Source organism: Rhinoderma darwinii, chromosome 3, assembly GCF_050947455.1.
Source record: "Rhinoderma darwinii isolate aRhiDar2 chromosome 3, aRhiDar2.hap1, whole genome shotgun sequence".
NCBI classification, from domain to species: Eukaryota; Metazoa; Chordata; class Amphibia; order Anura; family Rhinodermatidae; genus Rhinoderma; species Rhinoderma darwinii.
Genome location: NC_134689.1, coordinates 193,148,141 through 193,268,781, shown reverse-complemented (window position 1 = coordinate 193,268,781; position 120,641 = coordinate 193,148,141). Strand labels below are relative to the sequence as shown.

At 42.9% G+C, this 120,641-nt stretch overlaps 1 protein-coding gene across 3 annotated transcripts; it reads right to left on the bottom strand.

Moving 5' to 3' along the window:
* Window positions 1-5,320: 5,320 nt before the first annotated feature.
* HDAC10 (histone deacetylase 10) lies at window positions 5,321-64,929 on the bottom strand. Of its 3 annotated transcripts, XM_075857192.1 has the most exons (21): window positions 64,707-64,929; window positions 63,479-63,545; window positions 63,153-63,287; window positions 56,816-56,912; window positions 49,238-49,335; window positions 48,706-48,810; window positions 46,119-46,187; window positions 43,922-44,048; window positions 41,828-41,893; window positions 41,677-41,736; window positions 41,479-41,568; window positions 36,296-36,402; window positions 32,167-32,234; window positions 28,355-28,586; window positions 16,836-16,923; window positions 15,444-15,529; window positions 11,677-11,733; window positions 9,771-9,855; window positions 8,832-9,020; window positions 8,527-8,686; window positions 5,321-5,590 (listed from the first exon to the last, which is right to left on the bottom strand). In XM_075857192.1, the coding sequence occupies exons 2-21, from the start codon at window positions 63,541-63,543 to the stop codon at window positions 5,583-5,585; spliced, it is 1,992 nt and encodes a 663-aa protein (XP_075713307.1). In that variant the 5' UTR covers window positions 63,544-63,545; window positions 64,707-64,929; the 3' UTR covers window positions 5,321-5,582. The 3 variants fall into 3 exon arrangements, with proteins under 3 accessions (XP_075713307.1, XP_075713309.1, XP_075713308.1); XM_075857194.1 differs by lacking the exons at window positions 28,355-28,586; window positions 32,167-32,234 and having other exon boundaries at window positions 63,479-64,929; XM_075857193.1 differs by lacking the exons at window positions 56,816-56,912; window positions 63,479-63,545; window positions 64,707-64,929 and having other exon boundaries at window positions 63,153-63,282.
* Window positions 64,930-120,641: the final 55,712 nt, after the last annotated feature.

Here is a 120,641-nt window from a genome sequence, read left to right as displayed (position 1 = left end):
GTGGTCACAACATCGCAAGCGACTTATGCGCAACTTATTTGCGACATGTCAGAAATGTTTTTTGTTCAGTAAGTGTCTTTTGGATGTCAAATCCTAAATCACATTTGACTTGTAGACATATCGCACACATTTTTTGCCGCGTGACTTGATGTCGCAGTTTAGTGTATATTGCTATAATTTAGATGTCTTCTGGTATACCATAGATGTGGTGCCTGACACGTTTTGTTCGCCCACGCATAAGCTCCACCCTGAAATAAAGCCCACGACCCAATAATTGTAGCTAAAGTGTCCTTGTAGGTCCCATCATGACATCATTATACTGCCTAAACCCTCATAACTACTGCCAAAGTGCCCATCTTATATCTATTTTAGAAAGTTTGTTTGAAGCCCGAATTTTTCATTGGTTTAAAATGGATCATACTAACAGGATGTGCCAAGGGGGAAGTGGTCTTTATTCCTACATAATATTGATGGTTATGGATTCTTTCTATCTCCAACCTCTAACACATACTTCTTATGTACCATTTATTATTATTATAAGCAGGGCACACATTGCGGTTATCGCATACACCACCACACACATTCACTTTCCCTGGAGCTGCATCGTTCCTCTGTCATTGGACTTGAGGCGTCCGGCGCAAGTCGTACTGCGCATGCGCAGGGAGCCGCACTGTGTTTCTCCTGGTGTCGGCCCCGGCGGCGCATGCCCACTGGGTACGGGAGGTGTGGTACTTGATCCTGCCCCCAGCCGTCGCATTGGGCATGCGCGGAGGGCCGCGATGTGGGGTGGCCCTGGCACGTGCGCGTTGTGCACGGGAGGGGGGGGGGGTGTTCTCGTGCTGCACTGGGCGTGCGCGAAGTCCCGCGTCATGCAACATGGCGCCGGTGTCTGACACATGTGCATGGCACTCTGACGGACGCCATCTATACCATAAGTCAACCTCCCGAGCAACGCCGGGTATAAAAGCTAGTGTGAATTATGCCAGCTGGAGTGCCACCATTAACAGTTTTTAGCCACTGCTAGGGTTAAATAGTAAACAAAAAAATGTGGCTCTACTCTCCACTAGAAATGGCCAAGAAGTGGCTGCATGTAATTTCCTCTCCCAGACCATATCTCTATTAGCAAAGGTCAGGCCAAGATACTGTTATTTTTTCAGCTAGAGCTGACATACACTCCTATGAGGGTATGTTCACACCTACAATAAAAAATGGATGAAAATTACAGAGCTGTTTTCAAGGTAAAACAGCCTCTGATTTTCAGGTATTTTTGTAGCTGAAAATGATTGAAGCGTTTCTTCAAGGTATTTTTTTTTTATAGACTTTTTGGAGGCATTTTTCATAGTGTCAATGGAAAGACCGCTCCAAAAACACCTGAAGAAGTGACATGCACCTTTTTACACGCCATTTTTTTTTTTTAAAAAGCTGCGCAAAAATACACCTGATCTAAACTAAGTATTTCCCACTGCACTGATTTCAATGGTAAGTTGTTTGAAGGCAGTTCGCTAGTGTTTTTCGAGGGGTTCCCGCTCTGAAATACGCCTGGAAACACCGCGTGTGAACACATCCTTAGACATACACTCCTATTAGACGGAGCGATTATCGTACAAATTTTTGTATAAACACCATTTTAATAGCGTGCAACAATTGAAAGACAAACGATAAATTGTGGGGGTTCCTGTGGACCTGCAACATCTACCGGAGTGAAATGTTAAAATTTATCGCTGCCAAATCGCACGGTCTTATCAGAATTTTTCAAGTTCTTAGGGTATATTCACACGGCTTAGCAAAATACGTCTGAAAATACGGAGCTGTTTTCAGACGAAAACAGCTCCTCATTTTCAGACGTTTTTGTAACAACTCACGTTTTTCGCGGCGTCCATTTCGGATGTTATTGGAGCTGTTTTTCAATGGAGTCAATGAAAAACGGCTCCAAAAACGCCCCAAGAAGTGACATGCACTACTTTTTCGCGGGCGTCTTTTTACACTCCATCTTTTGGCAGCGACGCGTACAATAACACCTCGTGGGAACAGAACATCGTAAAACCCATTGAAAGCAATGGGCAGATGTTTGTAGGTCGTGTGAATAGCGCCATTGAAATAAATGTGTCCGTGTGACGGCTGTTGTTTTAATGGCCGTCTGAATTCAGCCGTAGTCTGTATATTTAGCGGATTGTTGTGGCTATTTAGGGGCTAAATAGCATGACAAGTGGATTTTTTGCACACGGAACCTTAGTGAAACCTACACTTTTTAACACCAACATGTCGTTGCGCTGATTAATTTAATATATATTTATAGTGATTAAAGCTCTGGTTTTTCCATGCTCAAATCCCCTGCATGGACATAATCATCTCCCTGTAACTGCAAGTTGTAATTAAAACTTAACTTTTATTTCAAAGCCGTATGGTCACGGAGCTCTCGCTCCCCACAGAGCTAATAGATGTTTTTTGCAGGGTTGTATAAATGCGGTTATTTAAAAACATTAACAGACACTGTTGGCTAATCCAACATGTTTCGCTGATACTACGGAGACTTTAGGGGTCCCTGCACAATACAGCGTCTCTGGCAGCCAACAAGAGAGAGGCTACAGAACACGGGACAAAATGTAAGTAGGCTGTATGCAGACGTTACAATAAAATCTCTTAAAGGGAATGTATCATCAAAAAATGACAGAATTTAAGTCAGGTTTTTTTAATTACGTTTTATTGGCGTTACATTTTTTTCATGAGACTATCCACATGGCCACTAGAGCAAGTCACACTAGGCTGACACCTCATATTTTCTGAAGCTCACGTGTCAGCTTTGATGTATAGATTGAGCCGAGTCATCTCATTATCATTAGGGGCCAGATATTTAGGGTCCTCTTACATGGCCTGACATGGGCCATGTAAACGAGGGCCGATCCAGACAGCTCCTTAAACGGCGCTCGTTTGCTTCTTTCACAAGGAGCCATATATGGGGACGAGCACTTGTTACTCCGATCGCTCATCCCCATACAGTTTTTTCATGTCAGCAGCACGTCTCCCTGTTTACACAGGGAGATGTGCCGCTGACAACAATACTTTCTGCTGCATAATCGATGCAATCACTGGATGAAAGAGCGTTTGCTTGATCCTTGATCGGGAACAAGCGTTCACATGAACGCTCGATTGCCCGATAATTGGCCCGTGTAAAACTGCAGCGGAGTTAAATTGCAGGCGCCTCAGAGATTATGCAGCTTTTTATTTTTTTCTGCTAGCTCCCACTGTTCCTGAGAGATAAGGGCCATTAGATCTGGCGTCTGACATGTAAATGAGACCTTTGAATGTAAAGTGGGCGGTAACCCCATATCATGTGACAGGCAGTTTTTTTGGTCATGTGACAGGTTCTCTTTAAAGGGAATGTGTCACCAAATAATTTTTTTTTTTTTTTTACGTTAATGACTTACTTTTAATATATTTTGTACGTTTTTTTACGGTGAATCGCCATGTAGTTACACGGTGGTTCACAGAAGGAGCAAGGCACGACGGAGCAGCCGTGCTCGCCGCCAATCAGCTGTTTTGAAGGAACAGTGGCGAGCACCGCTGCTCCATCGAGCGCCCTCCCACACTAACTCCCCCCAAACATGCAACCGCGCCACACACAAAACCACGCACGCACACACCTTACCTGCATGTTTGGGAGGTTTATGTGTAGGGTGGTTGCTCGATGGAGCAGCGGTGCTCGCCGCTGATCCTTCAAAACAGCTGATTAGCGGCTGTGAAAGATCAGCGGTGCTCGTGTGCTGCTGATCCTTCACAGCCGCCAATCAGCTCTTTTGAAGGAACAGCGGCGAGCACTGCTGCTCGATCGAGCGCCCCCCCACACAAACCCCCCTAAGCATGCAACCGCACCCAGACCACTACATGCAAACCCTCCCCAAACACAAACCCCCCCCCCCCCAACACACACACCTTACCTGCATGTGTGTGGGGAGGGGGCGCTCGACGGAGCCACTGATAGTTCACAGCCGCCAATCAGCTGTTTTGAAGGAACAGCGGAGAGCACTGCTGCTCCGTCGAGCCCCCCCACACACACACCCCCCCAAATATTCAACCACGCATGCAAGCACACACGCACACACAGTGGTGCCGGCTTTCACCCTACAAACCAGCTTCTATGCGCAGTACAGAGTATGATGGCAGAAGCACAGGATGTAATGAACGGGTCCCGTTCATTATGTCATATGCCCTGTAGCTGCCATATTCCATCTGTGTATGTGTCGTTAAGAGACACATAGACATATGAAATAAAACATGGCAGCCACCAGTAAAGTAAAAAAGTGTTAAAAAAAAACAAAAAACACTTTGGTGAAAAAACAAATAGAGTACATATAAAATTGTATTAAATAAAAACACAAATTAGTAAAAAAAAATAAAAATTCATGACACCTTTCCTTGAAAAAGCTTTATTGTACTGCTGGATGCCTTTATAAGGCAAGATAGCAACACTATACACACAGATAAGGCTTTGTTCACATCTGCGTTGGGGCCCTGTTATGACGTTCCGCCGGAGCTTTCCGTCAGAACGAGACCCTGAACAGACACAAACTGACACAGAAGGAAACCAGAGGTTTCCGTTTCCATCACCATTGATTTCAATGGTGACGGATCCGTTCCCCATGGTTTCCGCTTGTCTCTGTTGTGCACCGGACCTGTCGTTTTGCCAGAAGCCATAGCGTAGTCGACTGAACAGGAAATATGTTCAGACAGCCCTGAGGTCCTCAAATGGACCCTGGGCTGTCTGACCATACAAGTTATGGGCTTTGATCGCATCACAGGGATTTTCTGTGACGCGATCAAAAGGCAGTCCCCCCTCCTCTTATTTACTTTGAACACCGCGATCAGCTTTGATCGCAGCATTTAAGGGGTTAACGGCAGAGAGATGTTTCTCTTCTCTCCTCCGTTATAGCGGGGCTGTGGCTGTGTATTACAGCCGTTGCCCCGCTCCCGATCGCGTGCGGACACTGGCTGTAAAAGACGAGAATCCACGTCCTAATGCGCGAAGTACCCGCCGCTCAGGACGAAGATTCTCGTCCTGTGTCGGCAACTAGTTAAGCACCCCATCGAGTTCAATGGGGAAAACCCACAACAGAAGAAGACGCACCACAGGTCAAATTATGTGCGTTTTCTTTCTGGTGGTCTTTTTCTATGCGTGGGGACGAAATTTGCTGGAATCTCACCCACACTGCTGCTACTGTAATACGCTGCGGATTATCCATAATGAATCCGTTACGAAAAATCTGCAGTGTTAACGCCGTGTGTTCCTACCCGAAATGACAGAAATGCAAGATTATTACACATATGCTGTAGAAGTTCATTTATTAAATTTCAATGTTCTATTTAAAGTTTGTTTATTTTTTATTAAAAAAGTTATGTCAAAACATTGAAGAAGTAGTACGGTTGCCTTCTTGGTTTACTAGATTGCATGATACAAATGGTTTTCTTTTCCTCTCAATTTCCACAAAGAGATGATCAAATGTGTCTTCAGTCCCATGTGTGAATATTTGTCATCTGACCAAATCTGTCTTCGGTGTGTCAGCCTCGCAGGTCAATTGTTGCCTCTTCTAGTTTGCTAATAATAAATAAGAAAACACGATTATTGACTAATCCTTTAGGGTAAGTTCACATGTAGTGTAAATACTGCGGTTTTTTTCCGCAACGCATTTCATTGGGGAAAATCTGCAGCGTGTTACAGCAGCAGCAGAGTGGATGAGATTTGAGCAAATCTCATCGAAACACTGCGGAAAAAAAATCAGCTGAACAACCATTCATAAATTGACCTGCGGTGCGTTTTTTTAAATCTGCAACATGTCAATTTATGCTTCGGAATCGCTGCTCTTCTGTTACAGGTTTTCACCGTTGAATTCAATGGGGAGGTTAAACCTGCAACAAAAAGCAAGTGTTGCGATTTTTGTGGCGGAAGAGCAGCGATTCTGCCCCAAAAATCGTAAATCAGAAAAAAAAGTTTTAGGGTTAAAGTTAATAAAAAGGTTAATATGGACCCCGGGCGTTGTCATAGAGACACATTCCTCGGTTCTCCGTCCAGCCCGGCCTCCTGGGATGACGTTCCATCTCATGTGACTGCTGCAGTCAATCACAGGCTGCAGCGATTACATGGGCTGCAGCGTCATCCCATGATGCCGAGCTGCACCGAGACCAGAGGGACGCGTCAGCATGACAATGAAGAACGGGTTAAATATTAGCTTTTTTTTCAACTACTGCTTTCCGCAGCAGAGATGCCACCTGAAAAACACCACAATTTGGTGCGTTTTTTTTGGGTGCAATTTCCTGCGAGTTCAAGGACGGATATGCTGTGTATTTTTACGTACCGTATCTGCCTTGTGTGAACATAGCCTTACACATTTGTCCCACAAAATATATACTTTATAGGATATTTGTCTCATGGAAAGAAGAGAGTCTACAAGAATAAGTACTGTCCTGTGTAAAAGTCCATAGTTTCCAGTAAAAGCTTAATTTCCAATAAACTCCTTTCATTTTTTAATTTTAGTTTTTTCCTCCCTGCCTTCCAAATGCCATAAGTTTTAATTTTTTATGTCAACATAGCTGTACGACGGCTTGCTTTTTGCGGGAAAGTTATAGTTGTTAATGGCACCATTTAATGTACCATAAAATGTACTTGGAAAATGATAAAAAATTATTAGTGTGGTGAAATGGACAAAAAACAGCGATTGCGCCATTTTTGGGGGGTTTCGTTTACAGAGTTCATCATGCAGTAAAAACGACATGTTCACTCTATTCTACGGGTTGATACAATTACAACAATACCAAATTCATATTTTTTTTATGTTTTACCACTTTTACATAGAAAAAACTATTTGTTTAAAAAAAAAAAACCTGTTTTCTTGTAGCCGCATTCTGAGAGCCATAATGTTTCCTGTCGATTTAGAGGTGTGATGGCTTATTTTTTGTGGGGTGAGCTGTATTTTTGGGTTACATGTGACTCTATGATCACTTTTTATAAAGAAAAAAATTTGGGAAGCTAAAAACAGCAATTTGGGCATTTTTAATGTGTTTTTCTTTACGCCATTCACCGAGCGGGTTAAATGACGTTATATTGTAATAATTCTTTTTTTTTACGGACGCGAGAATACTTGTTTTAACATTACTTTAGGGAAAAAATGGTTACAGGTTTTTATTTAACTATTTACATTTTTTTTTTACAAGTCATCCTAGGGAACTTGAACCAGCGATCATTGGATCACTTGCATGATATTTATGGAAAAGAAAACCGCCAGTCTGAACAATGACTTTCCAAACGACCGTTAAAATTAATGCTTAGAATGTTATGTTAGTGTTAAATTTTCAGTAATAGGATTCTCTGACCTGTGCCAAATTTGTCTGCGCTCTCTAAATAGTCATTTCTTTCTGGGAATTAGTGGTGGCCCAAGAACAGACATTATTGACCTAATCTTATTACATGGATCTGACATGCAGTATCAGAGGACTGGAAATCCACTTATAGTTGTCATGTAGCACATGTCAGCAAAGGTGAACACTTTAAAAAGTTGCTCCTTATCATCTAATGGCAAACTGGCATTCTATCATTACCTCGGCATGTGTTGTTAAAGAGGATATGTCTCCAGATTTTACAATACAAACTGCATCTATTATTACATACATCTTTTCTAGTCCCAGCTTTGAATACAATATTCTGTTCCTTCAAATTTTGAAACCGAGCTAAATATCTGAGAGCACACTTATTAAAGAGTATCTATCGCCAGATTTTACAATACAACATGCATACATTATGAAAGAAAAAAAATAAAATAAAATTAAATCTATTTTAGACCTGATAAAGCTGGTGTACTTACTTTGGAAAATCCATGCCAGAATGGCTGTATAATTCCCTCTAAGATTTCATGTCTGATATTAAAATTTGCATTTTTTGAGACAAAGTATATGCATGATGTAATCTCAATCTCCTCCCACCTAGAGCTGTCAAGCTTCTATCAGTGTCCCTCCTCCCCTGCACCATGGTGAAATCTCGCTCAGTACAAGCTGCAGTCTCCCTGGCTCTACAGTAAAGGAAAGCAGCTGATGACGTTATAGGCTGTAACTCTACACTAAAACTGCTGCTGGAAGGCAGGCTCTATCACTGCAGAGACGGGGAGACTGCAGCTTGTACTGAGCATGTGCAAGATTTTAGCATGGTGCAGGGGAGGAGAGACAATGATAGGAGCTTTTCAGCCCCAGGTGGGAGGAGAAAGGATTATACAGCCATTCTGACATGGATTTCCAAAGTAAGGTCTAAGAGATCTATTTAATCATGTATGCAGTTTATATAGAAAAAAAATCTTGTGATAGATACCCTTTAATAAGTGTGTTTTCAGATGTTTAGCTCGGTTTCAGAATCAGAAAGACCTCAACAGGATATTTTACAAAAATACATATTTTATTCAAAGCTCAGGCCATTTCCTGACATTCAAAAAATGATGTCCTGTGATCAATGACACATCCTATCTTAAGTCTGTAAAGATATAGACATACCAAGACATTGCAGCATACTCCAATATGTCTGCATGACAGTAAGCTCTTGCGTTAGGCTTTGTATACATTCTTTAGCAGGAGGTTTGTAAGGTCCAAAGAACATTGAAGCACAGCTTACTAGGACATTAGACAAAGCTTCTATGACATCTTTGTCTGCTTCCTGTTGAAGTGGAAAACCACAAAAAAGAAAACATACAAATATAAATTAGAACTTATTTTCAATAATAATCACGGAATACGTTTACCACGTTGGTATTATCACATGGCACTCCTGCCATACCAGTTGATATGATGTCTCAGCTTACCGTAACAATAGCAAGTATTGCACCATCAGCAAGACCCTGCAGTAGACTGGTGAGCAGAGCAATATCCTTTGTACCAATACTCCTGCTGCTTTCAATAGCCAATGTAATAAGATCAGGCTGGTAGGAATAAGCCAGTGGAAGTAGAAATCGAAATAGTGCATAGAAGAAGCTGTTACCTTCATGTGGACCCTTTAAAAAAAGCAAAGTAACAGAAAAATATAACAAGCTATATTCAATTCTTTAGGTTATACAGATGTGTCCTCTTAACTTATCTCTGAACCCGACGTATCCCAAGATGTATGGTGCGAGATGTTGAACAAACATGTAAAAAACATATACCGCTGACAAATACCATCCGTCAGCCATCCATCACCCATAGACTCCATGTTTAAAAGAACAAACATATACATCTAACGTATACGTTGTTGTTTTTTTTTACTGTATAGATGTGGCGAATGCTTTTGACGAATGCCATCTGTCGCTTAAAGACTCCCATGTTAAAATAACGTAATTTTTTTTTTAATGGATGGCGCAAGATTATACTGAATTGGTAATAGAGAAAATTTCAATTGTATAAGGCCTCATGCACGCGGCCGGGCCCGTAATCACGGCCCGCAGACAGCCACCCGCATTTGCGGATCGTGCTCCCATACAAAGTAGGAGCAAAAAGGAAAAAGAACGGATATGTCCTGTTTTTAACGGAGCTTTTCCAGGGCCCGGACACTTTCCCGTAAATATATGAAGTCAATTGAAGTAAATGGGACCTAACTGTACATGTTTAAGATCTGATATTTTTCATATTAGGTTTGTATTGTATTTGAGAAATTTTATACAATATATACCAAAATGTTTTGTTAGCAATTAAATCTAAAGTACCAGGAAAAGACTGAAGTGTAAATATGTGTTAACAGATATCCAGGCTTATTTCACTTTACTTACTTCCTTCCACTTGATAAAAGTTTGAAACTGTGAAATAGTCTTCTCAAGCATTTTGTCTCCAGAAATTGTAAGGCACATAGTTTTCCTGCAAGGTATTTTACCAAATTTTAGTAGTCAGCTACAGCTAATTTTGTAAATATTACTTAAAAGTCAACAAATGTATAGACTGATACACTGTAAGGCTATGTTCACACAGAGTTTTTTGCAGGCAGAAAATTCTGCTTCAAAATTCCATTTGGAATTTTGATCTGCCTGCACGCCGTTTGCCGTGTTTTTCACCCGCAGCCATTGAGCACCGCTGGCAAAAAAGCCGCGAAATACGCTTTCTCTGCCTCCCATTGATGTCAAAGGGAGGTCAGAGACGTAAACGCCCGAAGATAGGACATGTCGCTTCTTTTTCCCGCAAAACGGTTTTTCCGCTCGTGGAAAAAAAAATGCCTCCGCCTCCCATTGAAATCAGTGGGAGGCATTTTCGGAAGCGGTTTCCGCGTCAAAAATGCTATCTGAACTAGCCCTAACAAGCTGTAATGACCTCTGTGTCCTGACCAGCGCCTCCCTCCTAGGAGACGCCAGCACTCGCGGCCACTCTGCTCTGCACTGTCCTTTAGGTTGCACGTGCACGCTCGGTCCCAGCCTTAAAGGGCCAGCACTTGCATATGAAAATTAATTAATTATCCCAGATCATCCTGGATTATAAAAAAAGGCCCGCCGTTTCACCCCTTGCCTGAGCGTTGTTGTGTATTCCCATGTTAGTCTTAGCAAATGGTCCCTTAGTCGTATCCTGTTCCCAGTGTTCCCGTGCTCTACTACCTGTATCCCGTGCTGTGTTTGTTCCTGTGCCCTTTCTAGTGTTGTAGTCGTGTTGTGCCATCTGCCATGCCTGGTATAATCCGCCACGTTTTGCGTTATCTACCGTCAAGTTCCAACTGTGCCTAAGCCTCTGCTACTGTCTGGACTATTACAGGTACTCTTGTGTTAGGACTTTGCATAGACTTTGTATACTGTTGTTTGGCCAGCTGTTACTCCGCTATGGCGGTGCAGCCTAGTGGGTCCACATACCCACGGATTGAGACGCAAGCTATGACCCTTTGTCAGGAGGACATTATCAAGATAGGTTGTCAGCCTCCTAATGTACATAATTAATGCTTACATCCAATGTCAGCGAGCAGAGATCATAAACCCAATAAGCATTTTAAACACAAAAGTACATTAGAAAGTTGCATAACATTTCATAACAGAATAATAAAGATTTATCACATAAAACTGGAAACCCCTTTTACAGTATAAGGCTATATTCACAAGACCAGGTGTCAAATCGGCCGTGAAAAACTGCAGCGCGGTACCCGTTTTCACGAATCCCTCATAGACTTTAGTCTATTGAGGGATTAGGGAAAACGGGGAAAAATAGGACATGTCCTATTTTTTCCTGGGCTCTTCACATGGTCCGTTAAAAAAAACGTCCGTCACACGGCCAACTTTCCTTGTCGTCTGAATAAGCCCTACAGCTTAAAAGAGGGACTTTTTAACATCTGCAGCAGGGCAGGGCATAGGATAACATAATAAAGTAGTATATACTCAAACCCCGATCCAGCGTTGAGTTCACGTTCTCCACTGTTTGGTACCGGAAGCTCCTGCAGTGGTCATGTGCCATATATCGATCACGTGCTGCTGAAGCCATGTGAACAGCACATTACTGCTGAGGCCAGCGATTGGCTGCATGTGAACGATGCAGGAGCTTCAGGTACAGGAGCGTCAGAGAACGGGACCTCAGCACTGGAGCAGGGTGGGGGCACTTCAGGGGGTGAGTATCTGCTAGTTACGTTATGCCACCCCCTGCTGCCGATTTTAAAAAGGCCCAGATAACCCCTTTTAGAGTACCCAAATGCCTTAATTTAAAACTACTTACCCATCATTTGTAATTTCAGGTTTCATATCTACATCCCCAATGAGGATACAGAGTACCCTGTAAATAATACAAATAAATGGAATATATTATTAATCTTGTCTCATCCTTCAATGCAAAGCCTGAAATGCGTAATTGTATCCAATGTTTTATGGTCTATAGTTAGAATGGATGAGTGGGGTGTGAAAGGATGTAAGTTCCATTCATTCAATGTATTAGTCAAGCATGCTAGCCAGTGTGTAAATATCTAGCCTCTTATCTAGTATTGTAGTTCATTCATAAGATAATCAGGTATAACCATGTCTCGTTCTTGTTATGGAATGGTCAGTGGTCTAACACTGCAAATACTGTATCCACCCAGATTGTCATATATGAATCTCTTACATGCTATTGTTGCGTAACCAATGTATATACTATGCTTTTGCTTACCTTCAGCTCTGTGTATCTGACATGACCCTCATTGTCACTAAGTGGGAATCTTACATAATTATATTTTTGTTATTTTAACCAATATTCTGGGGGTTTTTTTGTATACATTTTACAACTCATTAATAAAGTTGAAGTGTTTATTAAAGCAAGTACAATAAAATATTTCATACTTTAGAAGGTAAAAAACAGTTCAGGCATGAAGTCTTACCACCATTTTCTTTTATAGAGTAACTCAAATAATATATTAAAACCAATATGTGGAGCGGAGCTAGTATTCTCCTAGGTTCCTATATTTAGTACAGGACTTCTGGCAGAAATCTATTTATTATAATAGAGGCCACACAGGAAGGTCCTGTGCTGAATGAAGAATCCTGGGAGACCAAACTCTGTCAGACTTTCTTAAATTGAATATTGGCAACCACAATGGATACTGGGCAGTTTGCTCTGCTTTATCTATGAAAGATTAGAATATTACACCTCATGCCATAGATTTGTAATATATAACTGATGGTACACTTTAGAATAAGAAATAGGTTATGTCCACATTAATACCTTTACAAACCTACAATCACACCCTGAGTACTTTTTGTTTACATATATATATATATATATATATATATATATATATATATATATATATACACACTTGTAAATAATATTGTATTCCAGTAGATAATAGAAACATTCCAGAGCGTTTATCAGTACAATATAATAGTAGTAACGCACCAGCACTATAAATCATTTAAGAATAAGATAAAAAATATTTTATAGTTTGACTTACAAGATTTAGGACTACGTGCAACAAATCAGTTGTGAAAAAGTTACATTTAAAGAGGCTCTGTCACCAGATTTTGCAACCCCTACCTGCTATTGCAGCAGATCGGCGCTGCAATGTAGATTACAGTAACGTTTTTATTTTTAAAAAACGAGCATTTTTGGCCAAGTTATGACCATTTTTGTATTTATGCAAATGAGGCTTGCAAAAGTACAACTGGGCGTATTTAAAGTAAAAGTACAACTGGGCGTGTATTATGTGCGTACATCGGGGCGTGTTTACTTCTTTTACTAGCTGGGCGTTCTGATGAGAAGTATCATCCACTTCTCTACACAACGCCCAGCTTCTGGCAGTGCAGACACAGCCGTGTTCTCGAGAGATCACGCTGTGTCGTCACTCACAGGTCCTGCATCGTGTCAGACGAGCGAGGACACCGGCACCAGAGGCTACAGTTGATTCTGCAGCAGCATCGGCGTTAGCAGGTAAGTCGATGTAGCTACTTACCTGCAAACGCTGATGCTGCTGCAGAATCAACTGTAGCCTCTGGTGCCGATGTGGCCGACACGATGCAGGACCTGGGGCAGGAAGTGACGTCACAGCGTGATCTCTCGAGAACACGCTGTGTCTGCACTGCCAGAAGCTGGGCGTTCTGAAGAGAAGTGCATGATATTTCTCGTCAGAACGTCCAGCTAGTAAAAGTAGTAAACACGCCCCGATGTACGCACATAATACACGCCCAGTTGGACTTTTACTGTAAACACGCCCACTTGGACTTTTGCAAGCCTCATTTGCATAAATACAAAAATGGTCATAACTTGGCCAAAAATGCTCGTTTTAAAAAAATAAAAACGTTACTGTAATCTACATTGCAGCGCCGATCTGCTGCAATAGCAGAAAGGGGTTGCAAAATCTGGTGACAGAGCCTCTTTAAACAAAATATACAGTATATAACAGACTTGTATAACATACATCCCACCAAAACAACTTCACAATGCTTCTAAATTTGCATGTGTAGTAACTGTGTACCATGTATCACTTACTGCAAAGGTGCAAATTTGTATACAAATTATACACCTTAACCCCTTAATGACCAGCCTATTTTAAACCTTAATGACCAAGCCATTTTTTACGTTTTTCCATCGTCGCATTCCAAGAGCTATAACTTTTATATTTTTGCGTCGACATGGCTGTATAAGGTCTTGTTTTTTTGCGGGACAAGTTGTAAATTTTAATAGCGCCATCTTGGGGTACAAATTATTTATTTATTAACTTTTATTAACTTTTTTTTGGGGGGGGGGGGGGAATAGAAAAAAACCTGAAATTTCGCCACTCTTTTTCACGTTTTAAATCTACGCCGTTTACCGTGTGATATAAATAACACAATAACTTTATTCAGCGGGTTGTTATGATTGCAACGATACCAAATTTGTATAGTTTTACACAGTAAAAACACTTTTTTTCCCAAATTATTGGTTTTTGTGTCTCCATATTTGAAGAGCCATAACTTTTTTATTGTTCCGCCGATGCAGTTGTATGAGGGCTTTTTTTTTGTGGGAAGACTTGTTTTTATTGGTACCATTTTGGAGTAGATGCGACTTTTTGATCACTTTTTATCACATTTTTTTTAAGTAAGGATTCACAGAAAACAGCAATTTTTCCATAGTTTTTTATTACATTTTTTACGGCGTTCACCGTGCGAATTAAATAATGTAATAGATTTATAGTCGGGGTCGTTACGGACGCGGCGATACCAAATATGCGTCACTTTTTTACTTTATTTTGGTTTTTTAATAGTAAAGCAGTTTGTAAGGGGAAAAAGTGGCTTTTTTATTTTTTTTTTCACATTTTTTTTAAAATTAACTTTATTAAACTTTTTTACTAGTCCCACTAGGGGACTTTAATATGCGATTCTTTTGTATTGCAGTGTATTACTGCCTGTCCGTTTAAAACGGACAGGCATCTGCTAGGTCATGCCTCCGGCATAATCTAGCAGGCATTCGCTACAGGCAGACCTGGGGGCCTTTATTAGGCCCCCGGCTGCCATTGGAGACAGACACTCGGCGATCTTATCGCCGGGTGTCGGTGGGAGAGAGAGGGAGCTCCCTCCCTCTCTCCAAAACCACTCAGATGCGGTGCACGCTATTGTGCACCGCATCTGAGGGGTTAAACGGGTGAGATCGATACTAATATCGATCTCACATGGCAGAGCAGGAACGCCCCCAGCTGCCTCTGGCAGCTGAGAGCAGGGAGATTTGACGGCTCCCTGCTCTGTTTACTTATCCTGATGCAGTGCCGTAAAAAGGCATATGCATCATAATAAAGCCTGTTCGTGGTCGCCGTTAAAAGGCGTATTGGCAGTCACTAACGGGTTAATCATTGTAATGTAATTTGCTCAGGAACCGTAAATATAGAGCCAAGTCAGATCCCATCCTGGGAGATCTAGAAAGCTTTTCACAAAGAAGACTTTTACTAATCTCATATGAAGAGATCAGATGCCATTATTGGAACTAAATATATGGTTCCCATAGGGAGCCAAAATGCAGCCATCTGAAGTCCGTACACTCACCTTTCTGAGCCCAAACGTAAAACTTGCTGAACTGCAACTGCAGCAGAAAGAGAAGCATTCGGAGACAAGGTAATACAATTTCTTGTCTGAGAAAAAAAAAACAACTCATTATTAAATCTGATTTGTTTCAAGTTACCTTACTAAAGAGTTAAAGAGGCTCTGTCACCAGATTTTGCAACCCCTATCTGCTATTGCAGCAGATCGGCGCTGCAATGTAGATTACAGTAACGTTTTTATTTTTAAAAAACGAGCATTTTTGGCCAAGTTATGACCATTTTTGTAGTTGTGCAAATGAGGCTTGCAAAAGTCCAAGTGGGCGTGTATTATGTGCGTACATCGGGGCGTTTTTAATACTTTTACTAGCTGGGCGCTCTGAAGAGAAGTAACATCCTCTTCTCTTCAGAACGCCCAGCTTCTGACAGTGCAGATCTGTGACGTCACTCACAGGTCCTGCATCGTGACGGCCACATCGGCACCAGAGGCTACAGTTGATTCTGCAGCAGCCTCGGCGTTAGCAGGTAAGTCGATCTTACCTGCAAACGCTGATGCTGCTGCAGAATCAACTGTAGCCTCTGGTGCCGATGTGGCCGTCACGATGCAGGACCTGTGAGTGACGTCACAGATCTGCACTGTCAGAAGCTGGGCGTTCTGAAGAGAAGAGGATGTTACTTCTCTTCAGAGCGCCCAGCTAGTAAAAGTATTAAAAACGCCCCGATGTACGCACATAATACACGCCCACTTGGACTTTTACTTTTAAACACACCCACTTGGACTTTTGCAAGCCTCATTTGCATAACTACAAAAATGGTCATAACTTGGCCAAAAATGCTCGTTTTTTAAAAATAAAAACGTTACTGTAATCTACATTGCAGCGCCGATCTGCTGCAATAGCAGATAGGGGTTGCAAAATCTGGTGACAGAGCCTCTTTAAGTGAAACCTTATATTGAATAATTTGCTTTCTAGGCAACTTAGGTCTCTGTGCAGACCATACAAAGAGACATCTAAGCTTGAATTTTTTATCTATTCGGCCAATAACAAAGAAAAACAAAAAACTTCAAGGTAATATCGGGAGAGATAAAATTGATGGCCTATCCTCAGAATAGGCCATCAATATCTGATCGGTGGATCTGACTCCCACTGATCAGCCATTTGAAGGGGCCGTGTCACTCGTGTGAGCGCTGCTACCCCTTCCTTCCTTTCACTGTGACATATTGTCAAACGTTACTTAAATGGGAGAAGGCTGTAATAATGTGAACCACCACTACAAGTGTCTCAGCGTTTGACATATAGAGCACCTTGTATTTCTACTACTAATGGTTAGCATGTTATAACACATTACTACTACAACATTTCTTTACTGCTAAACCTTATTATATGTACTAGAAACTCACCTTTCTGTTCACAAGTTTTTCAAGAGCGGGTAACATTTTACCCACAGAGTTTAATAGATTTTCATTCAATAGATCTTGATTGAAAACACTAAAAATTAAAATGAAAACAGGCAAAGAAAAACATTGCTAGTATTAAAATCTAAATAAAATAAAAAACATTCATGTGATTTAATCAAGAGCCTGACAGCATGATTTCTAAGACTGTGTTAACATCTGCGTTGGAGCCTCCTTGTTAGGAGCCTTCCTTTACAGATACGGTGAAAAATGCCATGGCGTAAACCCGATGTAACCCAATAAAGTCAGCCTGGTGCTTCCATTTTTTCATTGTTCTTTAGCTATGACGGAGCTCAGCCTAAAGAGGCTCTGTCACCAGATTATAAGTGCCCTGTCTTCTACATAATATGATCAGCACTGTAATGTAGATAACAGCAGTGGTTTTTATTTTGAAAAACGATCATTTTTGAGCAAGTTATGAGCAATTTTAGATTTATGCTAATTTGTTTCTTAATGACCAACTGGGCGTGTTTTTACTTTTGACCAAGTGGGCGTTGTAAAGAGAAGTGTAGGACGCTGACCAATCAGCGTCATAGACTTCTCATTGTTCCAGCCCAGCATGATCCACAGCACATATCTTCAATATTTACAAGGCATAAAGGAGAAAAACCACCCCAACATTTGAAAAGCAATTTCTCCCGGTTACGGCAATACCCCATATGTGGTGATAAACTACTGTTTGGACCTACGGCAGGGCTCAGAATGGAAGAAACACCATTTGGAGCTCAAGTTTTGCTGGAATGGTTTTCGGGTGCCGTGTCACATTTGCAAAGCCCCTGCAGGACCAAATCAGTGGAGACCACCCAAAAGTGACCCCATTTGGGACACTACACCCCTGAAGAAATTTTTCTAGGGGTATAGTGAGCATTTTGACCCCACAGGTTTTTTTTGCTGAATTTAGTGGAATTAGGTCGTGAAAATGAAAATCTAAGTTTTTTTTCTAATACAATGTAGTTTTAGCTCAGATTTTTCCATTTTCACAATAGATAAAAAAGAAAAAAGCACCCCAAAATTTGTAACGTCAACTCTTCTGAGCCCGGCAATACCCCACATGTGGAAATAAATTGCAGGGCAGGGCTTAGATGAGAAGGAGCACCATTTAGCTTTTGGAGCTCAAATTTTGTTGGAATGGTTTGCGGTGCCATGTCACATTTGCAAAGCCCCTGCGAGACCAAATCAGTGGAAACCACCCAAAAGTGACCCCATTTTGGAAAATACACCCCTGAAGGAATTTATCGAGGGGTATAGTTAGCATTTTGACCCCACAGGTTTTTTGTTGAATTTAGTGGAATTATGCTGTAAAATTGAAAATTAATTTTTTTCTGACAAAACGCGGAAATCTTTAATTTTTTCATGGAAAAAGGGAGAAAAAGCACCCCAACATTTGAAAAGCAATTTCTCCCGATTACGGCAATACCCCATATGTGGTGATAAACTGTTGTTTGGGCACACAGAAGGGCTGAGAAGGGAAGAAGCACCATTTGGCTTTTGGAGCTCAAATTTTGCTGGAATGATTTTCGGGTGCCATGTCGTGTTTGCATAGCCCCTGAGGGACCAAAACAGTGGAAACCCCCCATTTGGGAAACTACACCCCTAAGGGAATTTATCAAGGGGTATAGTGAGCATTTTGACCCCACAGGTTTTTTTTCTGAATTTAGTCGAATTATGCTGCAAAATTGAAAATTACATTTTTTCTGACAAACACAGACATTTTTAAAAGGAATAAAAGGAGAAAAAAGCGCCCCAACATTTGAAAAGCATTTTCTTCTGATTATGGCAACACCATACGACAATATGGGGTCATAAACTGCGGTTTGGACATACGGCAGGGCTCAGAAAGGCAGGAGCGCTATTTGGCATGCAGATTTTGCTGGCTTGGTTTTTGGGCGCCATGTTGCAATTGCAAAACCCTAAATGGTACCAGAGTATAGTGGAAGTCCCCAAGAAGTGACCCCATTTTGGAAACTTCACCCCTCAAGCCATTTATCATTTGCCTGGACATATGACAGGGCTCAGAAGTGGAGACCACCATGTGCATTTGAGGTCTATTTTGGTGGTTTTCACAGCATTGGTCCACAATTGCAGAGGCTCGGAGGTCAAATAGTAAAACAAACCCACAAGTAGTGACCCCCTATTTTGGAAACTACACCCCTTAAGGCATCTTAAGGGGTGTAGTGAGCATTTTGACCTCACTGGTGTTTTTTCATTAGAAATTGATGTGCAGCCGATGGTGCAAAGTGAAAATTGCAATTTTCCACTGATATGCCATTTTAGTGCACAATATGTTGTGGCCAGTTTGTGCCACCGAAGCCAAATACCTCATAAAATGTTAAAGCGGGTTCTCCCGGATATGGCGATGCCATATATGTGGACGTAAACTGCTGTTTGGGCACGCTGTAGGGTTCAGAAGTAACAAGTGCCATTTGTAGCGCAGATTTTGCTTGGTAGTAGTTCTGTTTGTGGTCTTGCGGATATTTCAGCTTATAATGTGGGGACATATGTAAGCTGGGCAGAGTACATCAGGGCATAATAAGAGGCTATAATAATGGGGTAAATAAATAATAATCCACAGATGTGAGGCCAGTGTCGCACTGATAAATGGTGCCCAATCTTATCCGCTTTAGGAACAATCTGCACATTTTGTGTTGTCATATTCTGAGAGACAGAGCTTTTTTATTTTTTATTCAACGGAGCTGTGTGAGGGCTTTTTTGTTGCGGGACAATCTGTAGTTTTCATAGGTACCATTATGGGGTACACACAATTTTTTGATAACTTTTTATTCCATTTTTTGGTGACCAAAAACCAGCAATTCTGACAATGTTTTTTTATTCTTTTTTTTTACAGACAATTTTACTTTATTCAGCGGGTTGATACGATTACGGCGATACCAAATGTATATAGTTTTTTAAAGTTTTGCAGTGTTTGCACAATAAAATCACTTTTTTTTAAATTTATTTTTTGTCACCATATTCCGAGAGCCATAACTTTTTTATTTTTCAGTCAAAAAAGCTGTGTAAGGCCTCATGCACACAAACGTATTTTTTTCCTCCCGTAAATACTGGCATAAATACAGGTACTTTGTCACACGTATTCGACCCGTATTCCACCAGTATTTACGGACCCGTGCCCGTAAATACGGGCCCGTTGTCACCAGTATTCCACCCGTATTTACGGACCTGTTTTCTCTGCAAAATTGCATTGCACTAATCGGCAGCCCATTCTCTCTATCAGTGGTGGATAGAGAGAAGGGGCAGCCATTTCTGGCAGAGTTTCCGCAGCGGAACTCAGCGATTGTAAGTAAAAGAAGTCCATACGTACCCCGGCCGTTGTCTTGGTGACGCGTCCCTCTTTTGACATCCAGTCCGACCTCCCTGGATGACGCAGCAGTCCATGTGTCCGCTCAAGCCTGTGATTAGCTGCAGTGGTCACATGGGATGAAACGTCATCCCGGGAGGCCGGACTGGAGGAAGAAGCAGGTAAGTTAACTTTTAATACTATTAACTCCAGCGGTAGTCACTGTCCCGGGTGCTGAAAGAGTTACTGCCGAACAGTTAACTCTGGACAATGACTATCCCCTGACATCGCCTAGCAACGCTCCCGCAATTACGGGTGCACACACGTAGCCACCCGTAATTACGGGAGCCCCATAGACTTCTAAGCAAACGGGAAGGTACCCGTGGCCAATAGAAGTCTATGGGCCTGTAATTACGGCCGTTTTTTACGTTCGTGTGCATGGGGTCTAAGGGCTTGTTTTTTGCGGGACCAGTTGTAGTTTTTATTGGTACTGTTTTGGGGTACATGTGACTTTTTGATCACTTTGTAATTCATGTTTTGGGAGGGGTGGTGATAAAAAAAATGACGATTCTGGCATTGATTTTTTGCGGCGTTCACTGTGCGGGAAAAATAACATTATAGTTTTTTAGTTTGGGTCGTTACAGACGCGGCGATACCAAATATGTGTAATGTTTTACTCTAATGCATTGCACTACACAAGTATTGCAATGCATTAGAGCTGTCAGTCATTCACTGTCAGCAAGCCTATTAGGTCCCGCCTGTTAGACCTCCTGTTGCCATAGTAACAATTGGCATCCCCACGATCACATTGTGTCGATGCCAATCACTACAAACCACTAAGGTGCCGCGATCGCTTTTGAGTGTGGCACCTAAGGGGCTAATGGCAGGGATCGGAGCTAGCTCCATTCCCTGCCGTCACAGCACGGTGTCAGATGTAACATACAGTAGACACCGACTGCTGATGTCGCAGGCGCAACTCCTGAGCCTACGCCATCTTTCTTTTGTGGCAGGAAGCCTTTTGGGCCCCACCTCCGGGTGGGACCTAGCAGGCTTCCGTAATTGGCAGACAGGAGGCCGTCGTTAGGCCTCAGATCTTCCAAAACAGCCATCGAAACAACCGCGATTTGCATTGCGGGGTTCCGATCTGCTTAAAAACACCATAGATGCAGCGCTCGCTTTTGAGCGCTGTATCTAAGGGGTGAATCGGCTGGATCAGAGACTAGCTCTGGTCCTGGCCTTGCTCAGGATGTCAGCTGTAATATAAGCCTGACACCCGCTGGCGATGGTGCGGGCTAAGCTTCTGAGCCCGCATCAGCAACACAACGTATCAGTACGTTGTGTTGCGTTAAGCCCTTAACGACAACAATGTACTTGTACGTAGGATGACGTTAAGGGGTTAACTGCTCACTGTTGCATGTGGAGAGCAGACTTCAGCTGAAGTAGTCTCTCTTTTTTGAAGGGCCAGAGTTTTTATCACTAATTTTGGGATTTTTCAATTTTCCTAATGCTATATATTATTAGTCTTCTTTAACTTCTTCAGGACACAATTATTTTTTTCCATCGTCGCATTCCGATAGTCATACGTTTTTCGACGTTGCCATATAAGGACTTCTTTTCTACGGGATGAATTATATTTTTTAATATTAACATTTTAGGGTACCTATAACTCAATGATTACCTTTTATAAAAAGGGGGGGGGGGATTTTTTGAGTACTTCCCAGAAAATCTTTTATTTAGGGAGACACAGAAGACTGTGGGTATAGGCTACTGGCACTAGGAGGCGACACTAAGCCAAAATTGTTAGCTTTTCTTTCCCCAGCTATACCCTTCCTTTAGGCACTAAGCTAATCAGTTTGTACACTAGCAGTATGAGCAGTAAAGAGAAGAAAACACACTTTATCAATAAAAACAATTGGCGGAAAGTAAATGCCTAGGAAGAAAGCGAGAAAAAAGTTTTGACGGCTGGGTGCGGTGTCCCTCAATGAACTAGATGAGAAAAGGCTTTTACGGCGAGTACTCAAAAACTTCCCCTTTCTCGCTCGGGTCATTGGGAGACACAGAAGAATGTGGGATGTACTAAAGCAGGAAGAAACGGGCAAAAGAGAGAACGACGGTATTCTCCTTCAGATGGAAGAGGAAGCAACAAAACAGAGCTGCCAGTTCAGATACTCTTCGAAAAACCGCCTTTCAGGAGAGAAGGTAAAGAAAGAAAGCACATGAAGGTTGCAAGAGGAGGAGTGCCAAGAATGAAGGACTAAACTAAGGTCCCAAGGAACAGTAGGAGAGTACACCATACCCCACATCAGCTAAAAAAAAGTGGTGTGTCCAGGTCCCATACAAATCTAGACAGTAGGGTATCTGGCCTTGGGAATGGTCTTGAACCAGACTCTGAGAAAACACAAAACTTCAGGACTCTAATGTCCACTGCTGTGCCGAGAGACAAGGCATCCTTAGAAGCAGGTGGAAGATTTGTTTCTGAAAGTGCAGATGGTGTCTGAGCGACTGAGACCAGGGAACGGCAAACAGCTGATAGACCACGGTGGCATACCATGCCTGTCAAGGCCACCAGTATTGCTGGGATGTCTTCAGCCATGATTTTCCTGAGGATCCAGGTAAGCAAGGGCAGTAGAGAGCAGACCAACAGGAAACTAAATTGGTTCCATGGAGTGACAAGGATGTCCACCAGGTGAGCTAGAGGATCCAACGTAGGTCCACGTCTGGAGTCCCTCATCTGTACAGAGAAGGTTGGGCCCAACTTGCTGCAGAGACCGCATTCCTAGGCTTATGTACTCTGGATTGAGGAAGTCGGTTACCAGTTGTCCACTCAGGGGATGTGGACTACTGAGACGACCAAGACATGATTCTCCGCCCATGACAGGAACCTGGTTACTGACATTGCCACAGGGCTGCATGTCCCGTCTTCATGGTTTAGGAGTCTACTACAGAAGGGAAAAATATATATAAACCCCAGCCCCAAGACAAAGTTTCTTCAAGTGACCTAATCTCTTGCAACGGCAGATGTTGGAAGACTCCCCCCCCCCCCCTTCAACGCCAAAGAATGACATCCGTTGGAAGGATTAAACAGCAGGACAGAAGGAGCAACCCTAGAGTATGGTCGGAGAAGAGATGCATCACTGAAGTTTGCAAGACACCTACCTAAGATTTAGAATACAAATGTCTGGAAAGGACAGGAATAGGATCAGCCTTTGGAGTGGGTGAGAGTGAAACAGGATAGTCTGGATTGAAAAAAACATAGAACCCAGCACCCGCCTGTAGGAGCGAAGAGTTGTCCAAGTTGTCTGTCTGGGAAGGAACATTGACCAAGATGACATCCAGGTAGGGAACTAACACCACTAGACCAGGGAATAGTCATGACCATGCCTAGTAGTTTGATAAGGCCACGAGGAATGGCCACCAGACTGGATGGCAAACCTGAGGTAGTGTTCGTGGGTCAGGCATATTAGAATGTGTAAATGTGCATCCTCTGTGTCCATGAAGGAGAGGAATTTGCCATCGTCTTTAAAGAATACACACCGTGAAGATGCTTGAGATCCAGGGTAGGCTGAACATTTCCGACTTCCCCAGGATCCAAGGATGGGAGACAGAGGAATGGGCTGTGGAAACCCCCACGGAAAGCAAGCGTCGGGGACGTGCTGGAGTCAGAACTTCTGACTCAGGAGGAGCCTGCCTTCACCCGGACAGGCCAGATAGGGGCTAGCCTACAAGGGAAGGGGACCTGTTAGAGCCCTGATTAGAGGGTTGAGTCGGAAACTTTAGGAGGGTTAGGCTAGAAGGACGGATTCCTCTTTGTGTCCTGGCTAATTTGCTTTCTCGAAAAACAGAGGATGATGAATGAACAAAAAAAAAACAAAGCGAAGGACCAGACTTCTTGGGCGGTCCAGCACATTGACACCCACTTTGAGGCAACTGAGAACTTTGTTACCACTAGGTGGTGAAAAGGACTCGTCTAGACAAGGACCAAAACAGGCAGAAGCCAGCAAAAGTGAACCTCACGTGGGGAACTTAGAAGCTAGATCAACCGACCTAGTCTACAACTACAGAGATGATGGACACAGAAGGAGACGTAAAGCGTGCCAGCACTTTACCTGCATAGGTGCTTCTCAAATATACGTTTCAGCATAAGAAAAATACAGAGAGCAAGGTCTGCGAGAGCTCCCGCTGAGGGCCTCCTGCCATAATTTCTTGTCGAAAAGAGGTTTTAGCAAAGGTTTTCAGTTGAAGATCCAAGAGATCACAACAGTAGGAAGAATTCGTCCTGGGAAGGTTGATAGCCTCAGCAGACAAGACACAGTATGATCTACATCGATGAGGTAGCCCATTAGCCAAAAGATCCTCAAGAATTGTGTCAGAATGTTTTCAAAAAAGACTTTTGAGTGCTTAGTCTGGCGAAAGGAAAACCATACTCAGTTGGAAGACAGTTAAGGTTAATTTGCTGTGTTTCCCAGACTACAGGAACAAGACTGTCTACCTACTGAAGCCATGGTGGAGCTCTGATCCGCTTCGGACCATCCTCCCCCAGTTTGATTCAAAATCAGAGAATTTTCATTTAGACAAACCTTCAACAGCAGAAGTGAGGCAGGACAGGCCATAATGGGAGAAAGAGACTGACAGGAAGGGTCAATCTTCATCCCTATACGATGTCAGCCTCACGAGAGGACTTCAGGATTTAAAAGATACGTGGGGAACATTGCAGGAGGGAGCTGATCATTTAGATAGCACCCAGGATGCCCAGTATAAACTAGGAAACATAAAGTAAGGTCGTTTGCAGCTGTGGACAAGAATGAGCTAATTCTGGTCAGTTATATCTGAGCAGGTGGTCCCCGCTTGCATGGGATGGTGAGGCCATGGGTGTTAGTTTTTGAGTCAGGCATCCCAGGCAGGGGAATCCGGCTCACTGAAATTCAGTGCTGCACCTAGTACAGTCACTAACGACTTTGAGTGGAAATGTTTACTTCAGAGGCTAGACATAATGAATTTACAAAAATTACCCTATTACACAGCTTGGATAAGAAGAGTAATCTATATGGAACTACTCCCCTGGATGAGAGGTTAATGTATTACAGGGGGAGCCCTGAGGTTACTGATTACTTTGCCTTTGTTAGGAGGGTAATATGTATGGGACAACTTTTCACCTGGATGAGGTGGTAATGTGTTACTTGGAGAGCTCTGTGATAGTGATACTGATCACTTCGCTTGATAAAGTTAATCTGTATGGGAGACAAATACTCCATCTGGATGAGGGTGTAGTGTGTTACAGGGAAAGCCCCATACTTCCCAGTTACTCTACCTGGAAAAGGAGGGTAGTATGTATAGGACATAACTTCCCGACCTGGATGACCTCCGACATGCAGGACAAGATGGAGCTGGCTGACCACATTGGAAATTAGTGTTGCAGTATGTGCATGCAAAATAGGAAGCCCTGGTAGGCCACCACCGTCAATGATGACCCAGGGAGGGAAAGGGGCACAAGACTGAGGGGAGGCTGGGAAAAGGCTGGACGCGTGGCGAGCACTGCAGCCGCAGCAGGGAAAAAGCGTCACGGCACAACATAACAGGGCCTCCAATGGAAGAAAAATGGGTAGTGGCGCAAAGAAAGAAAGTGGGATGAGCTCTACCCTACTGTAAAGGGGGGGGGGGGGGCGTGCGCGCTTGTGTGGGGAAGGGGTGGTTCAGGAGGCATAGATGGCCATTGCTGGATGATAGAAATGGGGCTGGATGTACTCACCTAGAGGAGCTTTATCATCAACTTTTCATGGATCCCCTTCTCTTCAACACTTAGGTGAAACCAGCAAAGTCTGCCCTTCAGTGTACCTCGCTATGGTGAGAGAACATTGGTGGGAAGCAGACTGAAACCAGGGTGACCCTTAAGCTGGTGGGCAATAGAGAAGCTCTGGTGCCCTTGTCCCACTTGCCTTCTGTGAGCAGGGTCTTAACACTGCGGTCGAGTTGACACTATTCACCCTGCTCAGGAGGGGGATAACAGGGAGACAGTGTTGTCCCCGTTTCCCACCTAGAAGGAAATGGAGAATAAAAATTAAGTAAAAAGCAGTGAGGTCTGCTTCCTACGGATAATAAGCTAAAACTAATTAGCCCAGTGCCTGCAGGAGGAGTATAGCCTGTGAAGAGCTGAGTTTTCGCTTACTGTCACCTCCTAGTAGCAGCAGGCTATACCCACAATCTTGTTACCCCATGACGAAAATGTGAAAACAGCAGTTCCACCAATGCGCAATTTTTTTTCACGCCATTTATGGTACAGTATAAATAACCTTTTCATTTCATTCTATGGGTTGTTATGTTTATGCGGATACCAGATATGTACAGTTTTTATTCATATTTTACCACTTTGCACAATGAAAGCATTTTTCATTAAAAAAAATTAATTGTTTTTGCAGCACCAAAATCTGACACCCATAACTTTCATTTTTCCGTTGATATAGCTTTATGAGGACTTGTTTTTTGCGGGTCGAGTGATATTATTTAATGGCACCATTTTGCGGTACATATAACTCATTGATTAACTTTTGTAATTTTTTTTATGGGAGGTAAATTAAAAAACAGCATTGTTTGTTTGTGTGGATTTTTTTTTACATCGTTCACCGTGTGGTATAAATAACATGTTAAACTTTATTATGCAAGTTGTTACGAATGCATAGATACCAAATATGTAATTTTAATTAAAAAAAATATTTTTATTTGGTGTTACTTTAACTGGTTGCCGACACAGGACGAGTATGCTCGTCCTGAGCGGCGAGCACGTCACGCATTAGGACGAGCATACTCGTCCTGTGTGACAGCAGTCTCTGCCGTCTCTGTGTGTGCGAACGAGAGCAGGGCAACGGCTGTAATACACAGCCACGGCCCCGCTCTGACAGCGGAGAGGAGAGAAACATCTTCTCTCCGCTGTTAACCCTTTGAACGCCGCGATGAAAGCTAATCGCGGCGTTCAAAGAGGGGGGACTGCACATTGATCGCGTCACAGAAAATAACTGTGACGCGATCAAAGCCCATAACTCATATGGCCAGACAGCCCAGGGTCCAGTGAAGGACCCCAGGGCTGTCTGAACATATTTCCTGTTGTTAGGGCATACTGAGGGAATGCCCTAACAACTGCCTGTGTACAATCAGTAACAGGCTAATGTACTGGCATATAGACCTATGCCAGTACATTGCAGTTACAAAATAAAAATGATAAATCCCTTTATGGGATTAAAAAAAAAAGTTAAATGAATGTAAAAAAAAAATAATGGTAAATAAATAAATAAAAAGTAAATAAAATACACAGAAACACACATTTTTTATAATAAATACACTTTTTAAAATATAAGTCCCAAAACATGAAATAATCTAGACATATTTGGTATTGCCACGACCGTAACAACCTGTACAACAAATGTATAACATTATTTATGATGATCGGTGTATGGTGTAAAAAAAATAAAATATTAAAACTGCTGCGCAACTGCTTTTTTTCTGCATTTTAATCTAATTAAAAATTTATAGAAATTAAACGATAATGTATTTGTACCAAAAAATGGTACGTACATAAAGTACAACTCATCCCGCAAAAAACAAAGTCTCATACAACTACGTCGTACAAAAAATAAAAGAGTTATGAGCGTCGGGATGCAAAGAGGGAAATGTAAAAAAAATTGCTCTGTCCTCAAGGCTAAAATTGGCCGTGTCCTTAAGGGGTTAAACATTTTTTATATGCTTATAAACTTTATTTAACCCCTTCCTGCCGTAGCCATCTTTTCGGTTATTTTTTCCTTTGAAATAAAAGGGCTATATAAAGGGCTTTTTTTTTCTTTTCCGTAGGTTTAATTGCCACCATTTAACGTACCATATTAAGTATTGAAAAATGTTTACAAATTATTTTGTGGGGTGGAATGGGAAGAAAAAAAAAGTAATTCCTTCATTGTTTTTGGGGTTTTGTGTTTACAGCGTTCAGTAAAAATGACATGATACAATTGTTTATTTTTTTCATAGTTTACATAACTTTAGGGGGAAAATGGGAAAAAGGGTTTTAATTTGAACTTTTAATATTTTTGGGGACAATTGTAAAAATTGTATTACATTTTTTTTTAGACCCACCAGGGGACTTGAACATGCGATTGTTAGATCGCTGGTACAATACATTCAAATAATCTACCTCATTGCATGAATTGCTTGCTCTGTAGTAGCGGTGCTTTCTTCTAAGTGTGCACCTGCAAGCAGGTTAAGTGTGTGCTCTCCAGGAGCTACCAGGAGGGTTGTCATCGGAGGTGTGGGGTGCAGGATCTTCATGTGATTTTCCAGAAATTCATCCACAGCAGACGCATCTGCATGCAAAGGCGCAGGTGCCGACAAGCCCTTTGTGCTTATATTCTGTACTAACCTTGTTTCTTTCAACAAGAAATAAAAGTACACAACTGTTACTTATAACAAATAATAATAAATAATAACATCAATATTAAAGAGGACATATTTTCTTGTTTCAGGCAGCACTCAGTGCATATGTATCTTTGGGGCTGTATTTCAGAAAATGGAGTTGGGAATTTTGTCAGGATTAATGGCGTCCTCAATGCTGAGAAATACAAGCAGATACCTAACCATCGTGCAATACCATCAGGGAGGCATCCGATTGGCTGCAAATTTATTCTGCAGCAGTACAACGACCCCAAACATATAGCCAATGTCATTAAGAACTATCTTCAGTGTAAGGGTATGTTCACACGCAGTGACCAAAAACGTCTGAAATTACAGAGCTTATTTCAGGCTAAATTCAGATGTTTTTGTAACAACTCGCGTTTTTCACGGCGTATATTACGGACGTTATTGGAGCTGTTTTTCAATGGAGTCAATGAAATACGCCTCCAAAAACGTCCCAAGAAGTGTCCTGCACTTCTTTTGACGAGCTGTCATTTTACGCGCCGTATTTTGACAGGGACGCATAAAATAAAGGCTCGTGGGAACAGAACATCGTAATTCCCATTGAAAGCAATGGGCAGATGTTTGCAGGCGTATTAGAGGCGTTTTTTCAGACGTAATTCGAGGCGTAAAACGCCCGATTTACGTTTGAAAACACTGCGTGTGAACATACCCTAAAGAAGAACAAGGAGCCCCCACAGAGCCCTGATCTCAACATCATTGAGCCTGTCAGGGATTACATGAAGAGACAGAAGGATTTGAGGAAGCCTACATCCACAGAAGATCTGTGGTTAGTTCTCCAAGATGTTTGGGTAAACCTCCCTGCCGACTTCCTTCAAAAACTGTGTGCAAGTATAGCTAGAAGAATTGATGCTGTTTTGAAGGTAAAGGGTGGTCACACCAAATATTGATTTGATTTAGATTTCTCTTCTGTTCATTCACTTTGCATTTTGTTAATTGATAAAAATATTAACACTTCTGTTTTTTATAGCATTCTTACTTTGCAGCATATTTCCACAACTGCCTAAAACTGTTGCACAGTACTGTATATGCTAATGATTAATTTATGTTGGACTGAAATGCCCAAAAAAAAAAAAAAAATTGTACTTTTTATTACAATTGTTTTACTCCATTCATTAATTACCTTAAATAATGTAATAGATTTATTGAATAGTTGCAGTTATGGTGATACCCAATATGTGTATTTGTTGTCTTGTAACAGTTTTATAATAAAAATGTATTACATGTAAAAATATTGTGTCTGCATGTTTTTATTTTTTAATGTTTAATTTTCTTTCACGGATAATTTTAGCCAATCTTTATTTACATTTTTAAAATCCCATAATGGGAGTTTTATAATTAAGTTATGACTAAACATAATAATGTATTGGACTATATACATATCTGTTGTATGCCCTTACAACAGGAATCAATGGACCTTGGGCTGTCTGATTATGGGTATAGATCGCGTCACAGGATATACCTCGTTTGCTTTTCTCTTGTATGCCGCAATCTGCTTTGATCGTGGGGGTTAAACAACGGATATCTTCATCAAACAGGACCAAGGTTGTGCACTACACCTGCAGTCCTGCCTCCAATCATGTGGGCACAATGCCGTGGGGGGTAATATTACGGCACAGGAGCAAAATTTCGGCTGCTCAGAGCATTTCTCAACCCTCACTAGAAAAATGATATTCTTTAATTATTGAGTTTGGCTCCCGTGTGCTCTCGCTGACTTACATTGGACTATTTAAAGAGGGCCTGTCAACTACCCTGACTCATTGTGCCGCTCCACTGTTATTCCTCTTAGAAATGTATGAAGAAATTGACAACAGGATGCTACAAGTTAAAGGTGTGTCCCACACAGTCTGGCACTGTCAGAACTGATCGGACAGTGTCAGACTATGTAGGTACACACCCCTTTTGACAACTAATGACAGTAAAAGTCCCCATCTTTTTTTTTTTTTAATTGTAACGGTTTACAAACAAATAAGATTAACGAATGTGTATTGAAAAATGCATATGTAACAAAATATGATACTAGGGCATCAAGTTCTTAGACAGAGTAAATAACACACGTTTTTGTTAAAGATTTTTCTCACCATAATGTTTTATGACCCATTCATCAGTGGGAGCCCCACCAATTCCAAGACAATCTGGTTTTATAACCAAGAAGACAGATAGTTGCACATTTGTGGCCTCTCCTCATTAATGAAGAGTGATCAGCAATCAATAGTTTCCATAACTTTCAAAAACGTAATTTAAACAGGGAGACCACACATGTTCGAGCCTGCTTTCCCACAGCTTACAGGGCCTAAAACTGGTGGGAAAAACCCTTAAATATCAAGTAGAATAAACTTGGTGGCACGTTGATTCAACCCTTGTTGCAGGATTGATGATGTCTTAAAAATCATTGCAAACTCAAAATCAAAAAGTTGCCATGGAAAAATAAAAGCTCCTGAGCGGTGTGTGAAGTATTAAAGGGTTATTCCACAGGATATGCCAAAAGTGTCTGATAGATGCGAGTCCCACTTTTTGGGACCATAACTAATCTCCAGAACAGGGGGCCCCCGACCCACTTGGTAAGGCAGCTGCTGGCTGTCACATTAAGGTGGACACAAATGGAAAGGTGGCTGGGATTCCGGAAATAACCGAGCTCGCTGTGCTACACCGTTTTCGTAACTCCCATAAAAGTAAATGGGAGTTACGGAAACAGTACCATTCTGGAGATAGGAGAGTTGAAACCCGAATCTATCATTTATGGCAAATTCTTTGGATAAATTATTTGACCCGATATAAAATAGAGGACACCGGAGTTAAAGCTTTTTTGGATGAAACGCTTCTGATCTCCCACAATGGCAATAAAACTCAAACAGAAATAAACACGTTGCAACTTTGATTCTCTTTCCAAAAATTTTTTCATTTCTCTGTCAAAAGATTTGTTTCACATCAGATGTATGTAAAATAATTTACATTTGATATCACCAATAGTGCCAAAGTTTATAAGTTATCCAGATGGATTTTATCCGATAAATTATGGTTCTTGGCAAGACGCCAATCTGTCCTCCTTGTAGAGTCTCCGAATAAGAACCATAATATAAATCGGATAAAATCCATCTGGATACCTTATCAACTTTGGCCCTTTGGGTGATATCAAATTCGAATTATTTTGCATATATCTTTTGTGAAACTAATGTTTTGATAAAGAAACAAATTTTTTTGCAAAGAGAATCAAAGTTGTAACGTGCTTATTTCTATTTAAGATGAGAAAACTCCTTTAATAATCTATCCAACTTTCTAAAGGTTAAAACCACAAATAGCAGAACTTATGGCGTCTACATGGGTATTTACCATGTTTTCTATAGACCTTGAATACATCTACATTGGATGTACCTGTCCCTAACAATAGAGGTCTATGATATGCAGAGTCTCTGGAAAGCTGGATATCAATCCCATTGGACACAATAATTTTCTAAAAAAATCTTTGTGAGTACAGAGAGAAGTTAAAAATTATATAGGTCGGCCAAGTAGTTTAACAGAAAATAACATAATTACCATCATGGAATAAACATTTCCAGTATGGAGAATGTGCATGCCTTGCATTCTGTATGGATTCTAAAGCACTATAAAAACAAAACAAATTACTGTACTCCTAAATATGTCTCAAATAAATAGCAAGTTATTCCAAACACTTATATAAACACAGTTTTATATTCTCCAGGTTAGGCCTCATGCACACCACCGTAGTTCTCATCTGTGATTACGAATCAGGTCATTACGGATGAGATTACAGACCCATTTATTTCTATAGGCCACGGACACATTTCTTTATATTTACGGATGTGTGTCCGGGCCGTAGAAATGATCTGCAAAATATAGAACATGTCCTATTCTTGTCCGCAATTGCGGAACGAACTCGCCCAAAGAAGTCTAAGTCAAATGTCTCTATTTGTCAAATTTGTATCTATTAGACAAAGTTTATCACATACACCTGAGAATGTAAATGCTATAAAAACTATTGTTTTCTTAAAGGAAAGATGTCATGAATTTTTTTTTAAATTAATTTAATGTGTTTTTATTTAATAAAATATTATATTGACTATTTTTTCACACACAATGTTTTTTTTTTATTAACACTTTCTTACTTTACTGGGGGCTGTCATGTTTTATTTAATCTGTTTAGGTGTCTCTTGACACATACACAGATGGAATACGGCAGCCACAGCAAATAGGACATAACGAACGGGACCTGTTCCTTATATCCTGTGCTTCTGCGGTCTCGCTCTGTACTGCGCAAGCACAGTTCAGAGCGACCCAGAATATAAGCTGGGGAAAGCCGGCACCGTTTTGAAGACAGCAGGCACTGCAGGCAAGGTGTCTGTGTGTGTGTGTCTGTCGGTCTCTCACAGCCCCCCTCACACTCCTGCTGTAACTGTGAGTGTGTGTAGCAGAGCTGCGTGTGTGTGTGTGTGTGTGTGTGTGTGTGTGTGTGTGTGTGTATATATAGCAGAGCTGTGTGTGTGTATATATGTATGTATGTGTGTGTATATATGTGTGTGTGTGTAGCAGAGCTGTGTGTGTAGCAGAGCTGTATGTGTGTGTGTGTGTGTGTAGCAGAGCTGTGTGTGTAGCAGGGCTGTGTGTGTGTGTAGTAGAGCTGTGTGTGTGTAGAAGAGCTGTATGTGTGTGTGTAGCAGAGCTGTATGTGTGTGTGTGTGTGTGTAGAAGAGCTGTATGTGTGTGTAGCAGAGCTGTATGTGTGTAGCGCAGAGCGGTGTGTGTAGGAGAGTGGTGGGTGTAGCAGAGCGGTGCGTGCAGCAGAGCGGTGCGCGGAGTAGAGCTGTGGGTCAGTGTGCGCGGAGTAGAGCTGTGGGTCAGTGTGCGCGGAGTAGAGCTGTGGGTCAGTGTGCGCGGAGTAGAGCTGTGGGTCAGTGTGCGCGGAGTAGAGCTGTGGGTCAGTGTGCGTGCAGCAGGGAGCTGTGTGCGTAGTGTGCACAGCAGAGCTGTGTCCTATTTTTGTGCAGCGGAGTATGCACAGGCGCTGCTGATCCTTCATAACCGCTTATCAGCTGTTTTGACGAATCAGCGGCAAGCACCCCCCTTACACACACACACACACAAATACCCCCAAACACGCAACTGCACCACACACAACCCACCCCACTGTGGGAGGGTTGTGTGATGGTGTGTGTGGGGGTGTGCATGCAGGGTGGTTGTGTGATGGTTTGCGTGGGCGTGTGGGGGGGTGCGTGCAGGGTGCTTGTGGGGGCCTCTAGTATTTATTGTGGGGAGAAGACAGAAGTCGCTGTAGGTGAGTATAAGTATTTATATTTTTCATATTGCTAACTTTATTTTTTTTGTTTTGCAGGTTCCGCTAGACCTATTGTACTTTTTCAATAAAATGGTTAGCGAGGCGAGGATTGTGTGTGGGGGGGGGGGGGGGTTTATTTCAATAAAAATATTTTCTTATGTCTGTTTTTTTAATACTTTATTAGTGCCTTAGTAATGGCAGTTGTCTGTTTGACAACGTCCATTACTAAGGCGGGGCTTAGTGTTAGCCGGTAAAAAGCTAGCACTAACCCCTCCATTATTACCCCGGTAACCACCGCCACCAGGGGTATCGGGAAGAGCCGGGTAAGATCCAAATGGGATATACACCGTGTTCCAAATTATTATGCACATTGGATTTAAGTGTCATAAACATTTAATTATTAGTTTTTCAATGAAACTCATGGATGGTATTGTGTCTTAGGGCTCTTTGGATCATTGTAATCAATCTCAGACACCTGTGATAATTAGTTTGCCAGGTGTGCCCAATCAAAGGAAAACTACTTAAGAAGGACGTTCCACATTATTAAGCAGGCCACAGGTTTCAAGCAATATGGGAAAGAAAAAGGATCTCTCTGCTGCCGAAAAGCGTGAAATTGTCCAAGGTATTGGACTAGGTATGAAAACATTGGATATTTCAAGAAAACTTAAGCGTGATCATCGTACTGTGAAAAGATTTGTGGCTGATTCAGAGCACAGACGGGTTCGTTCAGATAAAGGCATAATGAGGAAGGTTTCTGCCAGACAAATTAATAGGATTAGGAGAGCAGCCGCTAAAATGCCATTTCAAAGCAGCAAACAGGTATTTGAAGCCGCTGGTGCCTCTGGAGTCCCGCGAACCTCAAGGTGTAGGATCCTCCAGAGGTTTGCAAGTGTGCATAAAGCTATTATTCGGCCACCCCTAAGCAATGCTCACAAGCAGAAACGGTTGCAGTGGGCTCAGAAATACATGAAGACTAATTTTCAAACCGTGTTGTTTACTGATGAGTGCCGTGGATGGTCCAGATGGATGGAGTAGTGGATGGTTGGTGAATGGCCACCATGTCCCAACAAGGCTGCGACGTCAGCAAGGAGGTGGCGGAGTCATGTTTTGGGCTGGAATCATGGGGAGAGCTGGTAGGCCCCTTTAGGGTCCCTGACGGTGTGAAAATGACCTCAGCAAAGTACGTAGAGTTTATGACTGACCACTTTCTTCCGTGGTACAAAAAGAAGAACCGTGCCTTCCGTAGCAAAATTATCTTCATGCATGACAATGCACCATCTCATGCTGCAAAGAATACCACTGTGTCATTGGCTGCTATGGGCATAAAAGGAGAGAAACTCATAGTGTGGCCCCCATGTTCCCCTGACCTCAACCCTATTGAGAACCTTTGGAGCATCCTCAAGCAAAATATCTATGAGGGTGGGAGGCAGTTCACATCAAAACAGAAGCTCTGGGAGGTTATTCTGACATCCTGCAAAGATATTCAAGAAGAAACGGTCCAAATACTCACGAATTCAATGGATGCCAGAATTGTGAAGGTGATATCAAAGAAGGGGTCCTATGTTAACATGCAACTTGGCCTGTTAAGTTTTTATTGATTGAAAGAGCTTTTGATTTCTGTAAATATGACCTCCTGATGCTGCAAATTCAACAAATTACCATTTTAGTTCTCTTTACAACCTTTAAAAGGTTTTGATCTCTGTTGTGCATAATAATTTGAAACAGTGCATTTTGAGTTTTTTACTTCTAAAAAAAAAAAAATCTGTTATCATTAGGAGATTTGTTCAATAAAATTCGCATTATACTCCAACGGTTGATGGCTTGAAGATTATACTGACTGTCATTTGCATCGACTATTTAGGCAAATCATCGAAAAATAACATTTGCATAATAATTTGGAACGCGGTGTAGTGGGAACAGATTAGCCGAACAGGCTTGCGATTTCTTTTGTGAGAGAAGGTATAAACTACCTCCACACACCTCTATGGTTACTAGTGGTGCCCCAGGAGGAATGCAGGGAAAATAATAGAATCATAAAGGTTGAAATAAAACGGCAGGAATCAGGGAAAAAGTATTTATTGGGCCGCAGAAAAGAAGCGATCAGCCGACTAATAAACGTTTTCTTATTTGGCGGCTGATCACTGCCCTGTTTACACAGGTGGCATCCTATGACAGTGCCACTTTTAAAGTCACTAAACTCTTCCCTACCACCCATGCTGCCAATGTTTTGTAATGAAGAATACATGGCTGTATGCTTGATTTTAAGCGCCTGTTTGCAATGTGTGCCTAAAATGCCAGGACTCAATAATTAGGAGGGGTGTCCACTTTTGCCCATATAGTGTAGCATGTATTTTGAACAAGGACAAAGCATACCTGTAACATGGTGTCATATTCCCAGACAACCTAGGTACTGGATCTCCGAGCAATGTTCTTACAGTCATGGAAACAGATTCTGACAAAGAGCGTAGGTGATATCCACCCTGTTAGAGAGTATGTAGTTACAAACATTTTTCTAATGAGAGAAGGTCTGAAGCTAAGCCACATCAATAACAATTCTGTACTGTAGAAACAACAAAAAGACTGCTGTTTAAATGTGTTGTGCATTAATTGCCCCACACTCAAAAATCAGCCATCATCTAGGGGAAACAGAGTTGTGTAAAAATGGCAAAAAGCACTCAAAAAGTCATGTATGTGTATGAAAATGCACTTTATTTAAAACATGCTGAAAGATAGACATGCGCTATAAAAGCAATTAAAAAGCACCTAAACAGTACTAGAACGCTCAGGGGTGCAAACCATGATAAGTCGCTACCCCTAGAAATCTCCCTTCTAATAAAATGAATGTTACCAAGTATGTACTATTGAAAAAACATAGCCATCTCCAAATGCAGGCAAATAATCCACACATGCAAAGCTGTAAAATCACTGGCGAACAACTCCTAAATCATCAAGAGGAGTATCACTTTAAGACACTCTGGATAAAGTATTGGAGCCTAAATTAGCTTTATTTTGAATACTTGGGGCCAATTTTATTTTTTGGTGTCCAAACGTGAAACAATTTGTACCAAGAGTAAAATTCTAAAAAGATTCTTTTACATCACAAAACTTGATCTGAGTGACTGCAAAGTTGGAACTTGGGAACCTGGATATCCTGATATGGAGTCTTAGATAATTTTTGCAGATATTTTAATATTAATGATAATTCTTCTTTGTGGTTCCTACGCAATGGATCTCCAATATATGTCCATTTCTTTGCCGCTTTCCATGACCTTGTTTGGATTATCAATATTATTGTACAGTGTGGACCAAAACCCTGTTTACATTGTGAGGTTTGTACAGGATAAAGTTTATCGGGCCTTAGTCACCAACCCCCTGGATGCATTCTGGGCCCTAATGACCAAGCAATGTTTTTGTTTTTCCATCGTCACATTCAAAGAGCTATAACTTTTTTATTTTCACGTTGACATGAAGACTTATTTTTTGCACAATTTTGGGGTATATACATTTTTTTTATTAACTTTTATTAACTTTTTTTGGGGGGGAGGGGATATAAAAAAACCCAGCAATTTAGCCCTTGTTCTATGCATTTTACATTTACGCCGTTTACTGTGGGGCGTAAATACCATGCTACTTTTATTCTATGGGTCGGTACGATTATAGCGATACCAAATATGCATAGTTTCTTTGACGTTTTACTACTATTGCAGAATAAAAACACCTTTGAACTAAAATAATTTTATTTTGCATCGCTGCTTTCCAAGAACTATAACTTTCTTATTTTTCTGTCAATGTCACCATATAAGGGCTTGTTTTTTTGCGGGACTTCATTGTTACCATTTTGGGGTACATGGGACTTATTGATTAACCGTTTATTTTGTTTATTTTTTGGGGCGAATGGGAAAAAAAATAGTAATTTTGCCATTGTTTTTTTGTGTTTTTTTTTTACGCCGTTCACCTTGCGGTTTAACTAGTACGCAAACTTTTTTTTCGGTCATTGCGATTGCGGGGATACCATATATGTGTAGTTTTTATTTTATTTTTCCACTTTTACGAAATAAAACCATTTTTTATTGGCAAAAAAATATACCAGAGCATTATTGCCTGTCTGTGTATACAGGCATCTCCTAATAGGCATATAGCAAGGGCAGACCCCGGCTGGATACTCGCAATTGCATTTGCAGGCCGCCGATGGGTGACAGGGGGAGCTTCCTCCCTCTGCAAACAACTCAAATGCAGCGGTCGCTAATGACCGCTTCATTTGAGGAGTTAAACGACCGTGATCAAAGTAAACTTCGATCACTACCGTTGGAGGAGGAACCCGGCTGTCATCAGATAGCCGAGCCCCGTCTCCAGCCTGCACGGAACACCCATGCAGGTCATTGATTAGACCGCCGTGACAAGGCTGCAGCCTAGCATAAAGCCCCTTAATGACCGCCGTGATAAGGTGTATCGGCGGTCATTAAGGGGTTAAAACGGTCTTACAGGAAAACGGTCTTTGTTGTCCATAGCAACCAACCAGAGCTCAGCTTTCATTTTACCTGAACAGTTTCAAAAATAAATCAGGCCAATCGTATTCTGGACAGGATTAGAAGAAGCCCGGGAAAATTGAAGTGAAGATTGTCCCAGCAGGCGCTTGTCAGCGGATCAACACATCGGCCTGTATTACGAGTGTCAATTGTGCAAATAGTTAAAGGAGGGGGATAAACAGAAGCGTGTGGCCTATTGCAATTGGCTACTAGATATGATTGTAGACGGCATTTGGACCCATTGCAGTACATCATGTCCGGTTCTATGTTACCTGGGTGTTTTAATTCGCAGAATAGGTACTGCCGCACAGAAAATTCACACATGCTTCACCAACAGCCACTTCATGATCCAAAAATCGGCGTTTGGTGTGCGGTTATGGGTATTGTGGGTCTAATATTCTTTGATGAAAAGGTGACTACAGCCATGTACATGGACATCTTTCAGCAATTTTATGCACAGTTAACGGATTACAAGCATGAGTATTACTTCTTTCAACAAGATGGGGCAACTTGCCATAAATCACACGCGTCCCTGAGCAGAGTTCATGCGGCATTCACAGACTAACGTAAGGTGAGCCTACATGGTCACTATACCTAATGGTATGCAGCTTTTATCTGTGGTTTTACCTGAAGGCTAGGGTTTATGAAACTAATTCCCAGACAGTGCCCGAACGAAGACAGCAAATTGAAATTCATGTCTGGAATATGGAACATGTGGTACTACAGTAGGTTTTCTTGAACATAAGACGGGCACAACTTTGCATAGCCACTGGCGGCAACCACTTTAGGCATCTACTGTAACCGGGTAATTATGTAATTCTTCCATTATCGTCTACAAGCCACACAAGGGAATTAGGGTTCTGTTTTTCGTGTTCCTCTCTGTATAATATAATTGGCATCATAAGGTCATGTCATTACCATTTATTTATACTGCATAAAATCTGTTATAAATTTGGGAAACTGGGAGTGCGTCCACCTCGGCAAGGATATTAGGTTATACCCTTTTCCTTGAACACTATATGGCTCCATTGTTGCTTTTATATTGTAATGGTTTGATGCTTATTTGTGAACATTTATAGCGCCTGTGCTTAAATTGTGATGAAGGCTTTATTTATTGTTCGCCGGACTTCCATTATATATATTTATTTAGAATTATAATAATTTTCAGTATGGAGATTTACTTTTATTGGGGTATCACTTGCACTTTCATAATAATACAGCATTATATTTATTAAGAAATATCCTCTGGCATGTCCATAATAGTATGTCTACTGCACATCAATTTTATATTATATAGATCTGTATGGTAATGCTAGAAACTATAATGATTTATTTAACGAGGTAATTTGATTATATTGGGGTAGCACATTCACATTTATAATAGCATTGTACTGTTCCTTATTGTGTCATTTTTAAAGGGTGTATTGGTTATTCTCTAGAAATGGTATTATGAATTGTTTGGGTATATTTTTATGTTCATTTATTTTTTTCAATGAATCAAAATCAATCACTTATCTGGAATACTTTACATGTATAATTATTTAATGGGATTACTTGCACAGTTATAAATAGATCTTAGACCCAGTGCACAACATTTGACTGTCCTTATATATGCTCTATTTATTCATGTATATTTTACATAGTTGCTTTTTTTATTTTATTCATTTATAATATTTATTTCTGCCATTTGTGCCACCATATGAGCATTTTCAGTGCTTAACAACTCTGTGTTTTGCAACTTTGGAGAATGTGCCGTTGTGGCCATACATGCCGCTTAGCCACATTGATATTTAGTTGATAACTGTCCCCATGCATACATGGTATATCTTAGAGCATGCAGAGTTGAACACTAGCGCATTCCCAGTTTATTACAGAAACTTTATACGTATCAGTGGGGAGATAGATGCGGACCTCCCGGTCCGGAAGTGCCGTAGCAGCGGTATTGTCATGTGAGGTGGACACTTTCCCAGGTAAAATGAATTTTTGTAAATGTACAGGTGTTTATACTTAGTAATTGTATATAAAAGGGTGTAGACCGATATCACACTGAGGAAGCCACTACCTGTCCTTATTGGTGACATTAAAAAAATATTTGTTATAGATTTCAGACATGTTTTTGGTAATACTTTATAATGGTTTCCTCTAACATTGTGATATTGGTTTTGCACATTTTTGTATAGGCTACATTTTTCCCTTTGGGTATATTGTTCATGGCGATTCTACACCTTTGCATGTATGGATTATTAGTCTGCATTTGAAAAAAGTGACGTGACTTCTATATGTATTTTGCGTGAAATCTGTGTCGGGTAGCCACATGCAGATAAGCCCCATTGAATGGGGCTAATCTGTGTTCAGATCCGTGGCAGTTTTAAGCGTCCAAGAGTAAGCCTCATATTTCTGCCACTAATTCTCGGGCAAAGTGGAAAAATCTATCATCAGAACATAGCCTGGCAGATATTCACATCAGATTTTTCCCCTTACAATGTAGAAGTGAAATCTGCAACAAAATACACACAAAACACATGCAGATTTTGCTGCGGAAAATCTGCTCAGGTGCGGGTACCTATGGTCTACAGCTTGTAAAAATACAACTTACAAAAACAGCTGCCAATATGATTCACTCACATGTACGTTAATGGTTCTTGAAGACCTCAGAACTGGAGATATGCAAGATAAAGCAGTGATCATGGATGTAGACGTTTTTTCTGGAGTTTCTGTCAGTAACAATGTTATAAAACCCTACAGTAAAAGCCTCTCCTCAGCCTAGAATGGCTGCTTACAGGACAATATAGATTGTACTTCACTGCACAGCAAATGTAAAGCAGACTGACTTTTGGTTTAGTGTACAATTAAACAGTCCTCTTGCCTTGAATATAAAAGGTCATTCACTCCAAAAAGTCCTGTTTTGACAGGATGATGGCTTTTATATCCCTTTCCATTTCAAAACAGGGTATACACGGATAACAAAGAATGACACAAAGGTGCTTATAGATCACCCAAATGAACGAGAAATATAACACAAACATTTACCTCAAGGATCATGCATAGTTTACCACCAGCAAGATGCATAAGCATGTGAGTGAGATGGGAGAAACACTCTGGAGTAGCGCACATACGCCCCTGCAAACATAAAATATCATTAAAGCAATATTCTACTTAAATAAAAAGAGTAAAAACAACAAAATCAACAACTCCAAGCTTGAAAAACATAAAAAATTGGATAAGTACCTCGGGGTCTCCAATTCCTGAATCGTAACCAGCAGATACCAAAACCAATTCAGGATTAAACTAAAAAAAAAATAATAATAATGTGACAAATTTTTCAGTTAAACACTGTACTATTATTGTCCTCTATTTTGTTATAGCGCAAACATATTACCTCAAAGGCCACAGGCAGGAGCACATGGAGGAAAGCTGCAATATAATCTGCATTACCCATGCCAATCTGAAAGGAAAACAAAGCAAAAACAATGAAAGTAACAAAAAAACATGCAAGTTTAAATATATATTGGTTATTTGTATTTTTTTAATATTGATGCAGAATTCACTTATTTTCCATGAACTGCATTATCACCATATCTTAAAGAGGCTCTGTCACCAGATTTTGCAACCCCTATCTGCTATTGCAGCAGATCGGCGCTGCAATGTAGATTACAGTAATGTTTTTATTTTTTAAAAACAAGCATTTTTGGCCAAGTTATGGCCATTTTTGTATTTATGCAAATGAGGCTTGCAAAAGTACAACTGGGCGTGTTGAAAAGTAAAAGTACAACTGGGCGTGTATTATGTGCGTACATCGGGGCGTTTTTACTACTTTTACTAGCTGGGCGTTCTGATGAGAAGTATCATCCACTTCTCTTCAGAACGCCCAGCTTCTGGCAGTGCAGACACAGCCGTGTTCTCGAGAGATCACGCTGTGACGTCACTCACTTCCTGCCCCAGGTCCTGCATCGTGTCGGACGAGCGAGGACACATCGGCACCAGAGGCTACAGTTGATTCTGCAGCAGCATCAGCGTTTGCAGGTAAGTAGCTACATCGATTTACCTGCAAACGCCGATGCTGCTGCAGAATCAACTGTAGCCTCTGGTGCCGATGTAGGCGACACGATGCAGGACCTGGGGCAGGAAGTGAGTGACGTCACAGCGTGATCTCTCGAGAACACGGCTGTGTCTGCACTGCCAGAAGCTGGGCGTTCTGAAGAGAAGTGGATGATACTTCTCGTCAGAACGCCCAGCTAGTAAAAGTAGTAAACACGCCCAGATGTAACACACATAATACACGCCCAGTTGGACTTTTACTTTTCAACACGCCCAGTTGTACTTTTGCAAGCCTCATTTGCATAAATACAAAAATGGTCATAACGTGGCCAAAAATGCTCGTTTTTTAAAAATAAAAACGTTACTGTAATCTACATTGCAGCGCCGATCTGCTGCAATAGCAGATAGGGGTTGCAAAATCTGGTGACAGAGCCTCTTTAAAGAGCAATTCCAATGAAAATATTTTTTTTTACACAACACGATCTGCCCGTGGATAGATGAAGAACAAATAGGGGGAGAATAACTAAGTTAGACTAGAGTGCTAAACACAAAAAAAAAAAAAAAACACCTGACCACTGGTCCAAAAGGGCAGAAAATCTGACAACCGACCTGGCATCCATGATACTGTAAGCAGTTTTGAAACTTTAATCCCTCCACGTAAGTGAAAAGGAAGAAGACCCACCAAAGATATAAAATATTATAGTGTGGTGCTTTACCAAAATGCACTGTGGGTTCAGATTTGTGCTCATCCTAGGGTCATCAATATTGTCCCCTACTGCTGCATTTATATAGGGACGCAAACTGCAAAAAGAGAACGTCACCTTTCTAAAATAAAAAATAAAAATGAAATAAAAAAAAGAAACGGAAGGTTCCCTTGAACTTGCCTTTCCATGTGACTTAACTCTGGCTTGTTCTTTAAAATAAAAGTGGATAACCAAACAACAAAGAATGTTTAAGTTCAAATGTCATTGGATGGTCAGTGTTACATTACACTTTATGAATAAAACAATATAACTTAGTAGCTGACAAAGCGACTATATCCACTCCCCTCCCCCCCCCATATATCAAGTTCATTATATGGGTCCCTCAGGTTAGACTATGAGTTAGTATGAATCAACATGTATGTTAAGTGCCATATTACTTATGTTTATTAATATTTTCAACTAAATCAGTCCTGCCGTAGCCATGTAGAACTCAACACCAGCAGGTGGCACTACTCTGCTTTCAGATCCCTCCAGCAAGTGGGGTAGGGAATGAATAATATCTATAACTATGTATTAGGGAATTGCTGATAATGTCATGTTCTACAATTTTATTCAATGCACTTCCAATCTAAAATCTTCTTGTAAATGCACAATGCTGGGAGGATAAGTAGATCTGGCATTCGTGCAGTGAAATACCAGATATTAATACTTTGTAAACGTTAATTGTGTACCTGGTTCCAGGGTAGATTTACATTGAAGCCAGTTCCTCTGCCTTTTCCAATGAAATCATAGTCTGATTCACTTAGATTTGGCCAGAATGATCCATGTTCATAGCGATGCCAAGAGAAATATAGGACACTAAAAGGTTAAAAATTGCACAAATTACTACTTCACATTTCAGCACAGGAAAGTATATTTTTATTTACTATTTAATCTGATTTCATTTTCTTTTATATAGGTGTTCCCATTAATACTGTTGAACAGTCTCCCATCCAATGCTTGTTCAACTCAGTTTGTGTTTACATAAATATGGCATAGGCTTCGTTCACACATGCGTCGGTGTGTTCCGTTGTTCTGCCCTGTCAGAGAAGCAGATCAAGGGAATAACGGAAGCAATGGTTCCGTTGCACAACGGACACTGCTGGCAGCCGACAGAACCCATTGACTTTAATCGGTTTAGTTGGCTTTCCATGAGGATGTCCATGATTTTACCAAAGACAATAGCGCAGTCTACTGTGCTAATGATTCCATCAAAACAACAGAACCCTGTCACGAAGGTGACAAACGGAAAGCTTTGGCAACCTTGAGATCAATGGTGAGCGAAACTGATGCTAAGGTTTCAGTTTGCTTTTCCGTTGAGGGGTTAACCCGACGGAAACATCCGGCAGAACCACTCGGAAGGGCAACGCTGATGTGAACAGGCACTTAGCTAATGTTATGATTCCCTGTTATGGAGAATATAGCTAAATATTTACCAGTTATTTTGAGTTTGCCACCCCATACCGTCTGGGAATAGAGTTTGTTTACCATTTTTGTTATAAGGAGTAGACTGGTAATATGGCTGCTGTGGGGTCATTATGACCCATCAGTCGTGGTGACGTCACATGCTATGGGAAATTGTAGTCTTACATGGAAAAAGCCTTTCATGCTTCGGATTTGCTCAGCACGACCAACTCCCCATTGTATGTTATTGGCTGAGATAGAGCCAACGGCCCATTGTAAATGATTGGCTCACCTCAAGCCTACTCCCCTTTTGAAAGATATTATTGTAATTGCATTTCTATCAATAAAGCAGAGAAGCGTATTTTGGTATACAAAGCATTGTCTCTTTGGTTCTAACTTCTCTCTGACATATCGATATAACATAGATTTGGATCTGGATAAGTGTACTAAAGGGTGTCAGTTGACACTCCCATCAAAACTTTCAGTCTAATATATTTTGGCCAGGATTATATCAACATCCCCCTAGGGGAGTTTGACCAGCGATTGTTGGATGGCTTGATTGACTGCGGCATGTCAGGAGTTAAATTGGCGGAATAAAAGTGATCTTTGATTCCGCCCGTAGCCGTCACCCGCTAAGTATGGAGCAAGATCAGCACGTGAGCCCGCTCCATACTTCCCCTTAACGGCTGCCATGTACATGGCGTCATTAAGGGGTTAAAACATTGTATATTCAGCGGCACTTACTGTATTATGTTTATTGGTAATGTCTGAAAGGGAAAGAGTCACCTATATTTTTATATTTATATAGAGGTGTTACCCCTTATTGTAATCCTGCTTGTGATGGTAAATGAGATGTCTGTTAAAAAGTGATCTCTACAGAACATGAAGTGTCTGTCTATTATGAATGATGGATCTTGTATTATCTATATATAGGTGATACCTTCCATTGTAATGCTGCCTGAGATGATGAGATGACTGCTGAGAAGCGACCTCTACAGAACAGGAAGTGTCAGCCTATTGTGAGGCTCAGTGGCCAGTGTCAAAACTGCAAGATTTTAGAGTGATTTTAGAGTAATTTTTTAATACAGATAATGACAATGAATAAAAACCCACCAAAAAAAGCAAAACACAAAATTATTAAAAAATAGGTCTAACATAAAAACTTGATTTAAGCAATAGGTAATTTTTTGATAACACATTTAAAAGGGTTATTCCAATCACACTAAATGATATAGTCATATCCACGAGTTATGCCTAACTCTCGGACCCACACATATCTTGACAACAGCGGTCATCTGACCAGCCTCGTGAGGTGGCCACTGCCACATCCAGGCGGGAAATTAATGGAGAGGTAGCCACAAATGTGCGTGTCTCTCCATTGATTCCTATGGGATTTATGGAAAGTGAAGAGCTGGGTTCTACATCTATCAGATATTTACAGATGGTATACATATTTACATTTCAGTATACTTTATTTATACAAACCTTGGGTCATCTTCAAAAATGTACTGGATTCCTTGTCCATGGTGAACATCCCAGTCAACAATTAAAATTCTGTACCATAAGTGTAAAATAGATATTTAGATAAAAAGTAACATAAAAGGGTATTATAAATCGTACAGAAGTATTTTGCGATATACTAAATGTTAAAATCTGGTCCCTGAGGCTGCAGTCAGAAAGAAAATATGCTGAGCTTTACAGAATGATTGGACACCCTAATGTGTAGTCTTTACAAGTGTCGTGTTTGGGCTAAAGTGCACCCCCAGAGTTGCTGCCAGCTGCATCTGCAGTCAGAGGCTTAAGGCTACGTTCACTCTTAGCGTAATCACTGTGGATTTTCTGTCCGAATTTGTGGGCGGAAAAGTGGATGAGATTTCAACAAATCAAGCAGAAGCAGCCCGACACCTGGCAGAGAATTATTTTTACTCCAACTTCTCTGCTTTGATACACAGCACTCAATAAGCCTGCTGCTGGGTTTAACTAACACAGCTCTGCTTGTGACAGTTGTCACTTAGGCTTCGTTCACATCGGTGTTGGAACTCCGTTCATGGGTTCCGTCTGAGCTCTCCATCAGGGTAACCCATGAACGGAATCCAAACGGAAACAAACGGAAACCATAGGTTTCCGTTTGCATCACTATTGATTTCAATGGTGACGGATCCAATGCAAATGGTTTCCGTTTGTCATCGTTCCTTAAGGGTGCCGTCGTTTTGACGGAATGAATAGCGCAGTCGACTACGGTATTGATTCTGTCAAAACGTCGGAACCTTTAAAACAGTGACAAACGGAAAACATTTGCACCGGATCCGTTTGTTTCAGTTTGGATTCCATTCATGGGTTCCCCTGCCAGAAACGTCCAATGGAGCCCCAGAACTGAGTCCTAACACAGATGTGAACGAAGCCTTATAAAGCCTTAAAAACATTAAAATTACAGATACTCTTGTTTACATTCACAGGCTGCTAACCTGTACATGGCTAGCCCTGCTCCCAGCTAAGAAGTGGATACAATTATGTCAAGTCTAGAGACAATACTCTGTGAGCTAACTACATAACCAGGAGCTGCACAAATTTATCTTCCTACAATGATGAGTCTGGAATCCAGGCTGCTTAGCTTACAGAGCATTATCTACACCAGGGGTCTCAAGCACGCGGCCCCTGGGGCTGTCATCTGCGGCCCGCGGGACACAGAGCCGCTAGTAAAGGCTCTGCTCCGAGACTGGAATTCCCTGACATCGCTGTCCATATATGGACAGTGTGTCAGGGTTTTCCACAGAGCGGAGACCCGGGCAGAGCGCTAGTTTAGGTTTTGCTCCGGGACTCTGTGGAATTCCCTGACATCGGTGTCCATGTTTGGACACACGATGTCTGGGGCTTCCCCAGAGCCGGAGTCCCGGGCAGAGCGCTAATATAGGCTCTGCTCTGGGACTCTGGGGAAGCCTCTGACATCGCTGTCCATATATCGACAATGATGTCAGGGGCTTCCCCAGAGCAGGAGTCCCAGTTATGTCAGGAGCACAGCTGGAGTTCCAGGAAGAACATACTAGCGCTCTGCCCGGGACTCCAGCTCTGGGGTTGCCCCTGACATCTCTGTCCATATATGGACAGTGATGTCAGGAGCAGAGTTGGAATCCCAGGCAGAGGGCTAGAAGCGGCTCTGCTCCGGGACTCAAGCTCTGGGCAAGCCCCTGACATCACTGTGGCAGCATCCACAGAGGGCACTGGGGCAGCATCCACAGAGGGCACTGGAAAACTGGATTGTTGAAATAAGCATGTGGAGAAATATCTCAAATTTTAAACCTAGCGGTATTATTATAGTAACCTAGTATTATTGTAGTAATATAGTGTTATAGTAGTTCAAATAACTATTGATTAACAATAATTTTGTATTGTATGAAATTTGAAAGTAATGCGGCCCGTCAACTTCCCATTTTTTTTATATGTGGCCCACTTACCTGGCCGAGTTTGAGACCCCTGATCTACACAGTATATAATTGCATTTACTTCTCAGTTGAGAGCAGGAACAAGTATGTACAGGTTTGCAGCCTCTGAACTACAATTTTCTCATTCACTGACAGCAAACTAATATTTTGAAAATGTTACAAGGTATTGAAACACTAAGTATATTAGAAAGTTGTATTTCTAAATGTATTTACATTTATAAACAAATTAAGCTTTATTTATTAGGATATAGGGATGCGCACGCGTTCACTACACTACGGGCCAGGTGCGAACTCGCCTAGTATGCTGCCTGGCCCCTGTCAATTAGAGGAAGCAGGGAGGGAGAGGGGTTGAACTGGGAAATTAATAGAGAGCATTTTGGAGCGATGGTGATGCCCTCGTTGCTCCAAAATGCTAATTTGCATAAATGCAATAAAAGATTTTTCTCTTCAAAGGAGGCATTCTGTGGAAAGACATAATACGTGTCAGAATCAGGTTAACCTAATCTATAATAACCTGTTGGTAGTTCAATACAGACATCTGGTGACAGACTCCCTTCAAGTTGCAATCTTGTGTAACATAACACATGACTAATGTTTTGGTCGCTCAAATCTGAAATATTTTTATCACTAACCTCTGAACTTTATACTTGATTTTTGCATATTCTGCAGCAACTGCAACATTATTAAAGACACAAAATCCATTGCTTTCACTTCGCTGACTATGATGCCCCGGAGGTCTGAAATATATAGAGATTTGTTCAGCCACTAGACCACTAAAACAATGGAACAAAAAGAGATAGAATTCTTTCTTGGCAAAATATATGAAGAAATGTGTATCAAATTGGAATTCTAATATATGTCTACTTCAATTTGGGGAAATCAATATTACGGAAAAGTAAAGCTATAGGGAACTTAACATTAAAAATATTCAAAGCTATCACTACTATTATGCAGAGGACAGAATATATATATTTTTTTTTTATAGAACTACAATATTACATTCCCATCTGTGATTCCATACAGCATAAATTAGTGATACCACATGGTACATCACTTGTTTAATAGGGAAAAGGAGATAAATTAACAGACACCATATGTATTGGGGAACATTGGCAAAAAACTTAACATGCCCTTAACCTTCTTTTACTGGTATCCTTCCATTACCTTATAAGAGCCATCCCATTCTGAGCATCTCCTGACATCACAGCATCAACAAGTTGCAGAGTGCCACCAAGCGACAGCTTGGCACAGCGGTAAGAGTTCTGCAGAAAATTTAATATTTACAAATAAGGGATTTCAAGCACGATACGTATGCTTGAAGAGTCACCACGGTACGCGGTAAATGACAGGTTACGAGTTTACGTGTCCTCTTCTGTAACTACCACAGACAGAGTAACCCGTGGAATGTCTATTCACTGTCTAAACACTTCAGTATTGTTAATGTGTTAGTATAAGACAGCACATAAGGATCTAGCAGGATCCCTATGCGCTGAGTAAATGAATGGAGAGGAGTGCATGATGCTGATTGGTCAGCGTCATACACTCCTCTGTACAACGCCCACTTGGTCTAAAGTAAAAATACGCCCACTTGGGGCATTAAGCAACTCATTAGCATAAATCTAAAATCGCTAATAAAGTGGTAAAAATAGATTGTTTTTTTAAAAATAAAAAGCATTACTGTCACCTATATTATTGCGCCGGTCTCCTTATGTAGGAGATAGGGCACTTATAATGTGGTGACAGAGCCTCTTTAAACAATCATTTACATGACTGTTTTCTATAAATCCCTCTATATGGGACGTTACCAACTATGCCAGTTTTCCAAATTAATGCTTTTTCACTATAGTTCGAAATAGTTAAATTACTTTTGTTATGTTACTAAGAATATTTGACTCTATAGTGTAACCACTGTAATGCAACAATCAGCTTTGCAACTTACACAATGCTATCATAAAAATAATGGTTTCTATCCAAACAGTGGTTTGCTTATTTCATTCATAGGTGGACATAAATGGCAGATACCTTACCAATGTGAGCGGGAGATAACGAACAATCTTCAAAGCCACTAGGATAGACTATGCTCTAGCAGGAAGGAATTATAGATCTTACCAGCAGCACTATTCCACTCACATTATAAAAAGTAAGCCTGTTCAAAAAAAGTGCTGGAAATTGTACTTTAAATATACGGTCGATGAGCTTTTTAATTGCGATTCCTGTGGCTGGCACATGCTTCTGGTCACGCACAGTGCTGCCTTAAAAGGGTTATGTGGGAACCGAAAAGTAATGTATTAGCAGTGTACTCACTGCAGTATGTGAGTACACTTGCCAATATACCTTCTGGTCCCCCTGTCGTGCTGATTATGAGATTTTAATAGACTTTTACAGCGCTGGCAGGGGAAGGGAAGTCTAGTGGCATAGTCTTCCTTCATGACGGCACAACTCTTGCTACAGCTTGTACATAGAGTACAGAGGGTCCAGTTCCTTGAGGGGTGGAGTTTCCAAAATGGAGTCACTTTTGGGGGGTTTAGACTGTTTAGGTACCACAAGACCTCTTCAAACCTGACGTGGTGCCTAAAATATATTCCTAAAAAAAAGGAGGCCCCAAAATCCACTAGGTGCTCCTTTCTTCGGAGGCCGGTGTTTCAGTCCATTATCGCACTAGGGCCATATGTGGGATATTTCTAAAAACTGCAGAATCTGGGCAATAAATATAAAGTTGCACTTCTTGGGTAAAATCTTCTGTGTGACAGAAAAGAAATGTATTACAAATTAATTTTAGCAAAAAAAAAAATAATTTGTCAATTTCACCTCTACATTGCTTTCATTCCTGTGAAACACCTAAAGAGTTAAAACACTTTCTGAATTCTGTTTTGAATAGTTTGAGTGTGCCATTTTCAAAATGGGGTGATTTATGGGGACTTTCTAATATATAAGGCTCTCAGTGGCGTAACCACCGCCGTAGCAGCAGTAGCGGCTGCTACGGGGCCCGCGGCATGAGGGGGCCCATGTCGCCCGCCGGCACGGGCCCCCACCATGGCTGGAGGCTCCGCTAGCAGCCGCTATGGCTGCTACAGCGGGACGCCACTGAACACTACGGCAGAGCAGGGAGGTATCTCCCCGCTCTGCCATTAACTGGTTCCCGACCGCTGATACAGCCAGCGGTCAGGGTCCTTAAAACCCGAGCCATAGACTTTCTACGGCTCGGGTTTTAACTTGCTGCCCGCGCGATCGGGCAGCTGAATGTCGGGTCTCCGGCTGTCAGTGACTGCCGGGGACCCTGAGGAGAGGATAGAAGCAGCTTTCGCTGCTTCTGTCTTCTCTGATCACTTGTACACAGCGCTCAATGCGCGCTGTGTACAGGAATAGAGACAGCAGCAGCGGCAGCTGTCTCTATTCCTCCCGGTGATCATGTGACTGGTCACATGATCGCCGGGTGCCGTTAGTGGCAGACTGCTGCTGGGTCTAACAAGACCCAGCACAGCCCTATTAGTGACAATAGTCACTATGAGAGGGCTGATTTCCCCTGTAACAGGGGCTGCTGTGCATCTCCAGTTACAGTGGAAAAACATGGTGTAAAAGAAAGAAAAAAAATATATAAAGTTCCCCAAAGGTCTTCTTTGACCTTTGAGGGACAGACCATAGTAATAAAAAAAATAGTAACGTAAAGTGCAAAAATTTTTTTAATAATAAATACACATAAAATACCCACCCCAAAAAAAAAAACGTCCCCCCCCCCCCCGCCAAACATTGTTGTAACGCTAGCGCTGACCCAATTACCCTAATATAGACATGTAATATATTAAAATTTACGGTGGACAATGACGATCACAAATAAAAGGTCTATTTTAGGGTAAAACTATGTTATTACCAAAAACAAATAGCTCAAACGTAAAAAAGCTTATTTTTTTACTATTATTTTCAAACTTTATGAATAAAAATTCTAAAATAGCAAAAAAGGTGTGTATAAAAACGATAAAAAATGAAACCTGCATTGTCTACGGAAAAAACGTCGCAAAAATCACGTCGTTAGCCCAACAAATAAAAAAGTTATAGACATTTAACGAACACGTGCTAAAAATGGCTAAACGGTGTCTGGTCCTGAAGGCGCAAAATAGAGCAAGAGACATGTATCCCCCCCCCTCTCCACAGGACATGTATCCCCTCTCCACAGGACATGTATCCCCTCTCCACAGGACATGTATCCCCCCCCCCTCTCCACAGGATATACACAGGACAGGGGATAGATGTGTGATCGCTGGCATTGATAGGGAGAACGGGGGACTGAAAGTTCCCTGAAGTTCTCCATCACAAACCTCGGACTTCCGGGGTCTGTGTCGGCAGCTCCGGAGAAATGAATGGCGCGCCGGTCCCGCTTGTGCGCATGCGTGACCAGCGCTCCTTTCATTTTTATTGAGCTGCGCAGACGCCGGAAGTCAGAGGTTAGTCATGGAGAAGTTCAGGGGACTTTCAGTCCCCCGTTCTCCCTATCGCTGCCGGCGATCACACATGTATCCCTTATCCTGTGGAGATCCTGTGGAGAGGGGATACATGTATTTTGTAGGACACACTGTAGGTCGCATTTTTGTTGGGAGGGGGGACGCTGTATGGCGTTCCCTACAGGGGGGGGTGGCTGTATGGCGTTCCCTACAGGGGGGGAGCTGTATGGCGTTCCCTACAGGGGGGGAGCTGTATGGCGTTCCCTACAGGGGGGGAGCTGTATGGCGTTCCCTACAGGGGGGGAGCTGTATGGCGTTCCCTACAGGGGGGGAGCTGTATGGCGTTCTCTACAGGGGGGGAGCTGTATGGCGTTCTCTACAGGGGGGCTGTATGGCGTTATCTACAGGGGGGCTGTATGGCGTACTCTACAGGGGGATGTATAGCGTTATTTACAGGGGGGGCTGTAAAAAAGGCACTATCTACAAGGGGGGGGGGGGTTGTGTCAAAAGTTTGCTATGGGGCCCAGTCTTTCCTAGTTACGCCCCTGAAGGCTCTCAAAGCTACTTCAGAACTGAACTGGTCCCTGAAAAAATTGCCTTTTGAAAGTTTCTTGAAAATGTGAGAAATTTCTGCAAAAGTTCTAAGCCTTGTAACGAACTAGAAAAATAAAATGATGTTCAAAAAAACGATGCATATACATATGGGATATGTGAAATAGTAACTATTTTGAGTGGTATTACTATCTGTTTTAGAAGCAGATACATTTAAATTTACAAAAATGATAATTTGTGAACATTTTCTCTAAATTTTGGTGTTTTTCACAAATAAATATTGAATTTATCAACCAAATGTTTTCACTGACATAAAGTACAATATGTCCCGAGAAAACAATCTCAGAATTACTTTGATAGGTAAAAGCATTCCAAAGTTATTGCCAAATAAAGTGACACATCAGATTTGAAAAAAATCGGCCTCGTCCTCAAGGCCAAAACAGGGTGTGTCCTGAAGCGGTTAAAGTCTTTGAACACCTTTGAAAACAATTATATATATATATATTATTTTTTAAATTAAAAAGGTGTATCAGTTTGATTGGTGCAACTTTGTAATTACATTTTATTAAAAAATATTTGTACTTTTTGCGATACAGCTGCTTTGCTTCCTTAAAACAGAGCAGCTGTATCTAGCGCTAAGGCCTGAATCCATCAGGTTAGCAGGATTGTCGGGTTCAGTGACAGCGAGTCCTGCGTGCCTCTGACACGCAGGATCCACCTGTTATCGATCGCATCCAAGTTATAAATTTAGATGTGATCGGTAACAGCTCGAACCGACCCGCTGTCACTGAACACATCAGTCCAGCTGACCTGACAGATAAAGGATTCAGCACTAGATACAGCTACTCTGTATACAGGAAACAAAGCAGCTGTATCTAAAAAAGTTGAAATAACTTAATAAAATGTAATTACAAAGTTGCACAAATCAAACTGATTCACATTTTTATTTTTAAAAAAAGGTGGTCAGTCTTTAATAAAAAAAATTCTAACCCTCTCTTTTATGTCAAGAAAATAATTCTCCTATATCTAAATGATAGACACCTGCAAATTACACCTACAGGAGCTTATAGGACATCCCATTCTAAATCCATAGGCAATAATATTTATTTTTTTTCCCTCCTTTGCTGCTAAAACAGCTTCCACTCTTCTGGGAAGGCTTTCTGCAAGATTTTGGAGTTTGTCTGTGGGAATTTTTGCCCATTCACCCAGAAGAGCATTTGTGAAGTCAGACACTGGTGATGGATGATAGGGCCAGGCTTGTAATCTCTGTTCTAGTTCATCCCAAAGGTGTTCAATAATGTCAGGGCTCTGTGCGGGCCAGTCAAATTCTTCCACACCAAAGTCACCACACCATGCCTTTATGGACCTTGCTTTGTGCACTGGGGCACAGTCATGCTGGAACAAAAAAGGACCTTTCCTAAATTGTTACCACAAAGTTGGAAGTATACAGTGGTCTAAAAATGTATTGTTATGCTAAAGCATTAAGATTTCACTTCACTGGAACTAAGGGCCTAGGCCAACCCCTGAAAAACAACCCCATAGCATTAGCCCTCCTCCACCAAACTTTACAGTTGGCACAATGCAGTCAGGCAGGTAACGTTCTCCTGGCAAACACCAAACCCAGATTTATCCATCAGACTGCCAGATAGAGGAGATTCATCACTCCACAGAAAACGTTTCCACTGCTTCAGAGTCCCGTGGCAGCATTCTTTACACCACTCTATCCAACGATTGGCATTGTGCTTAGGTATGTAAGGCTTGCATGCAGATGCTCAGCCATGGAGCACGCCATGAAGCTAGTGGGGGCAGTTTTTGTCCAGATGTTAATGCCAGAGAAGGTCAGCAGATCATTGGCGACTTAAAGAGGCTCTGTCACCAGATTTTGCAACCCCTATCTGCTATTGCAGCAGATAGGCGCTGCAATGTAGATTACAGTAACGTTTTTATTTTTAAAAAACGAGCATTTTTGGCCAAGTTATGACGATTTTTGTAGTTATGCAAATGAGGTTTGCAAAAGTCCAAGTGGGTGTGTTTAAAAGTAAAAGTCCAAGTGGGTGTGTATTATGTGCGTACATCGGGGCGTTTTTAATACTTTCACTAGCTGGGCGCTGTGAAGAGAAGTATCATCCTCTTCTCTTCAGAACGCCCAGCTTCTGACAGTGCAGATCTGTGACGTCACTCACAGGTCCTGCATCGTGACGGCCACATCGGCACCAGAGGCTACAGTTGATTCTGCAGCAGCATCAGCGTTTGCAGGTAAGATTGACTTACCTGCAAACGCTGATGCTGCTGCAGAATCAACTGTAGCCTCTGGTGCCGATGTGGCCGTCACGATGCAGGACCTGTGAGTGACGTCACAGATCTGCACTGTCAGAAGCTGGGCGTTCTGAAGAGAAGAGGATGTCACTTCTCTTCACAGCGCCCAGCTAGTGAAAGTATTAAAAACGCCCCGATGTACGCACATAATACATGCCCACTTGGACTTTTACTTTTAAACACACCCACTTGGACTTTTGCAAGCCTCATTTGCATAACTACAAAAATGGTCATAACTTGGCCAAAAATGCTCGTTTTTTAAAAATAAAAACGTTACTGTTATCTACATTGCAGCGCCTATCTGCTGCAATAGCAGATAGGGGTTGCAAAATCTGGTGACAGAGCCTCTTTAAGCATTATGCGCCTTAGCACTTGGCGACCAACTCTGTATCTTTATGTGGTCTGCCACTTTGTGGCTGAGTTGCTGTGGTTCCTAAAAGCTTCCACTTTACAATAATACCACACAAAGTTGATTGTGGAATATCTAGGAGGGAAGAAACTTCACAAACTGACTTGTTACAACGGTGGCATCCTACTACAGTACCACGCTCTAATTCAGTGAGCTCTTTAGAACGACCCATTATTTCACAAATATTTGTAAAGGCAGACTGCATGACTAGGTGCTGGATTTTATACACCCGTGGCAATGGGACTGAAAAAAAAACACCTGAATTCAATGATTAAGGCTGGGTTCACACGAGCATGTTACGTCCGTAATGGACGGAACGTATTTCGGCCGCAAGTCCTGGACCGAACACACTCCAGGGAGCCGGGCTCCTAGCATCATAGTTATGTACGACGCTAGGAGTCCCTGCCTCTCCGTGGAACTCCTGTCCCGTACTGAAAACATGATTACAGTACGGGACAGTTGTCCTGCAGCGAGACATTTGAGGGGTTTTCCAGTTTGAACCACTATTCTCATCAGAGGGGTCATATGACTATGAGGTAATTAGCTATTTGGCAAGTAAAACTGGCAGTAACAGAAGCATTATGCAATATAATTGAACTCAATAGGCTGTTCCTGTAATGCGTGGCTATGCTAGTGAGAGCTAATCTGGCAAATTGAAAATGGAGAACTACTCTCTATCAACATAAAGCTAAGGGGGTTTTACAGTGGGCGATTATCGTGCAGATGAGCGTTCATATATAACGCTCGATCATCTGCTGATCGTATCGTTTAAAAAAAGTAAAATATTATCGTTGTCGGCAGCACATCTCCATGTAAACAGGCAGACGCGCTGCCGAAATGATAATGTATGGGGACGAGCGATCGGAGTAACCACCTCTCGTCCCCATCCATAGCGCCGTGTGACAGGAGCAAACGAACGCCAATCAACGATATCTCGTTTGCTATTGTCGGCCGGTGTAAAAGGCCCTAACAGGTAATTTTAAGAGAGCAAATCTCTTCTTTCATACAGCTTTGCACTATAGGTCCCACCTGATGAAAGTACGCAGCAGTATACTTCTTTGATGTTTTCTTCAATTCATCTATATCCATAGTCTGAGTACTTTTAACTACATCAAGGTATTCAGGACTGAAAACAGATTGTGAAGATGAAAGTAGGGTCAGTATATACAAATTAACATTACAATTTCGACATTAGGAATTAAAGTGTATGTGCTGCCAATGTAATAAAACCACATACAAAGTGAGTCAGACTATTCATTTATCTTTTCAGCCATACAATCAAGGCATTGATCTGAATGGCTAGACATTGTTCCAGGGCTAGCTTCGAAGCAACTCTTCATTAAAGAAATCCGTCTTAATTCAATCATTTATTTTTAATGTCAGAATTTGTATAAACAGCAATTCATCCCCCAAAGGAATTGATGTTGGTGCATATAATTGCTGTTGATTTTGTGCAAATATTACAAACACACACACAAACAAACACACACACACACATATATATATATATATATATAAGGCTTCGTTCACATATCCCTCAGAGTCCCGTTCTGATGTTCCGTCTGAGCTTTCTGTCAAAATGGAGCCTTGACTGAAACAAACGGAAACCATAGGTTGATTTCAATGGTGACGGATCCGGCACCAATGGTTTCAGTTTGTCTCCGTTGTGCAAGGGTTCTGTCGTTTTGACGGAACGAACAACGTAGTCGACCACGCTATTGATTCCATCAAAACGACAGAACCCTTGCACAACCGAGACAAATGGAAACTATTGGCGTCGGATCCGTCACCATTGAAATCAATGGTGATGGAAACGATAACCTATGGTTTCCGTTAGTTTCAGTCAGGGTCCCGTTCTGACTGAAAGCTGTGACGGAACGTCAGAACGGGACCCTGACTGATATGTGAACGAAGCCTAACACACAAAATAAATGTATTTTAACATAAGAGATTAAACCGGCTAATAGATTTCCAGCCCAACTAAATTTCCATCCTCACAAACGCTCTAAGCGCCACAAAATAAAGGTTAGACTGGTCATGGATTTTTTTTTCAGCCACGTGCGTATTTGATTCACATTTGGAAAGTCAAAACTATGGGGCTCATTTATCAAACCTAACTAACAGAAAAAAAAGGCCTTGTTGCCCATAGCAACTGAGCGTAACATTAATTTCTTAAACTGCTTTAGAAAATAAAGCGGCACTGTGATTGCTATGGGTAACAAGGCTAGTACTTTGGTTTGACAGTCTGAGGTCCTGTAAAACACACACGGTCATATTCTTTATGTCCATACTACTTAAACAATGTGGGACATGTATAAAAAAAGGTTTTATTAGAAGAGTGCCAAATAATGAAAATTGTTCCACGAATGTATGTAAATTCGGTATGGAATGAAATTTCACATCTGGTTTTTTTTGCAAAATATACTTCAAATACTTAAAGGGAACCTGTGACCAGCATTTCACCTATTGAACTTTACTTATCCCTCACTGGCCGCTGCTATAAATCGTTCATTGCCGTTATCCCCTCTCCTAAACCCTTCCTCCGACTGTAAATAACGGTCTGTAAACATGTTGCACCTTTTATCGTAATAATTCGGTGTCCCATTGTACGCTCACCCCAGAAGAGGACATCAATGCACAAGTGTGGGATTTTGTGTGCGGGGGGAAGGCGAGGAGCTGTCAATCAAAAGTAAAGAGGCGGGGTCAACTCGGAAAGACTTGAGGAATGAAGATTTGACTCTTTTCAAACAAAGATATGACTCTTTTATGCTCATTAGCATACGGTGTGGGAGCAAGAAAAAACTGAATACTAAAGCTACAGAGCCGACTAAGAAGACAATTATAGGTTAAATAGAAATGATATTTCACCCACTACTGGTTTATTGCTGGTTTAATCAGTAAAATGCTGGTGACAGGTTCCCTTTAATGCCCAAAAAATGTCAGACAGAAGGAAAATTAGCTAAAACTTTTGGATTAAGCTTTACAAATAATCCCAAAATTCCTATTTTGTCCCTTATTTTTCCAACAGAATTCAATAGACCCTGGAAAAATATTTAATTTTGATGTTTAATTCAAATATTTCAATATTTTATCATTTTTCTTGGTTTCAAAAAAACCAACATACCTGTAAAAAAAATAAGTGTGTAAAAAGGGATGAAATGCATACATATTTAAAGGGGTTGTCCAGGTTCAGGGCAGTACTGCAGCGCGACCACTATACTGTGACCGAGCCTTCTGCTTCTGGCAGAATCACTGCATAGCTCCTGGCACTCGGAACAGCTGATCTGAGCGGGGTCCAGGTTTCGGACCCCCACCGATCATATACTGATGACCTATCCTGTGGACAGGTCATCAGTATAAAAAACAGCCCCAAACCTGGACAACCCTTTTTAAGCATAACCAACTTTTCAGTGACTTAAGAATAAGCTGTCATGTGTGTGTACATGAGAAATAACACTATTTATGGCCATTATAACACTTGTATATGACATTTTTTAGGAGTTTTCTCCTCTGCAGCTCTATCTTTAATTCTCAGTTGTCTCTGAGCTAGTGGACAGAGCCTAACGGCTATCATGTCTTCTATAAACTGCACACATAGAAAAGGAGAATCCTGCTCTCCTATCTCTATCTATAAAATATATATAGAAGCTGCAGGAGCATGGAGGAGATTATATAGAATTAATAAGTAGTGTAGCTGAGAATCCAGCACTGGTGCGACACATAAATCTTACCAGCAGCCTGTGTCTTTCTCACTCTGCTCCTGCATCCTCCCCTGCTCAACCCTCCTGCCTCCATAGAATTATACGCAAGGTTTCTGTTGCTGACCCACTCTCTCGCTGCTACCCCTCCCCTCTCCATAGACTCGTACAGATAGGCAGTGAAGAGACACCCCCACTTGCTGCAGTCTGTCACCACGGCTCTGTAACTAGGGACCAATTTTGCTTGACAATAGGGGGTGGACAGAAGATTACAGAAAGATAGACATCTAGTGACAGTAACGTCACACAGAATTTGCATGGATAAAACAACTAAATTTTAACAGTAAGTAAATTACAAAGTTAATCTATATCAGATATACTGGCTGAAGACGGTCTTTAGGAAACAGCCTCACGCTGATAGGTCAGAGGCTCAGTGGTAGCTACGCCCATAAGACTAGCCAGTGGGTCATTTCCATATTTGTTGCTAAATAAAGAGGGGTCCATAGCTCAGCAACGGGAGGAAACAGAAGTACAGGACAAACACAGATGGACTCTTAGACACAGCGGCCATTAGGTGAGACTACTAACTCACTTTGTAGGACCTAGTGACAAGTCCTCTTTAACCCCTTCCCCATCCCATCCAGGGATAACAGTTGTTTAGATTCCTGTACAGTCTGTAAAATTGGGTGGGTGGGGGACATTCTATCGTCTCCACTATATGTATAAACCCCCTTTAAAGAGGCTCTGTCACCAGATTTTGCAACCCCTATCTGCTATTGCAGCAGATAGGCGCTGCAATGTAGATTACAGTAACGTTTTTATTTTTAAAAAACGAGCATTTTTGGCCAAGTTATGACCATTTTTGTAGTTATGCAAATGAGGCTTGCAAAAGTCCAAGTGGGCGTGTTTAAAAGTAAAAGTCCAAGTGGGCGTGTATTATGTGCGTACATCGGGGCGTTTTTAATACTTTTACTAGCTGGGCGCTCTGAAGAGAAGTAACATCCTCTTCTCTTCAGAACGCCCAGCTTCTGACAGTGCAGATCTGTGACGTCACTCACAGGTCCTGCATCGTGACGGCCACATCGGCACCAGAGGCTACAGTTGATTCTGCAGCAGCATCAGCGTTTGCAGGTAAGATCGACTTACCTGCAAACGCTGATGCTGCTGCAGAATCAACTGTAGCCTCTGGTGCCGATGCGGCCGTCACGATGCTGGACCTGTGAGTGACGTCACAGATCTGCACTGTCAGAAGCTGGGCGTTCTGAAGAGAAGAGGATGATACTTCTCATCAGAATTCCCAGCTAGTGAAAGTATTAAAAACGCCCCGATGTACGCACATAATACACACCCACTTGGACTTTTACTTTTAAACACACCCACTTGGACTTTTGCAAGCCTCATTTGCATAACTACAAAAATGGTCATAACTTGGCCAAAAATGCTCGTTTTTTAAAAATAAAAACGTTACTGTAATCTACATTGCAGCGCCGATCTGCTGCAATAGCAGATAGGGGTTGCAAAATCTGGTGACAGAGCCTCTTTAAGGACACAGACGATTTTGGCCTTGAGGACCGAACAATTTCTTTATTTTTTTCCTCTTTGCATCCTGGCGCTCATAACTTTTTGTTCAACGTAGCTGTATGAGACTTTGTGTTTTGCGGGACGAGTTGTACTTTAGGGAAGTAACATTTTTTGTTAAATTTACATTATCGTTCCCCTCAGGTGTGCCTCTTGGGCATTATGAATGAGATAGTACAAGGCCATCATGACAAAATATATTTTCGATTTGCTTTGTTTTGTGCTAGGAAGGTTATGATTATGGCATGGAAAGCCACGGTGTGTCCAAGTCTCGAACATTGGTTGCAATTGGTGAATAAGTATGTCCCCATGTATCAGAAGTTATACCTTAGCAGGAGATGCCCTGACAAATTTGGGAAGATATGGGCTAGGTGGTTGGAGACCTCGGACACTGCTATCTAATCTGTTTTTTGTTTTCTCTCTTTCTTACTGGCTGGAGGGGGAGAACTGGGAGATGAGTGGAGCGAATATGTGACTGGCGTGTGAATGGGTGTTTGTTTTGTCTGTTCTGGGCAATGATAATGGTCACCTTATGATCCTGTTTTAATTGCAATATACGAATATCCTTATGTAATCCTTCTTGTCTAAATGCTGGATTTTGCATTGTGAATGTCTCATATTTTATGGTGATTGTTATTGCCAACTAGTTCTGGTTGGTTTGTCTGTTCTGTTTGTTTTTGATTGCAATGTTGTACTTTTGTACCATGAGAAAAGTTAATAAAATAAAAACTTTTTAAAAAAAAATTACATTATCATTTCATTTATATAAATTTTTATTTTGCCAAAAACGTAGAAAAAATAAGCAGTTTTGCTTAATAATTTTTTTTGCTTAATTGTTTTGTTTAATTTTTTTTACAACATACACAGATCATCATAAATGACGCTATACATCCTGTAGTGCAGATTGTTACAGTGGTGGTGATACCAAATATTATTTTATGTTTTGGGACTTATATTTTGTAAAGCTTATCAATCGTAAAAAATGTGCATTAGTGAATATTTAACTTTTTTTTTTTTTAATCCCATGTTTCATTTTGATTTTTAAATTTTAATGTACTGGCATATATTTCTATGCCAGTACATTAGCCTGTGTACTGATAGTATGCAGGTAGTTGTTCGGACATACCGAAGTATGCCCTAACAACAGGAAATTTGGTTAGAAAAATTTGGGGTCCTTCAATGGTCGCTGGACTGTCTGGCCATGGAAGGTATGTCCCTTGGTCTCCCTTCTCATTTTACCTTTAAATGCTGTGATCAGCATTGCTTCCGGCAGGTATAAGAGGTTTCTTTTAACTCTGCCGTTAGAGCAGGATGTGGATGTGTATTACAGCCGTTGCCCTGCTCCTGATTGCGCGGGCACAATTGTTGTGCCAAAGCGATCAGCATGATGTCTGTGCTCGTCATGATGCGGCAACGTCCAGCCGCTCATGACGAACATAGACATCAGGTGTCGGCAACAGGTTAAAAATCAGTTTATCTTTGCAGAGGACAAGAATCGCAAACCGTTAGCTGTGAGAAGTATCAGGTCTGTATGAGTTTTAGGCCTCTGGATGTAAATATAAATGGTCATATCCACTGACAGCAAGTAGAGAACTGAAAATGGTGAGGAATTAACCCCTTAGTGGCCAAGCTATTTTTTTGTCGCATTTCAAGAATGCACAAGATCGGCTGATTGCCGTGGCAACAATTACGGATCTCCGTGCTGCTGGGATCTGTGGTTCTATGGCCGCCACTCGGGTGGTGTTCTGTGTGTACAGAGAGTCAACTCCAAATATAATAACAAAATAAAGAGAATGATGCACGGCACTCACCCCCTTCAGACCTTCAAATGCAGCTTTTTATTCAGCAAACATTAAGGCAGGTAAAAACAGGAGACATGTGCATAGCAGTCGGCCTACGGCCGTTTCACGTCCTCCTGATGCTTTCTCAACGCCTTGAGCTGCCAGAAAAAGCAACTTTCGCTGTGAAGAACTTGATGCAACTCATTATTTGAATGGGAGCCATGCACCACCACGTTTCTCCTCCAGCGATTCTGAACCCTTTTAAGCTTTATTTACATCAGGTGCAAGTGCTCTTTAGACTGTACAGACCTGTGAACTAGCGTGATCTCTTCCTCCGTAGCCTCTCTGACGGGTAACAGGACACATCTGTTTACAAGATCATAATCCTGAAGCCTCTTGTAGGAAGAAGACAGTCTTTCTGGCACCTCAATGGCACACTCTGGGCTAATAGAAAAAAAGACAAGCTGCATGTTCAACTAGATTTACAAATGTGACATCAAAAATAAAAGAATTTAGACTAAATTCACTATGTAATCTTTACTATTCATTGGAGTAAAAGGCCCTATGGCCATTACATTATTTCCTGTTGCTTATATAGCTCCAACATATTCCACAGCGCTGTACAGATTACTTACTCATCCCAAAGCAGCCTATAGTTCATCATTTCTTCATCATAAACCAGTGCTGTGCCGGACACCATGACTAGAAAATAAACAACAAAGTTCACATAGTTATTATTTATCTGATATATTTATAAACATTCATATGCGGTTCTGATATATAGTATAGAGCTGTTACTAATGGACAACCTTAGGGTCAGTTCACACTTTGCGTAAATACTGCAGATTTTCTGAAACTGAATTTGTTGCGGAAAATCCGCAGCAAATACAGTAGCAGAAAAGTGGATGAGATAAAACAAAACTCATCCACACGCTGTGTAAATACTGTGCGGGAAAAACCGCTCAGAAATTGACATGCGGTGGGAATTTTATTCCGCAGCATGTCAATATTATTTGCGTAAACGCTGCTTATTTGTTGTGGGTTTTCCCTTATTGAATTCAATTAAGGGAGGTAAAACCCGCAACAAATAGCAGTTGTTGCGTTTTTTTAAGCTGGTTCGCGATTCCGTCTCAAAAAAATGCAACGCAGATTTTTTTTATTAAATCTTATACTTACCCAGTTGTCTGTGACGTTTCATCCCATGTGACTGCTGCAGCGGTGGTCACATGGGATGAACCATCATCCCAAGTGGCCGGCATGGATGACGTCAGAGGGCCAGCCTCCTGGGATGACACTTCATCCCATGTGACCACCGCTGTAGCGGTCTCCTGGGATGAAACATCATTCCAGGAGGCCGGCTAAATGCTGCAGTTTTCCGCAGCGGACATTCCAGGCGAAAAACTGCACCAGTTTGGTGCGGTTTGTTTTTTTGCCCGAAATTCCATGTGGCCCACAGTGCGGATACGATGAGTGCTTTTATGCAGCGTATCCACCCCGTGTGAATTCAGCCTTAAAGAGCGTCTCCCCCTAAAATAAAAGAGAGTAAACTGTCAAGATGTACAAAAGCGACAACTATTCACGTCTATTGTTACAATCACTGTAGGCGTTGTCTGTTGCCATACAAATGCCTGAGAAAGCTGGGTAACGATTCACACGGCAGCTGTTCTAGACAGCACATTAGTTGACATAAGAGGCTCCAGTGCTTTCATGTTTTACTTGTGGAAATGTTCTCACATATGGATTCTGTACTCCGTGTAGCAATGATCTCCGCAGAATATGCATATAATTGTATTACATCTAACATAAGAAACACAATAGACTAATTAACACACTGGAGCCAGCGGCTACTTGTAAGGCACCTACTTGTCTAGAAGCGGCGTCGGATCTCCTCGCTATAAGGCGGCAGACAAAGTGGAAGCAAAAAGACCCGTAATTGAGCTCTCTGCCGAGGAGGCAGTATATCTCAAGCAGCAGAGAGCTTCCCACTGATCAGCGAAGTCGTCTCTAGTAATGCACCCTTCATCGCAGGGCAGGGAACTGCCGTCGCCATTTTGTCGAAGACCAACTTTGGTTAGTCACAAGGTTTCCGTCTAGAATCATGAAACAAAATCGTTGTTTAAACTTCTTCGATGTTCTCCAGTACTGCCTGTTATTCGTAAGAGACCGAAATAAACGGCTTTGGTGTGTTATAAAGACACAGGGAGGTTCTCATGTCTTAAGCTAATGCAGCCAATTGTGTAATTTAGCGCGCCTATATCCAGAATATGATGACTATTATACCTGCTGTTGGTCCATACTGTCCCTTTATGTGCCTCCAATTGATACAGCGACACGCAGATTTTTTTTCTTCACATGTTAATACAGAATTTGTGAGAAAATAAATGTATCCTGTTCGAGTGCAGGCTGTATAATGGAGCAATGCTTCTATACGGTGCCTCACGGAGGCAGCACGTAGTGTGATTACGGTCTGAAATACAGACCCATCCTAATGTTAAACATGATTCTCAATGTTTTATACTCAAAGTATTGACACAATCTGTCTGTGTTAGCCTCAATGCACATTGCACGGTGGTGGTCACTACGTGTCCACACGGCGACATGTTACAGGTATTTTGTAGGATTATAGGTGTATGATTAACCAATTATAGCAGGTGATAATGATCATTATTTTCATATGTAGGTTGAAACACAGTCATAAGGCCTCGTGCACACTTCCATCACCGTTTTCACGGCCGTCTTTGACGGATCCATGTGCCCGTTTCAGCGGCTGTGCCGAGCATGGTACTGTCCAGGGTGCTGAAAGAGCAGGGTTGTTCAGCGCTAGTCACTGTACAGGGTGCTGAAAGAGTTAATGGGCTGCACTGATCGGCGGTAACTCTTTCAGCACCCTGGACAGTGACTAGCGCTGAAGAATGACCATGCTCGGTGCTCGCAAAATAAAATTTTAATGAAATAAAAAAGAAAAAAATCAGTTCATACTTACCCAGAACTCCCTGCATTTTCCTCCTGTCTGGCCTCCTGGGATGACGTTTCATCCCATGTCACCGCTGCAGCCAATCACAGGCTGCAGTGGCGGTCACGCAAGTCTGGATGACGTCAGAAGGCCGGCCTCCAGGGATGACGCTTCATCCCACGTGACCGCCTCTGCAGCCAATCACAGGCTGCAGCGGCCACATGGACTGCCGCATCATACAGAAAGGTCGGACTGGAGGAAGAAGAGGGACTCGTCACCAAGACAACGACCGGGGTACGTATGAACTGCTTTTTATTTTATTTTTATCAGCAGCCTCTTCTCTCTATCAGTGATGGATAGAGAGAAGTGGCTGCCGATTAGTGTAATATATCTGTAATGTATTTCTGCCCGCCCGGCCGTCGCTAGGCAATGGCTCCATCACACATGGACAACACACGGATGCCTCCCGTGTGCCTTCAGTTTTTTTTGACTGCCCCATTAACTTGCATGGTCCTCACCTTCACAGAATCTCGGACCAAAGTAGGACATGCTCTACTTTTGTCGGAACGGAGCAACGGGACCATCAACAAAACTGAAGTGTGCATGGCCCCATTGAAATTAATGGGTCAGGGTACTAGCCGTCAGAAAAACAGCTAGCACCTTGAAGAAAAAGACTGAAGTGTGCATAAGGCCTTAAAGGGTTTGTCCACTACCTGACTACTGATGACCTATCCACCGGATAGGTCTTCAGTATATAATCGGTGCAGGTCCGACACCTGGACCCCACAGCGATCAGCTGCTTCGGCTGCCTGCGGCCACCGGATGTCATTACATAATATGCTATGTACGGAGCCGGAAGCAACAAGACACAAGGTAGTTATACTGCATCAGTAAGGTCTCCCCCAAGTTATACTGCATCAGCAAGGTCTCCCCCAGTCAAAGATTTCAAAAGCAGACTGGGGTATCAAGATGTGCTGTTAAAGCTCTTTTGAAGAAGCACAAAAAGAAATGGGCAACATTGAGGACATTAGTACAGCAGATCAAAAACACATCGATCTTACTTCCCTTCGAAATCTGAAGATTTCCAGCAGTGTCATCAGCTGAGAACTGGCAGAAACCAGAGGGACCCAGGTACTCCCATGTACTATTTAGAGAAGTCAGGCCAGAAGTGGTCTTCATGAAATAATTGTGGCCAAAAAAACATACCTTCAATGTCTGACCAGTGGTGGTTTTCATGTTAGAATTGTGGCCAAAAAGCCATACCTTTGACGTGGAAACAAGGCCAAGCGACTCAACTATGCACGAAAACATAGGAACTGGGGTTCAGAAAAATGGAAGCAGGTGCTCTGGACTGATGAGTCAAAATGTTAAACTATTTGGCTCTAACAGAAGGCAGAATGTTCACCGAAGGGCTGGATAGCAATACAATAACGAGCGTCTCCAGGCAACAGTGGAGCATGTTGGAGGCTCCTTGCACATTTTGGGCTGCATTTCAGAAAATGGGGATTTGGTCAGGATTAATGGTGTCCTAAATGCTGATCAATACAGGCGAATATTTATCCATCGTGCAATACCATCAGGGAGGAGTCTGATTGGCTCAAAATATATTCTCCAGCAGTACAACAACCCCAAACATACAGCTAATGTAATTGAGAACTATCTTCAGCGTAAAGAAGAACAAGGAGCCCTGGAAGTGATGATATGGCCCCACACAGAGCCCTGATCTCAACATAGTTTGTCTAGAATTATATGAAGAGACAGAAGGATTTGAGGAAGCCTACATCTACAGAAGATCTGTGGTTAGTTCTCCAATATGTTTTGAACAACCTCCCTGCCGAGTTCCTTCAAAAATTGTGTGCAAGTGTACCTAGAAGAATTGATGCTATTTTAAAAGGGAAAGGGTGATCACACCAAATATTAATTTGATTTAGATTCCTCTTCTGTTCATTCACTTCATAGTTTGTTAAGTGATAAAAAAAAAAAAAACTATTAGGTTGGGCTCCCACAGTGCATATATGATACAGATTTTGTGTGAGTTTTTTAAGCCAAAACCAGGAATGGAACCTAAACAGAAGAAATATATACAGAAAGACTTTATAGGTCTGCTCTCCTGGATCCAATTCTGGTTTTGGCTTACAAAATGCAGGAAAAATCTGCAGCAAATCTGCACTGCGGGAACCCAGCCTTTATTTTTGAAACATTCTTACTTTGCAGCATTTTCCACAACTGTCTAAAACTTTTGCAAAGTACAGGCTACATTCACACGACAGTGGAAAAAAAATGGCCATTAAAAACTGATTAACTGTCAGTTTTTCATGGCCATTTCGCATCAGTATGTGTCCAAATTTTCATCCATTTACAGTCCGTCTGTCCGTTTTCAATAGCCATTTGTTATCCATTTTTCATGGCTGTTAAAAAAGGGACAAAAAAAACCCATTGACAAATGAAATCCATCCTAACCCCCTAAAAACACCACAGCGCCCATATAGATAGTGCCGCAATGTCCCTGTAGATAGTGCCATAGTGCCCACTGTAGATAATGCCCACATAGGGCCGGTCCTCACATAGTACCACATTGCCCACTGTAGATAGTGCCACAGTGCAATTTTTCTGCCTCAAACGTTTGCTGTCTTAACATAGCCTTAGGGTATGTTCACACGGGCTATTTTCAGCCTTTTTTCGGCCCGTAAATGCCCCGAAAAACAGCTAAAAATACAGAGGCTGAATGCCTCCAAACATATGCCCATTGATTTCAATGGGAAAAACGGTGTTCCGTTCCCACGGGGCGTTTTCTACGCATCGGTTTTTAAAAAAGGCCACGTAAAAAACGCCTTGTAATAAAGAACTGCATGTCACTTCTTGAGCCGTTTTTGGAGTCGTTTTGAAAAAGCCCATAGTGCCACAATGCCCACTATAGATAGTACTACTGTGCCCACATATAAGGTGACATAGTGCCCACATACAAAGTGCCAGAGCCCACATAGTGACACAATGCCCAGGTAGAGAGCGCCAGTGTCCCCTGTAGATAGTGCTACACCTGCCCTGTAGATAGCACCACCCCCTGTAGATAGCACCCCCCTGTAGGTAGCACCCTCCCTTTTTAGATAGCACCCCCCCACATAGATAGTGCCACTTTAAGTCCCTGTAGGAGCGGAATCCCTCTGATACCGCTCATAGACGGAGCACCTTATATATGGACAGTGACGTCAGGGGCTTCCTCTAAGAGCGGAATCCCCTGCCAGAGCATCAGCAGCGCTTTGGCCGGAGATTCTGCTTCAGGAGTGGCCCCTGACATCACTGTCCACCTGTGGATAGTGACACCAGGGGATTCTCCAGTGGGGGAATCCCCGGCCATAGCCTCGGCAAAGCTCTGGCCGGGGATTCTGTTCCAGGAGTAACCGCTTGATGTCCCTGTTGTAACGTCTATGGCCACGGTCTGTTGTTCTAACTTACCCCTCGACGACCACGGCCATGGACGTCCTGCTGCTGTGCTGCGTTGTCCCCCTGTGAGGCGCCGGCACTTACTTCCGGGTATTGAGCCTGTCTCCCGAATGAATTCCTGGACTATAAGAGGGTCACCACCCTTCTTATCCTCGCCTGAGCGTTGTTGTTGTTGTTGTTTCCCTTAGTCTGTCTTGCAAATGGTCTCCTAAGTTTCTTCCAGTTTCCCAGTGTTCCCCGTACCTGTATCCTGTTTCCCGTGCTATCAGTACCATCCTGGTCTACTGCCGTGCTGAGCTGTTGTCGTGTTTTGCTGCATCTCCACGCCTGTTCTACTGCACCACGCCTGACGTATACCTGATGCCTGGTCCCCGCCGAGCCTGCCTTGCTGCTGTCTACATTGCATCAGGTACCCTTTTCTGGACTATAGACTCTGTACATACCTGTTTGGCCAGCTGCCGTCCCGCTACGCGGTACAGCCCAGTGGGTCCACACCCCGTCTCGTGACACCTGTCCATATATGGATAGTGACGCCGGGGGTTTCTCCAGGAGTAGAATCCTCGGCCAGAGCGGGGTCTGGCCGCTGGGGATTCCGCTCCAACAGAGAGCTACAGTGGTGCTATCTACTGAGGGGGTCGTTGCTATCTACATGCTGGGGGTGCTATCTACTGGGGGGGTTGCGATCTTGCAATGCTCTGACCATTGTTGAAAGCCAGACATCACTGTGGATATATGGACAGTGCTGTCACGTGCTTCCCCGGGCTCAGCGCTCAAAGTAGCACTGTGTGCGGGGAGTCCTCGGCCAGGATCAGTTTTTACCGGCCATTACAAAAATTGATTCCTGAAAAACGGCCAGTAAAAACTGATCCAATGACTTTAATGGGAGCCGCCTGACCGCGAATGTAGCCTTAGGCTATGTTCACACGCGTAACAAAAAGCGGCTGAAAATATGGAGCTGTTTTCAAGGGAAAACAGCCTCTAATTTTCAGCCGTTTTTTAAGAAACTTGCGTTTTTTGGGGCGTTTTTTACGGCCATTTTTCAAAACGGCTCCAAAAACGGCTCAAGTTACATGCAGTTCTTTTTTACAAGGCATTTTTTTACGTGGCCGTTTTTAAAAACGGGCGCGTAAAAAACGCCCCGTGGGAACAGAACGCAGTTTTTCCCATTGAAATCAATGTGCAGATGTGTAGAGGCGTTCAGCCTCCGTACTTTTAGCTGTTTTTCGGGGCGCTTACGAGCCGAAAAACCACTGAAAATAGCCCGTGTGAACATACCCTAAGGCTATGTTAACATGGCAAACGTTTGAGGCAGAAAAATTTGAGGCTGATTTCAAGAGAAAACAGCCTTTGAATCCAGTCATTTTAGGAGCTGATTTTCAAAGCGTTTTTGGTGTTTGCAAGCGTATTTTGAAGTGTATTTTGAGGTATAAAATAAAGTCAGCTCCAAATAGAAGTGACTTGCCACTTGTTTTCAAGAGGCGTATTTTTACGAGGAGTTAATACAAAGAAAATCACATTCTAATTTGCTTGTTTTAAAAATTCTGTTGCTATTAGGAAAGTTCTGCTCCCCCCTTTGCTGGCTGTGACTGCATGTACACACTGAGGCAGATTTACTAAGCTTTCTAAGATTTAGACAGCATAAACTGAGATCAGGCAGTTTTAGTGTATGTGCACACACACTAATTACGTCCGTAATTGACGGACGTATTTCGGCCGCAAGTCCCGGACCGAACACAGTGCAGGGAGCCGGGCTCCTAGAATCATACTTATGTACGACGCTAGAAGTCCCTGCCTTGCTGCAGGACAACTGTCCCGTAGTATAATCATGTTTACAGTACGGGACGGTTGTCCTGCAGCGAGGCAGGGACTTCTAGCATCGTATATAAGTATGATGCTAGGAGCCCGGCTCCCTACACTGTGTTCGGTCCGGGACTTGCGGCCGAAATACGTCCGTCAATTACGGACGTAATTAGTGTGTGTGCACATACCCTTAAGATGGCGCACAGTGTATAATAAATTTGGCGCGTCTTGCTAGATATCTAGATTCATACAAACGCTTGTTTGGCTTTGTTTTCGTTTACCACACTTTGGTGCATTTTAGGCCACACTCCTTACCACTAAACCACACCCCCTTTATCTAGACACTTTTTAAAAGTGTCTAAAGAGGCGCAAACATCTGTTCTTAAATTAATCTAAAATTTTGTGCATTTTTTTTACACATTCTAGATGCAGACACCTCAATGTAGCAACAGCTCAGCCCAAACATTGACAACCCCCCATATAATGTAAAGAGAACAGCTCTTTATAGCAGTCAAATGACCTTGTCAAATGGCTGCTTCATCCAATATATCTGAGGCTGTGTTTGGAAAGCGACAGATCTATTAGCTGCCACGTGGTACAGTCACGTGGCCACTGTACGGAATGGTGGACCATACAATATACGTCCTGGTGCAGGGACTGAAATATGAAGGGGGCTCACGGGCTGAGCCCGCTCCATAAGCTGCTGGTGTCAGTTGTGTATAACAGCTGACACCCGGGACTAATGGCCAGGAGCAGAGAGAACTCTGATCCAGGGCGTTTAACCACTTAGATGCCGCGGTCACTATTGAGCTAAGTGGCTAGAAAGCGGGGGATGGCCCCCTTCGACATTCCATCGCTCCCCGCTATTGACACGATCGCGGGTTGCCAATGGATAAATCCCATATACTGTATACCCAGATTAAGGGCTCATGCACACATCAATTAATTTCTTCAGTGTGCTATCTGTTTTTTTATTGGGCAACACACAGATTTTTTCATTTCTATGGGGCCACGCGCACATCTGGCTTCTTTTGGCGGATCTATGTGCCCGATCCGCAAAACTCAGGGAATGTCCTATCTCTATCAGATTTTGCGGATTAGTCTCAACCATTCTAGTTTATGGGTCTGTTAAAAAAAATGGACTGCACACAGAAGCCATGTGTATGCAGTCTGTTTTTTGCGGATCTGTTGCCAGGCGACACCTGGGTGGACATATTTTCCCAGCATGCCACACATTATGGATGTTGAGAGCTATTTACTAAGGCGTGGGATCAAGTTATGGGGCACTCTGTTAGATTGCTACCATGATCGTTACAAAAAAGATGTACTCTGGGAGGAAGTAGCAAAATAACTATTACCGCAACATTGAGAATGAGGGAACCATGCACAGGTGCAGAAAATTGGTAAGTAAATTTCCACCCTCACCTTTGCTGCCATGTTCTTTTGATGCCAATGCAATTGCTAAATGTTTAGGGGTCCGATTCTCGGCTACCCCGCTGATTAGCTGTTTTGAAGGGGCCGCGGCGCTCGTGCTGCTTTTGCTGTGAATCGCTGACATACTTGTAGCAACAGTTCACACTATTGCATAGGGATGGGACAAGTTGGTGACAATTTTTCCTCAATATATTCATTTGCACTGCAGCTGTAACTCAATAGTTAAAATTAATCCATAGCACTACAAAAAGTCTAGGTGTAGCCCTGGCCTTATTGTTAAAGAGGCTCTGTCACCACATTATAAGTGGCCTATCTCCTATATAAGAAGATCGGCGCTATAATGTAGGTGACAGTAATGCTTTTTATTTAGAAAAAACAATCTATTTTAACCCCTTCCCCCTGCTTGCGTTCTGGGCCCTAATGTCCAAGCCATTTTTTACATTTTTCCATTGTCACATTCGAAGAGCTATAACTTTTTTATTTTTGCGTCGGCATAGCTGTATAAGGTCTTGTTTTTTGCGGGACGACTTGTAGTTTTTATTGGTACCATTTGAGAGTAGATGCGACTTTGTGATCACTTTTTATCACATTTTTTTTAAGTCAGGATTAACAGAAAACAGCAATTTTTCCATTGTTTTTTATTTTATTTTTTACGGCGTTCACCGTGCGGGTTAAATAATGTAACAGCTTTATAGTCGGGGTTGTTACGGACGCGGCGATACCAAATATGTGTAACTTTTTTGCTTTATTGTAGTTTTTTTTAATAGTAAAGCATTTTGTAAGGGGAAAAGTGGGTTTTTCATTTATTTTTTTTTCACTTTTTTTTAAAATTAACTTTATTAAACTTTTTTTACTTTTATACTAGTCCCACTAGGGGACTTAACTATCCTCCGATCGCTATTATAATACACTGCAATACTTTTGTATTGCAGTGTATTACTGTCTGTCCATTTAAAACGGACAGTCATCTGCTAGGTCATGCCTGCGGCATGATCTAGCAGGCATTCGCTCCAGGCAGACCTGGGGGCCTTTATTAGACCCCCGGCTACCATAGAAGACACAGACACTCGGCGATTTTATCGCCGGGTGTCGGTGGGATGAGAGGGAGCTCCCTCCCTCTCTCCAAAACCACTCAGATGCGGTGCACGCTATTGTGCACCGCATCTGAAGGGTTAAACGGGTGAGATCGATACTAATATCGATCTCACCCGGCAGAGCAGGGACGCCCCCAGCCCTCAGCTGCCTCTGGCAGCTGAGAGCAGGGAGATTTGACGGCTCCCTGCTCTGTTAACTTTATTCTACAGCAGCGCCGTGGAATAGCGGCGCTGTAGAATAAAGCCCATTAATGACCGCCGTGAAAAGGCTAATCGGCGGTGATTAAGGGGTTAAACCACTTTATGAGCGATTTTTAGCTTTATGCTAATGAGTTTCTTAATGCCCAAGTGGGCGTGTTTTATTTTAGACCAAGTGGGCGTTGTACAGAGGAGTGTATGACGCTGACCAATCAGTGTCATACACTTCTCTCCATTCATTTACACTGCACTAGCGATATAGTTATATCGTTATGTGCAGCTACTTACACAAACACTTACATTACTGCAGTGTCCTGATAATGAATATACATCACTGCCAGCCTGGACGTGATGTTTATTCAGAATCCTGACACTTCTGAATCTTTTCTGTGAGATTCCAGCAAGGCAAGCGTAATCTCGTTTGAAATGACAGGTTACATTGTAATCTCGCGAGATCTCGCTCATAAAGTGGTTTAAAATAGATCGTTTTTCGAAATAAAAAGCACTACTGTCACCTACATTACATCGCCCATCTCCTTAGGCCTCGTGCACACTTCCGCTACAGTTTTCACGGCCATTTGTGACGGATCCGTGTGCCCATTTTAGCTGTGGTGTGCACTCCCGTGTGCACTCTGTGTTTCCGTTTCCGTGCCCCGAGCATGGTACTGTCCAGGGTGCTGAAAGAGTTAATGGGCTACACTGATCGGCGGTAACTCTTTCAGCACCCTGGACAGTACCATGCTCGGTGCACAAAAAATAAAATTTTAATGTAATAAAAAAATAAATAAATAAATTTCATACTTACTTTCCTCCTGTCCGGCCTCCAGTGATGACGTTTCATCCATGCCGCCGCTGCAGCCAATCGCAGGCTGTAGTGGCGGTCACACACGTTAGGATGACGTCAGAAGACCGGCCTCCAGGGATGACGCTTCATTCCACGTGACCGCCTCTGCAGCCAATCACAGGCTGCAGCGGCCTCTGCAGCCAATCACAGGCTGCTGCGTTAGAAAGGAAGGCCGGACTGGAGGAAGAAGAGGGACTCGTCACCAAGACAACGACCGGGTACGTATGAACTGATTTTTATTTTATTTTTAATCAGCAGCCTCTTTTCTCTATCAGTGATTGATAGAGACAAGTAGCTGCCGATTAGTGTAATATTTCTGTTATGTTTATCTGCCCGGCCGGCCGTTGCTAGGCAACGGCTCCGTCACACACGGACGGCACACAGATGGCACACGCAGAGGCGTAGCTAGGTTCTCCTGCACCCGGGGCAAAGATTCAGATTGGCGCCCCCCCCAACTTATTTCCCGACATCTCCTTCCCCCTCGCCATGTTTTCTTTTCCGACCAATCAATGAGATGTAATTTTTTTTTCACAATTTTTTTAATGTAACTCGAGTATAAAAGCATTTCTACATTTTACAAGCGATATAGTTCTATAATGTAATTAACATAAAAATAAAGTAAAAGAAAATAAATTAAAGAGGCCACACACAGCCCCCTGTAGATAGTGCCACACACAGCCCCCTGTAGATAGTGCCACACACAGCCCCCCTTGTAGATAGTGCCACACACAGCCCCCCTTGTAGATAGTGCCACACACAGCCCACCTCCCCCTTAGTAGATAGCGGTACCACTCCCCCCCCCTTGTAGATAGTGCCACACACAGCCGGCTTCCCCCCTTGTAGATAGCAGCACACTCCCCCTCCTTGTAGATAGTGCCACACACAGCCCGCTGCCCCTTTGTAAATAGCGCCACACTCCGCCCCCTTGTAAATAGTGCCACACACAGCCGGCTTCCCCCCTTGTAGATAGCAGCACACTCCCCCTCCTTGTAGATAGTGCCACACACAGCCCGCTGCCCCTTTGTAAATAGCGCCACACTCCGCCCCCTTGTAAATAGTGCCACATTCCCCCCTTTTAACCCCTTAACGACCGCCCACCGTCTTTTGACGTCAGGCGGTGCATGTACTCAGTCTACAACGACGCCTTTTGGCGTCGCTGTAGTAGAGGGGGTTTAGCGGCACCTTGGTGAAGTCTGCACTAAAAACCGGCTGTAAGTAACAGGTCCGGTTCTTAGTGCAGCCATCAGGACCTGCCGATTTCGTCGTAACAGCATGTGACCGCTGTGACAGCCAATCACAGCGGTCACATGCTGTTACTGTGTACAGAGCCGCCAGGAGTGTCTAAATGACAGCTCCTGCTCTAAGAACGAGCTGTTGCTACCAGCTCTGTTCTTAGAGCAGTCATCAGGAGCCAATAGTATTGGTTCCTGATCTTTTGTGATCACTATGAGATCCAATCATAGTGATCACTACAGTAAAATAAAAGTAAAAACATGTTTCTGTTTCTCCTCACTCTGTTCTAGCTGTGGAGAGAAACAGATACAAGTGTGTCAGTGTCCCCACACAAAATCACTTGTTCCTCACACACAGTTTAAAAAAAACAACAAAATTTTTTCAGTATTTTATAGTATATAGTATATACAGATATATATAAATATAAGTATAGTTACTGTATATACTATAAACGACTTTGTTTTTAGGGTACGCTGTTAGACGGCGTGTATGCTGTTAGACGGCGTAGTGTGCTGTTCTGGGCTTGGGTTTACTGTTTGTGTTAGGCGTAGGGTTTAGGTTTAGGTTTGAAAAAAAAAAAGTTTAATTCCTTTAGTGTTCTTAGTTGATTAGTTGATCAAAAATTTTTTTAACTGCTAGTTCCATTTATTATTTGCGGTTTAGACTGTATAATCATTATGGCTGCCAGAAGATACAGCGCTGAGGAAGCCTATCAGATGCTATGCTCAGATACGGATTCTGCATCTGAAGTTGAGCTTTTAGTTGAAAGCGACAGCGAAAGTGTCGCTTCAAGGGATTCTACGGATATGAGACCCAGCACCAGTGATATCGGAGACGGTGCAGTTGCCACAACGTCCGTTCAAAGTGCAGCCCCTGAAATTGCACACCCCACCAAACCGATTTAGTGTGGGAACCCACAAGTTTATTTTCTCCCACCATAAATGACTTTATTGCTACTCCTGGCATAAGTCCCAATGTCAGTAATTTTTCACCACTAAATTATTTTATTATTTTTATTACGGACCAAGTTTTGGAACATTTTGTGCCTGAAACAAATTTGTATGCAAGGCAGTACATTGCAAATAAGCCTTCGTCACCTCATGCTAGGTTGTGGAATCCCACAAATGCAATGGAAATAAAAAAAAATTTGGACCTCACCCTTAACATGGGAATTATAAAAAAACCCTCTATTAGGTCATATTGGGCATCAAGCCCTATACATGCCACCCCCATTTTTTCTGGCATTATGTCACGCAGCAGGTACGAAATACTTATGCGATTTCTCCACTTTAGTGACAACCTACAGGCACCCCCTTCCAGCGACAGAAGCCGTGACCGGCTGTATAAATTAAGGCCTTTGCCAAATTTTCTTAATTCCTCCTTTTTAGGAGCATATACCCCATAACAAAATTTAGCAGTGGATGAATCGCTAATGAACTTCAAAGGGCGTCTCTCATTCCGCCAATTCATACCCTCAAAAAGTGCAAAATACGGGGTAAAGATCTACAAATTATGTGAAAGCACTACTGGCTACACATGTGCATTTAAGATCTACGAGGGTAAAGACAGTGAATTTAATCCACCAGGGTGCCCTCCAAATATTGGTACCACTGGTAAGATTGTGTGGGATTTAATTGGCCCTTTCCTACACAAGGGGTATCATGTATACACTGACAGTTTTTATACCAGTGTGCCATTGTTTAGCGCCCTTCATTGTGCCAACACCGGAGCCTGTGGCACAATACGCAGGAATCGCAAAGGTTTCCCACGTCAACTTGTGGATAAAAAACTACGAAAGGGGGAGTCATGCACTTTTCAAATTGAGAAGATGCTGGCTTTAAAATTTCGTGACCGCAAGGACGTCTACATGATCAGCACTATCCATACAAGTGCAACAGCAACTATTAGAGAACGTGGGGCCTCTGCAGATAGACAAAAGCCTGTGTGTGTCATCGGCTATAACAAATTCATGGGTGGGGTAGATTTGTGCGACCAGATGTTACAACCTTATCTGGTTAAAAGGAAAACCAGAACATGGTATAAGAAAGTGGCAATATACCTCATCCAGGTTGCAATGCACAATGCATTTGTCCTGTACAAAAAATCAGCGGGCAGGGCTACATTCTTTGAATTTCAGGAGAAAGTGATTGAAGATCTCCTATTTCAATCTGCAGACCAGAGAGTAATCCATGAGTCAGAGGATGTACGCCGACTTGTTGAAAAACATTTTTTACACCCCATCCCTTCAACACCTAACCAAAAATACCCCAAAAAACGGTGTCGGGTCTGCAGCAAATGAGGACAGCGAAGTGAGTCAAGATATTATTGTTCCGCTTGTCCTTCCAACCCTGGTCTATGCATAAGTCCCTGTTTTGAAATCTATCATACCGTCGCACATTACAAATTTTCTTTTGTGAGCTATAAAAGTTAAAATGCAGGATTTATTTAGGATTTTTTTTTCTGTACACCTCTTTTTTTTTTTAGGAGATGCCAAAATTTAGGGTTCTTTTAGAGATTTCTTTTTTTTTAATCACTTTTTTTGGGAGGGAGGGAAATATACTTTTCTAGATTGAGTCATTTTGGGATATAACCCAGTTATATAAAGTGGAATAAGGCCCTGAAATTCATTCAAGATAAAAAAAAATCTTTTTATTCTGAGGATTTCTAATAAGCGAGCTGTTCCTTATCAATACACTATGGGCTTTATTACAGTTTTGTTCGGGTTTTTGGTGGACCTCTTACACCCGACAATACTTCTAGAAATAGCGACATTAATTTGGGGAGTAGTGGTCCTTTACTGTATCTATACATACGGTGTGGGACACTGTCCCTTTATATATTCTACAGGTGATTGGTTGTTTTGTGCACATGGCGGTTCCTACCTTGCCGGGCAGGGGCTTGTTATGGTGTACCGCGTCACTTGGCACATTCGTCCCTTATATAGGGATTGATGGAGCTAAAGAGACGTTGTATGACCAGTCACTTTGAATAATAAAGTCATTACAGCCCTACAAATTTTCTTTCATCCTGTGAACATGCTCTAGTTTTCCACATAGCTGGATACATTCTTCCTCCTTTTTTTTTGGATATATTGCCTTTTTCCGCCAACAGTTTAATACATTTTCCCACTCTAACTTACTATATATCAGAGCGGGTTGATATACATAATGTCTATGGACTGACATGATTTCAGGACAGCTGCTTTCTTAGCATGACATAGTCATAGGGTGTAGAAACTGTTAGGGACATATATTTCTCAATCTAGAAAAGTAGAATCCTCCCATTTTCAAGCAAAATGTGTGTCCTGAAAGCCTCTGGGTGCTCCCTTCCTTTTGGGTCCTGCCGTGTGTCCAGGAAACACATTAGGGCCACAATGGGGATATTTTTGAACACAGGAGAAACAGGGTGATACATTTTCTGGTGCATTTCCTTATTCTCATGTCCTCTGTACAAGAAATCTGACCTTAAAATGACACATTTGTGAAAAAAAGTGAAATAAAATTTTCTTTCCACCTGCTTTGCATTCATTCCTGCGAAAACTGTGGGGTCAAAATACTTAGTACACACCTAGATGAATACCTTAAGGGGTCTAGTTTTCAAAATGGGGTCATTTATGGGGAGTTTCTATCTTTTTGGCAGCTCAGTGCCTCTATAAATATGTAATGGGACCTGAAACATTTTCAAGCAAAATGTGTGTCCTGAAAGTCTCCGGGTGCTCCCTCCCTTTCGGGCCCTGCCGTGTGTCCAGGCAACGCATTAGGGTCACAATGGGGGCATTTTTGAACAGGAGAAACAGGGTGATAGATTTTGGGGTGTGTTTCTTCATTCTCATGGTCGCTTTACAAAGAAATCGGTCTTCAAAGTGATACTTTTATATAAAAAGTGTTGTTTTTTTTTATTTCACCTGCTATGCATTAAATTTAGCAAAAAACTGTGGGGTCAAAATACTCACTACAGTCCTAGATAAATACCTTAAGGTGTCTAGTTTTCTAAATGGGGTAGTTTATGGGGAGTTTCTATCGTTCTGGTAGTTCAAAACCTCTCCAAATGTACAGTGGGGCCTAAAACATTTTCAAGCAAAATATGAGACCTGAATGCCTCCGGTTGCTCCCTTCCTTTCAGTCCCTGCCGTGTGTCCAGGCAACGCATTAGGGTCACAATGGGGGCATTTTTGAAAACAGGAGAAACAGGGTGATATATTTTGGGGTGTGTTTCTTCATTCTCATGATCGCTTTACAAAGAAATCGGTCTTCAAAGTGATACTTTTATATAAAAAGTGTTGTTTTTTTTTATTTCACCTGTTATGCATTAAATTTAGCAAAAAACTGTGGGGTAAAAATACTCACTACAGTCCTAGATAAATACCTTAAGGTGTCTAGTTTTCTAAATGGGGTTATTTATGGGGAGTTTCTATCGTTCTGGTAGTTCAAAACCTCTCCAAATGTACAGTGGGGCCTAAAACATTTTCTAGCAAAATATGAGACCTGAATGCCTCCGGTTGCTCCCTTCCTTTCAGTCCCTGCCGTGTGTCCAGGCAACGCATTAGGGTCACAATGGGGGCATTTTTGAAAACAGGAGAAACAGGTTGATAGATTTTGGGGTGTGTTTCTTCATTCTCATGGTCGCTTTACAAATAAATCGGTCTTCAAAATGATACTTTTATGAAAAAAGTGAAATTATATTTTTTACGCCTGCTTTGCATAAATTATTACAAAAAAACTGTGGGGTCAAAATACTTACAACACCCCTTAATAAATACCTTAAGGGGTGTAGTTTTCAAAATGGTGTCACTTGTGGGGGTTTCCACCATTCTGATACCTATGAGCCTCTGAAAACCTGGCTTGGTGCAGGAAAACAAAATGTACTTCAAAATTTATAAAATGATTACTAAATTTTAAGTCTTCTAAATTGCTAAAAAAAATATGTTTTTTTTTTCAAAAGTGCTGCCAAAATAGAGTAAACAGATGGAAATATATATTTAATAAAAAAAATTGTACAGTATATATGTATGTACATATGTGACAGTTAAAAATAGGGAAAAATTATAATTTTTACAAAATTTCTTTAATTTTTCTATTTTTTTATTAATTTCCGCAAATCGTATCAGTCTACTTTTACCACTAAAATAAAGTACAACATGTGACGAAAAAACAATGTCAGAATTACTTGGATATTCAAAACTTTCGCAGAGTTATTCTGTGATAAAGTCAGACTTACCAGATTTAACAAATCTGGCTTGGTCATTAAGGTCTTTTCAGGCCCGGTCATTAAGGGGTTAAATAGCGCCACACTCCCACCCCTTGTACTTAGTGCCACACTGTGAACAGACCGGTGAGCGGTAGTCTACCGCTACCACTCTCCGCTCTGCCTGGTGTGACTTACCGGAGGAGCCGAGGAGGTCATGCGGCGCAGGCAGCGGCGGAGTTTCTTCTGACTAGGGTCGGTGACAGCCAGGGCCGGCCTTAGGTTGGATCGCCCCCTACACAAACCAAAAATGAACCACATATATAGACACGCTGGAACATATATACTGTACATACATAAAGACAGATATTTAGACATACAGGCAAATATACATACACACATTCTGGAATACATACATACAGGTAAATATATAGACGTACAGACACATATACGCACACACACCGGCAGATAAATACACAGACAGGGACATATACAAATACATAAAAGGCACATATATACAAGCACAAAGACACATTCACAAACAGACCCATATATACGCACACAGGCACATATGTACACAGCACAGATAATGTAGTAGATGTTACCTGCTGTCCTATGTAACAACACAGATAACACACAGTGATAATGTTCTGAGTACAGATAATGTAATTATGTTACCTGCAGTCCTATGTAACCCCACAGATAACACATAGTGATAACCCTCTGAGTACAGATAATGTAGTAGACGTTACCTGCAGTCCTATGTAACACCACAGATAACACAGTGATTACACTCTGATTACAGATAATGTGGTAGACGTTGCCTGCAGTCCTATGTAACACCACAGATAACACAGTGATAACTCTCTGATTACAGATAATGTAGTAGATGTTACCTGCAGTCCTATGTAACACCACAGATAACACAGAGATAACTCTCTAAATACAGATAGTAGTGTTACCTGCAGTCCTATGTAACACCACAGATAACACAGTGATAACTCTCTGAGTACAGATAATGTAGTAGCTGTTGCCTGCAGTCCTATGTAACACCACAGATAACACATTGTAGCAGAGCTGAGATTGTAATTTAGCACAATGTGTTATCTGTGGTGTTACATAGGACTGCAGGCAACAGCTACTACATTATCTGTAATCAGAGTTATCACTGTGTTATCTGTGGTGTTACATAGGACTGCAGGTAACACTACTATCTGTATTTAGAGAGTTATCTCTGTGTTATCTGTGGTGTTACATAGGACTGCAGGTAACATCTACTACATTATCTGTACTGTGTAGCGAAGCTGAGATTGTAATTTAGCACACAGTACAGATAATGAAGTAGATGTTACCTGCAGTCCTATGTAACACCACAGATAACACAGAGATAACTCTCTGAGTACAGATAATGTAGTAGATGTAAGAGACAAACACATGCAGAGACACAGACAGACAGAGACACACACACACACACACACACACACACACACACACACACACACCTTAACATATACACATACAAACACAGAGACACACATTACACACTACACACACAGACACTCACCATGTCTCCTTGCTAACAGCATCACAGGTCAGGACGGGCTGTGGGCAGAGCTTCCTCTCTGCTACTCGGTAGAGCACAGAGTAGAGGCAGAGCTGGAAGGCTGCAGCACGGGAGTTAACCTGTCTCCTGACATGAGTCATCGGACCTCGTTTCACTGACGTGAGGTCAGGTGACTGGACTGGTCCACTCCCTGGCCGTCACAGACCCCAGTCAGAACGCCGTAATGTCCTGGCTCTTCCTAAGCTGCTGCAGGTGTCCGACATACGGGGCGCCTATCAGCAGCGATCAGCTGCTCTTCGGCGCCCCCCTTCCCTACCACCGGGTTGCGCCCGGGGCACATGCCCCGCCTGCCCCCCCTAGCTACGCCCCTGGGCACAAGGATGCCTTCCGTGTGCCTTCAGTTTTTTTGATGGCCTCATTGACTTGCATGGGCCTCACGGTCACGGAATCCCGGACCAAAGTAGGACATGCTCTTCTTTGGATCGGAACGGAGCAACGAGACCGTCAAAAAAACTGAAGTGTGCATGGCCCCATTGAAATGAATGGGTCAGTGTGCTAGCCGTCAGAAAAACGGCTAGCAACCTAAAGGAAAAAACTGAAGTGGGCATGGGGCCTAATGTAGGAGATAGGGCACTTATAATGTGGTGACAGAGTCTCTTTAAGGGCTTATTCAGATGAACGATGTAAAACTCGTCTGTTTCATCAGGGAAAAACTAACTATTTTAAATCACGCCTCATGCACACGACCGTGTGTGCCGTCCGAGTCCCGTCAGTGATCCGAGGAAAGATAGTACATGTTCTATCTTTCCTCGGATCGGAGATTCGGACCATTTTTCACAGATCCGATTCACCCGCTAAAGTGAATGGGTCTGTGAAGACTATCGGGTGCCAGTCGGATGCCGTCAAAAACGGCCCGAATGGCACAACGGTCATGTGCATGATGCTTCAGAGTTTAATCAGTGTTGTGTCAGAGTGCGTTCAGTATGTCAGTGTGTGTCAGTGTGGTGGTACTTTCTGCTTTTTTTTCAACATCTGCTAGCATCCCATCAGTAACAAACTGATTTCACTCGGATAGCATTGTCCCTCTTGCACATGACTGAGTGCCAAGTGGCACCCGATAGTTTTCACAGACCTATTAATTTCAGTGGGTGAATCGGGTCCGTGAAAACGACTCTCCGATCCGTGGATAAATAGAACATGTCCTATCTTTCCACGGGTCATGGACAGGATTCAGACGCCACACACGATTATATTCAAGAGCCCTTAGGCCTCATGCACACAGCTGTAAGGGTTTTTACTGTCCACAAATATGAATCCGATACTCATCCACAACTGTTCGCAATTCTGGAAGCGCCCATAGACTTCTATGAGCGAGTCCGTGCTGCAATTACGGACAAGAATAGGACATGTTCTATATTTTGAGGATCATTTCTACGTCCCTGACACACATCTGTGAATATACGGAAAGGTGTCTGTGGCCTATAGAAATGAATGGGTCCATAATTTCATCCGTAATTATTCACTGACCCATTTACTTGAATGGGCGACTCTAGTGCGAGAATTGGACCAAGCTAGTGCATGCTGCAACTTTCTCTGCACGGACCAACCGTTAGAACAGTAAATCGGACATCTGAATTGGCCGATTGACTTTAATATGTCAGTTGCACACTCAAACATCACACGCACGTGAATATCGTTCGTCTGAATAAGGCCTAAAGTGTATAAAATTATATTTTTTACATTTCCAAATTCTTTTCTCTGACTGTTCTAACACTGCATTAGCATTTTATAAATAATAATATAAATAGTAATCCCAGCAATATAAGAACATTTTCCAGTACATCCCTCATGACAGCACCACAGGAGGTTTCCCTATTGACCTCTATAGGGACAGGAAGACAGAGAGGTTGAAATGCCCCTCCCACCACCCACTTGCTAGTGTTCTTCCTGTCTCTACAGGGTCAGGAGCAGAGAGACATCGCTCCTGGATAAACTGGGGCTGGGGGCGAGATTGGGGAGTCCGTGCACACCCCCTTCTTTTCCCCCTAGGTGCCTAGGCTAATTACCTCTCTAACGAGAGGTCCCTTATATTCCCAACCAAAGCACCTACCTTAGGAATCCTAGGCTGGGTTCCGGTAGTGTGCGGGTTCGGGATTCCCAAGCCTGGCTTCGGCCAGGGCTGCGAGACCATACGAGGACTGGGAGCTCCATAAATTGGGTAGCGCCAGTGATATCCTCGTGTGCGGCCCCATAGCCGGAAGTGTTGAGTCGCTGGCTATGACACAGCCGCATATCATGGAGTAGCCGCGATCGGAAATGACGCCAGGCTGCTTCCGGTCCGTGGCCATCTTGGAAGGTGGGAAATTCAAAACGCCCGCATTTGAAGGGACCCGCACAGGTATGTGGTTAGAGCTAATACCTCTAACGTGGGATTATATATACAGCCTTAAAGCATATATCTTCTTGTTTGAATATTGCATTTGCCTGTTGCTTGTTGCGGTGATGGAACTACCTGGTTCTGACGGAATTCCAGATATGTCCGAGGGTCATGTAAGTCTCTCCCTTGGGGTAAGGGTTAGGACACCGTATGTAAGTAAACCTTACTTTACCTGCCTTTGTTTTCTGTAGGATAAAGATTCCTCTCAGAGACAGACTGACCCTAAAAAGAAAGCTACTAGAATTGCACAAGAAACAGTTGTGCCAAGACTGTATCGCAAAACTACTAAAAGAGGAACAGCCTACGTTTATGTCTGAACTTAGGGCTATTATTCGTGAGGAAGTGAGTCAGTCAGTAGCCTCCCTCGCCCCTCCTCCAGAAACTCTGTCACACTCCCAGGCAAAAAGGCCACGGACTGAAGTAGAACATAAATGGTGCCCGTCTTCTCAGGGGTCTGACTCTGAGCAGGAGTGTTATTATTTATCAGTAGGTGAATTAGAAGAAGGAGAGGAACTCTTACCTTCAACCTCATCTACACAGGAGAAAAACATTTTCTTCTCATCGGAGATGTCTGATACTTTAATCCAGGCAATACGGGAGACAATGGATATACCCCCGAAGAAAACCAATGGATATACCCCCGAAGAAAACCAACCCCATACCATCCAGGATGAAATGTTTGGGGGCCTGACGGAGAGTAAAACAAAGATTTTTTCGGTAAACGAGAATTTCAAGAAAATGGTAACGATAGAATGGGAGGATTCAGAAAAAAGTCTCTTCATTTTAAAAGAATTTAAAAACAGACTTCTCTTTGACCCAGAAGACACGAAACCTTGGGATGAGATCCAAAAAATTGATGTCCCAGTGACTAGGGTTGCTAAAAAACCCGCAATCCCCTTTGAAGATTCCTCTCAGTTAAAAGACCGGAAGGCAGACGGACTGCTGAAAAGAGCTTGGGAATTCTCATCCGCTTTAATCTCTACAAATATCGCGATCACATCTGTAGCAAGATCAATGTTTATTTGGTTAAACCAACTGGTGGCTCATTTAATGATGAAAACATCAAGAGAAGATATATTAGAATCTCTACCCTTACTGAAAATGGCAACCGGATTCTTGGTAGACGTTTCAGCCGAATCCATTAGATTTGCTGCTATGAATGTGGCTCTGTCAAATGCTACTAGAAGAGCATTATGGCTCAAGATGTGGTTAGGAGACACGAAGTCTAAAAACAAACTATGTTCCATCCTGTTTACAGGATGTCTGATGTTTGGTCCTCTCCTTGATAACATGCTGGAAAGGGCAACAGATAGGAAAAAAGGGTTTCCAGAAGAGAAACCTAAAAAGACCCCTAAGTTTTGTAAGTTTCACCAACATAGGGAAGCAACATTACAGAACTTCAGAGGGAAAGGGAAGTCCGGTCGCTGGAGTTACCCCAAAGGGGGAAGAGGTGGAGGATATCTCCTCAACCCCAATAACTAATTTCAGCCCTCAAAGCAATGACGCCAGGAGTGTAGGAGGAAGGCTCCTACATTTTTATTCCAACTGGACAAGAATAACCCAGAACCCTTGGGTTCTACAAATTATAGAAAAAAGGTACAAAATAGAGTTCTCCTCCATTCCACCAGAAAAATTTCTATTAACCAAGTACCAGTCAAGAGGTCTGCATCAATTCCTCATCCTGGACGTCCAGAAATTGCTACAGTTAAAAGCGATTGCTCCAGTACCCCACAACGAAAGATTCAAGGGCCACTATTCAAAAATCTTCTTGGTCAAGAAACCAAACGGTTCTTACAGGATGATAATCAACCTGAAATTATTGAACAAATGGGTGAAATATCGCAAGTTCAAAATGGAGTCTATCAGATTGACTACTCCTCTAATAAGTAAAAAAGCATCAATGTGTACGATAGATTTAAAGAATGGGTACTATCACGTCCCTATCCACCCAGTTTACCAGAGATTCCTCAGATTCGCGATTCAGAACGGTCCTTCCGTTCTTCACTTCCAATTTGTCTGTCTCCCCTTCGGCATTTGCTCCTCCCCCAGAATTTTTACAAAAATTATGGCAGAGATTATGGCATTTTTAAGAAGTCAATGCATATTGATTATCCCATATCTAGACGATTTCATGCTGACAGCAGATACTCCGTCTATCCTAAACAGCCATCGGTTTCAGGTTCTTTCCCTACTACAGGAATTGGGATGGATTATCAACTTCGAGAAGTGAAGTCTTCCTCCCCAAAAATAGAAGATCTTCCTAGGAGTGCTGTTAGAATCCTCCCTCCAACATTCCTTCCTCCCCAGGGAGAAACAAATACTTCTACTGACCGAAGTGAGGACATTTTGGGGAAAAAGCACCTGTTCCATAAGGGAAGGAATGCGGGTGTTGGGATTGATGACGTCTTGCATCCAATCCATTCCATGGAGTCAATTCCACTCCAGACCCTTACAGAATCTAATCCTGTCCCAGTGGGATTGAAAACAGGACTCCTTAGATTCAAGGATTCAGATTCCCGAAACAGGAAAGTCATCTCTCCACCGGTGGCTCTGCCCAAACAACATAAGCAAGGGGGTCCCATGGAAAACTTGTCCTTATGTAGTAATTACCACAGATGCCAGCAAACATGGCTGGGGGTTGATGGTCCAAGACAAGCATTTCCAGGGCATATGGCCTGTTCAGCTGAAGATTATGTCCTCAAACTTCAGAGAACTAAAAGCCGTATGGGAGACATTCATAAAAGCTGGCGCCCATCATAAAGGGGATGCATGTAAGAATCTTATCGGGCAACATAACGGCAGTGTCCTTTATTCGCCATCAGGGGGGGAACAAGACACACTCATCTTCCGGCCCTCTCTGCACAAATCTTCAGTTGGGCAGAAGAAAATGTCCTATCGGTCTCTGCAGTCCACCTAAAAGGCTCATAGAATCTATCAGCAGACTTCCTAAGTCGAAAAAAAATAGACCCCGGGGAATGGTCCCTGAACAAGGACATTTTTCAGTCCTTAACCCGAAGGTGGGGCTATCCCCAAATAGGCCTATTTGCCACGAGAAAAAAATCCCAGGTGGAGACATTATTCTCCTTAAATCTCAAAGACAACCCATTGGGGGTAGATGCATTATCCCAACCCTGGGACATGGATCTAGCCTATGCATTTCCTCCATTTCCTCTAATACCAGTGGTATTAAGAAAAATCCAGGAAGATTTGACAAAACTTATCATCATTCTTCCCTATTGGCCAAAAGGAAGCTGGTTTCCAATCCTAAAATACCTAGCATTGGAGGACCCTATCATGCTCCCAGTCAAGAAGAACCTTCTCTCCCAAGGTCCCTTATACTTTCAAGGAATAGAAATTCTGAAGTTGTAAACTTGGATCCTGAAAGGCAGATCCTGAGAAACCATGGTTTGTCAGACGAGGTAATTTCAACTATCTTACTAAGCCATAAAGAAGTTACCTCGAAAATCTATCAAAAAATTTGGAAGAAATTCTGTTCCTGGTATGGAGTTCCAGGACCAGACCCCTTTCTTCCCAACATCGCTAAGATGCTAGATTTCTTACAATCAGGATTCAGAAAAGGGCTTAGCCCTAGTACTTTAAAAGTGAAATTTTCAGCCTTAAGTAATTTTTTCAATACTCCTTTAGCGGAACATAGGTCGATCAGAAGATTCACTCAAGCAGTTTCTAAATTGAAGCCTTCCCTAAAGAAATCAGTACCTACCTGGGATTTAAATGTAGTGTTAACGGCTCTTTGCGATCCTCCCTTTGAGCCTCTCGACGCAATTAATATGAATTTCTTAACTCTAAAAGCTGCATTTCTAGTCGCTAATCAGCAAGAAGGATAAGAGAAATACAATCTCTTTCGGTCATAGAACCCTACCTAAAAGTACAAGAAAACAAGATCATTCTAAAACTGGATCCTTCCTTTATTCCGAAAGTATCTACTACCTTCCATACAGAACAAGAAATAATTCTACCTTCGTTTTGTCCAGATCGTAAGGACCAACAAGAAGAAAAATTCCAATGCCTGGTTGTCAGGAGAACAATTCTTCAGTATCTGGATAGAACCTCCTCCTGGAGACAAGATAAAAATCTATTTGTCCTGTATTGGAGAAAGAATAGAGGAAAGAAAGCCTCAAAAGGCTCTCAAGCGAAATGGGGGAAAACTACCATACAAGAAGTCTAAAAGTCCCAAGAACTCTGTACCCCACAAGACATTAAAGCCCATTCAACAAGGGCAGTCTCGGCATCCTGGGCGGAAAGAAGAGAAGCCTCTATGGACCAAATCTGCAGAGCTGCCACTTGGTCAAGCCATCATACGTTTTACAAACATTATAGGCTAGATGTTCTGTCAGATACGGATTTAAGTTTTGGACGGAAAGTCTTAAAAATCAGTAGTCCTGCCCTGAGCATTATAATCTGGTATTGCTCCTGGGGTGCTGTCATGAGGGATGTACTGGAAAGTAGATATTAGACCTATCGGTAATTGTATTTACAGGAGTCCATCACGACAGCACCCTTATATTCCCTCCCTTTATTAAAATTTGGATTTGTGCAAGTAACATGTCAGTTATTATCCCTAGAAATAAAATAGGGTTGCATCCATCCTGGTGTAGTAATTGAAAAACACTGGCAAGTGGGTGGTGGGAAGGGCCTTTTAACCTCTCTGTCTTCCTGTCCCTACAGAGGTCAATAGGGCAACCTCCTGTAGTGCTGTCATGATGGATTCCTGGAAATACAATTACCGGTAGGTCTAATTCCTACTTTCAAAACTAATAGGCTCTTTTATTTAGACGATTATTTGATGTGTTCCTCTATTTGTCTTGCAATTCGAATGATATCTCTTCTCATATTTTCATTCCACATATGAAAGCCGGGCATGTTTTCATCTTCTTTGAGTGGATATGGATTGATCATCCACTTAAGTTACTATAGTTACTGTTGTAGTGTTACCTTTTCACTCTTTCACAGGCTATAGGTCTATTTTTATTAGCTGTGTTTTTGTTGCAGCTTTTCTTCATTCCAGATATTCTCACAATTATGAAATTATTCATTAACCTTTTAATGTTTAACTGTTCTTTGGCTTTTCATAACTGTGTTGCTCATATGTATGATATACAGTATGGTTTCTACAGTAATTGTATTGTCTCACAAAGACACCCCCTTTTTAAATGGTGGCCATAACGGTAATCGGCTGGTTGCCACTAGTACTATAAGGGTTAATTCAGACTTTGCTGTTGAAGTGCGGTTAAAACCTCTTGGAAAAACCGTATACAAATCCCGCATGCGTTTTTACCACAAATTGATGTGTTTTTCGGATGTGGTTTTCCAATTCGGTTTTAACCGCACCTCAACCCCAATGTCTGAATTAACTCTAAGGTGAAATGCACATGAAGCGTATTACATGCAGGTTTGCTATGCAGATTTTCCAGCATAATGCAGTACCAGCACAGTAAATAAGATTTCAAGTAATTTCATCTACTTGTTGCGGAATTTTTCCTCATGTAAATTGACCTGCAGTACATATTTCTAAATCCTTAGCATGTCAATTTATGTTGCGTTTCCGGCTTCAATTTGTATCTGACAAGTTTAAAAAAAAAACGCACCAAAATTCCGCAGCATAAAGCTATAAGGCCATAAGCCGAAGGCTATATTCACACGACAGTAAAAAAAAAAGGCCATTAAAAACTGATTAGCAAATCCGGATTGCACACAATAGCTTGCGGGGTGTGAACATGTAGTCAGCACCAAAATAGAAGTGCCTAGCATGTAATAAACACCCCACACATTCACAGCTGCTAGGTGTGCTGGCAAAATATTTGAATGGGTTTGCCTGCCACAGATATAAAAAGACCACTTCCCAACGCGTTTCTGCACCAAGTAGGGGAGCGTCCTCAGTGGTATATCTTGTCTTATTAATCTTTATTGGTAAAGGGCCGGTCAGCATGTATTATGCTGTTTAAATTTCAGTTACGGCACGTATGAGACATCTGATGTCGTAACTGAAATTTTAACAGCATAATACATGCTGACCGGCCCTTTACCAATAAAGATTAATAAGACAAGATATACCCCTGAGGACGCTCCCCTACTTGGTGCAGAAACGCGTTGGGAAGTGGTTTTTATATCTGTGGCAGGCAAACCCATTCAAATATTTTGCCAGCACACCTAGCAGCTGTGAATGTGTGGGGTGTTTATTACATGCTAGGCACTTCTATTTTGGTGCTGACTACATGTTCACACCCCGCAAGCTATTATGTGCAATACGGATTTGCTTGCCAACGCCTGTAGCTGATTTCTTTGGCAACTTTTGCCCTACATTTTTTAATAATGAATTTTGTTTAATAAAATTTGTTTTAATACGTTTACACAGGCAGTTCTAAATATAAGTCAATACAAGTGAACGTATACCTACCACACCCATATTTTTGTGAAATAAAAACTGATTAGCTGTCAGTTTTTCATGGGCGTTTTGCATCAGTGTGTCTCCAAATTTTCATCCATTTCCAGTTCGTCTGTCCTTTTTTAATGGCCGTTTGACATCCATTTTTCATGGCCATTAAAAAAAACTGATGAATTTCATTTGTCAGGCTTTTTTTGTCCCAACCCCCTGAAAACACCCAAAGGAAGGTCATTGTCATGATTGTTTCACAGCCCCACTGTATATAATGGCACACGGACTCCCTGTATATGATGCCACACAGACCCCCTGTATATGATGCCACACAGACCCCCCGATGATGGCACACAGACCCCCTGTAGATTATGGCACACAGACCCCCTGTAGATGATGGCACACAGCCTCCCTGTAGATAATGGCACACAGCCCCCTGTAGATGATGGCACACAGCCTCCCTGTAGATGATGCCACACACACACCTCTCCAGAGAAAGCAATCTTCCGGACTGTCTCTGTAAATTCAGGACAGTCCCGAAAAATTTGCTACAGTATACAGCAATGCCCCCTGTGCTAGCGCCACACTACCCTTGTAGTGAGCGAGCGCAACAATACCCGACATATATACTTCCGCCTGAATTCCCTATATACTCACCGATGCAGTGCCGTCTACTTCACGTGTGGCCTCTCGTCTTCACGGGTTCTGCGAAGGCGGCGCGATGACGTCATCTCATCGCCTTCGCAGAACACGTGAGACTAGAGACCACACCTGTAGAGGACGGCACTGCATCGGTGAGTATGTGTCATCGTGCCGCCGATAGCTAGCAAGGGAACCAATAGTTCCCTTTCCTCTTGAATCCCCATGTCACAGATCCGTATTTAATGGTTGTTACATGTATTGACAGACGTTAAAAACTGATCCATTGACTTCTATAGGGGACGTCTGGCCGTTAAAACGGCCAAAAATAGGATACGTCCTATTTTTTGACGGCCAATATTCACGGGCCGTTAAAAAAACGGCCGTGGGAATACACCCATAGAACATCATTGTTCTGAAAATGGCCGTCACACGGCCATTTTTTAATGTCGTGTGAATGTAGCCTTACACTAATGCAAAATGGCCATGTAAAAATGGACAGTTGATCAGTTTTTAATGGCCATTTTTTCACGGTCGTGTGAATATAATGTTTCTCTCTGCTTTAGGCTACATTCACACGGCAGTGAAATTTTTTTTTGCATCAGTGTGTCTCTAAAATTTCATCTATTTCCAGCCCGTTTGTCCATTTTTAATGGCCGTTTGTCATCTGCTTGCCATCCGGTTTTTATGGCCGTTAAAAAAAAAGGATGGATGTCATTTGTCTGGTTTGGTTTGTTTTGTCCCAACCCCCTGAAACCACCACAGTGCCCATGTAGATAGTGCTGCAATGTCCCTGTATATAGTGCCACAGTGCCCACTGTAGATAATGCCCACATAGGGCCAGTGCCCACATGGTACCACAGTGCTCACATAGTGCCACAGTGCCCACCGTAGATAGTGCCACAGTGCACACATTTAAAGTGCCAGTGCGAAATAGTGCCACAGTGCCCACTATAGATAGTGCCACAGTGCCCACATAGCACCACAGTGCCCACATCTAAAGTGACATAGTACCCATAGTGCCACAGTGCCCATTGTAAATAGTGCCCACATAGTACCACAGTGCCTACTTATAAAGTGACAGTGCCCACTTATACCGTGACATAGTGCCCACATATAACAAGCCAGTGAATGTTAGGCTGGGTTCACAGAACCTATTTTCAGGCGTAAATGAGGCGTATAATGCCTCGATTTACGCCTGAAAATAGGGCTACAATACGTCGGCAAACATCTGCCCATTCATTTGAATGGGTTTGCCGACGTACTGTGCCGACGACCTGTCATTTACGCGTCATCGTTTGACAGCTGTCAAACGACGACGCGTAAATTGACTGCCTCGGCAAAGAAGTGCAGGACACTTCTTTGCAACGTAATTTGAGCCGTTCTTCATTGAAGTCAATGAAGAGCAGCTCAAGATTTACGAGCGTCACAGACGCCTCGCATAATGCGAGGAGGAGCTTTTACGTCTGAAACGACGCAGCTGTTTTCTCCTGAAAACAGTCTGTCTTTTCAGACGTAAAAGACAGTTCACGTGTGCACATACCCTTATCAGCCACAGTCCGCCCTTCACCTCATCCTCTCATCCAATAACATGTGGGGGCTGAGGAGAGGTGCAGAGTTGCAAAGCCAGCCATACTCACTCGTTAGACACGCTCTCTGTATCGTGGTCCACAGGGTCGTGCGCTTCTCCTCTGCAAGCTCTGTTGTGAACTTGTGATATTCTGCACACAGGGGCGGATATAGGATTGAAATCTAGGGCAGGGGTGGAAAAAACACAAACTGTGAAAAGACCATATTTTCCACCCTCCTCCCCCTAACACCACCTCTATTGAACTCTGCCACCTGTCAACGGAAAAATCATCTGTCAGAAGGAAAAATGTTTCCCGATGAGTACAAGAAAGCCTCACCTGGGAATTACACTTTCTTTTACTCCACAATGGGGACATTTTTTTCCCTCTGGCGGATGACTTTTCAGTTGACAGGAAGCAGAGTTACATGAAGGGAAATTATTTTCCCTTGACCTCTAGTTTCTATTGTAGCGCAGGGGAGAAAAAAGTATAGGTTTTATATTTTTAATACTGCTAACTTTTATTTTTTTGCTATGTTCGGCTGGACCATTTAGACTAAGTCATAGATTAGTTGGACTACTTCGATAATGTAAGTTTTTTTAAATAAAATGGTGAAAGAGGTTTGTGTGGGGGAGTTTTTATTTCAATAAAAAATGTTTTCTTATGTCTTTGTTTTTTTTAAATTATATTACCACCTTTGTAATGGCGTGACGGCATCCATAGTAAGGCAGGGCTTAGCGTTAGCCAGTGAAAAGGCTAACAGTAACCCCCCCCCCATTATTACCCCATTACCCACCGCCACCAGAGGTGCCATTAGAAGGCTGAGAGGGACAAAAACCCAAAAGGACCACGGTTTTTTGTTTTCCCACGCTGGTAATGCTAGCCTGCTGCTGCTGTGTTGTATCTGGCTGGTTATGAAAAATGGGTGGACCCCACGTCGTTTAAAAAAAAATAATTAAATAGTTGAAAAAAAACTACGTGCGTTCCCCCTAATATTTCATGACCAGCCAGATACAACATAACAGCAGCAGCCTAGCATTACTAGGATGGGAAGGGCCTGTTTCTGTCTTTTCCCAGCCTGATAATACCAGCCTTTGGCCACCCCAGTGCTCGTCCATCACTACAGATGGTCGGGTACTGGATTGCACCCGGCATCCCTGGTGGTGGTGGGTCCCAATGTAATAATGGGTGGTTAGTGTCAGCCTTTTTACTGGCTAACGCTAAGCCCCGCCTTAGTAGTGGACGTCAACAATCAGACAACTGACATTACTAAGGTCGTGATAAAGTATTAAAAAAACAGAAACAAAATATTTTTTTTTATTGAAATAAAAACTCCCCCACACAAACCTCTTTGACCATTTTATTTAAAAAAAAATCATGAAGTGTAAATCATCGACGTAGTCCAACGAATCCTTGACGTAGTCCAAACGGTCCAGCGGAACCTGCAAAACAAAAATTTGCAATAGGAAAAATAAAAAAACGTATACTCACCCACAGGAGTCTTATGTCTTCACCCCTGTGCCGCGATAGAAAATAGAGGTCAATAAACTGTCATTTCTATTGTGGCGCACAGGACCTAGAGATGCGCCAAAAATATTAATAGATAATTCTGGCCCATCTGGGAGGTCCTGTGCGCCTGAAAAAGCTAACGCAAGGACTCCTCTAATAAAAATGATAACACATTTCTTTTAAAGTGTAACTACATTTTTAATAACTTTTGACATGTCACACTGACATGTCAGAAGTTTTGGACGGTGGACGTCCGAGCACTGGGACCCCCACTGATCGCTAAAATGAAGAGGCAGAAGTCGTTGGGTGAGCGCTGTGAGTCTTTGAGCCCATACACTGATGCGAGAAAAGCCAATCAGAAACGAAGCGGCACAGCGCTCACCCGAGCACTTCTGACGCTTCATTTTAGTGATCATTGGGGATCACAGTGCTCTGACCCCCACCGATCAAAACTTCTGACATGTCAGTGTGATGTGTCAAAAGTTTTTTTTGAAAGTTTATTTACATTTTAAAGGAAAGGCGTTACAATTTGAAGCAGTCCGACCCCCCCCCCCCCCGCCCCCTTGCACTATAATAACTACTGAGGATGCTATGGGGGTAATTATACTACATGGGGGGGTCTGAATTTCCGACACTGATGGCTCTGTGGGTGGGAGATATCCCCCCCCATAGAGCTCTCAGCAGTCAGTCAGATGCTCTGGCCCCCTCCCTTACAGTATAATAATAACTACTGAGGGCTCTATGGTGGGGATTATACTGTAGGGGGGCTGAGCATCTGACTGACCGCAACACCCCCATAGAGCCCTCAGTAGGTAATATACTGCAAGGGCAGATCAAGCAGGGTCGGTGTAATGACCGGGGTAGGGAAACGGACAAGTGAGCCCTAATCTACCCGCCACTCTGTCCCTGCCTACTTGCAACGACCCGCCCTAGGCGACGGGGTACAACTGGGCGGCTGTCCCTACGCTCAGTAAGTGCACGAGACAAACAGACAAGGGAACACAAAGCAAAGGGAAAGGGGCAGTTGCCCACGGCAACACCGTGAGCAACAAGAGAGGTGAACGAGCCGAGTCAAACCAGGAGTGCACGAGGTACCAAACGCAGAGCAGGAGAGTAGTCAGTAAGCCAGGGTCAGTATGGAGCATGATCAAATAGCTAGAAGCTGTAGCTGGGCCAGGAAACCACACGAGAAGAATCACAAGCAAAGGAGGAACAGGAAAGGCAGGTATAAATAGACAGAGGGCGGGAGCTAGCTCCGTCTGGCCAGGCTGCGATAGGCTCTCCCACTCCTAAGCCTGCCATCCTGAGTGGTGGAAGATGGAGTCAGTCTCAGAGACATAGACTCAGGTGCAGACTGATTACCTATGGGAGTATACACAGAAGTTGTGCCTGGCAGATCCTTTACAGTACCCCCCCTTTTATGAGGGGCCACCGGACCCTTTCTAAGTGGACCTGGTTTATTGGGGAAACGAAGGTGGAACTTCCTGACCAATACCCCAGTGTGAACATCCCGGGCGGGTACCCAAGTCCTCTCCTCAGGCCCGTATCCTCTCCAATGGACCAGGTACTGGAGGGAGCCTTGGACCATCTTGCTGTCCACAATCTTGGCCACCTCGAATTCCACCCCCTCAGGGGTGAGAACGGGAACAGGAGGTTTCCTCGAGGGAACCAAGGACGGGGAGCAGCGTTTAAGGAGGGAGGCATGAAACACGTTGTTAAAGGGGGTGAGGTAATAGCGGGACTCTGGTTAGTGACACCCACTATTACTACCGCCTTTATAAACAGGGTTACTAGGGTTATGCCTAGTTCCCCTACCTTTTCCTTATACTAACGTCGATCTAATTGCTTTAGCGGCTACTCAAGGGAATAGTAAATAAAGGTAATATTTCTTAACATACAGTAATCACTCTCATATGTATAATACAGTAATTAATCACAGTACAGTATAAACACGGTATCAAGATATTATACCGCCACCCACTTACATAAACATACACAGAATACAGTTACGTTACAACAAAATAAACATAAGTTACTTGTGATTCTCACACGCTCTCTATCTCTATCCCACTCCCTCCTAATATAACTTTCCCTATACACTAAGGGTTAATACGGGATAAGGAGGAACAAGGGGACAGCAAGGGTTAACTCAGGGACTCTGGGACAGCAGGGGTTAACTCAGGGGTGGCAAGGGTTAACTTAGGGAGAGCAAGGGGTTAACTTACTCGGAGAGCAAGGGGTTACTCAGGGAAGCAAGGGTTAACTCAGGGACAGTAGGGACAGTGTCAAGGGGTTAACTCAGGGAAGCAAGGGTTAACTTAGGGAGAGCAAGGGGTTAACTTACTCAGGGAGAGCAAGGGGTTAACTCAGGGAAGCAAGGGTTAACTCAGGGACAGTATCAAGGGGTTAACTCATGGAAGCAAGGGTTAACTCAGGGACATTAGGGACAGTAACTCAGGGAAGCAAGGGTTACAGCAGGAGGAGACAGGGAGAGACAGGGTTAAGTGTAGCTTCTGCTACACTTGATACTTAGCATGACTTTGTGGAGCAGCAGAGGCAGCAGCAGGAACCCAGGTCTTTGGAGGAGAGAGAGAGAGAGAGAGGTGAGCCGTCGTCGGTGGTATGCGAAGGCAGCTCTCAGCTGATCTTCTTCAGCTAGCTTCTGCTCCTGAGCGTACCGACGCAGGGCTATTTAACCCTGTCGGTACGCTCGCAGCGGGGAGTGTGGCGCTTGCCCCAGGCTAGCATGGGTCGGCATGGTGATAATGTATCACCAGCTGACTCATGAGAGCCCGCACGAGACAGTCCGTGCGCGCGGGAGACTTGAAATGGAGACAGGGGATAACTATCCCTTGTCTCCATGATTTCCTAACAAAGCAGGGACATGCTAATTGTCCTGCTCTGCTTCCAACCGTATTCATGACCAGGGCTGTTGTTGTTACAGCCCTGGCTCATGATACATTATATGTACTATACATACACATATATATTATATATATGTGTATATATATATATATATATATATATATATATACACACACACACTGTATACATACATACTATATATACATATATATATATATATATATATATATATACATACATATATGGACACTTCCCTTTACACACGTCGTGTATTCGAAAAGATGGGGGCAACTCCAGTCGGAAGGAGACAGGATTGAGGACTTCAATGACCTTATATGGCCCAATAAACCGGGGAGCAAACTTCTTGGACGGGACCTTAAGGCGCAAGTTCCTAGACGATAACCACACCAGATCCCCGACCATAAACAAGGGGTTAGCAGAACGTCTCCTATCAGCCTGAGTTTTTTGTACGCTCTGGGACGCCTCTAGGTTCTTCTGAACCTGGGCCCAGACTGTGCACAGTTCCCGATGAACGACCTCTACCTCGGGATTGTTGGAACTACCAGGTGAAACGGAGGAGAACCGTGGATTAAACCCAAAATTACAGAAAAAGGGGGAGACCCCTGACGAGTTACTGACCCGGTTATTAAGGGAAAATTCAGCGAGGGGAATGAATGAGACCCAATCATATTGACAGTCAGAGATAAAACACCTTAAATATTGTTCTAGAGATTGATTAGTCCTCTCAGTTTGGCCATTAGTTTCAGATTGGAAGGCAGAGGAGAAGGACAGATCAATCTCCAACTTTTTACAGAAGGCTCTCCAAAACAATGAAACAAATTGTACCCCTCTGTCCGAAACAATATTGACAGGGACCCCATGGAGATGCAGGATGTTTGACAAACAAGGTAGCTAACGTCTTGGCGTTGGGTAGTTTCTTGAGGGGCACAAAGTGGCACATCTTACTGAAGCGGTCTACTACCACCCACACCACCGACTTGCCTTGAGATGGAGGCAAATCGGTGATAAAATCCATGGAGATATGGGTCCAAGGTCTCTGGGGAATGGGCAAAGAACGTAGTAAGCCCGCTGGTCGGGACCTGGGAGTCTTGGACCTAGCACAAACCTCACAAGCGGCGACCTAGGCCTTAACGTCTTTAGGCAACCCAGGCCACCAATAGTTTCTGGCAATGAGGTGTTTGGTACCCAGGATGCCTGGATGACCAGATAGTGCGGAGTCATGATTTTCCCTGAGTACCCTTAGCCGGTATTGCAGGGGAACAAACAACTTGTCCTCAGGAAGGTTCCCGGGAGCTGAACCTTGATCAGCCGCAATTTCAGAGACTAAATCAGAATCAATAGAAGAAATGATTATACCAGGAGGCAAAATACAAGCAGGATCTTCCTCCGAAGGAGTGCTGGCCATGAAGCTACGCGACAGTGCATCAGCCTTAATATTTTTAGACCCAGCCCTATAGGTAACCAAAAAGTTGAATCTGGTAAAAAATAGCGCCCATCGAGCTTGCCTCGGGTTTAGCCTCCGGGCAGATTCTAGGAAAACCAGATTCTTGTGGTCGGTAAAGACCGTTACCTGGTGCCTAGCCCCTTCCAGGAAGTGGCGCCACTCTTCAAATGCCCATTTTATGGCTAAGAGTTCACGGTTGCCAATATCATAGTTACTCTCAGTGGGCGAAAACTTCCTGGAGAAGTAGGCACAGGGACGGAGATAGGTGAGGGACCTGGTACCCTGGGACAAGAAAGATTAAATATCCTACCCTTAGGAAGCTTAGCTCCTGGTACCAATTAGATTGAGCAATCGTATTCTCTATGAGGAGGTAACACTTCGGAGGCCTCCTTAGAGAAAACATCAGCGAAGTCCTGAACAAACTCAGGTAGCGTGTTCACCTCCTCAGGGGGAGAAATAGAATTAACAGAAAAACATGCCGTCAAGCATTCATTACCCCATTTGGTAAGCTCCCCAGTATTCCAGTCAAACGTGGGATTATGCAACTGCAACCAGGGAAGGCCTAAAACCAAATCGGACGATAAACTCTGCATCAACAGTACAGAGCACTGCTCCAAATGCATGGAGCTAACAAGGAGTTCGAAAACAGGGGTATGCTGTGTAAAATAACCATTAGCAAGAGGAGTGGAGTCGATACCCACTACCGGGACAGGTTTAGGCAAATCAATCAAAGGCATAGCTAGAGACATAGCAAATTCCACAGACATGATATTAGCAGAAGACCCTGAATCCACAAAGGCACTGCCGGTAGCAGACTTACCACCAAAAGAGACCTGAAAGGGAAGCAAGATTTTATTACGTTTCATATTTACGGGAAATACCTGTGCGCCCAAGTGACCTCCCTGATGATCACTTAGGCGCGGAAGTTTTCCGGCTGCTTATTCTTACACCTAGGACAGGTGTTCACTTGATGCTTGTCATCCCCACAATAGAAGCAGAGACCATTCTTCCTGCGGAACTCTCTACGTTGTCGGGGGGACACGGAGGCCCCGAGTTGCATAGGTACCTCCGAGTCTTCCGTGGAAGAGCGAAGCAACGGGACCTCGGGAGGCATCATGGGGGAGTCAGAGGGGAAAACACAAAAACTTTCAAGCTGTCATTCCCTGAGACGTCGGTCAAGTCGTACCGCTAAAGCCATAACCTGGTCTAGGGAGTCAGAAGAGGGATAGCTAACTAGCAGGTCTTTCAGGGCGTTCGATAGACCCAACCTAAACTGGCACCTCAAGGCAGGGTCATTCCACCGAGAAGCTACGCACCACTTCCTAAAGTCAGAACAATACTCCTTAACAGGTCTCTTACCCTGACGTAAGGTCACCAGCTGACTCTCGGCATAGGCAGTCCTGTCAGTCTCGTCATAAATGAGTCCGAGAGCAGAAAAGAAACGATCAACGGAGGAAAGTTCAGGGGCGTCAGGAGCCAAGGAGAAGGCCCACTCTTGGGGCCCTTCCTGGAGCCGGGACATATTTATACCCACCCGCTGGCTCTCAGAACCAGAGGAGTGGGGCTTTAAGCGAAAATAGAGCCTACAACTCTCCCGAAAGGAGAAAAAAGTCTTCCGGTCCCCTGAGAACCGGTCAGGCAACTTGAGGTGGGGTTCAAGAGGTGAGGTGAGGGGCACTACCAGGGTAGCATCAGGCTGGTTGTCCCTCTGAGCCAGGGCCTGGACCTGTAGGGAGAGGCCCTGCATTTGCTGAGCCAGGGTCTCAAGGGTGTCCTTAGTAGTGTCAGGGACCAGGGTAGACTAGGTATATGGACTTGTGATTATGTACTGTCGGGGTAGGGAAACAGACAAGTGAGCCCTAATCTACCCGCCACTCAGTCCCTGCCTACTTGCAACGACCCGCCCTAGGCGACGGGGTACAACTGGGCGACGGTCCCTACACTCAATAGGTGCACGACAGACAAACAGACATGTGTACATATACACACACACACACACACATACGCACGCGGCATGTATACATATACAGACACATGAAAATGCCTTCATAGAGGAGGTGAAACGTTGTGGTTCCATGTTGGATGAATAAATTCACTTTATATGAGTGCTGCTTCACGTTCTCTTTTTTGGATACCATATACAGACACATATATACACACACATACACAGACAGACACAAAGCTTGTATACATATACAGACACATATATACACACACACACATACACAGACACAAGGCATGTATACATATACAGACACATATATACACTGTGAGACAGTGACAGGTAAAGTTATTGAGGGAAGGTACATTTCTCCTAGAATCCTGTCATATATATCCTAGGCTCCAGGGAATGAGTATTTTTTTGCAATAGAAAGCTCTAACTTTCCAATCTCGGCTTAAGGAAAAGCCGGAAAAAGGGCATGGAGTTGGATTGGGGAAGAGCAGGACGGGTTCCCCAATCCCTAGTCCATCTCTGTTTGTAGGACAAGGCTGCTGCTCAATTAGCTGCACCTGCAGCCTGTGTATAAAAAGGTGCAGACACAGTGTGTGAAAATCCCCTCCCCCCGACTCAGACCGGTGACTACTAAGCATGGAGTAGTCTGTATTCTATGTGTGTTACTTTGTGTCCAGTGCCTGGTAGGAGGGCACTTGGTATAGTTAGATAATATCTTGTTTAATTAGTGCTCAGACGACCCCTTCGCCAAACGGATATCTGCACTATTTTCCTACAGTATGTTTTTTATTTACAATACCTTTAATTTTTTTTAAATTATTATTTTTTTCCGTATAGGGACCTTAACTTTAGATCTTTTGATTTTTATGTAATAATGTCACGGACAGTGATTACGGGCATGGTCGTGTACAGGGGGCCTAATTGTTTTGCATACATACTTGTAGCTATTATCTCTTAAGATTAGTTCTTTTTGGTGTGAGCATAAGAAAGACTGCTAGCTTAAAGAGGCTCTGTCACCAGATTTTGCAACCCCTATCCCCTATTGCAGCAGATCGGCGCTGCAATGTAGATAAGAGTAACGTTTTGTTTTTTTAAAAACGAGCATTTTTGGCCAAGTTATGACCATTTTTATATTTATGCAAATGAGGCTTTCTTAAGTACAACTGGGCGTGTTTAAAGTTATGTACAAGTGGGCGTGTATTGTGTTCGTTACATCTGGGCGTTTTTTACTTCTTTTACTAGCTGGGCGTTGTGAATAGAAGTGTATGATGCTGACGAATCAGCATCATCCACTTCTCTTCGTTAACGCCCAGCTTCTGGCAGTGCACAGACACACAGCGTGTTCTCGAGAGATCACGCTGTGACGTCACTTCCTGCCCCAGGTCCTGCATCGTGTCGGACGAGCGAGGACACATCGGCACCAGGCGACACAGGCTACAGTTCATTCTGCAGCAGCATCGGCGTTTGCAGGTAAGTCGATGTAGCCTCTGTCGCCTGGTGCCGATGTGTCCTCACTCGTCCGACACGATGCAGGACCTGGGGCAGGAAGTGACGTCACAGCGTGATCTCTCGAGAACACGCTGTGTGTCTGTGCACTGCCAGAAGCTGGGTGGTAACGAAGAGAAGTGGATGATGCTGATTCGTCAGCATCATACACTTCTATTCACAACGCCCAGCTAGTAAAACAAGTATAAACGCCCAGATGTACACACACAATACATGCCCACTTGGACATAACTTTAAACACGCCCAGTTGTACTTAAGAAAGGCTCATTTGCATAAATATAAAAATGGTCATAACTTGGCCAAAAATGCTCGTTTTTGAAAAAAAAAACACGTTACTCTTATCTACATTGCAGCGCCGATCTGCTGCAGTAGGAGATAGGGGTTGCAAAATCTGGTGACAGAGCCTCTTTAAATGATGAGATTTAACAATGATTAACACAGGAGGCACTCAATGCTAGACTTTTCCAAAATGAAATGTGTGAGGTTATTAGTCTATCAGGTAAATATATGTTAATTGTTGGCAATCAGATACTACTTTGCCAGTGTTTAGATATTAATGTATTAATGTATTCCTCAAGAACCGGATGGCTGTGTGACGGTTAACATGACATGCCACATTGACAAACTTTAACTGATTGTAGCGTGGCTGTCACAATAATTTATGTCATGCATAAATAGCACATATCTTTAGACATCCAGTGAATTCCATCAAAGAGAACAAGACAATTTGTGACTGTAGTGTTTCCATCTGCAGAAATTATTTGTGACCCATCTGTAATTGTGTACAGCAGAACTGCAAGATTCATGTGGACTTGAAGGGGTTGTGGAGTTTTAGCAAATTAATGTTATATTTAGTATAATTAAAAGTTATACAAATTTCCAATATACTTTCTGTATTAATTCATCACGGTTTTCAAGATCTCTGCTTTTTGTTATTCAGTAAGAACATTAATTCATTACTTCCATGGTTATGTGATGACACACAGATGCACGGCTCATTACAGTTACAGTATGTGTATCAGAGCTATGGCTTCTAACAAGTCCATCACATGACTATGGCATACTTCCCAACAGTCCCGAATTTACAGAGACAGTCCCAGCAAATTACTGTCCCGGGACTTGTCCTGGCAACTGCTAAATTCAATTGTGTCTGAGTCCTCAGGACGCAGATACAATTGAATACTATGGCAGAGCAGGAAACTATCTGCTTGCTGCTCTGCCATTCACTCCTCCTGGAGTGCCGGAATCCCCGGCCAAAGCATTGTCGACGCCCGGGCCGGGGATTCCGCTTATAAACGGAGCCCCTGACTTCACTGTCCATATTAGGGCAGCATAATCCTCGGCCAGAGCATTGCCGATGTTCTTGCCTGGGATTCAGCTCATAGAGGGAGCCACTGATGACGTCACTGTCCATATATGGACAGTGATGTCAGGGGCTCCTCCTGGAGTGCCGAAATCCCCGGCCAGAGCATCGGCAATGCTCTGGCCGGGGATTTTGCCACAGGACTTGCCCCGCCCTGATGCTCAGAGAGAGATACTGGCCACTATAGTACTTAGCCAAACTAGTGCAGATGTTTTCGTTCGTTTATTTGTATGCAGAAATTCTGGAAAGCCACACCCCATCCACCAGATAAGCCACACACCATAATACACACCCTTCAAGGATGACACACCCTAAGTGTCCCTGGAAAAAAATTAAGATGTTGGCAACTATGCTATGGCCAGAACTTTATTTACTGGAAGTAAACAATTAATGCTCCTTCTGAATAACAGCAGGCAAAGTTATTGAAAACAGTGAGGAATTATTACAGTTAGTATATTAGAAAATTGTATTACTTTTGATTAAGCAAAAATAACCATCTTTTTCTGTAAGTAGACTACTATCTTATGTCGTGCGGCCACAAGTCGCCCTAGCCTTAAAGTGTAGCTAAACGTTTGACAAACTTCTGACATGTCATAGTGACATGTCAGAAGTTTGGATTTGGTGGTGGTCTGAGCACTGAGACCCCCACCAATCTCTAGAACGAAGCAGCTGAAGTGCTCGTGTGAGCGCTCAGCTGCTTCGTGTCTGTTCGGCTTTTTCCGGAAAGCCAATGTATCGGAGTACGGGCTCAAAGACTTTCTATTGAGTCCGCATACCGATACATTTATTTCCGGAAACAGCCGAACAGACAGGAAGCTGCTGTGCGCTCACACAAACACTTCAGTTGCTTCGTTCTAGCGATTGGTGGGGGTCTCAGTGCCCGGACCCCACTAATCCAAACTTCTGACATGTCACTATGACATGTCAGAAGTTTGTCAAACGTTTAGCTGCACTTTAAGTAGTGACAGACATACGTCTGATAGTTTAGTTATTAAGGATAACTTACATTTTAAATGTTGCAGTGCGATGTGAGTGCTGGGAGGAAACACTCTGGCGTATTCATGTTACCTTTATTCTGCGGGTCAATACAATTCTGGCAATACCAAATTAATAATTCTTTTTATCTTTTACTACAAAATAAAACCAATTTGTGTAATAAAAAAATAGTTTTGTGTCACCATATTCTGAAACCCATAACTTTTTTTTTCATTTTTCAAGTGATTGAGCAGTGCGAGGGCTTGTGTTTTGCAGGGCAATCTGTAGTTTGGTCTCATTTTGGGGAACACACGACTTTTTAATCACTTTTTATTCCATTTTTTTGTGGGAAGCACGTTTACCAAAAAACAGCAAGTATTGCTTTTTTTTTCTGTGCTTTTACGACCCAGACAATTTTATCTTTTAAGTTTTCGTTTTTTAACCCCCGCCTTACAAAAGCTATAACTTTTTATTTTTCTGTAAATAGAGTGGTGTGGAGAAGTTATAGTTTCCATTGGCACCATTTAAAGTACCATATAATCTACTGGGAAACAGGAAAAAAATTGTTTGTGGGGTGTAATTTGAAAAAAACTCAATTACTCCATTCTTTTTGGGGTTTTGTTTTCATGGCTTTCACTGTGCGGTAAAAACGTCAACTAGACTTTTATTCTGTGGCCCAAATGATTACGGTGATATCAAATTTATATAGTTTTTTTTATCATTTTACTACTGTTACAAAGAAAAAACTATTTGTTAAAAAAAAATTGTTCTGTCACAACATTCTGAGAGCCATAACTTTTTTCTTTTTTCGTCGATTGGGCGGTGTGAGGGCTTATTTTTTGCGGGACGAGCTGTAGTTTTTATTGGTACCATTTTAGGTACATACAATTTTTGGATTACTTTTTACTTCATTTTTTTTTGCGCTAAGTGATTTTGGTGTTTTAATTAAAAAAAAAATGTAGGCCATTCATAGTGCGAGTTAATTAATGGTATATTCTAGTAGTTCAGACTTTTATGGACGCGGCGATACCAATTTTGTTTTTTGTTTTTTTACACTGTGCTTGGGGAAAAATTGGAAAAGTTGGGTTTTTTGAAGTTCTAATATTTTTTATTTTTTTTACAATCCTTAAAAATGTATTTTACTTTTTTTGACACATTTTATTAGTCCTTCCCAGGGGAAATGAACCAGCGATCGTTAGCAGAGGCAGACAGAAGGTAGACCTGGGGGTGTTTATTAGGCTCCCTGGCTGCCATGACAATTATCGGCGCCCCCCGATCACGTTGTGGGGGGGGGGGTGTTTGGCTGTCGGAGTGTGCAGCCTCCCTCCTTCTAGCGTTTTAATTGTAGCGGCCACTATTGTCTGCGTCAATTAACTAATTAAATGGCCAGGAACAGCGAGATCGCTGTTCCTGGCCGTTAGAGCAGCGTGTCAGCTGTAATACATAGCTGACACCTGCAGCGTATGGAGCTGGCTCAGTGCATGAGCCCGCTCCAAACATCCTCCACCCGCTCCATGACGTGCCGGCACGTCATGGGTCGGGAAGGGGTTTATCCCTTCATCTGGCAGGGCTTAATATTCAAATGCAGAAGGCCGACCTGGAGTCCTTTACTATGCCTCCAACTGCCCTGGCAACATAGCGGCACTTCACTAGTTAGTCACGGGGGGACAGAGGGACTCCCCTACCTTTGTCTAAGTGCTTAGATGCCGCAGTCTGAGGGGTTAAAAGGCCAGGATTGGAGTCATCTCCAATCCCAGCCATTTGCAGGCGGGTGTTAACTGTGTATGGGTCTCCTCACATCTGTGTTGTTTTTCTGTTAAGGGGTTCCGTCTGAGCTTTCTGTTGGGGGAACCCCTCAAAGGAAAGGCAAACGGAAACCATAGCTTCCATGTGCATCACCATTGATCTCAATGGTGATGGATACTTTGCTACTGGTTTCCGTTTGTCACCGTTGTGAAAGGGTTTAGTTTTTTTTACGGAATCAATAGCTATGGATTCTGTTCGCCTTTCCATTGAGGGGTTCCTCAGATGGAAAGCTCCAACAAAATCCCTCAATGGAAAGACAACGCTGACGTGAACACACCCTAAGGCTTCATTCACATCTGCGTCAGGGCTCTGTTCATGGGTTCCGTCTGAGCTTTCAGTCTGGGGAACCCATGAATGGATTTCTGAATGAAACAAACGGAAACCATAGGTTTCCTTTTGCATTACCATTGATTTCAATGGTGACGGATCCGGTGCAATTGGTTTCCGTCTGTCACCGTTGTGCAAGGGTTTTGTTATCTTGAAGGAATAAATACCGTAGTCGACTGTGCTATTCATTCCGTCAAATCAATGGAACCCTTCCACAACAGGGACAAACTGAAACCATTTGCACCGGATCCGTCACCATTGAAATCAATGGTGATGCAAACGGAAAGTCAGGGTTACAGTCATGGGTCCCCCTGACAGAAATCTCCAATGGAACCCATGAACAGAGCCCTGATGCAGATGCGAACGAAGCCTAAAACAGCCGGCACCCCCCCCCCCCCCCGTGTTTGGTACTGGCCGAGCCCTTGAGCCTGTGCTACATTGTTGTGATGCACATCCACTGCACCTCTACAGCAGATGGCGTTAAGGGGTCAAAGGGACACTGATCCTTCAATTTATTAGTTTACTGTGCAGTTTAATCTAATCTATTGGTGCTTGGGAGTAGCTATTTCAGGCTGGGGAGAGGTTTACCATGGTGTCCCTCAATGGGATTAGGGTCTCTAAAAAGATGTCTGCTCCTATGATCACTACTTATTCACTACTACATCTTTATATCACATATCTCTCCAGTTCTTAGAACCTCCAGAAACATTTTTTTATTCATACGCATAAATTATAGGTGTAAAGGATTTGCCAGACACAGCTTCTGTGTCGACGCCCGTGGTTAATCAGTCTGCATCTGCTCCTAGGTCTGATAGTGTGACTCGATCTGCTACCACTCAGGCTGGTAGGCTGAGGAGTGGGAGAAGCTATCACAGCCTGGCCAGACGGTTCTAGCTCTCGCCCTCTGTCTATGTATACCTTCATTTGCTTCTTGTCTTTGCCTGTGATTCTCTTGTTTCCTGGCTCTGCTGTTCCAGCTATTACTATTGACCTCTGCTTCATATTGACCCTGGCTTTACTGACTATTCTCCTGCTCTGCGTTTGGTACCTCGTACACTCCTAGTTTGACTCGGCTCGTTCACTACTCTTGTTGCTCATGGTGTTGCCATGGGCAACTGCCCCATTTCCCTTAGCTTCTGTGTAACCTTGTCTGTTTGTCTGTCGTGCACGTATTGAGCGTAGGGAGCGTCGCCCAGTTGTACGCCGTCGCCTAGGACGGGTCGTGCAAGTAGGCAGGGACTGAGTGGCGGGTAGATTAGGGCTCACCTGTCTGTCTCCCTACCCCGTCATTACATAATCACAGGCCCATATACTTTTTCTACCCTGGTTCCTACTACTATGAACCCCCTTGAGACCCTGGCTCAGCAAATGCAGGGTCTCTCCCTACAGGTCCAAGCCCTGGCTCAGAGGTGCGACCAGCGTGGTGCTAACCAGCTAGTGCCCTCCACCTCACCTCTTGAACCCCATCTCAAGTTGCCTGACCGGTTCTCAGGGGACCGGAAAACTTTTTTCTCCTTTTGGGAGCGTTGTAGACTCTATTTCCGTCTAAGGCCCCACTCCTCAGGTTCTGAGTGCCAGTGAGTGGGTATTGTTGCTCCCGGCTCCAGGACAGCCCCCAAGAATGGGCCTTCTCCTTGGCTCCTGACGCCCCTGAACTTTCCTCTGTTGACCTTCTTTTTTTCCTCTCTCGGGGTCATCTATGACGAGACTGACAAGACTGCCTTTGACGAGAGTCAGCTGGTGACCTTTACGTCAGGGTAAGAGACCCATTGAGGAGTACTGTTCTGACTTTAGGAAGTGGTGTGTAGCTTCTCGCTGGAATGACCCTGCCTTGAGGTGCCAGTTTAGATTGGGTCTGTCGAACCACCTGAAAGACCTGTTAGTTAGCTATCCCTCGTCTGACTCTCTAGATCAGGTTATGGCTTTAGTGGTGCCTCTTGACCGACGTCTCAGGGAACGACGACTTGAACGTTTTTGTGCCTTCTCCTCTGGCTCCCCCATGATGGCTCCCGAGGTTCCGTTGCTTCGTTCTTCCACGGAAACTTGGATGAACCAATGCAACTCGGGGCCTCCATGTCTCCCCAACAACGTAGAGAGCTCCGCAGGAAGAATGGTCGCTGCTTCTACTGTGGGGATGACAAGCATCAACTGAATGACTGTCCTAGGCGTAAGAGTACTCCAGCCGGAAAACTCCCGCGCCTAAGTGACCATCGAGGAGGTCGCTTGGGCGCACAGGTATTTCCCGTAAATATGAAACATAATAAGACCTTGCTTCACTTTCAGGTCTCTTTTGAGGGTAGGTCTGCCACCGGCAGTGCCTTTGTGGATTCAGGGTCTTCTGCTAATATTATGTCTGTGGAATTCGTTATGTCTCTAGCTATGCCATTGATTGATTTGCCTAAACCTGTCCCGGTACTGGGTATCGACTTCACCCCACTTGCTAATGGGTATTTTGTTTTTGAACTCATTGTTGGCTCTACTCATTTGGAGCAGTATTCTGTACTGGTGATGCAGGGATTATCATCCGATTTGGTTTTAGGCCTTCCCTGGTTGCAGATGCATAATCCCACGTTTAACTGGAGTACTGGGGATCTTACTAAATGGGGTAATAAATGCATGACGTCCTGTTTTTCTGTTAATTTTATTTCTTTCCCTGAGGAGGTGAACACTCTACCTGAGTTTATTCAGGACTTCGCTGATGTTTTTTCTAAAATGGCCTCCGAAGTGTTACCTCCTCATAGAGAATACAATTGCACAATATCCTAAGCTCCCTAAGGGTAGGATATTTAATCTCTCTTGTCCCGAACGTGAGGCCATGAAAGAATATATCCAGGAAAGCATGGCCAAGGGTTACATTCGCCTCTCTACTTCTCCGGTAGGTGCTAGCTTCTTCTTCGTAGGGAAGAAGGATGGTGGTCTTAGGCCGTGCATCAATTACCGAAACTTGAATAAGGTCACTGTAAGGAACCAGTATCCCCTTCCTTTGATTCCTGATCTCTTCAATCAGGTTCAGGGGGCCCAATGGTTCTCTAAGTTTGATCTTCGGGGGGCTTATAACCTTATCCGAGTCAGAGAAGGGGATGAGTGGAAGACTGCGTTTAACACGCCCGAAGGTCATTTCAAATACCTCGTCATGCCCTTTGGGTTGTGTAATGCTCCCGCGGTCTTCCAGAATTTCATAAATGAGATTTTAAGAGACTACCTGGGGGTATTTCTTGTAGTGTACCTTGATGACATACTTGTGTTTTCCAAGGACTGGTCCTCCCACATTGAGCATGTCAGGAAGGTGCTCCAGGCCCTTCGGGAAAACAAACTCTTTGCTAAATCCGAAAAATGTGTGTTTGGGGTGCAGGCAATACCATTTTTGGGTCAAATCCTCACTCCTAATGATTTCCGCATGGACCCTGCCAAGGTTCAGGCTGTGGCTGAATGGGTCCAACCTGACTCCCTGAAGGCGTTACAGTGCTTCCTGGGGTTTGCTAATTATTACAGGAGATTTATTGCTAACTTCTTGGTCATCGTTAAACCTCTTACGGATCTTACTCGCAAAGGTGCTGATCTCCTCCACTGGCCTCCGGAAGCGGTCCAGGCTTTTGAGATCCTTAAGAAGCCTCCGAGGTGGGAGTGGGTGCTGTCTTGTCCCAGGATACCAGGGTACCAGGTCCCTCACCCATCTCCGTCCCTGTGCCTACTTCTCCAGGAAGTTCTCGCCCACTGAGAGTAACTATGACGTGGGCAACCGCAAACTCTTAGCCATTAAATGGGCATTTGAAGTGTGGCGCCACTTCTTGGAGGGGGCTAGGCACCAGGTAATGGTCCTTACCGACCACAAGAATCTGTTCTTCCTAGAATCTGCCCGGAGGCTAAACCCGAGACAAGCTCGATGGGCGTTGTTTTTTACTAGATTCAACTTTGTGGTCACCTATAGGGCTGGGTCTAAAAATATTAAAGCTGATGCACTGTCACGTAGCTTCATGGCCAGCCCTCCTTCGGAGGAAGATCCTGCTTGTGTTTTGCCCCCAGGTATAATAATATCCTCTGTTGATTCTGACTTAGTCTCCGAAATTGCGACTGATCAAGGTTCAGCTCCCGGGAACCTTCCTGAGAACAAGCTGTTTGTTCCCCTGCAATTCCGGCTAAGGGTACTCAGGGAAAATCATGACTCTGTACTATGTGGCCATCCAGGCATCCTGGGTACCAAGCACCTCATTTCTAGAAACTATTGGTGGCCTGGCTTGCCTAAAGACGTTAAGGCCTACGTCGCCGCTTGTGAAATTTGTGCTTGGTCCAAGACTCCCAGGCTCCGACCAGCGGACTTACTATGTTCTTTGCCCATTCCCCAGAGACCTTGGACCCATATCTCCATGGATTTTATCACCGATCTGCCTCCATCTCAAGTCGGTGATGTGGGTTGTAGTAGACCGCTTTAGTATGATGTGCCACTTTGTGCCCCTCAAGAAACTACCCAATGCCAATTCATTAGCTACCTTGTTTGTCAAACACATCCTTCGTCTCCATGGGGTTCCTGTCAATATTGTTTCTGACAGAGGGTTACAATTTGTTTCATTGTTTTGGAGAGCTTTCTGTAAAAAGTTGGAGATTGATCTGTCCTTCTCCTCGGCCTTCCATCCTGAAATTAATGGCCAAACTGAGAGGACTAATCAATCCCTAGAACAATATTTAAGGTGTTTTATTTCTGACTGTCAATATGATTGGGTCTTCTTCATTCCCCACGTCGAATTTTCCCTTAATAACCGGGTCAGTAACTTGTCAGGGGTCTCCCCCTTTTTCTGTAATTTGGGGTTTAATCCACGGTTCTCCTCCGTTTCACCTGGTGGTTTCAACAATCCCGAGGTAGATATCGTTCATCGGGAACTGTGCACAGTCTGGGCCCAGGTTCAGAAGAACCTAGAGGCGTCCCAGAGCATACAAAAGACTCAGGCAGATAGAAGACGTTCTGCTAACCCCTTGTTTGTGGTCGGGGATCTGGTGTGGTTTTCTTCAAAAAATTTGCGCCTTAAGGTACCATCCAAAAAATTTGCTCCTCGGTTTATAGGGCCGTACAAGGTCATTGAGGTCCTTAACCCTGTCTCCTTCCTGCTGGAGTTACCCCCGTCTTTTCAAATACACGACGTCTTTCATGCCTCCCTCCTCAAACGCTGCTCCCCGTCCTTGGTTACTTCGGTGAAACCTCCGGTCCCTGTACTCACCCCTGAAGGGGTAGAATTTGAGGTGGCCAAGATTGTGGACAGCAGGATGGTCCAAGGCTCCCTCCAGTACCTGGTCCATTGGAGAGGATACGTACCTGAGGAGAGGACTTGGGTACCCGCCCAGGATGTTCACACTGGGGTATTGCTCAGGAGGTTCCATTTCGGTTCCCCAATAAGCCAGGTCCACCTAGTTAGCGTCCAGTGGCCCCTCATAAAAGGGGGGGGGTACTGTAAAGGATTAGGGTTGGGGTTGTGCGAGTATACAGGGCGCTGCCCCCTCCAAGCATGTAAGGGTGTGCCACTGGGCCCTTCCTTTACTCTATGCTCTTCTCTTAGTTACACACACAAGTATATAAGAGCCGAGGAGCAAGAGAAGAGGAGGAAGCTACGCCCACAGCCCATCCTGCACGAAGCCTGTGATCTTGTCAGCAAGCAGAGATGTTGAGTATCTATGTGTATCTATCTGTATACAGTATGTTCCTCTGTGTTTGTGTGTGTATATATGTTAAAGTGTGTGTGTGTGTGTGTGTGTGTGTGTGTCTGCATGTGTTTATGTCTCTGTAAAGTGTGTTCAACATTAAAGTAGAACAGATAAAACGAAGATATCTGAGCTGCCTCCTACTTACCCTGCTGCCCCTATATACCCTGCTGCCCATATATACACTTTTCCCTTTATATATTCTGCTTCCCCTTATATAACCTGCTGCCTCCTATAGACCCTTCTGCCCCCTATATATCCTGCTGCCCCTTATATACTCTGCTGCCCCCTATATAACCTGCTGCCCCTATATACCCTGCTACCCCTATATATCTTGCTGCCCCTATATATCTTGCTGCCCCTTATATACACTGCTGCCTCCTATATACTCTGCTGCCCCTTGTATACCCTGCTGCCCCTTATATACCCTGCTGCCCCTATATACCCTGCTAAATTAGAGCCGAGGAGAAAGAGAAGAGGACGCTCCGCCCACAGCCTGTCCTGCATGAAGCCTGTGATCCTGTTAGCAAGCAGAGATGGTGAGTATCTATGTGTGTCTGTGTGTATACAGTATGTGTCTCTGTGTTTGTATGTGTATATGTTACAGTGTGTGTGTGTGTGTGTGTGTGTGTGTGTGTGTGTGTGTCTCTGCATGTGTTTATGTCTCTGTAAAAGTGTGTGTTCAACATTAAAGTCGAACAGATAAAATGAAGATATCTGTGCTGCCTCCTATATAACCTGCTGCCTCCTATATACCCTGCTGCCCCTTATATACCCTGCTGCCCCCTAGATACCCTGCTGCTTCTTATATACCCTGCTGCTTCTTATATACCCTGCTGCCCCTTATATACTCTGAAGCCCCTTATATACTCTGCTGCCCCTTATATACTCTGAAGCCCCTTATATACTCTGCTGCCCCTTATAGACCCTGCTGCCCTTATATATGCCTCTGTGTGTGTTTATATGTGTCTGTGGGTATAGTTATCATCTACGACATTATCTGTACTCAAAGTTATCACTGTATTATCAGCGGTGTTACATAGGACTGCAGGTAACATCTACGACATTATCTGTACTTTTTTTTCAAAAGGTGTGTTATTTGCAAAGTTATGTGCATTATTCTAAATATGCTAATTTAGCTACACTTACTATACTCCCAATTGGGAGGTGAGTCTTTTCACTCTGGGCGGTGTAATGTTTTCTGTATGACACTGTCCATTCATCATACAGTTCTCCTCTTCCCAGCCCAGCAACACACTGTGATCCAGAGCCAGCCTTAGGGTTGTGCGAGCTTACAGGGCGCTGCCCCCTCCAAGCATGTAAGGGGGTGCCACCTGGCCCTGCCTTTACTCTATGCCCTTCTCTTAGTTGCACACACGAGTAAATAAGAGCCGAGGAGCAAGAGAAGAGGAGGAAGCTACGCCCACAGCCTGTCCTGCACGAAGCCTGTGATCTTGTCAGCAAGCAGAGATGGTGAGTATCTATGTGTATACAGTGTGTCTCTGTGTTTGTATGTGTATATGTTACAGTGTGTGTGTGTGTGTGTGTGTGTGTGTGTGTCTCTGCATGTGTTTATGTCTCTGTAAAAGTGTGTGTTCAACATTAAAGTAGAACAGATAAAACAAAGATATCTGTGCTGTCTCCTATATACCCCGCTGCCCCCTATATACCCTGCTGCCCATATATACTTCCCCCTATATATTCTGCTGCCCCTTATATACCCTGCTGCCCCTATATATCCTGCTGCCCTTTATATACCCTGCTGCTTCTAATATACCCTGCTGCCCCTTATATACTCTGCTGCCCCTTATATACTCTGCTGCCCCTTATAGACCCTGCTGCCCCTTATATACTCTGCTGCTCTTATATATATATATATATATATATATATATATATATATGCCTCTGTGTGTGTTTATATGTGTCTGTGGGTATAGTTATCATCTATGACATTATCTATACTCAGAGAGTTATCACTGTATTATCAGCGGTGTTACATAGGACTGCAGGTAACTTCTACGACATTATTTGTACTCAGAGAGTTATCACTGTATTATCAGAGGTGTTACTTAGGACTGCAGGTAACATTTACTGCATTATCTGTATTCAGAGAGTTATCACTGTCAGTGGCGGATTAAGTAGACCATAGGCCCTGGGCTGTTCCACAAACTTGGGCCCCCCCTTCCCCACCGCCGCTCTGCCTTGTCTATAGTGAATGCCACCTTTTTGTGTGAGCATTGACAAATGGTTGTTACGATTCCCCTTGTCAAAAGGCTGTGTCCCTACATACTGACAGTCTCCAACCATCGCTGACAGTATCACACTGTTCAGGGACTCTTCTTCTTGACAATGGGAATGGTAACACACATTTGTCTATTATTTATGGGTACACAAAGATCTGTAGAATACAAGGATTTCCTACAACAGACATGTCAGGAGTGGGGACAGATCCCCTATAGATCCAGTGACTCACAGTGACAGTGTCTTCTCTGATGGGAGTCGTTTTCTTTTCTTCTCCATCTGACGCAAACCGTTATGGCGACTTCTCTAGATGAGACATCTTTGCCCATCACTTCTGCAGCCATTTCCAACCTCTATAGAAACACACAAATTTAGACACCAAGGCCCAGAGTCATACATTAAAGGGGTTGTCCGGGCACAGACCGTTCGTTATACTTATGACCTATCGATGTGCCTGGACAACCCCTTTTACTCAGACTAATAAATTTGGACCCCAGACTAGATCATATAATACACACAGACCCCCCTAAACAAATACAGACCCCAGAACAAGCACCCTAAAAAAATACAGACCTCAGACCAGACCCCTAAATACAGACCCCAGACCTGACCCCCTACACTAATAATGACCCCAGACTTGACTCCCTTAATACAGACCCCCAGACCACACCCGCTAAACGAATACAGACCACTAAATAAAGACCCCTAAACTAATACAGACCCTAGACCAGGCCCAAAATACAGACCCCATAAACAAATACAGTCCCCTACATACAGACCCCAGACCTGACACCCTAATCTAATACAGGCCCCCAGACCAGACCCCTAAATACAGACTCCTAAATAAAGACCCCTAAACTAATACAGACCCTGGAACAGGCCCCTAAAAAGACCCTATAAACTAATACAGACCCCAGACCAGACCCACTAAATACAGACCTCAGACGTCAAACTAATACAGACCCCCTAAATACAGACCCCTTAAACTAACAGACCCCTAAATATACAGACCCTAAACCCCTTAGGCTGGGTTCACACGACCTATTTTCAGGCGTAAACGAGGCGTATTATGCCTCGATTTACGCCTGAAAATACGGCTCCAATACGTCGGCAAACATCTGCCCATACATTTGAATGGGTTTGCCGACGTACTGTGCCGACGACCTGTAATTTTACGCGTCGCTGTCAAAAGACGGCGCGTAAAATAACAGCCTCGGCAAAGAAGTGCAGGACACTTCTTTGGACGTAATTTGAGCCGTTTTTCATTGAATCCAATGAAGAACAGCTCCAAATTACGGCCGTCAAAGACGCCTCGTAAAATGCGAGTACATGCAATTACGTCTGAAATTACGGAGCTGTTTTCTCCTGAAAACAGCTCCGTAATTTCAGACGTAATAGTCGTTATCGTGTGCACATACCCTTAAACTGATACAGACCTTAGACCCCCTAAATAGAGACCCCAGACCCCTTAAACTAATACAGACACCAAACCTCCTAAATACAGACCAGACCCCCTAAATATAGTCCCCAAACCACCCCCCTAAATACATACCCCCTTAAACAAATCCATCCCCTTATACTTCCATAGCAGCTTACCTCGAGTCTTCTCTGTGGAATTGTGCTGCTGCTCAAGGACCTGCGGTCTTGTGACCAGCAGGTCTCTAAACAGTAGTAAGAACTTCAGAGATGAGAACATGTGACCTTATTTCTAAAGGTTCTTTTGCAGGACATATACAATGCCTTTTCGATTTGCGCCGAAATCGTGGCAAAAATGAGACAAAACTACATTGTACACCCTATGATGATCCGCCATTGATCATTGTGTGTTATATGTAGTGTTACATAGGACTTCAGGTAACATCTACAACATTATCTGTACTCAGAGATTTATCACTGTGTTATCTGTGGTGTTGCATAGGACTGCAGGTAACGTCTACTACATAATCTGTACTCAGTTATCACTGTGTCTTATCTGTGGTGTTACATAGGACTGCATGTGAAATCTACTACACTATCTGTACTGGATATATATGGGTCTGTTTGTGAATGTGTCTTTGTGCTTGTATATATGTGCCTTTTATGTATTTGTATATGTTCCTTTGTGTGTGTGTGTGTGTGTGTGTGTGTGTGTTGTGTATATGTATCTGTACATCTATATATATTAACTGTTTGTATATATTCCAGATGTGTGTATGTATATTTGCCTGTATGTCTAAACATCTGTCTTTATGTATGTACGGTATATATGTTCCAGTATGTGCGTGTCTATATATATATATATATATATATATATATATATGTGGTTAATTTTTGGTTTGTGTAGGGGGCGGCAATAGAGAGTCCCGCACAGGGCGCCATCCAACCTAAGGCCGGCCCTGGTGTAATCATATAGTATACAGGTTCCATTCCCGACTGGTGATACCTCTGTTTTTTTCACAGCTAGAACGGCATGTCATATCAAAGATTAGAATCTCATCTTTCATATGCCACCAGAACCAATGTTCTAGGTGGTCCACAGCCCGAGATATGGCTATTTGAAGTGATCCCCTTCCCCCCAGCCTTAGTCTCTTACACTGTGTGAAGCAGCTTCATTCTCATAGGACAGCGTCAGAAGCTGTGAGGTAGCTCCACCTCAGGAGAATCGCTGGTGTTGACACCCACTTGTCTTGTATAGCCTCATTTTCATATTGAGAAAAAAACGCATAACTTTTAAAATAATAAAATTTTTGGGACACCGTTTTCACTAGCATTATCAGTGCGACATCGCCTATTAGATTAGATTAGTTAGGAGATTTGGCATTACTAAACTAGTGACAGATCTTCTTTAACTTAAGAACACGGCCAATTTTGGCCTTGAGGACAGAACAATTTTTTTAGATTTCCTTGTTTGCATCCCGACATTCATAACTCTTTTATTTTTTGTACGACTTAGTTGTATGAGACTTTATTTTTTGCGGAACAAGTTGTACTTTATGTAGGTACCATTTTCTGTTACAAATACATTATCGTTTAATTTCTATAAATTTTTATTTTGGCGAAAATGCAGAAAAAAAAACTGTTCCGGGCAGTTTTAATATATATTTTTTTACACCATACTCCGATCATCATAAATAATGTTATACATTTGTTGTACAGGTTGTTACGGTCGTGGCGATACCAAATATGTCTATTTCATGTTTTGGGACTTTTATTTTAAAAAGTTTATTTATTATAAAAAAATGTGTTTCTGTGTATTTTTTTTACTTTTTATTTATTTATTATTAATTTTTTTTACATTCATTTAACTTTTTTTTTCAATCCCATAAAGGGATTTATCATTTTGATTTTTATTTTGTAACTGTAATGTACTGGCATTGAGCTATATGCCAGTACATTAGCCTGTGTACTGATTGTACACAGGCAGTTGTTAGGGCATACCTCAGTATGCCCTAACAACAGGAAATATGTTCAGACAGCCCTGGGGTCCTTCAATGGACCCTGGGCTGTCTGGCCATATGAGTTATGGGCTTTGATCGCGTAACAGTTATTTTCTGTGACGCGATCAAAGTGCAGTTCCCCCTCCTTGAACGCCGCGATCAGCTTTCATCGCGGCGTTCAAAGGGTTAACGGCAGAGAAAAGATGTTTCTCTCCTCTCCGCTGTTAGGGCGGGGCCGTGGCTGTGTATTACAGCCATTGCCCCGCTCTCGATCGCGCGCACAGACGGCTGTCACACAGGACGAGAATGCCCGTCCTAATGCGCGAAGTACTCACCGTTCAGGACGAGAATTCTCGTCCTGTGTCAGCAACCAGTTAAATAAAGTTTCTGAAAAAAGAAAAGAAAATACAGTAAAAATAAAAAGTGGCTTTATTTAGAAAAAGTGTAAAAATAAATATAAATGGTTTGCCGCGATCGTAATGACTCGAATAATTAAGTCAACACATTAATGAAACCGTCGGGTGAATGGCGTACAGAAAATATTTAAAAAGCAATGGCAAAATTCCTTTTTTTTTTCCATTCCCTCCCCAAAAAATTCTAGAAGTTAATCAATAAGCCCCATGCACCCCAAAATAGTACCAATACAAACTACACCTTGTCCTGCAAAAAATGAGCACAGATATGGCCATATCGACAAAAAAATAAAAAAGTTACAGTTCTTGGAATGCGGCGATGCAAAAACAATTTTTTTTTAAAAAATGTTTTATTCTGGGCAGTATGTCAGGATATTGCATTAACCCTGACAAGACAGACGCTCTGATGTTGAGGGGTTCAAGTAAACCATCTTGTGCCTCCCACCTTCCATTCCAGCGGCGTGTTGGCTCTCTCTCTCTGGTATTTGGGGGTCTCCATCACAAAATCTCTGATGAACTTGTAATGCCCATGGCCGCGGGCTGTCAGGTTTACTCACTTCCTGACGGCCGCAGCCATGGATCAGTGAGCGCTGGCCCGCATCTCCTCCTCAGGAGTCGCCAGCGCTCACTTACTCTTCACTCGGCCGGGTCCCGTAGGGTTAAAGTGCCAAATTAGACCATGAGCCCTGTACTGTAAGAAGTGCCCAGCCCCTTCCTGCATTGCCTGAGCGTTATCATTACCCTAGTTTCTCTCTGCAAATGGTCTCCTAAGTGTCTTCTAGTTCCCAGTGTTTCCCTTTCCTGCTACCTGTAACCTGTATACCGTGCTGTCCAGGTCAAGTGCCGTATTGAGTTGGAGTCGTGCTGTGCTGTGCACCACGCCTGTCCTGTTACACCACGCCTGGTGTCTGCCTGCTGCCAAAGTCCCATCCAAGCCTGCCTTGCTACTGTTTGAAACTTCCACAGGTACACCTATACGAACTATAGACTTTGACCTGTGTCCTTTTGGCCAGCTGCCATACCGTTAAGGCGGTACGACCCAGTGGGTCCACACACCCTACGTGACAGAACTTATACAATACCTACTTCAAACTTTACACACTAGAGTTAAAAAGAACTCTCATGAACTGGAAACATTTGCCCTTGTCTTATGTAGGGAGAGCCCACGTGGTTAAAATGGTTGAGTTTCCGAGACTTCTAAACCTCTACCATTCTCTACCTATTTACCTACGTTCCAAAGATGAGAAGCATATCAATTATTTGTACCGCTCGTTTATATGGAAGGGGGGACGCCCACGGATTCCATTTCATATTCTACAACAACCAAACCTTAATCGGGGCCTCAATTTTCCCAATATTTGGGCTTATAACTTTGCGGTGCAACTGAGAATTTCGCTAGATTGGTTGCATAATACCTCTCAGTTTACAAACCCACACAGAGATGGAAAATATAGCTCATCCATTGCACTACCCAACTTTTTACGCCT

Bases quoted from the DNA above. Each gene is read 5' to 3' on its own strand.
- HDAC10 (XM_075857192.1), bottom strand. From the start codon at position 63,543: ATGGTGTCCGGCACAGCACTGGTTTATGATGAAGAAATGATGAACTAT. The intron at 41,737-41,827 runs GTAATATGTTTG...TTTTTTTTTTAG, and splicing joins TCCTGCCTGTGGCCTTTGAG to TTTAATCCTGAATTGGTTTT. The intron at 41,569-41,676 runs GTACTTATCCAA...TTATGTTTGCAG, and splicing joins CAGGAATTGGAGACCCCGAG to GGGCGTATGTGCGCTACTCC.